At 46.4% G+C, this 121,896-nt stretch overlaps 1 protein-coding gene across 2 annotated transcripts; it reads left to right on the forward strand.

Annotated features, from left to right (window-relative positions):
- The first annotated feature begins 14,309 nt into the window (after nucleotides 1–14,309).
- On the forward strand, nucleotides 14,310–118,796 carry LOC121317964 (plexin-B2-like). Of its 2 annotated transcripts, XM_041254066.1 has the most exons (37): nucleotides 14,310–14,664; nucleotides 37,048–37,129; nucleotides 66,620–67,758; nucleotides 68,217–68,399; nucleotides 68,761–68,880; nucleotides 69,259–69,359; nucleotides 70,375–70,507; nucleotides 75,340–75,499; nucleotides 75,918–76,032; nucleotides 76,216–76,327; nucleotides 77,451–77,552; nucleotides 77,923–78,018; nucleotides 78,331–78,412; nucleotides 79,219–79,379; nucleotides 83,957–84,105; nucleotides 84,532–84,637; nucleotides 85,105–85,241; nucleotides 85,827–86,003; nucleotides 88,870–88,996; nucleotides 89,727–89,945; nucleotides 90,459–90,638; nucleotides 97,840–97,979; nucleotides 98,085–98,185; nucleotides 98,610–98,839; nucleotides 99,062–99,240; nucleotides 99,789–99,855; nucleotides 101,067–101,213; nucleotides 110,125–110,281; nucleotides 110,612–110,712; nucleotides 110,846–110,930; nucleotides 112,131–112,285; nucleotides 112,793–112,953; nucleotides 114,238–114,385; nucleotides 114,735–114,799; nucleotides 115,072–115,147; nucleotides 116,935–117,009; nucleotides 118,241–118,796. In XM_041254066.1, the coding sequence occupies exons 2-37, from the start codon at nucleotides 37,117–37,119 to the stop codon at nucleotides 118,340–118,342; spliced, it is 5,601 nt and encodes a 1,866-aa protein (XP_041110000.1). In that variant the 5' UTR covers nucleotides 14,310–14,664; nucleotides 37,048–37,116; the 3' UTR covers nucleotides 118,343–118,796. The 2 variants fall into 2 exon arrangements, with proteins under 2 accessions (XP_041110000.1, XP_041110001.1); XM_041254067.1 differs by lacking the exon at nucleotides 37,048–37,129.
- Nucleotides 118,797–121,896: the final 3,100 nt, after the last annotated feature.

Below are 121,896 nucleotides of genomic sequence, written 5' to 3' on the forward strand. Positions count from 1 at the left end.
GACTGGGTCTCGACACTGCAATCTCAGTCCATGCAGACTGGGTCTCGACACTGCAATCTCAGTCCATGCAGACTGGGTCTCGACACTGCAATCTCAGTCCATGCAGACTGGGTCTCGACACTGCAATCTCAGTCCATGCAGACTGGGTCTCGACACTGCAATCTCAGTCCATGCAGACTGGGTCTCGACACTGCAATCTCAGTCCATGCAGACTGGGTCTCGACACTGCAATCTCAGTCCATGCAGACTGGGTCTCGACACTGCAATCTCAGTCCATGCAGACTGGGTCTCGACACTGCAATCTCAGTCCATGCAGACTGGGTCTCGACACTGCAATCTCAGTCCATGCAGACTGGGTCTCGACACTGCAATCTCAGTCCATGCAGACTGGGTCTCGACACTGCAATCTCAGTCCATGCAGACTGGGTCTCGACACTGCAATCTCAGTCCATGCAGACTGGGTCTCGACACTGCAATCTCAGTCCATGCAGACTGGGTCTCGACACTGCAATCTCAGTCCATGCAGACTGGGTCTCGACACTGCAATCTCAGTCCATGCAGACTGGGTCTCGACACTGCAATCTCAGTCCATGCAGACTGGGTCTCGACACTGCAATCTCAGTCCATGCAGACTGGGTCTCGACACTGCAATCTCAGTCCATGCAGACTGGGTCTCGACACTGCAATCTCAGTCCATGCAGACTGGGTCTCGACACTGCAATCTCAGTCCATGCAGACTGGGTCTCGACACTGCAATCTCAGTCCATGCAGACTGGGTCTCGACACTGCAATCTCGGTCCATGCAGACTGGGTCTCGACACTGCAATCTCGGTCCATGCAGACTGGGTCTCGACACTGCAATCTCAGTCCATGCAGACTGGGTCTCGACACTGCAATCTCAGTCCATGCAGACTGGGTCTCGACACTGCAATCTCTGTCCATGCACTCGACACTGCAATCTCAGTCCATGCAGACTGGGTCTCGACACTGCAATCTCGGTCCATGCAGACTGGGTCTCGACACTGCAATCTCAGTCCATGCAGACTGGGTCTCGACACTGCAATCTCGGTCCATGCAGACTGGGTCTCGACACTGCAATCTCGGTCCATGCAGACTGGGTCTCGACACTGCAATCTCGGTCCATGCAGACTGGGTCTCGACACTGCAATCTCGGTCCATGCAGACTGGGTCTCGACACTGCAATGTCCATGCAGACTGGGTCTCGACACTGCAATCTCGGTCCATGCAGACTGGGTCTCGACACTGCAATCTCGGTCCATGCAGACTGGGTCTCGACACTGCAATCTCAGTCCATGCAGACTGGGTCTCGACACTGCAATCTCAGTCCATGCAGACTGGGTCTCGACACTGCAATCTCAGTCCATGCAGACTGGGTCTCGACACTGCAATCTCAGTCCATGCAGACTGGGTCTCGACACTGCAATCTCAGTCCATGCAGACTGGGTCTCGACACTGCAATCTCAGTCCATGCAGACTGGGTCTCGACACTGCAATCTCAGTCCATGCAGACTGGGTCTCGACACTGCAATCTCAGTCCATGCAGACTGGGTCTCGACACTGCAATCTCAGTCCATGCAGACTGGGTCTCGACACTGAAGTCCATGCAGACTGGGTCTGTCCATGCAGACTGGGTCTCGACACTGCAATCTCAGTCCATGCAGAATCTCGACACTGCAATCTCAGTCCATGCAGACTGGGTCTCGACACTGCAATCTCGGTCCATGCAGACTGGGTCTCGACACTGCAATCTCGGTCCATGCAGACTGGGTCTGCACTGCAATCTCGGTCCATGCAGACTGGGTCTCGACACTGCAATCTCGGTCCATGCAGACTGGGTCTCGACACTGCAATCTCGGTCCATGCAGACTGGGTCTCGACACTGCAATCTCAGTCCATGCAGACTGGGTCTCGACACTGCAACTGCAATCTCAGTCCATGCAGACTGGGTCTCGACACTGCAATCTCAGTCCATGCAGACTGGGTCTCGACACTGCATCTCGGTCCTGCAGAGTCCATTGCAGAGTCCATGCAGACTGAATCCTGACATGATACTGCTGCAGAGAATCCATTGCAGTGATTCTAGTGAATCAGACATGATCCCGACTGCTGCAGAGAATCCATTGCAGTGATATCCTGCAATGTAGTGCATGCAGAGAGAATCCATTGTATTGATTGCAGTGAATCCTGAATGATACTGCTGCAGAGAATCCATTGCAGTGATTGTAGTGAATCCTGAATGATACTGCTGCAGAGAATCCATTGCAGTGATTGTAATGAATCCTGAATGATACTGCTGCAGAGAATCCATTGCAGTGATTGTAGTGAATCCTGAATGATACTGCTGCAGAGAATCCATTGCAGTGATTGTAGTGAATCCTGAATGATACTGCTGCAGAGAATCCATTGCAGTGATTGTAGTGAATCCTGAATGATACTGCTGCAGAGAATCCATTGCAGTGATTGTAGTGATTCATACATGATACTGCTGCAGAGAATCCATTGCAGTGATTGTAGTGAATCCTGAATGATACTGCTGCAGAGAATCCATTGCAGTGATTGTAGTGAATCCTGAATGATACTGCTGCAGAGAATCCATTGCAGTGATTGTAGTGAATCCTGAATGATACTGCTGCAGAGAATCCATTGCAGTGATTGTAGTGAATCCTGAATGATACTGCTGCAGAGAATCCATTTGATTGTAGTGAATCCTGAATGATACTGCTGCAGAGAATCCATTGCAGTGATTGTAGTGAATCCTGAATGATACTGCTGCAGAGAATCCATTGCAGTGATTGTAGTGAATCCTGAATGATACTGCTGCAGAGAATCCATTGCAGTGATTGTAGTGAATCCTGAATGATACTGCTGCAGAGAATCCATTGATTGCAGTGAATCCTGAATGATACTGCTGCAGAGAATCCATTGCAGTGTAGTGATCCTGAATGATACTGCTGCAGAGAATCCATTGCAGTGATTGTAGTGAATCCTGAATGATACTGCTGCAGAGAATCCATTGCAGTGATTGTAGTGAATCCTGAATGATACTGCTGCAGAGAATCCATTGCAGTGATTGTAGTGAATCCTGAATGATACTGCTGCAGAGAATCCATTGCAGTGATTGTAGTGAATCCTGAATGATACTGCTGCAGAGAATCCATTGCAGTGATTGTAGTGAATCCTGAATGATACTGCTGCAGAGAATCCATTGCAGTGATTGTAGTGAATCCTGAATGATACTGCTGCAGAGAATCCATTGCAGTGATTGTAGTGAATCCTGAATGATACTGCTGCAGAGAATCCATTGCAGTGATTGTAGTGAATCCTGAATGATACTGCTGCAGAGAATCCATTGCAGTGATTGTAGTGAATCCTGAATGATACTGCTGCAGAGAATCCATTGCAGTGATTGTAGTGAATCCTGAATGATACTGCTGCAGAGAATCCATTGCAGTGATTGTAGTGAATCCTGAATGATACTGCTGCAGAGAATCCATTGCAGTGATTGTAGTGAATCCTGAATGATACTGCTGCAGAGAATCCATTGCAGTGATTGTAGTGAATCCTGAATGATACTGCTGCAGAGAATCCATTGCAGTGATTGTAGTGAATCCTGAATGATACTGCTGCAGAGAATCCATTGCAGTGATTGTAGTGAATCCTGAATGATACTGCTGCAGAGTGAATCCTGAATGATTGCAGTGATTGTAGTGAATCCTGAATGATACTGCTGCAGAGAATCCATTGCAGTGATTGTAGTGAATCCTGAATGATACTGCTGCAGAGAATCCATTGCAGTGATTGTAGTGAATCCTGAATGATACTGCTGCAGAGAATCCATTGCAGTGATTGCAGTGAATCCTGAATGATACTGCTGCAGAGAATCCATTGCAGTGATTGTAGTGAATGATGATACTGCTGCAGAGAATCCATTGCAGTGATTGTAGTGAATCCTGAATGATACTGCTGCAGAGAATCCATTGCAGTGATTGTAGTGAATCCTGAATGATACTGCTGCAGAGAATCCATTGCAGTGATTGCAGTGAATCCTGAATGATACTACTGCAGAGAATCCATTGCAGTGATTGTAGTGAATCCTGAATGATACTGCTGCAGAGAATCCATTGCAGTGATTGTAGTGAATCCTGAATGATACTGCTGCAGAGAATCCATTGCAGTGATTGTAGTGAATCCTGAATGATACTGCTGCAGAGAATCCATTGCAGTGATTGTAGTGAATCCTGAATGATACTGCTGCAGAGAATCCATTGCAGTGATTGTAGTGAATCCTGAATGATACTGCTGCAGAGAATCCATTGCAGTGATTGTAGTGAATCCTGAATGATACTGCTGCAGAGAATCCATTGCAGTGATTGTAGTGAATCCTGAATGATACTGCTGCAGAGAATCCATTGCAGTGATTGTAGTGAATCCTGAATGATACTGCTGCAGAGAATCCATTGCAGTGATTGTAGTGAATCCTGAATGATACTGCTGCAGAGAATCCATTGCAGTGATTGTAGTGAATCCTGAATGATACTGCTGCAGAGAATCCATTGCAGTGATTGTAGTGAATCCTGAATGATACTGCTGCAGAGAATCCATTGCAGTGATTGTAGTGAATCCTGAATGATACTGCTGCAGAGAATCCATTGCAGTGATTGTAGTGAATCCTGAATGATACTGCTGCAGAGAATCCATTGCAGTGATTGTAGTGAATCCTGAATGATACTGCTGCAGAGAATCCATTGCAGTGATTGTAGTGAATCCTGAATGATACTGCTGCAGAGAATCCATTGCAGTGATTGTAGTGAATCCTGAATGATACTGCTGCAGAGAATCCATTGCAGTGATTGTAGTGAATCCTGAATGATACTGCTGCAGAGAATCCATTGCAGTGATTGTAGTGAATCCTGAATGATACTGCTGCAGAGAATCCATTGCAGTGATTGTAGTGAATCCTGAATGATACTGCTGCAGAGAATCCATTGCAGTGATTGTAGTGAATCCTGAATGATACTGCTGCAGAGAATCCATTGCAGTGATTGTAGTGAATCCTGAATGATACTGCTGCAGAGAATCCATTGCAGTGATTGTAGTGAATCCTGAATGATACTGCTGCAGAGAATCCATTGCAGTGATTGTAGTGAATCCTGAATGATACTGCTGCAGAGAATCCATTGCAGTGATTGTAGTGAATCCTGAATGATACTGCTGCAGAGAATCCATTGCAGTGATTGTAGTGAATCCTGAATGATACTGCTGCAGAGAATCCATTGCAGTGATTGTAGTGAATCCTGAATGATACTGCTGCAGAGAATCCATTGCAGTGATTGTAGTGAATCCTGAATGATACTGCTGCAGAGAATCCATTGCAGTGATTGTAGTGAATCCTGAATGATACTGCTGCAGAGAATCCATTGCAGTGATTGTAGTGAATCCTGAATGATACTGCTGCAGAGAATCCATTGCAGTGATTGTAGTGAATCCTGAATGATACTGCTGCAGAGAATCCATTGCAGTGATTGTAGTGAATCCTGAATGATACTGCTGCAGAGAATCCATTGCAGTGATTGTAGTGAATCCTGAATGATACTGCTGCAGAGAATCCATTGCAGTGATTGTAGTGAATCCTGAATGATACTGCTGCAGAGAATCCATTGCAGTGATTGTAGTGAATCCTGAATGATACTGCTGCAGAGAATCCATTGCAGTGATTGTAGTGAATCCTGAATGATACTGCTGCAGAGAATCCATTGCAGTGATTGTAGTGAATCCTGAATGATACTGCTGCAGAGAATCCATTGCAGTGATTGTAGTGAATCCTGAATGATACTGCTGCAGAGAATCCATTGCAGTGATTGTAGTGAATCCTGAATGATACTGCTGCAGAGAATCCATTGCAGTGATTGTAGTGAATCCTGAATGATACTGCTGCAGAGAATCCATTTTTGATTGCAGTGAATCCTGAATGATACTGCTGCAGAGAATCCATTGCAGTGAATCCTGAATGATACTGCCCTGAATCCTGAATGATACTGCTGCAGAATCCCTGATTGATGAATCCTGAATGTACTGCTGTCTGACATTGCAGTGATTGTAGTGAATCCTGCATGATACTTGCAGAGAATCCATTGCAGTGAATCCTGAATGATACTGCAGAGAATCATTGCCCTGCAGCTGTTGTTTTTTGATTTCCATTTGCTAATGATTAGAGACCTCTCATTGAATAGACTGCCCTGTGCTGTGCAACGCCTGTGATCGTCTTGTCTGACAGCAGAGCAGCTTCATCCCCCCATGACATCCCCCTGCAGCTGCAATGCTGAGACCTGGAGATGCCCTGCCCATGTGCATGGAGGATCCTTCCAGAGCTTTGCAGCGTATCAAAAACAAACACTGGGGGGTGGAGTGCTGGCTGTTAAACACAAGTAAGGCAATGTGCCATCCTCATGTTAACAAGGAAGAAATACAAATGTAATTGAATTCAGCCCTTAGCTGTCCCAGTGTTTTGAAAACTCCCTTTGCTGTTCTCATTGATTAACCAGTGATGCTTGCATCAGTATTCATGCAGGGAGTCAGCCATGGCGTTTGTTACCTCGTGTTTTAGAATAAATATCTCCTGGCTCTCCTGCCTCGAAGCTTACGCTAGAGGGTTACACATCCCAACCTTCCTCGGGTTTGGAACGGATTCAGAGGCTGCACTGTGCCTTCTGCTCCCAGCACAGCTCATACTCACTTCATTAAACAGATGGCTCAGTGTGTTGTTTCCAGGGGTACAGGACAGGGTGGGGTTTGACAGTCAGTGATGGTGTCTCCAGTGAGCTGAAAGAGGCATGGCAGACAGGCTGGCACCACACAAATAGAAGACAGTATAGAGTCCAGACATGATTTGAGGGTACAAGCACAGAGAACATTTATTTATAGTAGCTTCACCTCTTACATACAGTAGATGCACAGTGCCATTCTATAACAAAGTCGGGAGCTTCTATAGTTTGTCAACGTATCCAAAACTGAGACATGCGTTTCACAAGCTTGACAGCAGCAACTGATCAAACTCCTGACTGCTACTCATAATGGAAGAGAGGACAATGAATATGACACAGTTTGATCACTAGGCACTCTCAGTAGCACCCAACTTAAACCCAGTATAGTCCTAGGTGTTTACCCCAGGGTGTATTATTCACCTCCTATTAGCAATAATAAATGCAACAATAACAATAACGTGTGCTGATCATTATACATTCAGAGGCATGGCTCACAGAAACTACATCTTTCATAAAAAAGAGCTGTAGCATCAGGAGGAACTGCTCTGCTGGCTTTCATTTCTTTCTCTTTTTTGTATTGCTTCTCTCCAGCAGATGGATATTTGAAATCACAGACTACTTGCTGAGAGCTGGAACTACAATGCAGTCTCAGTCCATGCAGAGTGAGTCCCGTGCAATGCAATCTCAGTCCATGCAGAGTGGGTCTTGATATTAAAATCTCAGTCTGTGCAGACTGGGTCTCGACTGTGTACTGCAATCTCAGTCCATGCAGACTGGGTCTCGACACTGCAATCTCAGTCCATGCAGACTGGGTCTCGACACTGCAATCTCAGTCCATGCAGACTGGGTCTCGACACTGCAATCTCAGTCCATGCAGACTGGGTCTCGACACTGCAATCTCAGTCCATGCAGACTGGGTCTCGACACTGCAATCTCAGTCCATGCAGACTGGGTCTCGACACTGCAATCTCAGTCCATGCAGACTGGGACTCGACACTGCAATCTCAGTCCATGCAGACTGGGTCTCGACACTGCAATCTCAGTCCATGCAGACTGGGTCTCGACACTGCAACTCAGTCCATGCAGACTGGGTCTCGACACTGCAATCTCAGTCCATGCAGACTGGGTCTCGACACTGCAATCTCAGTCCATGCAGACTGGGTCTCGACACTGCAATCTCAGTCCATGCAGACTGGGTCTCGACACTGCAATCTCAGTCCATGCAGACTGGGTCTCGACACTGCAATCTCAGTCCATGCAGACTGGGTCTCGACACTGCAATCTCAGTCCATGCAGACTGGGTCTCGACACTGCAATCTCAGTCCATGCAGACTGGGTCTCGACACTGCAATCTCAGTCCATGCAGACTGGGTCTCGACACTGCAATCTCAGTCCATGCAGACTGGGTCTCGACACTGCAATCTCAGTCCATGCAGACTGGGTCTCGACACTGCAATCTCAGTCCATGCAGACTGGGTCTCGACACTGCAATCTCAGTCCATGCAGACTGGGTCTCGACACTGCAATCTCAGTCCATGCAGACTGGGTCTCGACACTGCAATCTCAGTCCATGCAGACTGGGTCTCGACACTGCAATCTCAGTCCATGCAGACTGGGTCTCGACACTGCAATCTCGGTCCATGCAGACTGGGTCTCGACACTGCAATCTCGGTCCATGCAGACTGGGTCTCGACACTGCAATCTCGGTCCATGCAGACTGGGTCTCGACACTGCAATCTCGGTCCATGCAGCCTGGGTCTCGACACTGCAATCTCAGTCCATGCAGACTGGGTCCATAACCGACTGGGTTGGACGCTGGAATCTCAGTCCATGCAGACTGGGTCCCGTGCACTGCAATCTCAGTCCATGTCGACCTGGTCCCGTACCCTGCAATCTCAGTCCATGCAGACTGGGTCACTGCAATTTCAGTCCATGTCGACCTGGTCCCGTACCCTGCAATCTCAGTCCATGCAGACTGGGTCCCATGCACTGCAAGCTCAGTCCATGCAGACTGGGTCCCATGCACTGCTGGATCAATCTGCTGGAAATAAAGAAAAAGAGAAAGAAATGAAAGCCAGCGGAGCAGTTCCTCCTGATGCTACAGCTCTGTTTTATGAAAGCCGTGTTGCTTCTGAGAGCCATGCCTCCAACTGTATGATAACCAGCACACATTGCTATTGTTTGTATTGCATTTATTAAAGCTAACAGGCCAGGGGTGATTAACCCATACTGGGTTTACGGTGGTTGGTACTGAGATCACTCACTAGTGATAATGAATACAGATCTTTTCTTTATGATGCATATGTAAAATCCCCCGCCTTAGATCAAACACAATCTCTGCATTCTTTTTCAGAACCCGGGAACAAGTTCAAGGTTAGGAATTTATTGAACATTATCATGGATTTTCCTTGGGATGGCACTTTGGATTGAACTGTTCTGCGCATGCTGTATCTCTACGGTTGAGCTGTGAACGTGTGAATAAGTGATCATTCAGCGGGCTGGCGGCTGACCCAAAATGAAGCCATTGGGGCTCCTGAGTGGTGCATCCAGTAAAAGCACTCTACGTGGAGTGCAGGATGTCCCCTATAGCCTGGGGATCGCAGGTTCGAGTCCAGTCTATGTCACAGCCGACCGTGACCAGGAGTTCCTAAGGGGTAGCGTACAATTGGCCGAGCACTGCCCAGGTAGGGAGGGCTTAGGTCGGCAGGGGAATCCACAGCTCACCACGCATCAGCGCCCCCCTTTGGCTGATAGGGCGTCTGTGGTTCTGCAGTGGAGCTGCCAGGTCTGTGTTGTCCTCCAGCACTATAGGTCTGGTGGCCTTGCTGTGGATCTGCAGTGTGTAAAGTGACAGATTGGCAGGAGCACGTTTCAATCCCAGAGTCGGGGGGGGGTTGGCAGCCGTGAGCTGAGGATATATATATAATAATTGGGCACACTAAATTGGGAAGAAAACTGGAGTAAAAAAAATTGGAGACAACTAAATTTATAGAATTTTTTTTTTTAAAGAATGAAGCCCATTAAAAACTGTCTTGTGCTTGCATGCCCTCCCCCTCCCGTGAGCCTTGGGCTGGCCAGGACCACTCGTTGTATTCCAGTCAGGAATTCTGGTAGAAGGCTGAAAAGCATCATGTGTCTTGGCTTCTTGTCATTTGGATTAATCAGGTCCCGTTGTGTACAGTAGTAAAGGTCAAAGTGCTCAGATGTGTTTTGCATGTATCAATCAATACTAATATTAATACTGACACTGATACTGATACTGCACTCAGAGGGCCTGTTGATAATGCGCTCCTCTCTATCTTTCAGTGCATTTTCTGATCATTACATTGTCTTTGATTTTAATATGCCTCGCTACGCGGTCCTCGCAGCATACGTTTAGTGACAGTCCCTGTAAAAGATAACCCTACTGGGGTGTAGTGGCGTTTTCCTCATCCAGTACTATGGGAATTCCCTGGCAGATAAAAGAGCCTGCTGCAGTGGGTTTTAATGCCATTAAAAACAGATCTGTTTTATATGTGAACCTATTATTATAAGCCATTATTCTGATTGAAACGAATCCACAATTACATGGCGAGAGAGTGTGGTGTGGTGTGGTGGCCTGGTGGGTCGGTTGGCTGTTAAGAGGGGCATGGCTCTCACAAGACAATGCCCGGAGGAAGCCACTGTGGATCATGACAGGGGTAGTAGGGGTCAGTTATCTCAGTGTGACCTCAATGTGACCTCAACCCAAACCACCCAGCTGCTCATATTCATTCAAAAGTGAAAAGTGATGGATCAGGACACCTGATCACTGGATCCGTGAAAAAAAAAAACCATAAACAAAGAGTTAAAGACCAGAGACCAGCCAACCTGGTCCACCTGCCCACCAGGAGACTGTCTCTGTGGTTCTGGCCCCGGTTTGGAGTAGCAGCAGGTATTATTGCACTCCATTCCTGCCTGCTGGGCTAAGGGAGCAATCCAGGCACCGGCACTCAGAGCTCATCCATCACTGCACTGCGTGTTCAGAGTCCACAAGTTCAGCTTTCATGATAGGCTGTTCAAACAGAGCTGAGAGATAAGAGAGGCTGGAGGCTGGAAGGTTAGTTGTGGTAATATGCTGTGACTTCATGTCCGTTTGGCCTGTGAAATGGAGGAAAATGCTTGTGATGACTCAGCCGCTGTGTGCGTACCTTGGCTGGTGCTGTGTTTGGTTTTGCTGCCCTATCCCCCTCGTTTGATTCCATGCTGCCAGGAGTGTGGCAGGGACACCCCGGCAGTGCAGGATGCATCAGCTGATCATTCTTACAGGAATTCCTAGCTCTGCTCACATTGACCTGACTGACACTGCCATCCACAGTGGAGGCAGTGCCCACAGCAAGCGTCTCAAGAAAGCAGCCGCACAGGCCCAGTTTCACATGTGAAACCTGACAAACAAGAGGAGACAATTCAGCCTGTCAACTCTCGTCAAACCCTAGGATTGGTCTGTTTGCTGCTTGTTGGACTCTCCAAGGCCACAGTGTCCTTTTTTGTGCGGTGAAGACCAGAACTGAAGTGTTGTAAGTCCGGCCTCGCCAGCGCATCATACAACCTCATCACAACCTCCTTGGATTTGTACAGTGCATTTTTTATGTAAAACCAGGCATTGCATTCGCCTGTAAGAACAGGTTCCCAGAAATGCACTAACACAGTATCTAGAGAAACACGATGCATGAGCACATCGGGCAGCCTTCCCTCTGCCATTAATAAGCAGAAAATCCATCAATCCACCCATTTCCTAGCCTGCATCAACCTGCAGGCTACACATGTGGCTGGCTATTCAGGTTCCTCCTTCATTTTTACCACTATGCTAAGTTAACACCATTTGTTTTTTTTTGTCTGAAGTGAAACTCTGATGTCCACAGCTCAGGACGCTTGTTTAAGGTGTTGTGACTGATCCTGAATATTAGCTTTTTGTTGTTGTTGTTGTTAGTTTTATAATATAAGCACAGTGATTATATTTTTTGCTTTACAACAAACGCCACTGCAAGATTAGAACAGGTGTTCCTGGAACATTTGCATTTAAGTCTGGCAATGAACAGAGTCAAGCATGATTGCTAGACAGTTAAACAAGCCTCAGGCTGCCTGTCTGTAAGCGCTGAAAACAATGCAGGTTTAAAACAAATATTGAATTGCATGTTAAAACAGAAACCTGGACCGTTGAAAGCCACTGCCCTGCCATGCACATGCAGTGAAGTGAAACAGGACCCTGCTAAACTTCAATAATGGAAATGTTACTTTCACTTCACCTGGATAAAAACTGTATGCAGGGAAGGTAAAGAAGAGAACGAAAGAAGACAAATATTTACATTAGCACTGCAAGGAGTGGTTGCACATAAAATATTTACAATGAAATACAATACAGTGCATTAATAAACTTTTATTAACAGTCCTCAAACTGGACAAATCCTGCTGCATCCCCCAACCTCTAAAGCCTGAGAATCACCGGGCAGCTTGTGGAACCATGATCTGGTAATATACGAAGCAGCTTGTTTTAAAAGTTCCCACTACATCTGAACAAGCTTGATTTGAGCTACTTAGTGAAAGATGCCTGAAGACGTATAGCGAGTTGCTTGAGATATTGCCTGCATGTGGTATGATGTGGCATTGGCTTTAGATGAAGGCAGCCCTGGCATTACCACACTGGGATCGGACTCTCTGCAGGTGAACTCAAACAAGCCGACTGCCTTCCTGCCGCAGTGGCTTTCATCTGAAGCATGGGAGTCTGTCCTGCTGCTCTGCATTTCTCTGACTGCTCGAGACAGACGGGTGATTATCTGTCATGTTGCTCTTCTTTAAAGATAATAACAGACCTGCCAATTCTCCTCTATCCTGGCATGACTCTTTATCTCTGTTAAATGTTGCTCAGTGGAGATGAATAGTTCTTTAAGGTCCAATTTAGAGATCGTAACAGAGGCAGACCTACAGTACATACCACCTCTGACCGCCACTGTAAACTCTCATTTAATGCAGGTGGGATCTCCCCCAACCCAGGGGTCATAGTGTGACCCCCTTTTTAATGTTACTTAATGCAATAAAACCTGGTGGAATGATGCCTGTGAAACATCAGGTTTATAAATGTTGGGGTTGCATTATTAAGATCTGCCCCAGTTCAGATCAGGGTGTGCTGCTCTGGTCGTTGGGGTTGCATTATTAAGATCTGCCCCAGACCACGTGCTCACATTCACAGCATTATCAGCATTGCCACAGAGAGACCACGTGCTCACGTTCACAGCAGTATCAGCATTGCCACAGAGAGACCACGTGCTCACATTCACAGCGGAGCTCAGCGTTATCAGCATTGACACAGGGAGACCACGCGCTCACGTTCACAGCAGAGCTCAGCAGTATCAGCATTGCCACAGAGAGACCACGTGCTCACATTCACAGCAGAGCTCAGCGTTACCAGCATTGACACAGGGAGACCATGTGCTCACGTTCACAGTGGTATCAGCATCGCCACAGGGAGACCACAGGGGCAAAAGGCACCCCTGCAGGTCTAAAAACCAACCCACCAATGGACATCAACCCCCCCAAACGGCAGGACCAAGATGCAATATCTGGGGGTGCTCAGGAGGGTGCAGGTACAGACTCACAAAGCTGGGGGGGGGGGATCCTCAATGACACATGCCTGCCTGTATCCAGTGCCACAGCTGCTCACCTTTCATGATCACTCACAGAGAAAAGAGGAAACGAAACCAGACGTGGGAGTCCTGAAATGTTCGCTGCTCAGTGAAGGAAGTACGCTGCTTCTGGTCTCAAACGTTGCCCAATGTTTTGGGTGAGGCAGCTGGTAAAGTAACAGAAGTGAACTGGCTGAGTTCAGCAAATTGCCTCAGCCTCGCTCTCTCTTTTCTTCTGTTATTAGGCCAGAGGTGTCTATATTGATTTAATGGAACCGGCTCTATAGCCCACGACACAACATGGCAACTTTTTATTTTAACAATGTATCCAATTCTTTGTGTAATCAATAAAAAGGGGAATAGTTGCCACTCCACACATCTACACTTAAAACCCGTACAGCAGTTAACTTGTGGCGCGACTCTGTGTTCCAAAACGTCATGAAGTAATAAACACAACGTGTCCCTCTAACCAAACTGCACCCCTGACCACCACAGTACTACAAACAAGGTTTCCAAAAAAAGCAAGGTTTAAACTCGTGAGACATCTGCTCCAATCTCCCGCGGATCAAAAATCAAATTACACCGAAACCGCAACCAGAACCGCCTCACACACTATCTACACATTAACCTACTCTGCGACCTCGGGCAGAGATGAAACAGACGGCTGCAGAAGCGCTGATTTGCACTAGGAAAATAAAAGAAGGATAAATCGCTTTGTGGTGTTTGTTTTTTGTTTTCGCCGTCCTTCCCCTGCGCCCCCTGTGTAAACCGATCTCTGGTTGGAGTCAGCGTTCTTTTGTAGGAAAAGAGGGAGGAGAATACTTCCCCCCCCCCCCCCTTTTTTTTCCTTTTCTCCTTTTTCCCTTTCTCCCTCCTCCTCTCTCATTCTAGAACATTGCCTTTGCGGTTTCCTGTTGGCGGATGTGGGTGACTCTCACAGGTGTGCCCCAGAGCTCACCGATGCAGTGACACACACCTGGGCTAATCATGTGATCCCGTGCCTCGGGGTGGAGTACAGAGACAGAGAATAAGTCTTTCGCATTCTTTTTTTCTTTAAAGCATCGCCCCCAGTCGAGGTTCCTAGAGGGATGTTATGCTGAGCCGTTTCAAAGGGATTTGCTCTGTCTTTTATTTTGCTGTGCTTGGTCTGCGAAAGCGGAGCATGTAAACTTTGTTCCCGGAATAGTTTTTCAGTTGAGTTCCATCGAGGGGACCGCGGATTAGCTAACGTTTACACTTCCCAGGTAAGACTCTGTGTATTCGTGGGCTCTCCTTTCTGGTCTTTTTGTAGGTTTTCTCTTTATGTTTCTGGACGAGTTGACTGTGAAACATGACTCGGGGTCTGCAGATCGAATTGTTCGATTAGAAACCCAGATTACTCTCCACCGGGAATGGGAGTTGCTTAAAGGCGTTGCGTAAAAAGAATAAACAGGTACAAAATGGACACGCTTCTCAAAACTGTTAGTAAGAAACGACTGCTGTGGGCAGAATGTGTCACTTTTGTACACCGCTGTTCGCCTTTAAGTTTGTTGTATTAAACTATTGAGGTATGGCCGGCAAGGGTTGCGCCCCCCCCCCCCCCCCCCCACCCAAAAAAAAAAAAAAAAAAAAAAGAAAACTTTGCAAAAATGAATCTGTGCTACTCGGCTTCAGAGTTCATATTTCCAGCTATGCCGCTGTTTTAAAGAGGTTTACAAATGCAGGGTTATTGCAGAAAATCATACGAATAAAGTTCCGTCCATTTAAAAAAAATTCTATTGTGTTTCTGACCAGTTTCAAGCGCCTCAAACAAAGCAGTGTGGAATAAATGATTCGACTGGGAATGCTTGGACCTCGCAGTACCGGGCTTACTCCCTCTTCTTATGGGTTGGAGGAATTCTGCCTGACTGTTTCTCATACAGTAGAAAGTATTCCCGTGTAAGTGTGGTGCTGCCCTCAGGAAAGGGGAGCGGTACCTCCCGGCTGGAAAGGCGATGGAGAAAGTACAAGAAGAAGCGATATTAAACAGGGCGATCTGTTTGACCGGGTTCCCATTAAATGGGAAATGCATTATCTGTCGCGCGACTGTTATTAAACGCTACACTGTTCGTGGGAGGAAAGCAAACACGTGACGAGCAACTTTTAATGTGTGTGTGTTTTGTATAGAAACCACACGGTAATGATGTGACGGTGTGTAGTGCCAAGGCTGGGGGCACTTCCTATTGCTTTTCCTTGTTATGCAATGCCATTCCCTATTCCTTTAATAATGGAATTGAAGAAGTGAACATGCCCCGTGTAGTGTGGTGAAGTAAAGGCGAAGTACAATCGGACACAATTGTGGCAATTTAAATACAAGAACAATTGCTTGCTGGCTTTATTTACTTTTATTTTTTAAACACAGTAAAACACAGTACTGTATGCACTATAGAAAAGCAATCCAGCATTGCCCTCCAAGAGGAGTCAAGGTACCCCCAGGGGAGCGCAGGGACGCTGCAGGGAGAAGGGACCCCAGCCACTGAGGGGTATCTCTGCAGCCTGGATCCTCCAGTGGTCAGTCCTGCGTACGCAGGCTGTAATTGACGTCATTAGTTGCTTCATTTCCGTGTTTGTTGGCCTCCTAAATGTCTGTAATAATAATGTTTTTAACCCCCTATTATGTTCAGAATTTTGGCACATCTGTTATGTTTTGGGTCATGTTGACCCGAAGTAATTTCAAACCAATTTAAACAGCCTTAAATTGATTGTTTTTATTTGCAAAGGTTTTACTCTATGCTCTTTTAGTCCAGGAGCTGTGATAAAAACTTATTAGACTGCCAGCCTGGCAGCTCCTCAATTTGGAGTGTCTTTACCAGCGAGATGCTGTTTTCAAGTTTTCATCTGCTCTCGGGGAACTTCTACATGTTGATTTAAATAATCCTCATCATTATTTTTTGAACCCAGTCACATAAATGTTCCTCATATGCTTCTATTTTCAGATACTGAGATTCGTTTTTATTGGGGAAATGAAAATGTCATACAGTGTCATATGGGTAACTGTAATAATATTGCACAATCTTGGTTAACGCTGGCAGGCACCTCACACGGGGCGAGGCAGTCCTCACACAGGCGGAGGCACGAACTCAGGACCTCCTGCACTAAAGCACAGCGCCGATACCGCTGTTGCAAGGACCGTATATTGGGCTTATGCCCAGAGTGTGATTTACGTCACTTACCAGCCCTGCTGCTGCCTTCCCCCTTGCACGCTACACACTCCCCTGCCAGCCTCAACTCTGCCCTGGACTTGCTCACCAGGCACCAGTCCGACGAGTGCGTGCCAGGGTACCTGTGTCCACTTCCGCTTTCACCAATGTGTTTCTCGTCCTTCACTCCAGCTCTTTCTCTAAACCAGGGCAATGACTGTCTCACCGAGGATTCGCAGCACCCCGTCCCGGAGGTTGAGTTGACCGCCGATGAGACAGTCATCAACACTGTTTCAAAATGCCCCTTGTAAGAACAAGACCGGGTCTCCCCTAATAATGAATAAATCAATGCACGATAAAAAAATGAAATATGTATTTATGCAGCCAATGACATGCACACATCATGCATGCAGGCATTTCATGTCAAAGACTGTAAAACCGGTCTTTGGAAAATAAAGGATGTTGTTTAAAATTATATTGCTCTGATTTAAACTAAATATTTAACCTATGTATTTTAAACAAAAATGCATAGGTTATGCAAATTGATGTTTCGCTTTGTTACGTTTATTGTTGTTATTAATAGTAATTATTTGATGGGGGTCTTATGAAGTGATCATGTGATTGAAGGCTGTATTATGATAAGGTACGATGTGATCATGTGATTGGGGTGTTCAGATGAGTGAGGGCTGTATTATGATAAGGTATGATGTGATCATGTGATTGGGGTGTTCAGAAGAGTGAGGGCTGTGTTATGATAAGGTACGATGTGATCATGTGATTGGGGTGTTCATTTGAGAGGGCTGTGTTATGATAAGGTATGATGTGATCGTGATTGGGGTGTTCAGATGAGTGAGGGCTGTATTATGATAAGGTACGATGTGATCATGTGATTGGGGTGTTCAGATGAGTGAGGGCTGTGTTATGATAAGGTACGATGTGATCATGTGATTGGGGTGTTCATTTGAGAGGGCTGTATTATGATAAGGTACGATGTGATCATGTGATTGGGGTGTTCAGATGAGTGAGGGCTGTGTTATGATAAGGTACGATGTGATCATGTGATTGGGGTGTTCAGATGAGTGAGGGCTGTGTTATGATAAGGTACGATGTGATCATGTGATTGGGGTGTTCAGATGAGTGAGGGCTGTGTTATGATAAGGTACGATGTGATCATGTGATTGGGGTGTTCAGATGAGAGGGCTGTGTTATGATAAGGTACGATGTGATCATGTGATTGGGGTGTTCAGATGAGTGAGGGCTGTGTTATGATAAGGTACGATGTGATCATGTGATTGGGGTGTTCAGATGAGTGAGGGCTGTGTTATGATAAGGTACGATGTGATCGTGTGATTGGGGTGTTCATTTGAGAGGGCTGTATTATGATAAGGTACGATGTGATCATGTGATTGGGGTGTTCAGATGAGTGAGGGCTGTGTTATGATAAGGTACGATGTGATCATGTGATTGGGGTGTTCAGATGAGTGAGGGCTGTGTGATTACGATGTGATGTGATTGGGGTGTTATGAGAGGGCTGTATTATGATAAGGTACGATGTGATCATGTGATTGGGGTGTTCAGATGAGTGAGGGCTGTATTATGATAAGGTACGATGTGATCATGTGATTGGGGTGTTCAGATGAGTGAGGGCTGTGTTATGATAAGGTACGATGTGATCATGTGATTGGGGTGTTCAGATGAGTGAGGGCTGTGTTATGATAAGGTACGATGTGATCATGTGATTGGGGTGTTCAGATGAGTGAGGGCTGTATTATGATAAGGTACGATGTGATCATGTGATTGGGGTGTTCAGATGAGTGAGGGCTGTATTATGATAAGGTACGATGTGATATGTGATTGGGGTGTTCAGATGAGTGAGGGCTGTATTATGATAAGGTACGATGTGATCATGTGATTGGGGTGTTCAGATGAGTGAGGGCTGTGTTATGATAAGGTACGATGTGATCATGTGATTGGGGTGTTCAGATGAGTGAGGGCTGTGTTATGATAAGGTACGATGTGATCATGTGATTGGGGTGTTCAGATGAGTGAGGGCTGTGTTATGATAAGGTACGATGTGATCATGTGATTGGGGTGTTCAGATGAGTGAGGGCTGTGTTATGATAAGGTACGATGTGATCATGTGATTGGGGTGTTCAGATGAGTGAGGGCTGTGTTATGATAAGGTACGATGTGATCATGTGATTGGGGTGTTCAGATGAGTGAGGGCTGTGTTATGATAAGGTACGATGTGATCATGTGATTGGGGTGTTCAGATGAGTGAGGGCTGTGTTATGATAAGGTACGATGTGATCATGCGACTTTTTTTTTAACTTTAAGATTGGTTTGATAAATGTTTTTGATTTTAAATGAAAAAAAGACAATGTTTAGTTCAGAGATAATGATACAAAACAATAATTCCAATTTTATTATTGTTACTTGTAATAATACACCTTTGGAGAAAGTTGATACTTTTAAGTACTTAGGTATCAATATCGCTACAACTCTTAAATTTGAAAAACACATAAAAAAAAAAAAAAAGTAGTAAAACTGGGAGAAAACTCAGTGTTGTGTGGCCAGCGTCACTGCTTACATTTTCCATCAAGGGTTAAATTATCTAAGCAACTTTTGTTTCCTATGATGATGTGATTTACATGACTGCTAGTAAGGATTCTCTGAAGAAGGTTGCTGCAATGTTGAACAGGATTTGTAGATTTGTTCTTCAGAGAGCTCCTTTAGAACATCACTGTACCTTGCATTCCAGGTTAAACTTGAAGATTGATTCAGTGTTGAACAGGATTTGTAGATTTGTTCTTCAGAGAGCTCCTTTAGAACATCACTGTACCTTGCATTCCAGGTTAAACTTGAAGATTGATTCAGTGTTGAACAGGATTTGTAGATTTGTTCTTCAGAGAGCTCCTTTAGAACATCACTGTACCTTGCATTCCAGGTTAAACTTGAAGATTGATTCAGTGTTGAACAGGATTTGTAGATTTGTTCTTCAGAGAGCTCCTTTAGAACATCACTGTACCTTGCATTCCAGGTTAAACTTGAAGATTGATTCAATGTTGAACAGGATTTGTAGATTTGTTCTTCAGAGAGCTCCTTTAGAACATCACTGTACCTTGCATTCCAGGTTAAACTTGAAGATTGATTCAGTGTTGAACAGGATTTGTAGATTTGTTCTTCAGAGAGCTCCTTTAGAACATCACTGTACCTTGCATTCCAGGTTAAACTTGAAGATTGATTCAGTGTTGAACAGGATTTGTAGATTTGTTCTTCAGAGAGCTCCTTTAGAACATCACTGTACCTTGCATTCCAGGTTAAACTTGAAGATTGATTCAATGTTGAACAGGATTTGTTCTTCAGAGAGCTCCAGATTAAACTTGTTGTCACCTGATAAGAGAAGGAACTTTCACTGGAATCCGATTCTTTTGAGGGGGTGTTTAACAAACTACCTGTTTATTTGAGTAACCTGTTCAAGGAGTTTACCTGTTATTACAGCTTACAAAGTATTAGTGGAACCAAATATTTTAAAATAGCCATGGTAAAAAATTGCTATTGGAAGGAAATATTTTGCTTTTGCTGCAGTTTCAGATTGGTTTGCATTGCCATTGGGACTTGGATCATAGTCCTCCCATCGTTATTTTAAAAATGTGTTGTTCCACTATCTGAAGAAGCCTGTGTGTGTGTGTGTGTGCGTGCTGTGTACAGTTTGAAATGTTTTGTTCATTATCTGAAGAAGCCCTGTGTGTGTGTGCGTGTGTGTGTGTGTATGTGTGTGTGTGTATGCTGTGTACAGTTTGAAATGTTTTGTTTATTATCTGAAGAAGCCCTGTGTGTGTGTGTGTGTGTGTGTGTGTGTGTGCGTGCTGTGTACAGTTTGAAATGTTTTGTTTATTATCTGAAGAAGCCCTGTGTGTGTGTGTGTGTGTGTGTGTGTGTGTGTGTGTGTGTGTGTATGCTGTGTACAGTTTGAAATGTTTTGTTTATTATCTGAAGAAGCTCTGTGTGTGTGTGTGTGTGTGTGTGTGTGTGTGTGTGTGTGTGTGTGTCACACTTTGACATGTTTTGTTTATTATCTGAAGAACCTGTGTGTGTTGTGTGTGTGTGTGTTGTGTGTGTGTGTGTGTGTGTGTGTGTGTGTGTGTGTGTGTGTGTGTGTGTGTGTGTGTGTGTGTATGCTGTGTACAGTGTGTGTGTGTTTTGTGTGTATTATCTGAAGAAGCCCTGTGTGTGTGTGTGTGTGTGTGTGTGTGTGTGTGCTGTGTACAGTTTGAAATGTTTTGTTTATTATCTGAAGAAGCTCTGTGTGTGTGTGTGTGTGTGTGTGTGTGTGTGTGTGTGTGTGTGTGTGTGTGTGTGTGTATGCTGTGTACAGTTTGAAATGTTTTGTTCATTATCTGAAGAAGCCTGTGTGTGTGTGTGTGTGTGTGTGTGTGTGTGTGTGTGTGTGTGCTGTGTACAGTTTGAAATGTTTTGTTTATTATCTGAAGAAGCCCTGTGTGTGTGTGTGTGTGTGTGTGTGTGTGTGTGTGTGTATACGACACCATGTCAAACTTTACAAAACAAATAATAGACTTCTTCGAGTGTGTGTGTGTGTGTGTGTGGTGTGTGTGTGTGTGTGTGTGTGTGTGTGTGTGTGTGTGTGTGTGTGTGTGTGTAATGTGTGTACAGTTTGAAATGTTTTGTTCATTATCTGAAGAAGCCTGTGTGTGTGTGTGTGTGTGTGTGTGTATGTGTGTGTGTGTGCGTGCTGTGTACAGTTTGAAATGTTTTGTTCATTATCTGAAGAAGCCCTGTGTGTGTGTGCGTGCTGTGTAAATGTGGATTCTTGTTTTTCTGTGATTTGTAATGTGCTTTTGGACGCTGTTGTAAACAAGCTAATACTTGTAAATGAGATGCAATGAAAGTAGGACTAGGGGTCCGAGCCCTGGCCAGATTTATAATGCCATGGTAACTGCCTGCCTGGCCTGCTTGTATGGGCAAACTGCAGTGGTATTGGTGTGGGATCATCAGCATTGAGTTAAACAAAACGAAAGGGTTTCCACACCTGTTATGACACATAGAATGGCACCTGGTTAAGTACACACTGGGACTAATCAAACTCCTGCTAGAAACTGGGATGGGTGAAAAGCTGATTCCCATTCCTGGAGTGGGGTGGTATTGTAGATACACTCTCATCGGAGGAGAGATGAATGATACGTTTCTGCAGTAGTGGAATGCTAGTCCAGGAATGGGCACAGTGAAACCAGCCTGTGCTTATTGACTATGTTTATTGAGTTAGTTGTCATTATGCTGGCATGGGTACCAGTCTCAGAAACTCTAACCATAGGGAATGGCTGACAGTCTGATCTCGCTCTCCTCACGGGATTGTGCAGAACCCCACACTCAAGTACTCTAACCTGCCCCTGCACTCTATGCTGTACACCCCAAATCATGCTTCATCTGCACCCCACTACCTCTACCGCCCTGTAACACACACGCACACACACACAATGTGAACAATACCCACCATCCCAGAGGACTATCCCCATTAAATAATGTTAAACAAGAGTCCTCATCCCAGTGTATGGGATTAGGCAGAGCACTGGCTCTTCGGGTTTGTGCTGTTAACTCAAAATTAGGTTGGGTCATTAAAACCTGCCATCTGTTCCGTGAACCCTTGAGCGTGTAGCACTATTGAGTTCTGTTCTTGTTTTAAGCTGATGTATTTGGTTTCATACATCACTGGTGATCGTTCCTTGTATTGAATGAAGCTTGCTCTTTGGATATACATTCTGAGTCCTCTTAAACACCCCTTGCTGTGAAAACAGTGTCTGTTGATTAATTGGGAGCTAAGGGGTTAAAGCAGTCCTGTTTTGGAAACAGTCACGTGTGCTTTGACCAGCCTTTGACTCCTCGAGTTGCAGGAGAGTTAGTCAATGCTGAGGAATGCTGCATTGTAAGTCCTGCGCAGAGGACAGGGAACAGGGACTAGTGGAACAGGGCAGCAAGGCCTGGACTTGCACGTCCCCATGATACTCACTAAGCTGGCAGCTGTGTGGATTGGTTTTGTTTTTACTTGGTGAGAGGATGATACAGGGTAGCTCCGTGCCTCCCTGCCTGCTTCTGAGGACGTCACACTAGAGGGAGAGAGAGAGAGAGAGAGAGAGTTGGGATGATTTGCCAGGTACACGGATGGAAATAATATTCCTATTGCACAGCAGTTTCATCCATTCCAGGTTTTATTACAAGCTTGATTAGCCACAGAGTATAGGTAACAAGCTCAGTTTGTCTTATTAAACTCGTAGTAGAACCAGGAATGGATCAGACTGCTGTGCAATAGGAGTCTTAGTTTCATCCCTGAAGTTCCATTTTTAACTGTCGACACTGCAGACCTGTGTAAGATGTCACTCAAAATGACAGGCATCTAGTGCAGTCTACAGTCTGCGCGTTTCTGACTGCACTGGAGTGTCGTCTCTTCGGGTTTTGAGCAAGTCCAGTTTTTACTGTTGGCAGAGGGTGATTCAGCCGCAGGTTCAGGTGTGACTCAGCTGGTCATGTGGTCTGCGCTGGCTGAGAATGGGATTTGTGTTTTCACTGCCAGACGGCTATAAGGCAGGCTGCTGCTCAGGCTGTGTTTCGCAATGGAAATCTCTGAAGTGGGTGGTGATGACGAGTATGATGATATCTCAACAAGCCCAGTGAGTCGGTTCACAGGAATGATGATTGTACCTGTCTGTATCGTGATGACTTTGTGGGTCAGCGTCTCCCGGACCTGTCCCCTCCCTCTGTGGATGTAAAGTATCCCGTGGAACCTTCTGAAGAAGCCAGGAGGAGAGGAGGGGGGAGGGGGAGAGCTACAGCCTCCAAGGAATAAAACCATGTTTACTTTGCTGTGGGAAATGTCTCCTTGTGCTAACCTGGGAATCGAAGCAAACCGTGATACATACGGCAGCGTGAAGAGAAACACCTACTGAAGCGCAAGATCTCGCAGAACAAAGAGCCCACAGAATTCATCAAAACAAGACAGGCAGATAAAATCAAATCACTGCCTTCTCTGAGGGGTTTTAAAAAAATAAATAAATAAATAAAAAAATTAAAAAAAATTCTCCAAGCAGAAATACACTTGCAGTTTGATCCATTCCTGGTTTTATTGTGAGTTTAATTAGACACACCTGACCTTGTTACCTCTACACTGGGGTGAGTCAAACTCATTGTATAACCTGGAATGGATGCTGTGCAATAAGAGTCTTATTGCCATCCCTGATATATTAGAATGCACTGCTATTTAAACCAGTTGAATAGACTCCCTTGTCCTCAAGCCATTCTGGAAGCTGGAAGGTGGATCAGGTCCAGGGTACCCCTAAACAGCACACATAGATAGGGTGACTGACTCCCTCTCAGTCCCTGCTGGGAAGTGTCTGTCAGTGTGATTAGACTGGAGTGAGTTTAAGCAGCACATTCCTTTGCGGACTATCAGTGAGTTCCAGGAATCTCAGCAATGCCCATTAACAGAGCTGCTGTGCTCCAGCTGGGGCTGTCTGGGAGCATGGCCCTGTTCACAGCTAGGGCATCGCGGACTACAATAATGAGATATTCCTGCCTTGCAATAATGAATCTTCCTTTCCTGAAATCAAGTGATATGCCATAGCTTGTGTTGCACAACGTCTACATAGGGTCTGAAACAAACAACCCTGTTACTTTTCATTATTGGTTGCAATTGAAATAATTTGACAAACTATTCCTTTTAAGAATCACTTGCAGGTCTGAAATTGTTCTTTTAGAAGCTCATCTACACTAACCACGTCCCAGGATGTATTTTATTTAGAGAAGTTTACAGCAATAGGGAATCCGCCATCTATCCGTGATTGTCCTGAAAAAGAAGACCAGGAGTGGAAGGGCTAACTCTGGACACCCTTGAGCTAGACCAATGCTTTATTTAATGCCTCAATCAGCCCTCTCCCTGGTGAGGGCTGTGTGCAATGGCACGCCTGTACCATGACACATGTCCATGTGTACTGTACATGCTGTGGATGCAGGTCATGGGGAGTCGTACTTGTTCCTGGTCCTGATGTCCTGAATGTGAAATGCCTTGCTTCTAGACTCTTAGAAGTTTCTTAGTTGAACTCAGATTTCAACAGATAGGACTGCTTTGTATTTTTAAACTGTTTGTTAAACTTCAGATCCCTTTTCAGGAACAGAGATGTTCTTCATTTCTAACTGCCCCCCTATGATGTCCCTAACAAGTTAAATGAAATGAGATGTTCTTGTGCAGAGCCATGTCTAAGCTGGTGGCGGGACAGTGTGGAGTTTGTTCGGGATGTAGTTTTGTTGTGTGTTGTATTTGTTCATCTCTTTGTGTGTGTAAGACTTTATAGAGGAATATAAACCTAGGTTAAATCTGTGTTGAAGAGAATCTGTTTGCAATGAATAAACTATGCCAAGTCACAGAGGCAGAGGAGAGACTCCACCTGGAAGTGAATCTAGGTCAGTAACAATCTGATGGTAAATTATAAGAGAAACTCCAGTGAGACTGTGTCATAATAGGAACACAGAGATACTATGTGGGACAAGCAGCACCTTGCTTTCCATGAACACCCCTAATCCAAGTAGTGACCGGGGCCAGCCTTGCTTAGCCTCAGATCAGGGGAGAAGTAGCCCTCAGGAGGTGTGCCTGTGGGGTTATACTGGGGAGAAGCAGCCCCCCAGGAGGTGTGCCTGTGGGGTTATACTGGGGAGAAGCAGCCCTCCAGGAGGTGTGCCTGTGGGGTTATACTGGGGAGAAGCAGCCCCCCAGGAGGTGTGCCTGTGGGGTTATACTGGGGAGATGGTCACTGCAGCCATGTTCAGACAGTGCTTTGGAGCCATGCATCTCATTTGCAAGGAGATCCCAGCAGCAGGAGCAGAGAATGAGTGAAACCCATGTAGTTGTAGTGCTGTCACAGTAATTATGAATTGCAAGAGAAGGGTACCCATCATGAGTGGGAGGGGCAGCTTGTGTTCCCCAGTTCCCACACTGTACGAAGGCACGCTGTCCATTCAGTGTGGCAGATAGACCTGTCTGTCTGAATATCATTTGTGTTAAATTTATGAAGGCAGCCTTCTCAGGCTAAGTTACGAGCTTCATAGTCAAGCTGAGATTCACACCCAGATCTCCTGGCTTCTAAGCACTGGCCCACTCCACCTCAGTGCTGCTCATCAGCTGGCCCCCTCCCTCCCTCCCTCAGGGTCATGTTGTTGAGCTCAGCAGTTGTACTTTCCAGATGAAGCTGTTTGTTGGGTAGAGCTGCTTCTGGCAGCCTGGGACTTTCCTGGAGTCTTCGGTGAAAGAAAACATTACTGTAAAAACCCCTGCTGCTGTTTTTCGTTGATTAGGTCCGGAATATTTTCTTTCCAAATATTCCACTGTTGGGAAATGTGCATTCCTGGATTGTACCTAACCAGCCGTCCTGGACCCTGTAATTCACCTTGCCTCAGCCTACTTCTCTTGCAGGGCTGGGAAAAACCCCTTCAGGAACAGGCCTGCATTTTCATAAACAGCCCTTGTGGTTTGAGGTCCGCGCTCTGCTGGAATGCACTCGGCACAGTAAGAAGCTGCTGATTCCAGTGATGACATACTGGAGGAAAACAGCAGGCGGGTTAGGTATGTGTTTGCCAAGAGAGCAGATCAGCAGAGAAATGAGGTTTGCTTTCTTTGTTTGTGTCATCCATATATAGAACGTGTGGTGGTGGTTTGTAAGACTCGTATACACTTCTACTGACAAACGTTTTGAGAAATGAGGTTTGCTTTCTTTGTTTGTGTCATCCATATATAGAACGTGTGGTGGTGGTTTGTAAGACTCGTATACACTTCTACTGACAAGCGTTTTGACTACCAGCTTTTCTTGCGGTCTTCAGATGTTCCTGTGAATGAATGCATCCTCTGGTCTGGTTTCATCAATACTTTGTCAGGCTCAGCTGGGAGAGATAATTTCTGCCCTGCCCCCCAGTTTGGGAACTGGTTTAGATGAAATCTAAAACTAACTTGGTGTATGTGTTTAATGTAGTGAGTCGAAGCGTGAGTGTGTGCAAGGAAACTGAGTGCTTATCGTACTGCGAGTCTCAATGGCTTCATACTGTACTTATTATCCCTGCTAACCCAGAGCCACAGGGTGCACCGGCATGGGTAAGTACAGTATAAATACGGGGGCAGGGTTCTGAGCTTTTCAGCTTCCTCCAGACCTTATCTGCTATGTTTAGTTGAAAAGTCTGTGTTTTGATTGATTAGTTCAGTATTTTAAGCCATTTTCCTGCCATCATACCGGTGTTATTCTGGTGTGTGTTGAATGCAGCTGCAGCAGACTGAGCCAGTCTGGATTGCAGCAGCCGAGTGTGTTCAGAGCTCCTCCGCTCGCAGGAAGAGCCCTGCTCATTCTGCTGTGTGTTCAGAGCGCCTGCGCTCGCAGGAAGAGCCCTGCTCATTCTGCTGTGTGTTCAGAGCGCCTGCGCTCGCAGGAAGAGCCCTGCTCATTCTGCTGTGTGTTCATAGCTCCTCCACTCGCAGGAAGAGCCCTGCTCATTCTGCTGTGTGTTCAGAGCTCCTCCGCTCGCAGGAAGAGCCCTGCTCATTCTGCTGTGTGTTCAGAGCTCCTCCGCTCGCAGGAAGAGCCCTGCTCATTCTGCTGTGTGTTCAGAGCTCCTCCGCTCGCAGGAAGAGCCCTGCTCATTCTGCTGTGTGTTCAGAGCTCCTCCGCTCGCAGGAAGAGCCCTGCTCATTCTGCTGTGTGTTTAGAGCTCCTCCGCTCGCAGGAAGAGCCCTGCTCATTCTGCTGTGTGTTGAAGGCAATTTCAGAACAGATTGAGCCAGTCTGGACTGCAGCAGCCGAGTGTTTAAATAGAGAGATCTGTGGGTGGGGGTGTCCGACAGATTAAAATGGCCTGTTTGTCTGTGAAACCATGTTTATTTCAAGGAGTCAGGGTTAGTGTGTGTAAGATCTTTTTATAAAGAGAGTCTGAGCTGTACCCTTTTCCCCTGGAGATTATGAACCTTTTTGAAGACTAGTATTGAGAGTAAAACCATTTGAATGGTAAAAAGCTGATAAGAAACGACTCTGAACGAAATTTTCTTTAAATGTCACTGCTGTAATGATGTGATAATGGACTGAGTGGAATAAAAGTCATATCCCGTGACTCCACTTCCTGGCTGCATACTTATGATAGCAAGATGTCTTGGTTAAAAAATTTAACGTTACATTTACTCTTCATAATAGATGTGTGTTACTGAGTGGAGTTCACTGGTAGGCTTTCGCTTGGCAAAGTAAACAGCAGGCTTGTCATTGGCAAACTGGACCAAATTCAACATAGTCCTTGTGTGTTCATTCAAACCAGATTCACTGCTGTCCTTGTGCGTTCATTCAAACCAGATTCACTGCTGTCCTTGTGCGTTCATTCAAACCAGATTCACTGCTGTCCTTGTGCGTTCATTCAAACCAGATTCACTGCTGTCCTTGTGCGTTCATTCAAACCAGATTCACTGCTGTCCTTGTGCGTTCATTCAAACCAGATTCACTGCTGTCCTTGCAATCTCCAGGCTATAGGGCACATCCGTGCGGAACGCTTTTACTGGATGCGCCACTCGGGAGCACCTGAACGCAGTTTTTTAAATTTCCACTTATAGCTCAGCTGGTTTGGTATAATGGACTGTGCACAAGAGATCTGGGTTGTCAGTCTCCACTTATCGTTCGTGTCTTTCAATAGCTGAGAAACTACCTCGAGTATAACTAGGGCTCCGTGTTTCATTCCAGAAATAAAATATAAGTTTGTGAAGCACTCGGCAATGAGCTGTCATTGCATCAGCTTTACTTACACTGTGGGAGATGCAGCATGAGATAGTAGTAAGGTCCTTGATGGCTCTGACAACACTCTCCCAGTCTGCGCTTCCTGTTTTATATTGTCCTTTTAGGAAAACAGTGGGCTACCCTCCGCTGAGTGTCTGTTTCAAACCCATCTCCTCTTAGGAAAGCAGTGGGCTGGCCTTCACGGAGTGTCTGTTTCAAACCTGTCTCGATAGAGGAAAGCAGTGGGCTGGCCTTCACGGAGTGCTTGTTTCAAACCTGTCTCGATAGAGGAAAGCAGTGGGCTGGCCTTCACGGAGTGCCTCTTTCAAACCCATCTCCTCTTAGGAAAGCAGTGGGCTGGCCTCCGCTGAGTGCCTGTTTCAAACCTGTCTCGATAGAGGAAAGCAGTGGGCTGGCCTCCGCTGAGTGCCTGTTTCAAACCTGTCTCCTCTTAGGAAAGCAGTGGGCTGGCCTCCGCTGAGTGCCTGTTTCAAACCTGTCTCCTCTTAGGAAAGCAGTGGGCTGGCCTCCGCTGAGTGTCTGTTTCAAACCTATCTCGATAGAGGAAAGCAGTGGGCTGGCCTTCACGGAGTGCCTGTTTCAAACCTGTCTCGATAGAGGAAAGCAGTGGGCTGGCCTTCACGGAGTGCCTGTTTCAAACCTGTCTCGATAGAGGAAAGCAGTGGGCTGGCCTTCACGGAGTGCCTGTTTCAAACCTGTCTCCTCTTAGGAAAGCAGTGGGCTGGCCTTCACGGAGTGCCTGTTTCAAACCTGTCTCGATAGAGGAAAGCAGTGGGCTGGCCTTCACGGAGTGCCTGTTTCAAACCTGTCTCGATAGAGGAAAGCAGTGGGCTGGCCTCCTCAGAGAGTCTGTTTCAAACCCATCTGCTTGATGGAATTAGTTTTGTCCCCTGTTGGGACTGTGGAAGAATCTGAGCTGTTTATTAAGACCTGCACAATGTGTTATTGAGGGCTGAAGGAACAGTGCAAATTCGCTTAGCGAGTCTCGCAACTGGGCTAACTTAATTATGCAAATGAATGTGCTTGTCGTCCAGTCTGGAGCGGGAGTGACGCAGGAAGCCCTGTGCAGATCTCTGCTCCATTCCTCTCTGCTGCTGCTATAGAGACCTCAATCTGGCTGTCTGTTTGTCTGTTTACATACTTGCTCCTCCTTTCGGCCATGCTGTCTGCATTCTTTCAGCGCATTTCCCTGTGTATCTGTATATCTGTGGTATAAATGTAATCATCCTTGACCATCTGCTGTATTGGCATACTGTTCCCCTTGCTTTACCACAGCCCCTTGCTGGCTTGTCTTGCTGTTTTGTGTAGGTGCTATGATTTTCTTTGGAGTTATTGCAATACATTTTAAAGTAGTTCAGTGGCTAGGCTTGCCACTTGGCCCTGTTTCCCTGGCCAGTCCCGGTTCTGAGGAAGGTGTCCCGGGAACTCGATATACCTTACCCGGGATACTAAAAGATCCTGGTTTTTACTCTCTCCCCTTTTTAAATGTCATGCCTCCACATCTGTGTAAATTGGATTATTACAGCAGCACTGTGGTGCCTGTCCTGTAAGTTGAATAAATCAAGATCGTGTTACTGCAAAATAGACAATATGAATTGGTTATCAGGACTGTAACAGTAATATTAGCAATGTAACCTATTGGATCACTGTAGGATTTCTGGAGAGTTTAAACCTAACAACCTCCCTTCTGTTCAGATGTCCCGTTATTAAGTTTAATGAGTGGCAGCCCTATCTGTGGCAGAGTTACATGTACAGTATTGCTGTGGGAACTGGACTGGACCAGCATTTATTTATTGATAAACTGACTTGTTTTCAGCAAGGCTGTCCTTGAGGCAGCTGTGAAGAATGTCGCTGTTGCTTCATTACACCTGAGACCGCTGTCGGAGCAGACACAGGCTGGTGGCGATTGATATTGGATACAGCTGTACATTACAGTCCCTGTTTAAAAACTGAAACCTGATGAGTTACTGGAAGGGTGCAAGGAGGGAGATATAAAGAGACTTCAAGTTCAAAGTACAGTAGACTATGAATGGATTTATTTGCAACCAGTTCCTAATATAAAGATTATAAAGTTGTGCAGCTGCACTGAAGCCGTGGCTACTCTTGGTTGTGTTTAAATCCATGCTGGTACACAGACTGGCTGTCCTGAATTGAGCTACAGTGACCCTCGCTTGCCGTAGTCTCCATCTCTCAGCTGCACTCTCTGAGAGTCCCTGAAGTCCTGCTCTATTTTAACCCTGGATGGTGGTGGGTGTTGGTGTTTCCCTGACTTGCTGTTCACCAAATGGTTTTGTGCAGGTGGCGGCTGTTATTTGTTGTTTGTTCACAGTATCTCTCTTCCAGATGGTTCCCAGCAGTGAGCGAGCGTTCACTTCCTGACACGGCTGCTTGCTCTCGCATTGCCCGTTCCTGTGTCTCGCACGAGAATTGCAATTTCAGTGACTCTTTCAGTGCGGAGAACAAAAAAAGAAAAGAACACACGCAGGCGTGCCGGTGTTGGCTCTGTTGAGACGGTGTTGTCAGTTGTGTGTAAACCGCTTCTTAGAATGTTTAAAAGCAGCTGGGCTTGTTTTTTTTTAGAGTAGGTGTTAACTTTCTCTTAACAGGAGGTGCTGAGAGAATCGGATAACTTGGTCCATTAGTGTTATGCAAGTAAAACATGCACAGCATTGCTGTCTGTCAGCTTGAAATAAATAGTGAATGAGGGGATGAGCTTTACCGTCCAGTAAGGACACACCAGCCACTGCGCTCTTGCATGCCTTAGAACCGTGACTTCATATTCATATGAAGGGTTTTACATGTACACTGCAAACTAAATTAATCAAGTAAAGATGAATTCATGCACAATGCTCTGAGATACTGGAAACCAGTTCACTGTGGCCTGTTTGATTAATCAGAGATGAATTTAGGGTGTTTTGACGGTGGTTGTTGGATTTTTGTGTTGCCTAGAATAACATTTTGAAGAGAAACTTTTATTAAATAGATAACAAACTTAAACTAAACTATAAATAACATTTGCAGCTTCCAGCAAAGCCCTTTAAACGATTTGGGACTTCATTTTTTTTACTTTGTTACATGACATGTCTGCCTTTATTGCATATTGCCATAGAGATTCATCTGTCTGGATGGTGGGAGCAGACATACAGTACAGGCTGTGCATGCAGGCCAAACACGCACAGTACAGGCTGTGCATGCAGGCCAGACACGCACAGTACAGGCTGTGCATGCAGGCCAGACACGCACAGTACAGGCTGTGCATGCAGGCCAGACACGCACAGTACAGGCTGTGCATGCAGGCCAGACACGCACAGTACAGGCTGTGCATGCAGGCCAGACACGCACAGTACAGGCTGTGCATGCAGGCCAGACACGCACAGTACAGGCTGTGCATGCAGGCCAGACACGCACAGTACAGGCTGTGCATGCAGGCCAAACACGCACAGTACAGGCTGTGCATGCAGGCCAGACACGCACAGTACAGGCTGTGCATGCAGGCCAGACACGCACAGTACAGGCTGTGCATGCAGGCCAGACACGCACAGTACAGGCTGTGCATGCAGGCCAGACACGCACAGTACAGGCTGTGCATGCAGGCCAGACACGCACAGTACAGGCTGTGCATGCAGGAGAGCTATAAAGTCACAATGACAAATTTTACTGTGGAGACATCATTCCTTTTTTAAAATGTACTCTTCTTTTTTGTTTTTTCTCCCAATTTAGAATAGCCAATTGTTTTTAGGCTCAGCTCACCGCTGCAACCCCCACATTGACTCGGTAGGGCGAAGACTAACACACGCTGTCCTCCGAAGCGTGTGCGGTCAACCGCCCGCTTCTTTACACACTGCAGACTCACCATGCAGCCATCTCAGAGCTGCAGCGTCAGAGGACAATGCAGCTTACAGACAACACTGCAGGTGCCCGACCATACTACAGGGGTCGCTGGTGCAGTGAGCTGAGGACACCTTGGCTGACCTGAGCCTCCCCCTTTGTTCTATCAGTGTGCTTAATTATTGCATTGAGTCAATAAAACCGCTAACAAGGGCCTAACAAACTTAATCATTCAGGTGCACCTGTTGGAGCCACACTCTAGTTGCTTACCCCAGTTTTAGGACAGAGGTTTGGCGAGGGTGGTGTGTGTGCGGACCTGTACCATGAAGGAGGTAATGGAAGTGATGCTGATCTTCAGATATAAGTTGGCTTGGATAAGGGTGCATGTGGAACTCTCCACCCAACTACAGTGCTTTCTCAGTGTTGCAGTGCCACGCCCCTGTGTAAAGAAAAGCTGCCTCATGTATTCCAGGCAGAGCCACAGCAAGCCTGTGAAACGTGTCTCTCTGTTCGACTGCTCAGCTTTGTGTTTGGAGAGGCAGGGAGCATTCCCAGGTGACATGGCGCACACTCTGATAGAAGCGCAGTGCCTTGTTATTGCATCACAGGGGAATTCCAGCCCTGTCTGCTAGAAGCTTCCACAGGCTGTTACATTGCTGTGTTTCTGCTGGGTGCGGCCCGTTGTCTGCCAGCGCATGTAGAAATCCTCTGGCCATACGTACTGTATGGGTTTGGTTACTGCAGTCTCTGTATGGACTGGGCTTCAGCTTCATGGCAGAGTTCACTCGCTTTGCTGGAAGTGGAAGCCAATGGGATTCTTCTGTCTGTGTATGGGCTGCTGAAAGCCACTGTGTTAGTACATGCACAGAACCTGGTTGGGTTTTATGATGAGATTTAACCCAGGAATCCTTGTCGAAGCTGTGAGGCCCAGTAGAGGTAGGCTAAGCACAAACCGTTTTCTCATTAAATTCAATTGAAGTGCTGGGTCTCTGAGTGTGGGAGTGGAACTGTCTCTGTGTACAGGTGTTTGACATTGGAGGTAAATGTCCCATACAGTAGGGACTGTTTTACACTTGTTGCATTCACTCGCAGTACGATTGTGAGCAGGGAATAATGTTGGTGCTTCTGGCTTCCATAGTCCTGGATTGGGCTGTTCTACTCAGAGGATAGATAGGAATAATGCGTCAGGCCCTGGCTAAGTAGGCAAAGAGACAGTTCTAGTTGACAGTCTGGAAAATGCTCGAAGACCAAAGTCTGGGTATGTCTTCAGTCTTTTAGAAGCACAAAACAGGACTGGAAAATAGACTCCTCTTGCATAGCAGTTTGATCCATTCCTGGTTTCGTTATGCGTTTGTTATCTATACACTGGCTAATGTGGTTGGAATGATGGCGTCTCTGGGTTCAGCTCATTGCCCATGGTGCCATTGTGCCACGTTCCTCACGGTGCTGATGAGGTTCAGAGCGGTTCTGGAGTTCTGTGCTTTTGTAATCTCTGCCAGCGTGTTGCAGCCTGCGCTCTGGGGTTCTGTGCTGGTGTAATCTCTGCCAGCGTGTTGCAGCCTGCGCTCTGGGGTTCTGTGCTGGTGTAATCTCTGCCAGCGTGTTGCAGCCTGCGCTCTGGGGTTCTGTGCTGGTGTAATCTCTGCCAGCGTGTTGCAGCCTGCGCTCTAGGGTTCTGGACAGGCTTCGAGATTCAGTGCAGCTCAGAGTTCTGTGCTGCAGTCCTCGGAAGATTAACAGTGCACTGCAGACCCTTGATGAGGTTTGCACAGCAGGGATTAAATGCACAACAGTCTGTCTTCCTCCATTGTGGAATATAATGTGTACTGGGCCTTGCTAGCCCACATGCCTTTTTGTTCAGGATCACTTGTATCTCCTCCTCCTCCTCCTCCTCTTCCTCCTCTCACCTGGACTCAAACCCTATGTTTTGAAGCACAAATAAGAGATGATGCAGCAGCTGCATAGCCTGATACTCATTGGCAACCTGGCCCAAAAAATATTGAAGGCATGAGTGTGTAACCTGTGTAGCGCTGAAAATACTAAGGTCTTAATAGAGGACTACCTTGATGGGCCTGTTGGAGGAGAACATTGTGTTGAACTGCAGACTGCAATCCTCAACAGTTAGTTTTTTCCCCAGTCGGGTGTATTTCACAGCTAGGCGGTGTCACAGCGATCCCCAGTGAAGTGAGGGGGTTGCTGATTGCCCAGGCCTGGCTTCACTGAGGCGTTGCTGTACTGAAATCCTCTTCAGCAGAACCAGCGCCCAGCACACACAGGCCTGCTTCTCTTTCCAATCATAATGTGTGAATTGTACAATTTCCACAGTTGTCTTGGAAACGGGCCAGAATAAATGAGCTTCCAGCAATGTCTGTCTGTCTCTTTCATTTTGGTTCTGTTTTTGTTATTCAGCCCGTCGTTTCCTCTGCTCTCTGTCTCTCAGGTCAGTGCACTGTGTGAGGGGTGCAGCCCCTCGGTCCGCTCTCTAAAGCAGGGCTCGCAGTAATTAGCACCCCCCCTCGTTAAGCTGCTCCGGCTGGTATTGTCATCCTGTCACTACCAGAGTCACGAGTGGCCCGACGGGGCGTCACAAGGCTGCTTCACGCTGCAGACACTGGCACCTCTCCACTCAAGGGCTTTTTCATTTGTTTATTTCATTAAAGAGCGCTTGCCGTGGTGGAAAACTCAAACATTGTATTCAGTTGTTTAAGTAATTTTAGGATGTTTGCATCTTGCTGCTTGGAATCGTGTTGAATACAGAGTAACTCATTTGAGTGCATTATTGGATGTCCAAGTGCAGTTTGCCAAGATAACTGTAGATCCTCCTCCTGCCATCCCCCTCCCCTCCCCACCTCCTCCAAGGCTGGGAAATGAATATGTCCAAGCAACTTTCAACCTGGACAGATGTTATGACTTGATGATTTTTGCAGCTGTGTTTTTATTATTTTTTTTTGTATTGGGTGCCTCCTAATATGAGCAAAAAAACTCTGAAGCCTTTTTTAATAGAGCTTGCCTGCGTTTGGCTTCCCTTGCTCCCATTGCCAATGAGGACGCTGGTCCATTCTCACTTGGGCACCGCAGTGCAGGTACAGGCGGTGGGCACTTGTTATACAGCAGGCTCTGGACCCCTTGGTGCGCTGCATGATTGGCTCTGTGCTACGCAAGCCTTGGAAAAGTTTCCTGGTAGTTTGGCTGTAAAACGATCTCCAAGGGAAGGTGTAATGGCGGGTGGGCAAGCAGGCCAGAATGCGGTATAGAGAGTCCGGACACGGATTGTGGGTACAAGCACAGAGCACATTTATTATAGTAGACGGATGCTTAGTTCCACGGTTCCATTCTGTAACATGCATGTCATAAAAACTAGTTATTTACTGTGAACACTACATAGAATACCCCCAAAAAACTGTTCTCATTTTATTGCAGTTGATTGTTTGTTTGGTACTTTCAGTTTCCAGAATTAAAATGTATTTGTGTTCCTCGTCCTAAATATGTTTCAGTGCATAGTGTCTTTCCATTTGTAAACCTCCCTGTGTCCCCCTCTTGCTGTTTCTCTCTGTGTGAAGCTTGCAGTGCCGTGTGTTAGCGCTGGCAAAGATTGAAGAAATAAATCGAGTGACAGTGCTGTTACTGTATACTCAAGCAGGGCACTGAAAGCCAGTCTCCATCACAAAGCTTAAAAAATATAAAACACCTGCCTCGGGCTCTGTTCTCTTGGCAGCTTCCCCGTGACGGATCACAGATTTATTCTGTCTGGCTTTATCTGGAAAAACAGGGTCCACGTTTCTGCTGGGTTCCGTGTTTCTCCTTTTGCCTTTTCAAGAGCATCAGTCTCTAGACGCCCTCTTATTCATTCCACATAATTCACCCCCGAGTTGAGAAGCATAAAAAGCTATCTTATTTATCCATGTCCCAGGAGGGAAACAGCAAACGCAGATCAACAAAAAATCTTTTACATGTCAGGGAGGTGTATTTCGGGAGCCAAGCTTGCATACGGAAACAAACACAGAGACTTGTTGATTTGTGTCCTGTTTTGCAACTAAGAAATGCATTTTACAGTAAAGGGAGAACGGCATGTTGGTGACTCAATGGAGACCAGCAACACTTTCTAAACCTTAGGTATAGTGGCAATGCAAGTGACAGTGGTATAGGTAGGATGGGCATTGCCAGAGAGTGTGTTGGGGGCGGTGCTCAGAAACATTTAAAGTCAAATTATTGATGGATTGATTGATTGATTGGTTGATGTATTGATTGGTTTATTTATAAAAGGATGCGCTGGTAAAAGATCATGGAAACCGCCACCACGTTGCGAGTGGCATCGCTTGAGAAACACTCCTAGAGGCTGTTTTCAACAAATACGTATCCGTAACCCTTAGAAGGCAGCTCCAAGAAGTCATCCAGCTGTAATAGGAAGTCGGGGGCTCACTTAGACAATTCCTGAGTCTGTGAGTTTCCTTTAGCTGAGACAAACGAGCCAGAAGCAGGATCGACTGTTTCAACCCCGGCTGGAGCCGGCCAGGCTGAGTGCTGTGAAAGCTGCAGCCTGCTATTTGTTTGCAAGGATAGGAAATAGAACGAAAACTATGAATACAACTCTAGAAATTTTTGTTTGAATTGAATCTGTAAATGTGCTGTGTTGTGTTTTTAATTTCTATTACATTGTCCATGAATGCAGAGCGGCTTCCTTCTCCAAGCCTGTGATTACAGTGGAAGTGCTGACAGAGTGACTGTATGGATACAGCCGCAGGGAAGGAAAGAGGTTTCGTCTGGTTTCACCTAATCTCATGGCAGTCTCTGTTTCCGTTTTTCTTCCCTCAATAATCTGCAGTATTTTGGTGCTGCGCAGAGTGGCTGCTGCCTCCATGTTCCAGTAATCTTTTAGACTGCTGGAAGAGGAATGCCCCGGAGAGGTGAGTGATATGGAGTCGGCTCTTCAGCGCCGGGTCTTCGTTCTCAGCCTGCTGCCCTCCTCCTCCTCCCTGGGGTTTGGGGTGAGGGGGGTGGAGCTGCAGTATGAAATGTTTTGCAGTTTTCTCTGAGCAGTTGGAGGCCTGTGGATAACATGAAACAGCCTGGCCTGGAATCTGAGACTCGTTGAGTGGAAGCAGATGTTTAACCCCTGCCCGTCTCCCTCTGCATTGCTGGCCATGGGGGGGCGGCTCCTCGTTATCCGCTCCGGGTTTCAAATGCGTTACATACATGTTTCCACCAGCTTTCTTTACATTCATTGCAATGCAGAGAGAATGCAATTGATCTGCACGCTGTTGGTTTGCTTGTACAGCTGTTTTTAACGTGATGGAGGAATGAAAACGCTGTTCCTGTCTGTGGCAAAGTGGCTGGTAGGGGAACAGGTGTAGCAGTGATGCGGTGCAGGAGTGATGAGCAGACGGCAATACACAACAATGTGTAAAGCACGGGGATAACAAAAAACAGGGCACAGTCCTGAACAAAACAATGACACGGTCACCAGTCCTGGGTGAGTGCAGACGTGCAGGTACTCAGTGCGGTGGTGCTCCAGACAGTGCTTATTCCTCGCGACAGCTCCAGAGGGCTGCTTTAACTGTCTATTCGTGAGACAAAGAACAGACCATTACACTGACAGACAAAAATAACACACAACACGTATTTTGTTTTAAACTCTGAGAGCTCCTCTTTCAGTCCTTTTTCTCTCCCACCGTTTAACCAAAACGAAGGAAAAGATCAGCGTTACCCTGGCCCCTATATGTGCTTCCGCATGACATCTTGGTAAACGGTTGCAGCTGCCTTATTACTTGCAGCTGCCACTCGTTTACCTTTCAGGTCAATACGGTCTTACAGCAGAGTCTCGCTTCTTTCCAGGCTGACCCACTTCCCAGTCCCGGAAACGAACTGTCAGGCCAGCCCTTCCAGATATTTCTCCTCCCATTCTTTAGCGCCCTCACAGGTCGGGAGGGAGATTTATCACCAGAACTCATTGTGTTTCTGTCACACTGCCCCAGGGTGCTCGAGGAGTACCACTGACTCCAACAAGGTCATGGGTCATGGAAGGAACCCCCGGCATTCTCACCCCCCCCTCGGAATGGTTCAACGCTGGTGGAATGTGGGAGGGGCATCTCTAGGGAAGGGGTAGCCAGCTCTTGTCCTGGTGAGCCGCAGGGTCCTCTGGTTTTCATACCACCAATTAAGTTTTCAATTAATTGAACCAATTATTTTCTTAATTGGTCAACACTAACATATTTTCCAGGTCTTTAGCCATTGATGATTTAAATATACCCAGAAAACCAACAGGATTGTGCCTCTCCTGGACCAAGTTTTGCCATCCCTGTTGTAGAGGGACTTGCTGCAGAATGCTTAGACTCTTCATTCCCAGCTCTCCAGCGCTGTCCCCTTAATGAGCACTAAAACATAAGAGTTCCTGGACTGCTCTCCAGCACCGTTCCTATTAGTGCACAAACACACCCCGTTCTCAACACTTCAGCACCGTTCCTATTAGTGCACAAACACACCCCGTTCTCACATCTCCAGCACCGTTCCTATTAGTGCACAAACACACCCCGTTCTCACATCTCCAGCACCGTTCCTATTAGTGCACAAACACACCCCGTTCTCAACACTTCAGCACCGTTCCTATTAGTGCACAAACACACCCCGTTCTCACATCTCCAGCACCGTTCCTATTAGTGCACAAACACACCCCGTTCTCAACACTTCAGCACCGTTCCTATTAGTGCACAAACACACCCCGTTCTCACATCTCCAGCACCGTTCCTATTAGTGCACAAACACACCCCGTTCTCACATCTCCAGCACCGTTCCTATTAGTGCACAAACACACCCCGTTCTCACATCTCCAGCACCGTTCCGTGCACAAACACACCCCGTTCTCACATCTCCAGCACCGTTCCTATTAGTGCACAAACACACCCCGTTCTCACATCTCCAGCACCGTTCCTATTAGTGCACAAACACACCCCGTTCTCACATCTCCAGCACCGTTCCTATTAGTGCACAAACACACCCCGTTCTCACATCTCCAGCACCGTTCCTATTAGTGCACAAACACACCCCGTTCTCACATCTCCAGCACCGTTCCTATTAGTGCACAAACACACCCCGTTCTCACATCTCCAGCACCGTTCCTATTAGTGCACAAACACACCCCGTTCTCACATCTCCAGCACCGTTCCTATTAGTGCACAAACACACCCCGTTCTCACATCTCCAGCACCGTTCCTATTAGTGCACAAACACACCCCGTTCTCACATCTCCAGCACTGACAGAAGTGAGTTAATGAGTTCTGTAAGGAGGTATAGAAATCATCAGATGTTTCAGTAAAGCAATGAGAATCATGTTAATTAGGTTGGGAGTGGAATTGGAGTAGTGTGATCAGCCTGTCCTCTCTGGGGAGGCATCGCTAACCATTCTACTTTCTCTAATGCTGATAAGACTCTGTGCCAGCTGGCTGGCTGGCTGAGGCGTGCTGCCAAGTGATGGGCAGGTTGCTGTGGTTCTGGTAGCGCCATGCAGTTAGGACGGCTTTGTGCCTCCTCTGAGGTGGAGGTCCGTCCGGACTCCTGAGCAGGATCAAGAGCAGGGCTCATGATCGGCTCACATCCTTTCCCTCTAGAGGAAGAATTAAGTTCTGGAATATCTGTTTCACTAGGGATGTGCTCATTGCTTCAGATGACTTTAAAGGTGGTGAGCAGCTATGGAAAGTGGTTTGTGTGTGGGCCGTGGGGATGCAGAGTGTGTCTGCATGTGAAATTAGTCACAGACTGTCTGCTCAAACAGCCTCGACTTGTCTGGCATGGCATCTGCGTCGTCTTGGGTGTTTTGGGACCATCCTTCTAACAAAGGCTCCAACAGAGCATTGCAGCTTATTGGAGGTTAGTGTGGACTTGCATGGAGTTGCAAGTCAAGTTCATCCCATAGGCCTCTTCAGGACTGAGTTGTTCCAATGGGACAGGGCATGCATGGACGGCAGCTGTACCTAACCACCCTGGTAGATGCAGATCTGCCTCCATGTAATGTTTAGAAACATTGAATTGAAAAGGTCAGAAGCGTGTAAGTGGGCGGAGGCTGGGCTTGAACCAGCCCCCCTGTGCTCTGCAAGAGAGGGTCTTAATGAAGAGCCAGGCTCATCCGCATTAGTGCTTTTGGAGTTTTAACCTCGCCTCATAACAGGACAGAATCCGTAACAGCAGTGCATCTCACAACACTGCCCTGTTACACTTGTTTTTGTTTTTCGTCCATAATGCTCTCCTGAAGTCCGGTTTCATTTACACAAATCTGTGCTGTTCTATTTGCCAACTGTCCCACCTGATCGCTTGTTTATTTAAAATATGACCCCAGGATAAACTGTTTACAGACTGTTTCTATGTAAACCGGAAGGTATTTGTTGGTGTTGAAATACAGAAAGGACTCGGGTGCTGCAGCTCACTGTCCTGTACTTCCTGATCACACACACAGTGTTATTGCACTCTGCGGTTCTGTTATGGGCTGGTTTTCACTGTCCTGATCACACACACAGTGTTGCACTCTGCGGTTCTGTTGTGGGCTGGTTTTCACTGTCCTGATCACACACACAGTGTTACGGCACTCTGCGGTTCTGTTGTGGGCTGGTTTTCACTGTCCTGATCACACACACAGTGTTACTGCACTCTGCGGTTCTGTTGTGGGCTGGTTTTCACTCTTTGTCCATGACTGCCAACTAAACGCTTATCTACTTAGTTTCTCATAAGTCTAGGTGTTTTTGAAGTTCTGAAAAGTTCAAGTTGGTAGATTGTGTCAAAAACTATACGTCTGGGAACCTCTGCTGTTAAATGTTTCCTCAGTCTTTCTTCAGCAGAATAGTTACAGGGAATGCTGCATTGAAACCACAATTGAAATAAACAGCAATATGTCCAAGGGAGAAAGTTAAGACACAAGATTAAAAGCTGATCTACTCATACCGGACAAATAAACAGACGGCTGAAAAGGCAAGGAGGAATTTTATTTGCAAAAAAAAAAAAAAAAAGGCTTTTGACTTCCTCTACAATAGTGCTGACTGCAGAACAGCTGTCTGTTTTCTTGCTGTAAATATCAACTCTTATCTGCTCCGTGGTTTTGTAACACTGCAGCTGTTTTTTTCTAAAAATGTCAAGTCCTTGACGTCTCACTGACAGAAAAGTGAACTGATTGTCAGCTTCTCTCTCTCTCTCTCTCTCTCTCTGTTTTTGTCCTAAGAGCCGGTGGAGGTTCTTGTACGATTTTCATGTCATGGTAACAACCCTCACTTCTTTTTAAATACAGTAATGTATTTGTCATTTCATTTACTACGTAGTTAATGATGTAACAATTTGCTATTCCTTTCTGTTTAAACCGTCAGACCTCATGGTATGGAATCTGTTTATCCATTTGTTTTCCTATATTTGTCTGTATTGTACATTATCCAATTAAGTTTCTTCTAAACCTGCTAATTGTAGGTCCTTTGTGTTCTGTTCTGATATGAGGGAAGTGTGTTTGACACAGTTGTGTGCAGTGGGAGGGATTGATTGACGAGGGGGGGGTGCATTGTTAAAGTGAACCTGTGTGCTGCTGACAACCCCCCACCCTGATGATCAGTTGAGAGATCTGTTGTAACCTTCTTGGCTCAATGAATTCTGTAATTAACCCCCCATGAGACCAAATAAATCAGATTCCAGGATAACTCTTCTCGGTACCCAGTGCACCCTTCCCAACAGGCTGATCTGAAACCCTGTAAAGAGATACTTGGCGATCCTCTAGCTTACAAAGCTGCACTGGGATGTATCAGGACAGCTATTCTTGTGTGCTTCGTGCATTTCTGCTGTATTTCAGACCTGAAGTGACAGCCAGAGCAAACTGCAAGGTTGTCTGCTTCTTAGTATTAACTTTATCAAACCCTGGGCTGGCTGTTGCCAAAGGATATAACTGCAGCGTTTTTTCACACCCATCAGCAGTCCCTTCATAACAACAATGCCGCAAAACTGAATCTCTTTTTTTATTGCAGCACCTGTGAAAACAGACGTGTGTGCTGACTGTGCAGCTCCCTTTACAGAGAGCTGGCTGTGTGCTTCTCTCTTCCTGAGCTGCTGTCACTCTGCACCCGCTCTCATGACAGAGGCTTTGTTTTTCTTAATGTGGCTAATTAGGTACAGGGAGTGTTAGCCTAACCTCTTTAAGAATATTTCCCTGTCCCTCTACAGCTTGGGCTCTTTTCACTTTGATTTCTTTGTTCCTAATAAGTTTTCATAACTATGAAACTGCTGTGAAGGTACAATCAGTTCATGGCAGCCCCCCTCTGTCCTGTATTTTGTCAAGCTCTCGCTGTCTCTCTTCTGTCTCTCTGAGTTAGGCAGGATCGCACGGCGCATGTCCAGTAGAGTTCTTCAATGTTTTGGATTTAAACCCCTTTTAAATGAAACAGTAATGTTCTGCTTGTAGAATCAGGTTATCGGACTGAAACCCAGGGGAAGACGAGGAGCTGGGGAGGCTTGTGTTGGAGCCAGTGGTGGCTCTGTGGAGTGAGCGGTAAATCCTGTCTCTGCTTCCAGTGTTGGAGCCAGTTCTTTGTGGTTGTACATTTCAGAGTTTATTGGTTTTTATTCTGGATATAAAAAGAAACGCCGGCCAGGCTGCGGCTCCAGCAGTGAGCTTTGACTCCTTCAGCTTCTCTCTGCCTCCCAGGTTCCACGGCACACAGAGAAGCAGAAAAAACAAGCAGCGTAGACTGAAGTATTTGCCTGTCTGTAACTCCCACACGTTGTGAAAAGCGGGAGGTAAACCTTGTGCACACTGATGAAAGCCTTCGCCAGAACATTAGTCTGCTTGATTTCAGTGTCATCCATGGTGCAGATGTTAATCTTTGGTTCTTTAGTTTCTCTTGAATTGGGGGTTCCGTTCAGTGGTATTTTAAAAGCTCATCTTCCGTAAAACATTAATATAATAACTTGGCATATTTTGGTATTTATTTATTTTTTCTGCAGACTGAAGGGACTTGCATGCACTGCTGGATCTTTTATTAGTGATTCATACAGTGGCCATGTTCACATGAGTACAATATACCGCGTTTCTTTTTTTTAAATCATTGCTTTCAGGCCTCACTTTTAAAGCTTGAAGCAGCCTGCAGCCCCTGTGTGGTTTACATGGACACATCCCACAATCCCCTGCTCTCTCGGGAGGGCAGGATTCCTGAGCAAGTCTGAGCACATCTGGTTCACATTGGGAGCGGAGCTGGGCGCTGGGAGCGGCACGCCTTTCCGCTGCATACAGAGCTGCGTTCTCTCTGAGGCTCTGCGTTCTCAGCTCATCCCTCAAAAACTAGACTAAACTAACTGCAGGCAACTCTTAACAAAGCATTTTATGTTTTAACCAGCCAATCGATGCGTGATCAAAATTGTAAGATAAATGAATTGGCTGTATTTCAGCTGCATTATCCCAGTTCAAAGGATCTGAAATTAAACCAGCCAATCGATGCGTGATCAAAATTGTAAGATAAATGAATTGGCTTTCCTCTCTGAATAGCAAGTTCTCATGGAAATGCAATTCACATTAATTACAGAAGAATCACAACATGGACAGGCCTGTGTGAGGACAGCTGATCGCTTCTTGCTCTGCTGTAGTGATGGACAGGCCTGTGTGAGGACGGCTGATCGCTTCTTGCTCTGCTGTAGTGATGGACAGGCCTGTGTGAGGACGGCTGATCGCTTCTTGCTCTGCTGTAGTGATGGACAGGCCTGTGTGAGGACGGCTGATCGCTTCTTGCTCTGCTGTAGTGATGGACAGGCCTGTGTGAGGACGGCTGATCGCTTCTTGCTCTGCTGTAGTGATGGACAGGCCTGTGTGAGGACGGCTGATCGCTTCTTGCTCTGCTGTAGTGATGGACATGCCTGTGAGGACGGCTGAGCTGAGCGAATGCTGAAGAGAGTGCTGGAGGGGTTTTGTAAAGGACTCTGTAAATACAGTGGGGCAGTGGAATAACTGCACTCATCTTATTCTCTCGGAGCTGGAGGGGGGGGGGGGGGGGGGGGGGGGGGGGGTCTTGACAGCTCCCCTTCCTGTTAATCTGATCTTTTCCTGCTTTAGTCTTTTTCGCCAGTGCTTTTTCATTCCTCTGTGTTTTGATGAAAGTATTGCGTGACCTCCTTCTGAGACCCCTGTGAAATCCAGGATCATTCTGTGGAAGAATGAAATCCCCTGAGAAATGTGTTTAAAGGCTGGAAACTGACCCAAAAAAAAAAAAAAAGGCAGACGGCAGCCATACGGAGTTTTAACAAAAAAAGCCGTGAGAACCAGGTTAGAGGCAGGACAGCAATGGAGTCTGAACCCCATCCGTCTCGGGGGTGCTTAGTGCTTGAGAAAGGGTCGGCGCTGCTGGCACTGATCACTCTGTTCTTGGGGGTGATGCAGCTCTGAGAGGGAGTGAAGCAGTAGTGTAGTCGAGGGTAAGCTGAGTTTACACAATCCTCATTTGAGCAGTATGGCATTTACCCACTTATACTCTCCTGTGATAAGCAGATCCCAGCTATACCAAGGGTTAAAGCCAAGGCATGTTCCAGTTTATTATATAAAGCGATTCGGGTACATTCAACGATGGGCAGACCACCACAACTGACATGTGCGTAATCTACTAAGGGCATCTCTGCACAGCCTTAGTGTTGACCATGCTGCTGACTGACCTGGTACTCTGAAAGGGTTAGTTTTACCCAATTATTCTTTTCACCACAACACCGCTCAAGAGTCTAGAGGATGCATCTCGATTCAAAGTGAACGAGCGTGGCAACACTCTGACATTTATTAATAGTTTTTCTTTTGAAAGAAAAAGAACTGAGATGTCTGAAGGGCAGTGAGTGGTGTAGGGCTTGAACTCGGACTGGAGTAATAAATCCTGTCCGAGGAGCTGGCTCAAGCTGGATGTTCTGTGTGACTCGCGTCTCGTCACTTTTGAAGTTTCAGAACTATAAAGATAGCACGCTTTGAGTGTGAATCTCTGTGTTAAGTTTCATTGCTGGTGTGTCCAGTAAAAATGAACTGTGGCACTGTTTTAACCTCTGGCCAAATCAATAATGGTGACCACACTACTTGACTTTACAGTCGGTGCATAGCTGGATTCTATGATCCTGTCAATAAAACTCTGTTAAGAATCGTGTCCAGTAGAATTGAACCCCTTCACTGCTACATTGTTTTATCCTCTGGGCATGTCAGTGATACAGATCTCTTCATTGTTTTATCCTCTGGGCATGTCAGTGATACAGATCTCTTCATTGTTTTATCCTCTGGGCATGTCAATAATGCAGATTCCTTCATTGTTTGCATGCTGCCTCATGTTTACAAACCACTCGGTCTGATATGACGTTCCACACTGATTCAGCCAGCAGGGATGCTTTGTCTTGGTTTACAACAATTCCCGTTGCAGGCTGGCACTGGCAGTTGAGTCTCTGTCAGTGCAGGGAGGCTGGGGGGCATGGAAGCTGGTTGGTTGGGAGGCTGGGGGGCAGTCTTTAGGTGGTGTCCATTCTGATCTTGTTTTGTGTGTGGTATGCTAATGTGCTCAGCAGTTCAGAGAGAGGGATGGTCAGTTTACACTGGGGGTGGGACAAGGCTTGCATGAGAGAGGCAGAGTGTGTTCATACCAACTATAAAACACGAGAGAGAGAGAGAGAGAGAGCACTCAGTCTCACCATCCCCTCAGGGTTGCTAAGTCTACTCTACTCTCGCCTCTCCTTACTCTACTCCGCTCTCATGCCTCCTCTGCCTCTACTCTCTCCTTACCCTCTCTACGCCTCTTGGTCAGGGGAAGAGAAAGAGAGACGAGAGAGAGAGAGAGAGAGAGAGAGAGAGAGGCAGTGTGTTCATAGAAGGAGAGAGAAGAACACACGAGAGAGAGGCAGAGTGTATTCATACCAACTGTAAAACACAGTCGTTTGTCTTCATACTCTTCTCCTCTCCTAACGTCTGGGCTCTCACGGGAGAGAGTGTATTCATACCAACTATAAAACACACGAGAGAGAGAGGCAGAGTGTATTCATACCAACTATAAAAAACACGCTCTCTCCTTCTCACAAGTGTATTTTGACCAACTGTACCTACTCTCTCCGTCACACATAGGCAGTATGGTTGATATTTTGTGATGCTCTCTCTCTCCGTCTCACACAAGTATGGTTGACATTTGTGTGCTCTCTCTCCGTCTCCCATAACCAACCAACTGTAAAGAGAGAGAGAGAGAGAGAGGCAGGCAGGCAGGCAGGCAGGCAGGCAGAGTGTGTATTCATACCAACTATAAATCACACGACGAGAGAGAGAGAGAGAGAGAGAGAGGCAAACACACGAGAGAGAGGAGAGTGTATTCATACCAACTGTAAAGGGACTTTTAGAGGGAGAGAGAGAGAGAGGCAGGCAGTGTATTCATACCAACTGTAAAACACTGAGTGGAGAGAGAGAGGAGAGAGAGATCCTACCAACTATAAGAGAGAGAGGCAGAGAGCAGAGTGTGTATTCATACCAACTATAAAACACACGAGAGAGAGAGAGAGAGGCAGAGTGTGTATTCATACCAACTATAAAACACACGAGAGAGAGAGAGAGAGGCAGAGTGTGTATACAGGCCAATTATAAAACCGAGGAGAGAGAGAGAGAGAGAGAGAGAGAGGTAGAGTATCTCTCTCCGTCTCACACAGTTAAGTATGCATACGTTGATATTTAGTGTGTCTCCGCCTCTCTCTCTACACATAAGTATGGTTTGATATTTTGTGCTCCTCTCTCTCCTCGTCTCACACAATAAGTATGGTTTGATATTTTGTGTGCTCTCTCTCTCTCTCCTCACACGTCACCCAAGTATGGTTTTATTCATGTTCACTCTCTGCTAAGTCCTGAGTTGGACATTTCTCATACTCTCACATAAGTATGGTTGGACAGATTTGTGTTGTGCTCTCTCTCTCGTCTCTCCTAAGTCTCACCATAAGTATGCAAGAGGATAATAACAGAGGAGAGAGAGAGAGAGAGAGAGAGAGGCAGCAGGCAGTCTCTCGTCTCACATAATTGAGAGAGAGAGAGGCAAGTGTGATTAATTCCAACTATAAAAACACACGAGAGAGAGAGAGGCAGAGAGTGAGTCATACCAACTATAGAGAGAGAGGCAGAGAGAGAGAGAGAGAGAACTCTCTCTCTCTCCTCAAAAAGTACACATAAGTCTCACATAAGTATCTGTACAATCTGCTAAACACTCTCTCTCTCGAGAGAGTCACACATAAGTAGAGGCCATATTCTGTGTGCTCTCTACTCTCTCCCTCTACCCATACACACGATCCGAGTCTCTCTCTACCTCTCTCCTGTCTAATACTCTCACACATGTAGTGCAAGAGAGAGAGAGAGAGAGGCAGAGTGTATTAATGGTTGAGATATTCAGTGTCGCTCTCTCGCTCACTCAATAAGTATGGTGAGAGAGAGAGAGAGAGCGGAGAGGGAGAGTGTGTATTCATACCAACTATAAAACACACGAGAGAGAGAGAGAGAGGCAGAGTGTGTATTCATACCAACTATAAAACACACGAGAGAGAGAGAGAGAGAGAGAACTAGAAAAACGGAACACGAGAGAGAGAGAGAGTGAGCTCTCCTCTCACACATAGGCAGAAGTGTCTCATACATAAGTAAATGGTCCTATAAATCAGAGAGTAGAGAGAGAGAGAGAGAGAGGCAGAGTGTGTATTCATACCAGCTATAAAACACACGAGAGAGAGAGAGAGGCAGAGTGTGTATTCATACCAACTATAAAACACGAGAGAGAGAGAGAGAGAGAGAGGCAGAGTGTGTATTCATACCAACTATAAAACACACGAGAGAGAGAGAGAGAGAGAGAGGCAGAGTGTGTATTCATACCAGCTATAAAACGCACACTATTCATTCACGTGGTGAACTGCAGTGATCTTGGTTGTGCTTTTGCTCATGTATCACAATACAAACGATACACACTCTATCACGATACGATGTAGCCTGTAAAGAAAGGACCCCGATTCATTGGTGCGTCATCGAACGGTACACCCCTACTTGCCTGGTACCAGAAAGTATTTTGTGTTTAAGTTCGCCTCAGTTTCACTTTCCTTTTCAATAGAGACACGCCTATACCTTTATGGCCTCGCCTTGTGAAAACATAGCGCTGCCACCCTCCTCCAGTGAGGAGGCGCTTCTGGATATAGGACACACTAACAGGCAGCAGAAATGCAGTTCAGTCACTACACGCCCGCCCCTGTGCCTGCGAGATATAAAATATCTGTTCCTAGTGCATGTGCGTCTGGAGCCCTCTGAGTTGGTGGCATTACAAAGTGGAACATTCTCCTAATCCAGCTGCCTGAGCCAGAGGGGACAGAAGAGGATCTCTCTGAAGTGTGATGACCCATGGACACTTTTACTGTAGAGCTCTCTGGGTATGACTCTCTGTTCACTGTAGAGCTCTCTGGGTATGGCTCTGTTTACTGTAGAGCTGTCCGGTTCTGACTCTGTTTACTGTAGAGCTCTCCAGTTCTGAATCTCTGTTTACTGTAGAGCTCTCCGGTTCTGGCTCTCTGTTTACTGTAGAGCTCTCTGGGTATGGCTCTCTGTTTACTGTAGAGCTCTCCGGTTCTGGATCTCTGTTTACTGTAGAGCTCTCCAGTTCTGAATCTCTGTTTACTGTAGAGCTCTCTGGGTATGGCTCTCTGTTTACTGTAGAGCTCTCTGGTTCTGGCTCTCTACTTTAGAGCGGTCTGGTTCTGACTCTGTTTACTGTGGAGTTCTCTGGTTCTGGCTCTGTTTACTGGTAGAGCTCTCTGGTTCTGGTTGTCTGTTTCAGGAGATTAAAGCAGAATCAAACGGTGTGAGCGTGGAACAGAGAGAATTAGGAGGAGAGGAAACAGCATCTGCACGGTTTAGTTTTGTGAATCTGTTCGTATGTTTGGATAGAATTTTATTTCGGTCATCGATGTGCTTTTATATTAGAATATGATATACTTACTGCCGCCCGCCAAGCACTGCACAAGCACAGCCCCCCGCCAAGCACTGCACAGGCACAGCCCCCCGCCAAGCACTGCACAAGCACTGCCCCCCGCCAAGCACTGCACAGGCACAACCCCCCCGCCAAGCACTGCACAGGCACAACCCCCCCGCCAAGCACTGCACAGGCACAACCCCCCCGCCAAGCACTGCACAGGCACAACCCCCCCGCCAAGCACTGCACAGGCACAACCCCCCCGCCAAGCACTGCACAGGCACAACCCCCCCGCCAAGCACTGCACAGGCACAACCCCCCCGCCAAGCACTGCACAGGCACAGCCCCCCGCCAAGCACTGCACAGGCACAACCCCCCCGCCAAGCACTGCACAGGCACTGCCCCCCGCCAAGCACTGCACAGGCACTGCCCCCCGCCAAGCACTGCACAGGCACTGCCCCCCGCCAAGCACTGCACAAGCACTGCCCCCCGCCAAGCACTGCACAAGCACTGCCCCCCGCCAAGCACTGCACAGGCACAACCCCCCCGCCAAGCACTGCACAGGCACAACCCCCCCGCCAAGCACTGCACAGGCACAACCCCCCCGCCAAGCACTGCACAGGCACTGCCCCCCGCCAAGCACTGCACAAGCACTGCCCCCCCGCCAAGCACTGCACAAGCACTGCCCCCCCCGCCAAGCACTGCACAGGCACAACCCCCCCGCCAAGCACTGCACAGGCACAAGCCCCCCGCCAAGCACTGCACAGGCACTGCCCCCCGCCAAGCACTGCACAGGCACAGCCCCCCGCCAAGCACTGCACAGGCACAACCCCCCCGCCAAGCACTGCACAGGCACTGCCCCCCGCCAAGCACTGCACAGGCACTGCCCCCCGCCAAGCACTGCACAGGCACTGCCCCCCCGCCAAGCACTGCACAGGCACTGCCCCCCGCCAAGCACTGCACAGGCACTGCCCCCCGCCAAGCACTGCACAGGCACTGCCCCCCGCCAAGCACTGCACAGGCACTGCCCCCCGCCAAGCACTGCACAGGCACAACCCCCCCGCCAAGCACTGCACAGGCACAACCCCCCCGCCAAGCACTGCACAGGCACAACCCCCCCGCCAAGCACTGCACAGGCACTGCCCCCCGCCAAGCACTGCACAGGCACAACCCCCCCGCCAAGCACTGCACAGGCACTGCCCCCCGCCAAGCACTGCACAAGCACAACCCCCCCGCCAAGCACTGCACAGGCACAACCCCCCCGCCAAGCACTGCACAGGCACAACCCCCCCGCCAAGCACTGCACAGGCACAACCCCCCCGCCAAGCACTGCACAGGCACTGCCCCCCGCCAAGCACTGCACAGGCACAGCCCCCCCGCCAAGCACTGCACAGGCACTGCCCCCCGCCAAGCACTGCACAGGCACTGCCGCCAAGCACTGCACAGGCACTGCCCCCCGCCAAGCACTGCACAAGCACTGCCCCCCGCCAAGCACTGCACAGGCACTGCCCCCCGCCAAGCACTGCACAGGCACAACCCCCCCGCCAAGCACTGCACAGGCACTGCCCCCCGCCAAGCACTGCACAAGCACAACAAGCACTGCACAGGCACAACCCCCCCGCCAAGCACTGCACAGGCACAGCCCCCCGCCAAGCACTGCACAGGCACTGCCCCCCGCCAAGCACTGCACAAGCACTGCCCCCCCGCCAAGCACTGCACAAGCACTGCCCCCCGCCAAGCACTGCACAAGCACTGCCCCCCCCGCCAAGCACTGCACAGGCACTGCCCCCCGCCAAGCACTGCACAGGCACTGCCCCCCGCCAAGCACTGCACAGGCACTGCCCCCCGCCAAGCACTGCACAAGCACTGCCCCCCGCCAAGCACTGCACAAGCACTGCCCCCCGCCAAGCACTGCACAAGCACTGCCCCCCCGCCAAGCACTGTGGCACTGCCCCCCCGCCAAGCACTGCACAGGCACTGCCCCCCGCCAAGCACTGCACAGGCACAACCCCCCCGCCAAGCACTGCACAGGCACTGCCCCCCCGCCAAGCACTGCACAGGCACAACCCCCCCGCCAAGCACTGCACAAGCACTGCCCCCCCGCCAAGCACTGCACAGGCACTGCCCCCCCGCCAAGCACTGCACAGGCACTGCCCCCCGCCAAGCACTGCACAAGCACTGCCCCCCCGCCAAGCACTGCACAAGCACTGCCCCCCCGCCAAGCACTGCACTGCCCCCCCGCCAAGCACTGCACAACAGGCTCAAGCACTGCCCCCCGCCAAGCACTGCACAGGCACAACCCCCCCGCCAAGCACTGCACAGGCACAAGCCCCCCGCCAAGCACTGCACAGGCACTGCCCCCCGCCAAGCACTGCACAAGCACTGCCCCCCCGCCAAGCACTGCACAGGCACTGCCCCCCCGCCAAGCACTGCACAAGCACTGCCCCCCCCGCCAAGCACTGCACAGGCACAACCCCCCCGCCAAGCACTGCACAGGCACAACCCCCCCGCCAAGCACTGCACAGGCACTGCCCCCCGCCAAGCACTGCACATGTAGCCCCCGGCCAAGCACTGCACATGTAGCACAACCCCCCCGCCAAGCACTGCACAGGCACTGCCCCCCGCCAAGCACTGCACAAGCACTGCCCCCCCGCCAAGCACTGCACAGGCACTGCCCCCCGCCAAGCACTGCACAAGCACTGCCCCCCGCCAAGCACTGCACAAGCACTGCCCCCCGCCAAGCACTGCACAGGCACAGCCCCCCCGCCAAGCACTGCACAGGCACAACCCCCCCGCCAAGCACTGCACAGGCACAACCCCCCCGCCAAGCACTGCACAGGCACAACCCCCCCGCCAAGCACTGCACAGGCACAACCCCCCCGCCAAGCACTGCACAGGCACAACCCCCCCGCCAAGCACTGCACAGGCACAACCCCCCCGCCAAGCACTGCACAGGCACAGCCCCCCGCCAAGCACTGCACAGGCACTGCCCCCCGCCAAGCACTGCACAAGCACTGCCCCCCGCCAAGCACTGCACAGGCACAACCCCCCCGCCAAGCACTGCACAGGCACTGCCCCCCGCCAAGCACTGCACAGGCACAGCCCCCCGCCAAGCACTGCACAGGCACAACCCCCCCGCCAAGCACTGCACAGGCACTGCCCCCCGCCAAGCACTGCACAGGCACTGCCCCCCGCCAAGCACTGCACAAGCACTGCCCCCCGCCAAGCACTGCACAGGCACAACCCCCCCGCCAAGCACTGCACAGGCACTGCCCCCCGCCAAGCACTGCACAGGCACAGCCCCCCGCCAAGCACTGCACAAGCACTGCCCCCCCCGCCAAGCACTGCACAGGCACAACCCCCCCGCCAAGCACTGCACAGGCACAACCCCCCCGCCAAGCACTGCACAGGCACTGCCCCCCGCCAAGCACTGCACAGGCACAACCCCCCCGCCAAGCACTGCACAGGCACTGCCCCCCGCCAAGCACTGCACAGGCACTGCCCCCCCGCCAAGCACTGCACAGGCAGGCACAGGCACTGCCCCCCCGCCAAGCACTGCACAAGCACTGCCCCCCGCCAAGCACTGCACAGGCACTGCCCCCCGCCAAGCACTGCACAAGCACTGCCCCCCCGCCAAGCACTGCACAAGCACTGCCCCCCCGCCAAGCACTGCACAGGCACAACCCCCCCGCCAAGCACTGCACAGGCACTGCCCCCCGCCAAGCACTGCACAAGCACTGCCCCCCCGCCAAGCACTGCACAGGCACAACCCCCCCGCCAAGCACTGCACAGGCACTGCCCCCCGCCAAGCACTGCACAAGCACTGCCCCCCGCCAAGCACTGCACAAGCACTGCCCCCCCGCCAAGCACCGTTGGTAGCGTTGTTGTTGTTATTCTTCTTTTAAATGGCTTTTTTAGTTTTGGAAAATGTAATAATAGAAGTTGGCTTGCAAAATATCTGAAGCCAGCAAATGTTCAGAAAGAATTGCACTGCGACAAGCCTGAGAGGGACACTAATCCCTGCTGTTGTGAATATACCATTTCTGTGATAACGGTCCGAACCAAACCTAATCTGATCCCTGGATAATCCCTCCTCATTCCACCTGCTTATTGGAGAGTCTGAGTCCGGCCCTGATCCTGCTTACTGCCAGGGTAGCAAAGACCCTTCCCTGGGAAGGAGAGGGTTGAGATGCAGACCTGGGGAGTATGTTGCCAATGTCTGTTTTTAAAATATGTATATGTAACAAAAACTGGAATGAAAGTATAGCTCCCATTGCATTGCAGTTTGTTCCAGTTCTGGCTTTACTGTGAGCTTAAGACACACCTGATCTAGTTACCCCTACACTATGGCTAGTCAAGCTCGTCATAAGACCTGGAATGGGTGAAACTGCTATGCAATAGAGTCTTACTTCTCTTCTTAGTTAGTGCTGTAATTGGAATCCATATTGCTATCACCTTGAAGAAACACGTGTGTGTTTTTTGTTTTGGTTTCATGTTGATAAAGACCCGCTGAGGAGCCTCTCATGTCATTTGAGGGGGTGATTTTGTATTCGAAGGGTTCTGTAAACCCTGCCTGTTACATGTGTTGATGACCTGGCATGGCTGACCCATATTGAGGTCTGTGTTCCTGCTGTACAGTGACAGTACTCTTTAGAGCCATTGTGTTTGGTGCACAGCTGTATTCTATGATTCTCTCAGTTCCATTACCAGTGCAGTATGTTCACATGTATAGATGGGACACTGGCTGTGCTCCAGACAGCTTCTCTGTGTGTATGCTGACCCTGAGATGAGTAGTGAGATGTGGCATTGCTGCCCTGTTCGGAGCGTGCTGCATGTTTTAAACATGTTTCTGTATGAGATGAGTAGTGAGATGTGGCATTGCTGCCCTGTTCGGAGCGTGCTGCATGTTTTAAACATGTTTCTGTATGAGATGAGTAGTGAGATGTGGCATTGCTGCCCTGTTCGGAGCGTGCTGCATGTTTTAAACATGTTTCTGTATGAGATGAGTAGTGAGATGTGGCATTGCTGCCCTGTTTGGAGCGTGCTGCATGTTTTAAACATGTTTCTGTATGAGATGAGTAGTGAGATGTGGCATTGCTGCCCTGTTCGGAGCGTGCTGCATGTTTTAAACATGTTTCTGTATAAGATGAGTAGTGAGATGTGGCATTGCTGCCCTGTTCGGAGCGTGCTGCATGTTTTAAACATGTTTCTGTATGAGATGAGTAGTGAGATGTGGCATTGCTGCCCTGTTCGGAGCATGCTGCATGTTTTAAACATGTTTCTGTATAACATTTACAGGATCAAGTTCTTTGTGGCAGGAAAAGAAAACAACTGATAATTTACCAAACTAGTGAGCAGTAACTCAGAGGGTTAAAACAGCTTCCAATGGCTTTGCCCTAGCTTTTGTTTTCACTGTGCCTTTACATATTGCAATCCTGAAACAGTGGGGGTTTTGTTTGTTTGTTGTCTGTGTTAAGGAGCTATGAAAATGCAATATTACAGCTCAGAGTTGTGTAACAAAGTAGACAAAACCTTTGTGTTCAGAACAGATGAATTGACCAACAAAAGTTGTAGCATTGTACTTGTGTGCGGTTTTGTTTCTATTAAATGTAGCTCTTTTCACATTTTACTGTTTACCCAGTGTGTCAGTTTGGTATGTAAGATTTTCATTTTGTTTATTCTGTAAAATTATTATTCTTATTATTATTTGCATGTTCATGTTGTATTCCCTTATTCAGAATGGAATGCATGCAGTGTCATTACTTTTCATACAACAAATACAGAGAACCAAGCAATTTGCTTTTATAAAATGTAGCTCCGTGGATCAAGCTCACCACAAACATTTAGCTCAACCCAAATTCAGAAGTGACTGAGGTGACGATGGCTGTCAGCACCAGCATGTGTGACTCCTCCTCCTCCTCCAACACTGCAGACCCGTTGACAAGCCTCAGAAACAGGACTCTGTTGTAATGGAACAGGACTCTGTTGTAATGGAACAGGACTCTGTTGGAACAGGACTCTGTTGTAATGGAACAGGACTCTGTAATGGAACAGGACTCTGTTGGAACAGGACTCTGTTGGAACAGGACTCTGTTGGAACAGGACTCTGTTGGAACAGGACTCTGTTGGAACAGGACTCTGTTGGAACAGGACTCTGTTGGAACAGGACTCTGTTGGAACAGGACTCTGTTGTAATGGAACAGGACTCTGTTGGAACAGGACTCTGTTGGAACAGGACTCTGTTGTAACAGGACTCTGTTGTAACAGGACTCTGGAACAGGACTCTGTTGTAACAGGACTCTGTTGTAACAGGACTCTGTTGGAACAGGACTCTGTTGTAACAGGACTCTGTTGGAACAGGACTCTGTTGTAATGTTGAACAGGACTCTGTTGGAACAGGACTCTGTTGTAATGGAACAGGACTCTGTTGGAACAGGACTCTGTTGGAACAGGACTCTGTTGGAACAGGACTGTTGTTGGAACAGGACTCTGTTGGAACAGGACTCTGTTGTAACTCTGTTGGAACAGGACTCTGTTGGAACAGGACTCTGTTGTAATGGAACAGGACTCTGTTGGAACAGGACTCTGTTGGAACAGGACTCTGTTGTAATGTAATGGAACAGGACTCTGTTGGAACAGGACTCTGTTGGAACAGGACTCTGTTGGAACAGGACTCTGTTGTTGGAACAGGACTCTGTTGTAACAGGACTCTGTTGGAACAGGACTCTGTTGTAATGGAACAGGACTCTGTTGGAACAGGACTGTGTTGTAATGGAACAGGACTCTGTTGGAACAGGACTCTGTTGTAACTCTGTTGGAACAGGACTCTGTTGGAACAGGACTCTGTTGGAACAGGACTCTGTTGTAATGGAACAGGACTCTGTTGGAACAGGACTCTGTTGGAACAGGACTCTGTTGGAACAGGACTCTGTTGGAACAGGACTCTGTTGGAACAGGACTCTGTTGTAATGGAACAGGACTCTGTTGCTGTTGTACGGGACTCTGTTGTCCTGTGGAACGTGGCCTCTGTTGTTGTACGTGTACTCCTGTGAACTGGATGAACGAAGCGGCTCTTGTGGAACGGGCCGTATCTGTGTGTCTGCGAAACACAGGACTCTCTAAATGTCCTGTCTGTAAGGAAACAGACTCGCAATGAACATGGACCTTAGCCAACATTACGCTTGTCCTGAGCTGTGTTAACAGGAACTGGTTGAACTCTGTTGGAACGGAGTAGACTCTGTTGGAAGTGAAAACTCGGTTTCTAATGGACAGACTTGTGGAACTGGACTGACTCTGTTGTAATGGGACACCGGACTCTGTTGGAACAGGACTCTCGGTTGGAACTGGAACTTGGACTGAACAGGCACCTTGTGAACATTACTGTTGGGTCCCTGACTGCTGTTGGAACAGGACTCTGTTGTTGGAACCCAGGACTCTGTTGGAACGGACTCTGTTGTAATTGAGGACTCTGTGTAATGGAACAGGATTCCGTTGTGAATAGGACTCTGTTGTGGAACAGGACTCTGTTGGAACAGGACTGTCCCTGATGGAACAGGACTCTGTTTGGACTCAGACTCTGTTGGAACATGACCGTGTTGTTGGACAGGACTTGTCCCTGGAACACGGGACTCTGTTGTAATGGAACAGGACCTGACTCTTGTCCGCTGAACAGGACTCGTGTTGGAACAAGGACTTTGTTGTAATGGAACAGGACTCTGTTGTAATAGGACTCTGTTGTAACAGGACTCGGTTGTAATGGAACAGGACTCGGTTGTAATGGAACAGGACTCGGTTGTAATGGAACAGGACTCTGTTGGAACAGGACTCTGTTGGAACAGGACTCTGTTGTAATGGAACAGGACTCTGTTGTAATGGAACAGGACTCTGTTGGAACAGGACTCGGTTGTTGGAACAGGACTCTGTTGGAACAGGACTCTGTTAATGGAACAGGACTCTGTTGGAACAGGACTCTGTTGGAACAGGACTCTGTTGGAACAGGACTCTGTAATGGAACAGGACTCTGTTGGAACAGGACTCTGTTGTAACAGGACTCTGGAACAGGACTCTGTTGTAATGGAACAGGACTCTGTTGGAACAGGACTCTGTTGGAACAGGACTCTGTTGGAACAGGACTCTGTTGGAACAGGACTCTGTTGGAACAGGACTCTGTTGTAACAGGACTCTGTTGGAACAGGACTCTGTTGTAACAGGACTCTGTTGGAACAGGACTCTGTTGTAACAGGACTCTGTTGGAACAGGACTCTGTTGGAACAGGACTCTGTTGTTGGAACAGGACTCTGTTGGAACAGGACTCTGTTGGAACAGGACTCAGGACTTGTTGGAACAGGACTCTGTTGGAACAGGACTCTGTTGGAACAGGACTCTGTTGTAATGGAACTCTGTGGAACCGGTTGTAATGGAAGAGGACTCTGTTGGACTACCTCTGTGTGGAACAGGATTACCTTTGTAACAGGAACAAAGGACCTGTTGACTCCTGTTGTCTTGAACATGACTCTGTTGGAACAGGACTCTGTTGAACAGGACCTCGTGTTGTAACAGGGGACTTGTCCTGAGACACCTGTTGTCACAGGCCAACCTTCTGTTGACAACATTACCTTGAACAGGCCTCTGTTTGAACATGGACCCTTTTATGGAATCAGGACTCTGTTGGACTCTGTTGGAACAGGACTGTTGTTGGAACAGGACTCTGTTGTTGGAACAGGACTCTGTTGGAACAGGACTCGGTTGTTGGAACAGGACTCGGTTGTTGGAACAGGACTCTGTTGTAATGGAACAGGACTCTGTTGGAACAGGACTCTGTTGGAACAGGACTCTGTTGTAATGGAACAGGACTCTGTTGGAACAGGACTCTGTTGGAACAGGACTCTGTTGGAACAGGACTCTGTTGGAACAGGACTCTGTTGGAACAGGACTCTGTTGGAACAGGACTCTGTTGTAATGGAACAGGACTCTGTTGGAACAGGACTCTGTTGGAACAGGACTCTGTTGTAGGACTCTGGAACAGGACTGTTGTTGGAACAGGACTCTGTTGAACAGGATGGAACAGGACTCTGTTGGAACAGGACTCTGTTGGAACAGGACTCTGTTGTAATGGAACAGGACTCTGTTGGAACAGGACTCTGTTGGAACAGGACTCTGTTGGAACAGGACTCTGTTGTAATGGAACAGGACTCTGTTGTAACAGGACTCTGTTGGAACAGGACTCTGTTGTAATGGAACAGGACTCTGTTGTAACAGGACTCTGTTGGAACAGGACTCTGTTGGAACAGGACTCTGTTGGAACAGGACTCTGTTGGAACAGGACTCTGTTGGAATGGAAGGACTCTGTTGGAACAGGACTCTGTTGGAACACTCTGTTGGAACAGGACTCTGTTGGAACAGGACTCTGTTGGAACAGGACTCTGTTGGAACAGGACTCTGTTGTTGGAACAGGACTCTGTTGGAACAGGACTCTGTTGAACAGGATGGAACAGGACTCTGTTGGAACAGGACTCTGTTGGAACAGGACTCTGTTGTAATGGAACAGGACTCTGTTGGAACAGGACTGTTGTTGGAACAGGACTCTGTTGGAACAGGACTCTGTTGGAACAGGACTCTGTTGGAACAGGACTCGGTTGGAACAGGACTCTGTTGGAACAGGACTCTGTTGGAACAGGACTCTGTTGGAACAGGACTCTGTTGTAATGGAACAGGACTCTGTTGTAACAGGACTCTGTTGGAACAGGACTCTGTTGTAATGGAACAGGACTCTGTTGTGGAACAGGACTCTGTTGGAACAGGACTCTGTTGGAACAGGACTCTGTTGGAACAGGACTCTGTTGGAACAGGACTCTGTTGTAATGGAACAGGACTCTGTTGTTGTAATGGAACAGGACTCTGTTGTAATGGAACAGGACTCTGTTGTAACAGGACTCTGTTGTAATGGAACAGGACTCTGTTGGAACAGGACTCTGTTGGAACAGGACTCGGTTGTAATGGAACAGGACTCTGTTGGAACAGGACTCTGTTGGAACAGGACTCTGTTGGAACAGGACTCTGTTGGAACAGGACTCTGTTGGAACAGGACTCTGTTTGGAACAGGACAGGACTCTGTTCTGTTGGAACAGGACTCGGTTGTAACAGGACTCTGTTGGAACAGGACTCTGTTGTAATGGAACAGGACTCTGTTGGAACAGGACTCTGTTGAACAGGACTCTGTTGGAACAGGACTCTGTTGGAACAGGACTCTGTTGTAATGGAACAGGACTCTGTTGTAATGGAACAGGACTCTGTTGGAACAGGACTCTGTTGTAATGGAACAGGACTCTGTTGGAACAGGACTCTGTTGTAATGGAACAGGACTCTGTTGGAACAGGACTCTGTTGGAACAGGACTCTGTTGTAATGGAACAGGACTCGGTTGGAACAGGACTCTGTTGGAACAGGACTCTGTTGTAATGGAACAGGACTCTGTTGGAACAGGACTCTGTTGGAACAGGACTCTGTTGTAATGGAACAGGACTCTGTTGAACTGTAATGGAACAGGACTCTGTTGGAACAGGACTCTGTTGGAACAGGACTCTGTTGTAATGGAACAGGACTCTGTTGTAATGGAACAGGACTCTGTTGTAATGGAACAGGACTCTGTTGGAACAGGACTCTGTTGTGTTGGAACAGGACTCTGTTGGTTGGAACAGGACTCTGTTGGAACAGGACTCTGTTGGAACAGGACTCTGTTGGAACAGGACTCTGTTGGAACAGGACTCTGTTGGAACAGGACTCTGTTGAACAGGACTCTGTTGGAACAGGACTCTGTTGTAATGGAACAGGACTCTGTTGGAACAGGACTCTGTTGGAACAGGACTCTGTTGTAATGGAACAGGACTCTGTTGTAATGGAACAGGACTCTGTTGTAATGGAACAGGACTCTGTTGTAACAGGACTCTGTTGTAATGGAACAGGACTCTGTTGTAACAGGACTCTGTTGTACAGGATGGAACAGGACTCTGTTGGAACAGGACTCTGTTGGAACAGGACTCTGTTGGAACAGGACTCTGTTGTAACAGGACTCTGTTGGAACAGGACTGTTGTACTCTGTTGTAACAGGACTCTGTTGGAACAGGACTCGGTTGGAACAGGACTCGGTTGGAACAGGACTCTGTTGGAACAGGACTCGGTTGGAACAGGACTCTGTTGGAACAGGAACAGGACTCTGTTGTAATGGAACAGGACTCTGTTGGAACAGGACTCTGTTGGAACAGGACTCTGTTGGAACAGGACTCTGTTGGAACAGGACTCTGTTGGAACAGGACTCTGTTGTAATGGAACAGGACTCTGTTGTGGAACAGGACTCTGTTGAACAGGACTCTGTTGGAGGAGGAACAGGACTCTGTTGGAACAGGACTCTGTTGTTGGAACAGGACTCTGTTGGAACAGGACTCTGTTGGAACAGGACTCTGTTGTAATGGAACAGGACTCTGTTGGAACAGGACTCTGTTGGAACAGGACTCTGTTGGAACAGGACTCTGTTGGAACAGGACTCTGTTGGAACAGGACTCTGTTGTAATGGAACAGGACTCTGTTGGAACAGGACTCTGTTGGAACAGGACTCTGTTGTAATGGAACAGGACTCTGTTGTAACAGGACTCTGTTGTAATGGAACAGGACTCTGTTGGAACAGGACTCTGTTGGAACAGGACTCGGTTGTAATGGAACAGGACTCTGTTGTAATGGAACAGGACTCTGTTGTAATGGAACAGGACTCTGTTGTAATGGAACAGGACTCGGTTGTTGGAACAGGACTCTGTTGGAACAGGACTCTGTTGGAACAGGACTCTGTTGGAACAGGACTCTTGTAATGGAACAGGACTCTGTTGGAACAGGACTCGGTTGTAATGGAACAGGACTCTGTTGGAACAGGACTCTGTTGGAACAGGACTCGGTTGTAACAGTACAATGGCAGGATGTAATGCTGGCAGTGGGGGGCGTTGCATGTAGTAATGCAGTAAACCCTGCCGGTCCCTAAGGAACTCTATTCTGGTATACAGTAGGAATGTAAGTTTGTCTGGGCAGGGATGGTAGCTGGCTGTGCTGTTTCAGAGTTGGTACGGTTTTTCCCACACTTTATCCCAACTGTGTGCTCGACTCCAAGCATCCCTCCCACCCCTCTTCACTCTGCTGCTCTCCTAAGCCAGTCACGTCCAGTAATTCTGGGAGAAATAAAACCAGAGGGTTACAGTTGCACCAGGAATTCACCGTGAAAGTGCACATTAGTGCCGGAAACGGCTGTTTCATTCTGGTGGAGGTCTGTTTGTGTATGCAGTTCACTCAGTACAGGTTTCTGGGAACCTGGGCTGAATGTGTAAACGTCTGTGAATAGCTCAGTATAAGAAAAAGCTTTGCCTCTTTTTTTAACTGGGTAACAATCCCTTCCAATAAAGTAGAGTGAACCCCACTCCATTGTGAAGGCAGCAGGGGTATTGCACCCCCTTGCTGTACCCTGACCCAGCTACAGCAGTATTGCCTCTAATTCCAATCTGCCTCTGGTCATGTCTGTACTGTGCTCAGGAGTGTTGCCCTGTCACTACACTTTAAGCTGCACCAATCTCAACCACCAGAGGTCAGCGCATTGCATGGAATATATTGCATAGCAGCTTGATCCATTCCTGGTTATACTACGAGTTTAAGAAAACGCACCGTAGCGTGGTACCTGTACACTGTGGCTAATCAAACTCATAGCAAAATCTGGAGTGGGTAAAATTGCTATGCAACAGGAGTCTTATTTCCATCCCTGTGTGTGTGTGTGTGTGTGTGTGTGTAAATCCAGTTTGAGGACCTGTATTGCTTTGTTTGTCCTGTGCATGGCTGACTGGAAGCAGGTGAGTTGTTTTCCTGGTTCCTCTGTTCCAGAGACCCATCTCTGCACTCCTGCAGTGGCCCTCAGTTCCCCAGCTGGATGCTCACCCATACTACCATTCAGACTCTGGCAGTGTTGTTGTTGTTGTTGTTTTGAATGTAGTTCAGACTCTGGCAGTGTTGTTGGTGTTTGAATGTAGTTCAGACTCTGGCAGTGTTGTTGTTGTTTGAATGTAGTTCAGACTCTGGCAGTGTTGTTGGTGTTTGAATGTAGTTCAATCTCTGGCAGTGTTGGTGTTTTGAATGTAGTTCAGACTCTGGCAGTGTTGTTGTTGTTTGAATGTAGTTCAGACTCTGGCAGTGTTGTTGGTGTTTGAATGTAGTTCAGACTCTGGCAGTGTTGTTGATGTTTGAATGTAGTTCAGACTCTGGCAGTGTTGTTGATGTTTGAATGTAGTTCAGACTCTGGCAGTGTTGTTGGTGTTTGAATGTAGTTCAGACTCTGGTAGTGTTGTTTGTTGGTGTTGTTTGAATGTAGTTCAGACTCTGGCAGTGTTGTTGCTTGTAGAGCTGACTCAGAGTGAAGCTGCTGTTTACAGTCTGCAGTGTGATCAGCAACAGGATCCGTGACTCACTGTGTTTTGCAGGGCAGCTCTAATCGGAGACCACACTAATTTTCTCCTCCGGTTAGAATGTTGTCCAACAGAAACCATGTGAGCTGGTATTGTTCTCGACCTGAGAAGTGGTGCTGAGCAGGCAAGCCACCCAGCCGCAGAAGACTGAGGCAGCAGGGAATGCTGCTGAAATCCCAGGAATTGGAGTAGGGTACCAAGAGACTGCTATCCCAAGTACAGTATCTGTGTGTGTGGGTGTGCATACCTACAAATGTTCTATATTGAAACTGTATTACACAGAATGATAGCAATGCAACTTTTAAAACCTGAAACCTCAGCCTTTTTATTAACTGCTAATATCCCAGGAAGCATTTGATCCAGACTTGATATCTCAGTGTTTCATTTGAGATCCAGGCTTCATAGCTCGGTGTTTCATTTGAGATCCAGGCTTCATAGCTCGGTGTTTCATTTGAGATCCAGGCTTCATAGCTCGGTGTTTCATTTGAGATCCAGGCTTCATAGCTCGGTGTTTCATTTGAGATCCAGGCTTCATAGCTGAGTGTTCTGGAAACTCTTCTGGGGTGAACTTTAACCTTTGTCCACTTTCTGAAGTGACCTAATATGGCTGCCATATTGTGATCGTGTAATTTCATTAAACCCTTTTTTTTTTTTTTTATATTGTCTTAATGTTCGGGAGGTATGTTCTTATTCTCTAGGGCTGGTGTTCTTATGGGTATTGTCTGATAATAATGAAACATTTGGTGGTTAAATGTATCCGTGACCTCTGACCCAATATGACAGGTTGTCGTTACCGCCAGGAGTTCCAGTCCAGTATAAATATCCACTGTTTTTAAAGTCTGATAGGGACAGCATGTTTTTGACATGTTCTGCTTAGCTATGTTCTGTTTGAGTGTCGTAATGAGCACCGTGCAATAGCACTGACCATTCTCTCTGCCTCATACAGTATGTTGGGACTGGTGACCTGCTGTCTTCTTTGCTGGTACTGTATGTGACTGTATCACTCAGATGTAATATTGATTTGAATAACAAGTTAAAAGCTGTCTCTCTTCGTTCTCAGTTTATTCAGTAACAATAATCAGTTTCTTTTAACCTCAGGTTACTTGCTGATATTATATTATAATGATAGAAATGATTGCCTGCTAACCCTAAAACATTTCATTTAGATTCTTCTCGCTATTTATTGATCATCTTATTTATGGATTGCTTTTCCCCAAAGACTGGATATTGTACAAGTAGGTTTTATTAAGGCAATAAGCACTTCCATTATTGTATGAAATGAAATGAGAAATGCCATTATGGGTTTGATGTGCTGGAATTAGTTTGGTATTGTGCACGTGGAGATTTAAGAAATCTGAAAAGCCGAGACGAAATACTTTGCAGAGTATTCGTCAGCTTTGGGATTCAGCCAAGGAAAGTAGTTTAATTAGAATTATAATAGGAAGCTGTCCACAGCGCCACAAAAACATGCACCCTTAAAAAGATTGCATTTCAGACCACTGTTCACCCATATGGCTGAGAGCAATGCAATATGATTGCTTGGCATCTGAAGGAAATGCAGCGTGCTGATTGGTTATGATGCTGTATTGTCGTTATTCAGTTAATAGAATACCCCATCATTGTAATGTGTTAGTGTTTGGTCCAGTTATCGATGATAGAGGCTGTTAGTATTCCAGGTATCCCAGGTAGTATGACACGAAGAGAGTGTGCCGGGAGGTGGAGTCATTTCTCGCTGCTCTTGTGCTCTAGGTCTTGCATGGACCCCTGCTCTTTCTCATCTACATAAACAACCTCAATGGGAGAATCACTAATCGAGTGCGGGGCCACCAGCAGGTCAGCCCAGGAAACCCAAAGGGTTTTCTAATAAACAGTGATGTAAAATGCTGAATTTAGCGCCTCTTACTGTACAGGACGTTGTCTTGTATCGATGTCATCATGATCACAATTTTCCACACTGCCCTGTTTAGCATGTTGCAGATGCCAAAGCAGCTTTTGCAAGCAAAGCTAGAAACTTGCTGCAGTTTTGTTTGGCAACAAAAAAATAACCTCCCACAGATTCCAAGCAGCCTTCTTCACCTCTGTCATTCAATACACATAGCAGAGACAGGCTGGATGTACAGTATATCAATGCACATAGCAGAGACAGGCTGGATGTACAGTATATCAATGCACATAGCAGAGACAGGCTGGATGCACAGTATATCAATGCACATAGCAGAGACAGGCTGGATGCACAGTATATCAATGCACATAGCAGAGACAGGCTGGATGCACAGTATATCAATGCACATAGCAGAGACAGGCTGGATGCACAGTATATCAATGCACATAGCAGAGACAGGCTGGATGCACAGTATATCAATGCACATAGCAGAGACAGGCTGGATGCACAGTATATCAATGCACATAGCAGAGACAGGCTGGATGCACAGTATATCAATGCACATAGCAGAGACAGGCTGGATGCACAGTATATCAATGCACATAGCAGAGACAGGCTGGATGCACAGTATATCAATGCACATAGCAGAGACAGGCTGGATGTACAGTATATCAATGCACATAGCAGAGACAGGCTGGATGTACAATATATCAATACACATAGCAGAGACAGGCTGGATGCACAGTATATCAATGCACATAGCAGACAGGCTGGATGTACAGTATATCAATGCACATAGCAGAGACAGGCTGGATGTACAGTATATCAATGCACATAGCAGAGACAGGCTGGATGCACAGTATATCAATGCACATAGCAGAGACAGGCTGGATGTACAGTATATCAATGCACATAGCAGAGACAGGCTGGATGTACAATATATCAATACACATAGCAGAGACAGGCTGGATGTACAGTATATCAATGCACATAGCAGAGACAGGCTGGATGCACAGTATATCAATACACGTTGCAGAGACAGCCTGGATGCTATGTGTATTGATATACTGTGCATCCAGCCTGTCTCTGCTATGTGTATTGATATACTGTGCATCATGCCTGTCTCTGCTATGTGTATTGATATACTGTGCATCATGCCTGTCTGCTATGTGTATTGATATACTGTGCATCCAGCCTGTCTCTGCTATGTGTATTGATATACTGTACATCCAGCCTGTCTCTGCTATGTGCATTGAGACTATTGAATATATGTGCATCCGGCCTGAACGCGCCCTAGCCTGTCTCTGCTATGTATATTGATATACTGTGCATCCAGCCTGTCTCTGCTATGCACAGTATATCACTGCACATCCAGCAGAGACAGGCTGGATGTACAGTGATATACTGTGCATCCAGCAGAGACAGGCTGGATGCACAGTATATCACTGCACATAGCCAGACTGTCTGGATGCACAGTATATCAGTGCACATAGCAGAGACAGGCTGGATGTACAGTATATCAATACACATAGCAGACAGGCTGGATGCACAGTATATCAATACACATAGCAGAGACAGGCTGGATGCACAGTATATCAATGCACATAGCAGAGACAGGCTGGATGCACAGTATATCAATGCACATAGCAGACAGGCATGATGCACAGTATATCAATACACATAGCAGACAGGCTGGATGTACAGTATATCAATGCACATAGCAGACAGGCATGATGTGCAGTATATCAGTACACATAGCAGAGACAGGCTGCATGTACTTGCTTGATGCAGAGATCCTGTACTGTCTGTTGCGCATCCCAAGACCTCACCTCCAGTCACAGGAAATGTTGTAACTCTTTAGTGAAACATAAGCATGAATGCGTACTAATATGTACAAGTGTATTTCCGTTGTCTCGTCATAATTTTGTAGTATCATAAATGTTCTTCTTTTACTGAATATTTGGGGTTTTTGTGTTTTTTTTTTTTTTTTTTTTTTTAAAAGACATGTGCGATCTGCTCTGATTTCATGAGTTTTTGTTTGAACTAGAAATATAATTTTTCAGTGTCTTATTTTTAATCTATTTGTGTGTTTCAGAAATGGCAGCCTGGCCCCTGACTCTCTGTCTGCTGCTGTGTCTCTGTTCTGGTAGCCTGGCGTCAAAATCATACAGGCACTTCTCCAGCAACACTGAAATCAACAACGTGGTGCAGGATCCTGGGACTGGCCGGGTGTACGTGGGTGCTGTCAACACCATCTACCAGTTAGACAACTTGCTTCAAAAGCAGGACAGCAGAGAAACGGGCCCCAAAAAAGATAACCAGGCGTGTACCCCCCCCAAATTTATCGGGTGCATAACCAAGCTGACAAGCAACAGTAACAAGCTTCTGCTGGTGAATCGGGCCAACGGCACCCTGGTGGTGTGCGGGAGCCTCTTCAGAGGAATCTGCTCCTTGCTGTCCCTGGAGAATGTCTCGAAGGTGGAGTACTACAGCGACTCTAAGGGAGAGAAGACCTATGTGGTCAGCACTGAGGACAAGGTGTCTGTGGTGGGAGTGTTGACCGTTGTGCAGAGACACAACAGGAACACAAGTGTATTTCTTGTGGGGAAGGGGTACGGTGCCTTCGATACCCCCAAGCTCATCACCACGCGGCTGCTTCAGGAGTCCGAGGGGGTGGACTTATTCGAGAGCTACGACGAGTCCTCGGTGTGGCAGGCCAGCGCTTACACCAACCTGTTCCGGCACATCTTCCGATTGGCCTTCCAGCATGTAAATTTTACCTACTTCCTCTTCTCCCGCACAAACGCCAGGAACGAAATGGGGAATTACACCTTCATCTCCCGGGTGTGCCAGAAAGACACCCACTACTACTCCTACATGGAGCTCCAGCTGAACTGCAGCCAGGGCGGGGGGCAGCAGTACAGCAAGGTGCAGGCGGCGTTTGTTGCTTTCCCAGGGGAGCGCCTGGCAAGGAGTATGAGTGCGTCTGGGCGCTATGGGAGGGTGACCACCGAGGACAAGGTGCTGTTCGTGGTGTTCGGTACAGACAGTCAAACTGATCAGAGCCAAGCCTCGGCCCTCTGCATGTACTCTCTAAAGGAGATCAACGAGAGACTACGAGAAATCCAGGATGCTTGTTACACTGGGTTTGGGTACATTGGTGAGAAGCAGGCTGTCTACACACCATACTCTACTGTTTCAAATGGGATCTGGCCAAAAAACTGCGAACAGAAGGTACCGGCTTTTTAAAATATTGATCTAGCAAACCCTTTTTGTAAACTCTGAGAGATAAATTCTGTCTTTTGCTCTTTTGATGTTTTGTTATAGTTAATAAAATAAATTAAGAAATAAAAACAAAAACATTTTAGTGGACTTTTTACATTTTTTTAAAAACCTGACTTGTCTTCCAGATTTAACCCTTTCGTTACCAGCTCTTAATTTGAAACATCACTGCACTATTATCAAGGATCGTGCTTGATTTTTCTTTTTAAGATTTTTTAAAAACTAAATTTTGTTTATAACTTTACAAGGGTATGTAGTAATTTATTAATTTATAATATAATTTATAATTAAAGCCTTCATGGCTGTGGTTTTTTGATTGTATTTCTTCTGGGACATGATGGTTCTTTGTTCCCTGTTTTACTCATGTGGTGTTGTCTGTGCTAGAATAATTTTTTCTTTGCATTTATCAGACAGGAGGGGACTATCCGTGTGGAGAAGACTTTCTTCCCTCTCCCCTTGCGAGCATGCCTGATTTTGGGATTTCGGCTGAGGCAGTCATAACCTACGAGGAGCACCTGAGTGCAGTGGCTGTGGCAGTGGAGAATGAGCACACCATCGCCTTCCTGGGAACAGCCAGAGGCTGGATCTACAAGGTAGGTCCCCTCTTCTCACCTCTCTCTCCTGATCTACAAGGTAGGTGCCCTCTTCTCACCTCCCTCTGCTCTACAAGGTAGGTGCCCTCTTCTCACCTCTCTCTGATCTACAAGGTAGGTGCCCTCTTCTCTCCTCCCTCTGATCTACAAGGTAGGTGCCCTCTTCTCACCTCCCTCTGATCTACAAGGTAGGTGCCCTCTTCTCAACTCCCTCTGAGCAGGTGTCCTCCCTTCTTTTTGGTTCTTTCTTGTCTACAAGGTCCTTAGAGAGACCAGGTGGGGCAGTGGGCTGTATCGTCCTCTTCCCCTGCAGGAGGCGCCACAGAGGCAGCTTAACAGCCTATTTCTTTGCCTGTTTCAGGTGCATCTCAATGGCTCGGCTGAACAATATGAGAAGATGATGGTGGGGAACACCAGGGTGAACAAAAACCTGTTTTTTGATGTAGGTCAGGATCACATTTACGTCACGACTGAGAAGGAGGTAAGAGGCTGTGTGCTGTTCTCTGGGGTCAGTGGTTCAGATTAATACATTTTGAAGGAGGTAAGAGGCTGTGTTGTGTTTGCTGGGGTCAGTGGTTCAGAGTGATGCATTTTCGGGGGTTGGCGTGTCACGGCTGGCAGATGAGATTCATTTCTGATGCAGTTCCCGTTTGCACTTCGCTTGGTGCAGAACCTGTAGTTGTGAAATGCCTTCCCCTCAAAGCAAGCCGAGGCAATGTAAGCTTTAAGCAATGCAATGTCTGCACTGCATGCATTTTCATGTGAACCCGTTCATTCCAGAAATCACATATAAAAATGCCTACGTGACCACTATGTTCTGTCATCATCTGGTTTGACTGTGCTGTAAATTGTGGTGCAGGTAACTCGTGTCCCAGTGCAGGAGTGCCACTGGAGAAGCAGCTGCCAGACCTGTGTGGCAGCGAGAGACCCGTACTGTGGCTGGTGTGTGGCTGAGGGAAAGTAAGTACTGTACACTTCAGCCTTCTTAGTATGTCACAGAATCCCTGTCCCCTCAACCTCTGTTTGAGCAGAGTGCGTGCTCTGCAGGTCTTAACATTTCAAACCGCTCTGTTGATCGCACGATCGTTATCTCAGGACCTCGACATTTCAAACCACTCTGTTGAGATTGCACCATCGTTATCACAGGACCTCGACATTTCAAACCGCTCTGTTCAGATCGCTCGATCGTTATCTCAGGAACTCGACATTTCAAACCGCTCTGTTGAGATCGCTCGATCGTTATCAAAGAACCTCGACATTTCAAACCGCTCTGTTCAGATCGCTCGATCGTTATCTCAGGACCTCGACATTTCAAACCGCTCTGTTGAGATCGCTCGATCGTTATCAAAGAACCTCGACATTTCAAACCGCTCTGTTCAGATCGCTTGATCGTTATCTCAGGACCTTGACATTTCAAACCGCTCTGAGATCGCGCCATCGTTATCAAAGAACCTCGACATTTCAAACCGCTCTGTTGAGATCGCACGATCGTTATCAAAGAACCTCGACATTTCAAACCGCTCTGTTGAGATCGCACGATCGTTATCAAAGAACCTCGACATTTCAAACCGCTCTGTTGAGATCGCACCATCGTTATCAAAGACCCTCGACATTTCAAACCGCTCTGTTGAGATCGCACCATCGTTATCAAAGACCCTCGATATTTCAAACCGCTCTGTTGAGATCGCACCATCGTTATCAAAGAACCTCGACATTTCAAACCGCTCTGTTCAGATCGCTTGATCGTTATCTCAGGACCTCGACATTTCAAACCGCTCTGTTGAGATCGCACCATCGTTATCACAGGACCTCAACATTTCAAACCGCTCTGTTGAGATCCAGTCTGTGCAGGTCTTGCTATTTCTGTGGTGCTGCATTGCTGTTTCCGTGTCTTAACTGTGCCATTGAGAAGCATTGACACACCGCTGATGGGTAAAACACGAATGAGCTAACAGAAGCTGTCGACTCCCCCCAGGTGCACCAGGAAGTCAGCCTGCCCCAGGGCTGTGGAGGACAACCACTGGATCTGGAGCCCCGGCCAGGAGTGTGTCCACATCTCCAGCTACTCTCCAGAGAACATGAGCAGCATGCAGCCGTCACGCCCAAGGGTGCTTATTCCATTTGCAATTGTATCTGTTGTAGTCACCCATCTCTGCCACTTAGGGAATTAGTTGAAATAGTTGTTTTGAAACCAAAGAAATAGTTGTATTGTACGGTCACTAAGCACACAGGTTTATTTAATTTCAGGGGAGCAACGCCAAAACTCCACCATGCAAAAAGACAGATTTCAATCAAGTGGAGTATATAACAGTATTACATTTAAGTTTAACCAAAGCAATGGCACAGTAATTGTGTTATTACTGATGGAATAGCTGCACAGATAAGTAAAATTAAGTTAAGCAGAAACTGCAAATAAGCTATTGTTTTTTCTCCATCAATAAAAGAGTAAAATATCATGTTTGTTTATATATATACACACACACACACAGTACCAGTCAAAAGTTTGCGTACACTTGCTGGAAACCAGGTTTTTTTCATAACTCACAATGTTTTACGCCGTATACGTTTCTGTAAATACTTGAAAATAAACACGTTACAATATACAAAACCAAACACAAGGAGTATCAAAGCAATGTTCAAAAAAATTGAAAATTGTCTCTAAATCTTGGATTCCTCAAAATAGCCACCCTTTGCCTTAATAACAGCCTCACAAACACGAGGCATTCGGTTAACAAGTTTCAGCAGGAAATCACCTGACGTGTCTTCCCAGCTCTTCTGCAGCAATTCCCAGAGATGTAGGGCACCTGTGGGTAGCTTTGCTTTGACTCTTCTGTCCAGTTCGTCCCATACAAGTTCTATGGGATTGAGGTCTGGAGACTGGGCAGGCCTGGTCATTAGATTGAGTTGTCCTTCACTTTCCTTCTTCGCCAGATAGTTCTTGCACAACTTTGAGTTGTGTTTTTGGTCATTATCTTGCTGAAGAATGAAGGACTGCCCAACTAGCTGTAATCCTGATGGAATGGCATGCCTCTGAAGTATGCTGTGATAGCCATGCTGGTTGAGCTTGCCATGGACTTGGTAAAGATCACCAACTCTGTCACCAGCAAAGCAACCCCATACCATGACACTGCCTTCTCCATGCTTGACAGTGGGAACCACACATGCAGAACTCATGCGCTCACCCTCTCTGCGTCTTACAAATACTCCCAAATATTTCAAATTTTGACTCATCGGTTCATAAGACAGACTTCCACACCTCAGACGTCCAGTGTCTGTTTTTTTGGCCTAGGCAAGTCTCTTCCTCTTATTCTGCACTCTTAACAATGGTTTCTTTGCAGCAATTCTTCCAGTTAGACCAGCTTCACACAATCTCCTCTGAACAGTTGATGTTGAAACATCTGTACTTCTAGTAGCATTTAGCTGAGCTTGTATTTCAGGGGCAGTTAATCGCCGGTTTCGCAGATTTGTGACTCGAATGAACTTGTTCTCTGATTCTGAGGTCACCCTTGGCCTGCCTGACCTTGTTCGGTCCTCATGAGTGCCAGTTTCTTCAAATCGTTTGATGGTCTTGGCCACAGTAGTTACAGACACTTGCAAAGTTCTTGCGATTTGTCTTAAAGATTGACCTTCATTTCTTAAAGTAATTACAGTCTTTTTTTCTTTGCTTAACTGAGCACATTTTGCCATTTTCTGCTCCCTTACATTCAGGAATGACAAACTTGTGCCTATGCTACCTATATTTATAGTAATTGTGGACCCTCACCAGTTAACGGTAATTGGAGACAAAAGGTCAATTAGTTAACATGCTAGTTAACTCAGAGAACATCTAACAAAGACACTTTTATACTTAGGCCAGTGTTCTAACACCGTGTTATACACATTTCAGACTTTTAACTGACTTGGGCTTCAGACTGAAATCCCCTTGCTTTGGGTGACCATTTCATTGAAATTGACAAGGTTTTCATTTAAAAATTAAATTTTTGAATGCATTTCACTTATGATTATCTGCTTATATAAGTACACGTATCATATAATTAAATATTAAATGTTTATAGACAAGTTTATAAGGTTAAAAGCATAGATAATCATGAAAAACCTGGTTTTAAGCAGGTGTACTCAAACTTTTGACAGGTACTTTTATATATATTCCTTTAAAACAAAAATAAAACCCAATGCCTAAAACTAGTACTAACTAGCTCTAAACATTAGCCGACATTTCATTAAGGGAACAGTATGACAGAACCGGAAGTCACACTGGGAAGTTTCATACGCTCAGAACTATTGTATCTGACACAGACTTCCACTGAATGCTGCCGATCCCCTCCGTGGAGACAGTGTGATGCAGCACGGAACTCTGTCCCTGCAGAACTCCCTTCTGTATTACAAGTTCTCCCTTTTATAGTCTGTGCCTGATAATTAAACAAATGGAGTCCCATCCCCCAGCGGTCACTTAAGCAAAGTAGGAAGTGCTCTTCCAGTTTAAAAGCAGAGGTCCACGTCCTCATTGTGTGATAGTAAAATGCAAACAACACAAATCAATACAGCATGCATCCTGCACAGTCAGTACAGCATGCATCCTGCACAATCAATACAGCATACATCAATACAGCATGCATGCACAATCAATACAGCATACATCCAGCACAATCAGTACAGCATGCATCCAGCACAATCAGTACAGCATGCATCCTGTGCAGTCAGTACAGCATACATCCTGCACAATCAATACAGCATGCATCCTGCACAGTCAGTACAGCATGCATCCTGCACAATCAATACAGCATGCATCCTGCACAATCAGTACAGCATGCATCCTGCACAATCAGTACAGCATGCATCCTGCACAATCAGTACAGCATGCATCCTGCACAATCAGTACAGCATACATTCTGCGCAAATCAGAATACAATAATAACACAGTTACAATAATGTGAATACAAAAATACCTCAATAAAATAGTGGATAAATAGTCACACCCGTGACACAACCACTGCAGGTATGGACTCTGTCGTTCAGTGTCACTGCTGACAAACAGGGTTCAGGGGATCTGCCTGCTGTTGACTGTGGAGCCCCAGACTGGACTCTGTTGGGTGTGTCCTGAAAAATAAAAGTAGTGATGTCACCATGTAAGACACACCCACTCTTGAGTCTAGAAATCCATAAAACACTGACTTATGATTTGTTTTCTCTGTCAATTCAGTCTTTTGTATCGTACAAGAAGAATGAACACTTGTGTCGATGAGTTTACAGAACTGCTACCATCGCTGTGTCAAAGCCTCGTATCCCAGAAACCATTGCGGGGGTGACTGCAACACCCTGGAGACCTTGACATTGATCTCAGACCTAATATTGAGGTCATGTGACTCTTTAGATTTGATTTGATTACAATTGCTGTTCTGTAAAAACGAACCTTATAGTACAGACCAGTAAGCCTGACTTCTATTATATGCAAACTTATGGAAACTATAATAAGATCCAAAATGGAAAATTACCTATATGGTAACAGGGTACTGGGAGACAGTCAACATGGTTTTAGGAAAGGGAGATCGTGCCTAACTAACTTGCTTGATTTTTTTGAGGATGCAACATCGATAATGGATAATTGCAAAGCATATGACATGGTTTATTTAGATTTCCAGAAAGCTTTTGACAAAGTCCCGCACAAAAGATTAATTCTCAAACTGAACGCAGTTGGGATTCAAGGAAACACATGTACATGGATTAGGGAGTGGTTAACATGTAGAAAACAGAAAGTACTGATTAGAGGAAAAACCTCAGAATGGAGTGTGGTAACCAGCGGTGTACCACAGGGATCAGTATTAGGTCCTCTGCTATTCCTAATCTACATTAATGATTTAGATTCTGGTATAGTAAGCAAACTTGTTAAATTTGCAGACGACACAAAAGTAGGAGGAGTGGCAAACACTGTTGCAGCAGCAAAGGTCATTCAAAATGATCTAGACAAGATTCAGAACTGGGCAGACACATGGCAAATGACATTTAATAGAGAAAAGTGTAAGGTACTGCACGCAGGAAATAAAAATGTACATTATAAATATCATATGGGAGATATTGAAATTGGAGAAGGAATCTATGAAAAAGACCTAGGAGTTTTTGTTGACTCAGAAATGTCTTCATCTAGACAATGTGGGGAAGCTATAAAAAAGGCTAACAAGATGCTCGGATACATTGTGAAAAGTGTTGAATTTAAATCAAGGGAAGTAATGTTAAAACTGTACAATGCACTAGTAAGACCTCATCTTGAATATTGTGTTCAGTTCTGGTCACCTCGCTATAAAAAAGATATTGCTGCTCTAGAAAGAGTGCAAAGAAGAGCGACCAGAATTATTCCGGGCTTAAAAGGCATGTCATATGCAGACAGGCTAAAAGAATTGAATCTGTTCAGTCTTGAACAAAGAAGACTACGTGGCGACCTAATTCAAGCATTCAAAATTCTAAAAGGTATTGACAGTGTCGACCCAAGGGACTTTTTCAGCCTGAAAAAAGAAACAAGGACCAGGGGTCACAAATGGAGTTTAGAAAAAGGGGCATTCAGAACAGAAAATAGGAGACACTTTTTTACACAGAGAATTGTGAGGGTCTGGAATCAACTCCCCAGTAATGTTGTTGAAGCTGACACCCTGGGATCCTTCAAGAAGCTGCTTGATGAGATTTTGGGATCAATAAGCTACTAACAACCAAACGAGCAAGATGGGCCGAATGGCCTCCTCTCGTTTGTAAACTTTCTTATGTTCTTATATTTTCTCCATTTTGTTGCATGCTTTGAGACGACTCAAACTGATATGCAATTTTGCTTACATTCAGCTCTTCTCTTGAATTTACAGCCATGGTGGGGGTGGCGGAAGATCTCTATTTGAATGAGCTTTGATATGAGCTATTGCTTTTTTCATTTTTGAGATGGCCATTTTTTCATTTCCAGGTCAGTATGACTTTGGTGCCTTTCCCGGACATTACAGAGAGCGATCAGCTGGAGTGTGATTTCGGAGGCTCTAAGAGTCAGGCTGTGATTGAACTGGGCAAGTCTATAACCTGCTCTCCTCCAGAGATCATCAATATCCCCCAAACACCTGAATCACAAGGTGAGCCTGCTAACCATGCTCGCTGCTCTGCAGTGCTCGCTGCTCTTCGTGGATCCTTAAACCCAACGTTACGTGCTTAACAGCAGAATTCAGTTTTACATCCTGCAGATCAAAAAATGATTGGACACCTTTTAAATTTCAGTTTAGATGAATCAGTATTGTTTCATGGTTGCCTATTCTCATCCCTGACCAATGGTAAAGTGAGACTTCTTTAAGGAAAGAGAACTCCTGGACTATATCTATGTTAGTGAGGAGCCTGATTGTTGATGGTATGTGTTTGTTTTTGTAATGAACCTCAGGAAGTCAGTTACACAAACAGGAGCTGGCTGTAGGACCCGTGGGTTACATGTTTAATTGTGGGATTGCAGAAGAACGCAAGCAGTTGTTAAACGTGTGCTGAATGGCATTTGTGTGTCAGATTTCGTTGCAGTGAGGGTAAAGTTGACCTTTAAGGATTCCCGCGTGGAGCTGGCTGTCGGACAGTACCACTTCTACAACTGCAGTGCGGCCGCAAAGATGCTCACCAACAAGCCGTGAGTACTGTGTCTGTCTCGTGGCTCGGGCTGTGTCTGTCTCGTGGCTCGGGCTGTGTCTGTCTCGTGGCTCGGGCTGTGTCTGTCTCGTGGCTCGGGCTGTGTGTGTCTTGGGGTTCACGGGCATGTCTTCTGTGTTAGCACTGTGGCAGCGTGCTGATCCTGTGTGTTTTTCAATGCTAGGTGCGCCTCGTGTGTGACCAGCAAGTGGCGCTGTCAGTGGAACATCAAGGCTCACCAGTGCAGCGACAATGACGCATCGACTTGGGACGTGTACGTCATAAAGCACGCACAGGTAAGGGTCAAAGGGCGTGTGTGGAGTTTGTGGTCTAACTTGTCCTTCTGGCAAGGTGTTGACAAGGTGTGGATTTTTTTTAGTTCACACTGGTCACTATCTCCCCTTCGGTCACTGTGTGCACATTTGGACCATGTTAAGTGTCCTATCCATGTGTCTATTTGTTCTATTTTAAGTTGTGGCAGCAGAGCAGCTTCTCGAACTCCATGGAGTTCACACAAATTGTTTTCAAATTTCTGAAAATAAAATTACAAACGGGAACATTTCCCTTGCAAGTTGGGCCTGTGTTGGAAAGCGCGAGGCAGGGTTGAGTGATGTACCTGCATCTGTATCGCGGACAGAAACAGACTCCCTCTCTGAACGGTCGTCTTTAAACAGACCCCCTCTCTGAACGGTCGTCTTTAAACAGACCCCCTCTCTGAACGGTCGTCTTTAAACAGACCCCCTCTCTGAACGGTCGTCTTTAAACAGACCCCCTCTCTGAACGGTCGTCTTTAAACAGACCCCCTCTCTGAACGGTCGTCTTTAAACAGACCCCCTCTCTGTACGGTCGTCTTTAAACAGACCCCCTCTCTGAACGGTCGTTGTTTGGCAGCTTGGGTTGCAGGTAAATCCTGATCGAACTCTGGTTATTTCTTGCTGTCAAAAAACTTTAGATTTGTTTTAAATGGGGCATCGAGAGCAGCTGTATTGATCTTCTGCTTTAGCTTTTTTAAAATATATCAATACCAGATGGAGCTCCTTTTTTCCCACATGCCATATGTCATGCAAACTCTGGCAAAGTTGAAAATTGGTGAAAGGCAAAAAACAATGTGGCACATATTCTTCTTGTCTATTAATTATGTGATTTCTGGCAGACTCGGATATGCTTTCCTGTCATTCTATCACACATCCCAGCAATGTTCCTTCAAATACTCACAGATTTGTCCTACTTTTGTAAATCTCGCTCCCACACATGCATGCATTCAAGCACATCCACACACACACACACACACACACACACACACACACACACGCACACACACACGAAAACTGTGTTTTCTTTACTGAGTTTGCATGCCGAGAATATCAGTTGTTTATTATAATGCAGTGTTTGTTGTTTTATTGTTTTCGAATTGTTTAGCCAATGAGCTGTCCGCGGTTTGAAAGCCCCTCCGAGCCTCTGATCTCGGTGGGTTTAAGGACCAGCATTACCTTCACTGGGAGGAATCTGGATTTCTATAAGGCAAGTGGGACAGGAATTCTAACTTAATTCTTTGACTTGTGTGTACGCTGTATCGTAGCCTCCACCGAGAGGCACACAACAGTCCTTAATTAACAGGTGCACCAAACAGTGACCCTGCACTGCCAGGGATAGAAATCAGACCGTCAGCCTCGTAAAATAAATACACACCTTGCGACAAACTGGACAGCTTGAACCGTTATATAGTGTAATGTGCTGGTAATATCTTTCCTGAAATACTGTGTACTGTAAAAGAGTTAAGGGATGCACAATGCTTATGACATGTTCCCAAAGTAATATGAACTAATATGCCACACGCTGAGCGACTCGCACACACCGGCACTAAAACTAGCTCCTGCTCCCGCTCCCGCAGGGCAGAACGTTCAAGATGGGCACTGAACTGATGGGCTCTACGGAGGTGGAGGTTGTATTAAAAGAGGATCAAACCTACTCGTTTGAGGGTTATGAGGTGAGTGATGCAGCTTTTCCCAATGTGTCTGCACCCTGCAGCGAGTCCTGTGAAATGTTCTAACAGCTCAGTGTTGTAAATCTAAAACGCACCTTTTTAAGAGAGAGATTTGGGTGGTGGTTTTAGAGCTGTAACCCCTCTTTTTCTTGTGATCTGTGATTAAATTAGACGATGCTCTGGCGCCCCCTTGTGGGTAGTGTTGCAGTAATTAGATGTTTGATATTCAGAGACGCGTTGTGCAAGGTAATCACAATCTGTGTGTGCAGGGAGCAGAGTCAGAGTAGCCCTCTCTCTTTGTGTCCCTTTGCACAGTTCTCCTACGATAAAGGGCAGACGAGGGATCTCCTCTTCTATGTGAAAGAAGACAATAAGAAGATCGACAGCAATCTGACTGGTGAGCATCATTTTCTTTTTTTATTGCTCAGTGTGTAGTTTCTCCAAAAGTTACCATTGAAGACTGATCTCATTGTAAAACAAGTACACAATTTAAAGGTGCAATAACACAGGCCCTGTGCAGTGAATTGCCAGGTTTGAAGTTGGATTTGAACCCTTTCAGCTGGAGTTGTAATCGCAGTGTCTGCAACACCTCTATATAACAATTTACCAGACCAGTTTAATTTGTACAGCATCCTTCATGTACAAGCATCCCAGTGCTTTACACACATACACAGCAAGCCGAAAGAGCACAAACTGCTCCTAGTGAAAGGCAAATCAGAGAGAGGTGTTTAGATTTCAAAACACTGACAGAGTTAGCATTCAGGATAACATTTGGAAGAGAGCTCGAACAGAGGGTTTTTAATAGTTCTTGGAGTTCCTGAGAGGCCATCATCTACTAATCTCAATGCACCAGCCAGTTTGTAGGCAATAAGCAACTCCTGTAAACAGGCAGGGGCAGAACCATGAATAGCCTTGCAAGTGAGGAGCAGCGTTTTAAATTCCAGTCCTGTGCACACGTACAATTCTGAGAGCACACCGAGTAAACGCTCTGTGTTAATGACAGATGTGTGTGTGGGTCCCCAGTGGCAGTGCAGGCTGGGTGTTGATGGAACGCACCCTGCGGTTACAAACACCATCGCTGTACAGTGGTTAAGGTGCTGGCTTGGGGACCAGCAAACTGCAAGCCACCAGCTTTCCTGGAGTATCTGAAAGGCGCTTTGTGAAGCACGTCAACTTCCATCTCTTTCTTCCCCTCTTCTCCAGTCACTTTGTATAACTGTTCGTTCGGACGAGAGGACTGCAGCCTGTGTAAAGCCGCGGATCCGAAGTATAGCTGTGTCTGGTGCAGTCACCCCAAGTCCTGCCTCTACAGCACAACCTGTCCAAAGGAGGAGGCTCTGTGTCCAACACCAAAGATCCTGGATGTGAGTTCAGCCAGAAACACCACTCCTTTAAAGGACTGCTGCACCACAGATACCACCCTGCTGCCCCCCTGCTTTCACACGGATACCACCCTGCTGCCCCCCTGCTTTCACACGGATACCACCCTGCTGCCCCCCTGCTTTCACACTGATACCACCCTGCTGCCCCCCTGCTTTCACCCTGATACCACCCTGCTGCCCCCCTGCTTTCACCCTGATACCACCCTGCTGCCCCCCTGCTTTCACCCTGATACCACCCTGCTGCCCCCCTGCTTTCACACTGATACCACCCTGCTGCCCCCCTGCTTTCACACTGATACCACCCTGCTGCCCCCCTGCTTTCACACTGATACCACCCTGCTGCCCCCCTGCTTTCACACTGATACCACCCTGCTGGGTAACAGAACGCAGCAATTGAAACGTGTATTCTGTGTCATTGACCATTTCCTTCAAAACCATTATCAAAATACAGTATCAGTTCACAAACAGATCTCCCTCAGACACTTTGCTAAGGCTGCAGGCACCATCGCTTGATTTAGAAGAAGCATGTTTGCAGTTGAAAAATGTGTTAACCAGTGTATAACCGAATTCTGATAATTGCGGTTTAGAACAAAAGGAACAGTATTGATACCGTAATGTATCTAAACCGCGGTAAACTGAAAAACCAGTATACCCACCCATCCCTAACTGATACCACCCTACCTTGCCACAACCACCCTGGGGTAGGGATCCACCCTGCTTGACTTTGTTGGTTGCTGATACGCCGCCACCCTGATACCACCCTGATACCACCCTGCTGCCACACCGATACCACCCTGATACCGCCCTGCTGCCACACCGATACCACCCTGATACCGCCCTGCTGCCACACCGATACCACCCTGATACCGCCCTTGCTGCCACACCGATACCACCCTGATACCTACCACCCTGATACCGCCCTGCTGCCACACCGATACCACCCTGATACCGCCCTGCTGCCACCCTGATACCACACTGATACCACCCTGATACCGCACCTGCTGCCACCCTGATACCACCCTGATACCGCCCTGCTGCCACCCTGATACCACCCTGATACCGCCCTGCTGCCACACCTGATACCACCCTGATACCGCCCTGCTGCCACACCGATACCACCCTGATACCACCCTGCTGCCACACCGATACCACCCTGATACCGCCCTGCTGCCACACCGATACCACCCTGATACCACCCTGCTGCCACACCGATACCACCCTGATACCGCCCTGCTGCCACACCGATACCACCCTGATACCGCCCTGCTGCCACACCACCCTGATACCGCCCTGCTGCCACACAGATACCACACTGATACCGCCCTGCTGCCACACAGATACCACCCTGATACCGCCCTGCTGCCACACAGATACCACCCTGATACCGCCCTGCTGCCACACAGATACCACCCTGATACCACCCTGCTGCCACACCGATACCACCCTGATACCACCCTGCTGCCACCCTGATACCACCCTGATACCACCCTGCTGCCACCCTGATACCACCCTGATACCGCCCTGCTGCCACCCTGATACCACCCTGATACCGCCCTGCTGCCACCCTGATACCACCCTGATACCGCCCTGCTGCCACACCCTGATACCACCCTGATACCGCCCTGCTGCCACACCGATACCACCCTGATACCGCCCTGCTGCCACACCGATACCACCCTGATACCGCCCTGCTGCCACACCGATACCACCCTGATACCGCCCTTCTGCCACACCGATACCACCACCCTGCTGCCACACTGATACCACCCTGATACCACCCTGCTGCCACCCTGATACCACCCTGCTGCCACACCGATACCACCCTGATACCACCCTGTGCCACGACGGTGTACACGGATACTATGGTGGCTCTATGGGGCGGGGACACGGGTGTGGCTATGGTACTATGGTGGGAAGACGGGTGACTGTGGTGACTAACACGGGGACGACCCACTATGGTGGGACTATGGTGGGAGACGACGGTGGAACTCTATGGTGGATACCACCCTGTAAGCGATGGTGGGACACAAATGGCCCTTGGGACCGATACGGACGACCCTGAATACCTACTATGGGCCTGACTATGGCGGCGGACGACGGTGTGGCTAATCTGGACTAATGGGGAACACCGGTGGTACTATGGTGCTTCTATGCTCCGGGACCCCTGGTGGGACTATGGTGGGACGAGATGTGTGACTATGGGCGGGCCGACACCAAACGGTGTGGCCCGATGGTGGATACAACCGTGGGACGACCGTGCTATGTGGACTGCCACGACCGCCACCCTGATGCCACCACCCTGATACCACCCACCACCCTGCTGCCACCGATGCCAGATACCACCCTGCTGCCACCCTGATACCACCCTGATACCACCCTGCTGCCACCCTGATACCACCCTGATACCGCCCTGCTGCCACCCTGATACCACCCTGATACCGCCCTGCTGCCACACTGATACCACCCTGATACCGCCCTGCTGCCACACAGATACCACACTGATACCGCCCTGCTGCCACACAGATACCACCCTGATACCGCCCTGCTGCCACACAGATACCACCCTGATACCGCCCTGCTGCCACACTGATACCACCCTGATACCGCCCTGCTGCCACACAGATACCACCCTGATACCGCCCTGCTGCCACACCGATACCACCCTGATACCGCCCTGCTGCCACCCTGATACCACCCTGATACCGCCCTGCTGCCACACAGATACCACCCTGATACCGCCCTGCTGCCACACAGATACCACCCTGATACCACCCTGCTGCCACACTGATACCACCCTGATACCACCCTGCTGCCACACAGATACCACCCTGATACCACCCTGCTGCCACCCTGATACCACCCTGATACCACCCTGATACCACCCTGCTGCCACACAGATACCACCCTGATACCACCCTGCTGCCACACTGATACCACCCTGATACCGCCCTGCTGCCACACTGATACCACCCTGATACCGCCCTGCTGCCACACCGATACCACCCTGATACCGCCCTGCTGCCACACAGATACCACCCTGATACCGCCCTGCTGCCACACAGATACCACACTGATACCGCCCTGCTGCCACACAGATACCACCCTGATACCGCCCTGCTGCCACACCGATACCACCCTGATACCGCCCTGCTGCCACACAGATACCACCCTGATACCGCCCTGCTGCCACCCTGATACCACCCTGATACCGCCCTGCTGCCACACTGATACCACCCTGATACCGCCCTGCTGCCACACCGATACCACCCTGATACCGCCCTACTGCCGATACCACCCTGATACCACCCTGCTGCCACCCTGATACCACCCTGATACCGCCCTGCTGCCACACCGATACCACCCTGATACCGCCCTGCTGCCACACAGATACCACCCTGATACCGCCCTGCTGCCACCCTGATACCGCCCTGATACCACCCTGCTGCCACCCTGATACCACCCTGCTGCCACACAGATACCACCCTGATACCACCCTGATACCGCCCTGCTGCCACACCGATACCACCCTGATACCGCCCTGCTGCCACACAGATACCACCCTGATACCGCCCTGCTGCCACACAGATACCACCCTGATACCGCCCTGCTGCCACACAGATACCACCCTGATACCGCCCTGCTGCCACACAGATACCACCCTGATACCGCCCTGCTGCCACATAGATACCACCCTGATACCGCCCTGCTGCCACACAGATACCACCCTGATACCGCCCTGCTGCCACCCTGATACCACCCTGATACCGCCCTGCTGCCACACCGATACCACCCTGATACCGCCCTGCTGCCACACCGATACCACCCTGATACCGCCCTGCTGCCACACCGATACCACCCTGATACCGCCCTGCTGCCACACCGATACCGATACCACCCTGATACCGCCCTGCTGCCACACAGATACCACCCTGATACCGCCCTGCTGCCACACCGATACCACCCTGATACCGCCCTGCTGCCACACCGATACCACCCTGATACCACCCTGTGATGCTCTTCCATTGGCTACGCAGCTCTAGAATATGTGCAATTCCAGTAAACCTGTATTTGTATTTTAAAATGCGATACCTGGCACTGCATTCAGTTAGAGGGTTCTCTGTTTCCATGCCATATTACTTTCATTTCCAGGCTCATTTCACCTCGGCAGTGTAAAGTTGCGTGCTTACTATAACATGTGTTTCTGTCAAAACTGCACATTTGAGCCCTCCTGTATGGAACACATGTAAGATGTATTGTGATTGCTGCAGTCATTTTAAAACAGGCAAGGGTAGAATAGGCAAGTGGGTTCATCTAGAACTACTGAAACAAAAAACACAACAACATTGGGAAAATGACGTCGTTGTTTTTATCCTCGACACAAGGATTGATTTGAAAATGATGTCATTGTTTTTATCTGACAGTAAGATTGATTTGAAAATGCAGCTTCTGTTTTTATGGGAAGTAAGAAGGTGTTTGTTTCATGGGGGTGTAGTTGAGCTTGTTAAGGATTCCTGGGATTGTGCAGAGCAGTGAGGGCTACGTTGTCCCCTCTGTTTCAGATTGTGCCCCGTAACGGTCCACTGGAGGGAGGCATCTCTCTGACCATCAAAGGGTCCAACATGGGAATCAAGAAGGAGGACATATTGAAAATCACTGTGGCGGACGTCTCCTGCCAACACGAGGAAGACAGATACTCTGTGTCCACGAGGTACAAGACATCAGGTCCTATCAATGTGCAGGATATGCTGGGCAGCAGTGTGCTGGGCATGCTGGGTATCAGTGTGCTGGGCATGCTGGGTATCAGTGTGCAGAGCATCAGTGGGCATCGGCATGCTGGGTATCAGTGTGCTGGGCATGCTGGGTATCAGTGTGCAGAGCATGCTGGGCATCGGTGTGCTGGGTATCAGTGTGCAGGGCATGCTGGGTATCAGTGTGCAGGGCATCAGTGTGCTGGGCATGCTGGGTATCAGTGTGCAGAGCATGCTGGGTATCAGTGTGCAGGGCATCAGTGTGCAGGGCATGCTGGGTATCGGTGTGCTGGGTATCAGTGTGCAGAGCGTGCTGGATTGATGTGTTTGTGATTTTTAATAGATGAGGATTTGCTTCACAATGGGATGCTGTTTCTCATTTTCAGTGTTGTCTGTGAACTCAAGGCAGTCACCAATATGAAACAAGGGAGTGTGATGGTGGTGATGGCGAATGGATTTAAGGGGGTCTCTGATGTGGAGTTTGCTTACAGGGTAAGGAGGAGAGGCTCCCTCTCTGTTTGTTTTATTTGTTTTACCAAGTGTGAGGATAACTTTTTTTGTAGTCACTAAAACATGTTTGAAGATTCTATTGGCCGTGATTGTAACAGAATTAGGGTTACTTCTTTCAGGGATGAAAATAAGAATCCCATTGCATAGCAGCGTGATCCATTTCGGGTTTTACTATGAGTTTAATAAGACACACCTGAGCTTGTTCTCTACAGACTGGGGTGAATCAAGCACATACAGTATTACAACCTGGAGTAGGTGAAACTGCTATGCAATAGGAATCTTGTTTCCATCCTTACCTTCACTCATGCACCTTCAGTTCTGTTCCTGCTGTTAAAGCCACCAGTTGTGTAAATGCCTCAGGTGTTTGAATCATTCCCAGCCCTCCTGTGTGCACCTGGTGTCGGGTGCAGTTGTGTTCATGCCTCGGATGTTGTGTTGTGATTTATCAGGAGCCTGAACCCCAGAGCGTGACTCCGAAGAAGGGGCCACGAGCCGGCGGGACCAGCATCACAATCACAGGGTTCGATTTGAACATCGCAACCAGAGAGGACCTGCGCATTCAGATAGCAGGAGCTGAATGCACTGTGTAAGCAAAGCGCCGCAGCGAATTGAATGACAATACAATACAATAATATCAATACAAATGTGTTTGTATCTAGCGCCCTCCCTTCACACCATGGCATCCCAGAGCACGGTACAAAGTTAAAAACAAAACAAGAGACCAGTTATGTAAAAGCACACATTCTCTCTGTTAGGACATAAAAGAATCCAGTATTTCAACCTGCATGTTGTCAACCGGAATAGAGTTCCACAAGCGAGGAGCTCAGCAGCAGAAAGCATCGGCTCCAGCTGATTTTAGTTTTGCTTTTTCTGATCTCAAGGAACTATTAGGAATGTACAGTTAGTAGTTCTTGGAGCTGGGATGACCCTAAACCACAACAGCAGCTTTAAAATGAATTGGGTGAGTTGCAATGTAAGGACCCAAGCACTGGAGTAATGAATATGTTGAGAAGTGTGTTAGGACCAGCGGTGTGTAGAAAGCAAGTGCTGAGAGCTGCTTTCAAAAACCTGGCAAAATGGAAAAGATAAATAAATAAGGAACATGTCATTTGAAGCTCTTTGTGGATATTTTAAATATCATTTGACTCTCTCGTATTTATTTTTTTGACAGGTTGAAGTTTGACAGTGAAATTGTGTGCAGGACAGGAAAACTCCCTCCTAGTTCAGCGATTGGGCTCCATGATGTGGTGATGAAGTATGGAAAGCGCACGACGAAGTATGTGTCTGGATTTGAGTTCTGTGAAGACCCCACAGTCATTAACCATTCCCCTGATGCCAGCTTTATGAGGTATGGTTTACCAGCTCTCCTGTGCATGATTAAACACTTTGAGAGGCTGGCTTCATACTTGTGCACAGCTGTTGTTTACTATAAAAAGATCACTTTGACCTCCTTTGTTACGTTACCCACGGTGATCACACACTCGTTCACATTTGTTTTACTTCACGTTTAAAACGATTTGATTTGATTTCACCTGTTCGTTTTTATTCACAGAAACACACATTTCCAGCTTTAAATGCAATGTAACCTTTCTTTGTTTTTGTTTGTTTGCTCTGAAAAAGTCCAAAACAGTACCTACACAGTCGACTCTCTTCTGGTAGCATTTTCAGGTTAAATGGAGCTCAACCTTTATTTGAAAAACTGTTTCCCAAGATGTCATTTTTATTTATTCCTCATGCAAGGATGGCAGTCAGACTCCTATTGCATAGCAGTTTCCACACATTCCAGGTTTTACTACCAGCTTGATTAGCCAGTGTGTATAGAGAACAAGTTCAGGTGTGTCTTATTGAGTGTTCACAGGTTGAACAAACTTCCAATGATCAACAGGCAACCTGCCTATAGCAAATCCAGGACTGGATCAAACTGCTATTTCATGGCATTCTTCTATCCATCCCTGTCATGGTAAAATCCTAGTTGGTACCCTTTGAAAAGTGCACAACTAGACAGAAAGCAATCCGCAGTGTTTTGCTGTCCTGTTTCAGTGGGGGAGACTCCTCTCTGTGACAGGGGCTGGATCCGCAGTGTAACTCTGTTTTGCTGTCCTGTTTCAGTGGGGGGGACTCCTCTCTGTGACAGGGACGGGATCCGCAGTGTAACTCTGTTTTGCTGTCCTGTTTCAGTGGGGGGAGACTCCTCTCTGTGACAGGGACGGGATCCGCAGTGTAACTCTGTTTTGCTGTCCTGTTTCAGTGGGGGGGAGACTCCTCTCTGTGACAGGGGCTGGATTCGCAGTGTAACTCTGTTTTGCTGTCCTGTTTCAGTGGGGGGAGACTCATCTCTGTGACAGGGACGGGATTCGCAGTGTAACTCTGTTTTGATGTCCTGTTTCAGTGGGGGGGAGACTCCTCTCTGTGACGGGGACGGGATTCGCAGTGTAACTCTGTTTTGATGTCCTGTTTCAGTGGGGGGGAGACTCCTCTCTGTGACAGGGGCTGGATTCGCAGTGTAACTCTGTTTTGCTGTCCTGTTTCAGTGGGGGAGACTCCTCTCTGTGACGGGGGCGGGATCCGCAGTGTAACTCTGTTTTGCTGTCCTGTTTCAGTGGGGGGGAGACTCCTCTCTGTGACAGGGACGGGATTCGCAGTGTAACTCTGTTTTGATGTCCTGTTTCAGTGGGGGGGAGACTCCTCTCTGTGACAGGGGCTGGATCCGCAGTGTAACTCTGTTTTGCTGTCCTGTTTCAGTGGGGGAGACTCCTCTCTGTGACAGGGGCTGGATCCACAGTGTAACTCTGTTTTGCTGTCCTGTTTCAGTGGGGGGGAGACTCCTCTCTGTGACGGGGACGGGATTCGCAGTGTAACTCTGTTTTGCTGTCCTGTTTCAGTGGGGGAGACTCCTCTCTGTGACGGGGACGGGATTCGCAGTGTAACTCTGTTTTGCTGTCCTGTTTCAGTGGGGGGGAGACTCCTCTCTGTGACAGGGACGGGATCCGCAGTGTAACTCTGTTTTGCTGTCCTGTTTCAGTGGGGGGAGACTCCTCTCTGTGACAGGGACGGGATTCGCAGTGTAACTCTGTTTTGATGTCCTGTTTCAGTGGGGGGGAGACTCCTCTCTGTGACAGGGACTGGATTCGCAGTGTAACTCTGTTTTGATGTCCTGTTTCAGTGGGGGGAGACTCATCTCCGTGACAGGGACGGGATTCGCAGTGTAACTCTGTTTTGATGTCCTGTTTCAGTGGGGGGAGACTCATCTCTGTGACAGGGACGGGATTCGCAGTGTAACTCTGTTTTGATGTCCTGTTTCAGTGGGGGAGACTCCTCTCTGTGACAGGGGCTGGATTCGCAGTGTAACTCTGTTTTGCTGTCCTGTTTCAGTGGGGGGAGACTCCTCTCTGTGACAGGGACGGGATTCGCAGTGTAACTCTGTTTTGCTGTCCTGTTTCAGTGGGGGGGAGACTCCTCTCTGTGACGGGGACGGGATTCGCAGTGTAACTCTGTTTTGATGTCCTGTTTCAGTGGGGGGAGACTCATCTCTGTGACAGGGACGGGATTCGCAGTGTAACTCTGTTTTGCTGTCCTGTTTCAGTGGGGGGGAGACTCCTCTCTGTGACAGGGACTGGATTCGCAGTGTAACTCTGTTTTGCTGTCCTGTTTCAGTGGGGGGAGACTCCTCTCTGTGACAGGGACTGGATTCGCAGTGTAACTCTGTTTTGATGTCCTGTTTCAGTGGGGGGAGACTCCTCTCTGTGACAGGAACTGGATCCGCAGTGTAACTCTGTTTTGCTGTCCTGTTTCAGTGGGGGGGACTCCTCTCTGTGACAGGGACGGGATCCGCAGTGTAACTCTGTTTTGCTGTCCTGTTTCAGTGGGGGGAGACTCCTCTCTGTGACAGGGACGGGATCCGCAGTGTAACTCTGTTTTGCTGTCCTGTTTCAGTGGGGGGGAGACTCCTCTCTGTGACGGGGACGGGATTCGCAGTGTAACTCTGTTTTGATGTCCTGTTTCAGTGGGGGGAGACTCATCTCCGTGACAGGAACTGGATCCGCAGTGTAACTCTGTTTTGATGTCCTGTTTCAGTGGGGGGAGACTCATCTCCGTGACAGGAACTGGATTCGCAGTGTAACTCTGTTTTGATGTCCTGTTTCAGTGGGGGGAGACTCATCTCCGTGACAGGGACGGGATCCGCAGTGTAACTCTGTTTTGATGTCCTGTTTCAGTGGGGGGAGACTCATCTCTGTGACAGGAACTGGATTCGCAGTGATACAGAAAGCCTCCATAAGAGTTGTTGTCACACCTGAACCTTCAGTCAGTAACACCGACACGGCTCCAGCACGCAAAGAGATGGTAGGGGACTTTCTTCTCTTGCTTGCTGTTTCCTCCTGCACTGTCCTGTAACCCCTGTCTGGAGAGCTGAAGCAGGCTCACTCTCTCTTTCTTCTCTTGCTTGCTGTTTCCTCCTGCACTGTCCTGTAACCCCTGTCTGGAGAGCTGAAGCAGGCTCACTCTCTCTTTCTTCTCTTGCTTGCTGTTTCCTCCTGCACTGTCCTGTAACCCCTGTCTGGAGAGCTGAAGCAGGCTCACTCTCTCTTTCTTCTCTTGCTTGCTGTTCCCTCCTGCACTGTCCTGTAACCCTGTCTGGAGAGCTGAAGCAGGCTCACTCTCTCTTTCTTCTCTTGCTTGCTGTTTCCTCCTGCACTGTCCTGTAACCCTGTCTGGAGAGCTGAAGCAGGCTCACTCTCTCTTTCTTCTCTTGCTTGCTGTTCCCTCCTGCACTGTCCTGTAACCCCTGTCTGGAGAGCTGAAGCAGGCTCACTCTCTCTTTCTTCTCTTGCTTGCTGTTCCCTCCTGCACTGTCCTGTAACCCTGTCTGGAGAGCTGAAGCAGGCTCACTCTCTCTTTCTTCTCTTGCTTGCTGTTCCCTCCTGCACTGTCCTGTAACCCTGTCTGGAGAGCTGAAGCAGGCTCACTCTCTCTTTCTTCTCTTTCTTGCTGTTCTCTCCTGCACTGTCCTGTAACCCTGTCTGGAGAGCTGAAGCAGGCTCACTCTCTTTCTATTCTGTGTTTGTGTTCACAGATGGAGGTGATGGCAGAGATAAAGAATGAGACGGCACTTCAGTTCCTCTCCCCAGTGATCCCAGAGATGTTTCATAACCACTCCTTCCACTCCTTCAGCATTGTGATTGTCCTGGACAACGTGGAGAAGACCCTGCAGACCTTCAAGTACTACCCAGACCCCACCTTCAACAAGAACGAGAACGGCATCATCCCCTTTGAAACACTCCTAACCGTCAAGGTGAATGCAGACACATTCCTCTCTGTCACTGGTTATCATCCCCTTTGAAACACTCCTAACCATCAAGGTGAATGCGACACATTCCTCTCTGTCACTGGCTATCATCCCCTTTGAAACACTCATAAACGTCAAGGTGAATGCAGACATATTCCTCTCTGTCACTGGCTATCCTCTGGGGGGCCACAGGCTAAATATAATGTAAATGAGACTCCCATTGCACAGTAGTTTGATCAAGTCCTGGTTTCACTAGTTTTAATAAGACACACCTGAGATTGTTACCTATGCAGTGTGGCTAATCAAAAAAATACTGAAATGGATGAAACCGATATGCAACAGGTGTCGTATTTCCACCTTGATATGGCCACCAGGCACAGAATAACACATTCACTGAAGGAATCCTCTTTGTAGCTTACAGTATAAACTCATACTGACAGAAACGCTCAGTGAAGACATGCGGTCAGTTTGTGTCTTGGTAACTCTCTTTTAGAAACCCTGCTGTGTGTGTCTCCTCAGGGCGAACACTTCACTGATGCAATGACTATGCAGGAGGCACAGGCCTACGTTGGAGACGGAGAGTGCACTATCGAAATATTCAGAGACAACTTGCTACTCTGTAAACCACCTGCAACTAAACCCCAAGTCCTCTCCAAGAGATTCAAGAGGGAAGCTGACGCCAGCATGCCTGAGTTCTTGGTAAGATGGGTGTGACTAGAAGACTTATTTATGTAGCTTGGCCTTTGCAACTGCCTAGGCCTGTATCTCTGTTTTATCAGTGTGGTTTTGTACTCTATGGGTATCTGTTTTATCAGTGTGGTTTTGTACTCTAGTGGGTATCTCTGTTGTATCATTGTGGTTTTGTACTCTATGGGTATCTCTATTATATCAGTGTGGTTTTGTACTCTATGGGTATCTCTGTTGTATCAGTGTGGTTTTGTACTCTAGTGGGTGTCTCTGTTGTATCAGTGTGGTTTTGTACTCTATGGGTATCTCTATTATATCAGTGTGGTTTTGTACTCTAGTGGGTATCTCTGTTGTATCAGTGTGGTTTTGTACTCTATGGGTATCTCTATTATATCAGTGTGGTTTTGTACTCTATGGGTATCTCTATTATATCAGTTTGGTTTTGTACTCTAGTGGGTATCTCTGTTTTATCAGTGTGGTTTTGTACTCTAGTGGGTGTCTCTGTTGTATCAGTGTGGTTTTGTACTCTATGGGTATCTCTATTATATCAGTGTGGTTTTGTACTCTAGTGGGTATCTCTGTTTTATCAGTGTGGTTTTGTACTCTAGTGGGTATCTCTGTTGTATCAGTGTGGTTTTGTACTCTATGGGTATCTCTATTATATCAGTGTGGTTTTGTACTCTATGGGTATCTCTGTTATATCAGTGTGGTTTTGTACTCTATGGGTATCTCTATTATATCAGTGTGGTTTTGTACTCTATGGGTATCTCTGTTGTATCAGTGTGGTTTTGTACTCTATGGGTATCTCTATTATATCAGTGTGGTTTTGTACTCTAGTGGGTATCTCTGTTTTATCAGTGTGGTTTTGTACTCTAGTGGGTATCTCTGTTTTATCAGTGTGGTTTTGTACTCTAGTGGGTATCTCTGTTTTATCAGTGTGGTTTTGTACTCTAGTGGGTATCTCTGTTTTATCAGTGTGGTTTTGTACTCTAGTGGGTATCTCTATTATATCAGTGTGGTTTTGTACTCTATGGGTATCTCTATTATATCAGTGTGGTTTTGTACTCTATGGGTATCTCTATTATATCAGTGTGGTTTTGTACTCTATGGGTATCTCTATTATATCAGTGTGGTTTTGTACTCTATGGGTATCTCTGTTGTATCAGTGTGGTTTTGTACTCTATGGGTATCTCTATTATATCAGTGTGGTTTTGTACTCTAGTGGGTATCTCTGTTGTATCAGTGTGGTTTTGTACTCTAGTGGGTATCTCTATTATATCAGTGTGGTTTTGTACTCTATGGGTATCTCTATTATATCAGTGTGGTTTTGTACTCTATGGGTATCTCTGTTGTATCAGTGTGGTTTTGTACTCTATGGGTATCTCTATTATATCAGTGTGGTTTTGTACTCTATGGGTATCTCTATTATATCAGTGTGGTTTTGTACTCTAGTGGGTATCTCTGTTTTATCAGTGTGGTTTTGTACTCTAGTGGGTATCTCTGTTTTATCAGTGTGGTTTTGTACTCTATGGGTATCTCTATTATATCAGTGTGGTTTTGTACTCTATGGGTATCTCTATTATATCAGTGTGGTTTTGTACTCTAGTGGGTATCTCTGTTGTATCAGTGTGGTTTTGTACTCTATGGGTATCTCTATTATATCAGTGTGGTTTTGTACTCTAGTGGGTATCTCTGTTTTATCAGTGTGGTTTTGTACTCTATGGGTATCTCTATTATATCAGTTTGGTTTTGTACTCTAGTGGGTATCTCTATTATATCAGTGTGGTTTTGTACTCTAGTGGGTATCTCTGTTTTATCAGTGTGGTTTTGTACTCTAGTGGGTATCTCTGTTGTATCAGTGTGGTTTTGTTCTTGGGTATCTCTATTATATCAGTGTGGTTTTGTATCTCTGTTTTATCAGTGTGGTTTTGTACTCTAGTGGGTATCTCTGTTTTATCAGTGTGGTTTTGTACTCTATGGGTATCTCTATTATATCAGTGTGGTTTTGTACTCTATGGGTATCTCTGTTGTATCAGTGTGGTTTTGTACTCTATGGGTATCTCTGTTTTATCAGTGTGGTTTTGTACTCTAGTGGGTATCTCTGTTGTATCAGTGTGGTTTTGTACTCTAGTGGGTATCTCTATTATATCAGTGTGGTTTTGTACTCTAGTGGGTATCTCTGTTTTATCAGTGTGGTTTTGTACTCTAGTGGGTATCTCTGTTGTATCAGTGTGGTTTTGTACTCTATGGGTATCTCTATTATATCAGTGTGGTTTTGTACTCTATGGGTATCTCTATTATATCAGTGTGGTTTTGTACTCTAGTGGGTATCTCTGTTGTATCAGTGTGGTTTTGTACTCTAGTGGGTATCTCTGTTGTATCAGTGTGGTTTTGTACTCTATGGGTATCTCTATTATATCAGTGTGGTTTTGTACTCTATGGGTATCTCTGTTGTATCAGTGTGGTTTTGTACTCTATGGGTATCTCTATTATATCAGTGTGGTTTTGTACTCTATGGGTATCTCTATTATATCAGTGTGGTTTTGTACTCTATGGGTATCTCTATTATATCAGTGTGGTTTTGTACTCTATGGGTATCTCTGTTGTATCAGTGTGGTTTTGTACTCTATGGGTATCTCTATTATATCAGTGTGGTTTTGTACTCTAGTGGGTATCTCTGTTTTATCAGTGTGGTTTTGTACTCTAGTGGGTATCTCTGTTTTATCAGTGTGGTTTTGTACTCTATGGGTATCTCTATTATATCAGTGTGGTTTTGTACTCTAGTGGGTATCTCTGTTTTATCAGTGTGGTTTTGTACTCTAGTGGGTATCTCTGTTGTATCAGTGTGGTTTTGTACTCTAGTGGGTATCTCTGTTTTATCAGTGTGGTTTTGTACTCTAGTGGGTATCTCTGTTTTATCAGTGTGGTTTTGTACTCTAGTGGGTATCTCTGTTGTATCAGTGTGGTTTTGTACTCTATGGGTATCTCTATTATATCAGTTTGGTTTTGTACTCTATGGGTATCTCTGTTATATCAGTGTGGTTTTGTACTCTATGGGTATCTCTATTATATCAGTTTGGTTTTGTACTCTATGGGTATCTCTATTATATCAGTTTGGTTTTGTACTCTATGGGTATCTCTATTATATCAGTTTGGTTTTGTACTCTATGGGTATCTCTATTATATCAGTGTGGTTTTGTACTCTAGTGGGTATCTCTATTATATCAGTGTGGTTTTGTACTCTAGTGGGTATCTCTATTATATCAGTGTGGTTTTGTACTCTATGGGTATCTCTATTATATCAGTGTGGTTTTGTACTCTATGGGTATCTCTGTTGTATCAGTGTGGTTTTGTACTCTAGTGGGTATCTCTATTATATCAGTGTGGTTTTGTACTCTATGGGTATCTCTGTTGTATCAGTGTGGTTTTGTACTCTATGGGTATCTCTATTATATCAGTGTGGTTTTGTACTCTATGGGTATCTCTATTATATCAGTGTGGTTTTGTACTCTATGGGTATCTCTATTATATCAGTGTGGTTTTGTACTCTATGGGTATCTCTATTATATCAGTGTGGTTTTGTACTCTATGGGTATCTCTATTATATCAGTTTGGTTTTGTACTCTATGGGTATCTCTATTATATCAGTGTGGTTTTGTACTCTATGGGTATCTCTATTATATCAGTTTGGTTTTGTACTCTATGGGTATCTCTATTATATCAGTTTGGTTTTGTACTCTATGGGTATCTCTATTATATCAGTTTGGTTTTGTACTCTATGGGTATCTCTATTATATCAGTTTGGTTTTGTACTCTATGGGTATCTCTATTATATCAGTGTGGTTTTGTACTCTATGGGTATCTCTGTTGTATCAGTGTGGTTTTGTACTCTAGTGGGTATCTCTGTTTTATCAGTGTGGTTTTGTATTCTGGTGGGTATCTCTATTATATCAGTGTGGTTTTGTACTCTATGGGTATCTCTATTATATCAGTGTGGTTTTGTACTCTATGGGTATCTGTTTTATCAGTGTGGTTTTGTATTCTGGTGGGTATCTCTTTTATCAGTGTGGTTTTGTATTCTGGTGGGTATCTCTGTTGTATCAGTGTGGTTTTGTACTCTATGGGTATCTCTATTATATCAGTGTGGTTTTGTACTCTATGGGTATCTCTATTATATCAGTGTGGTTTTGTATTCTGGTGGGTATCTCTGTTGTATCAGTGTGGTTTTGTACTCTGGTGGGTATCTCTGTTATATCAGTGTGGTTTTGTACTCTATGGGTATCTCTGTTTTATCAGTGTGGTTTTGTATTCTGGTGGGTATCTCTGTTGTATCAGTGTGGTTTTGTACTCTATGGGTATCTCTGTTGTATCAGTGTGGTTTTGTACTCTATGGGTATCTCTGTTGTATCAGTGTGGTTTTGTACTCTAGTGGGTATCTCTGTTGTATCAGTGTGGTTTTGTACTCTATGGGTATCTCTGTATTATATCAGTGTGGTTTTGTACTCTAGTGGGTATCTCTGTTGTATCAGTGTGGTTTTGTTCTTGGGTATCTCTATTATATCAGTGTGGTTTTGTGGGTATCTCTGTTATATCAGTGTGGTTTTGTACTCTATGGGTATCTCTGTTGTATCAGTGTGGTTTTGTACTCTATGGGTATCTCTGTTATATCAGTGTGGTTTTGTACTCTATGGGTATCTCTATTATATCAGTGTGGTTTTGTACTCTATGGGTATCTCTGTTGTATCAGTGTGGTTTTGTACTCTATGGGTATCTCTGTTGTATCAGTGTGGTTTTGTACTCTATGGGTATCTCTATTATATCAGTGTGGTTTTGTACTCTATGGGTATCTCTGTTGTATCAGTGTGGTTTTGTACTCTATGGGTATCTCTATTATATCAGTTTGGTTTTGTACTCTATGGGTATCTCTATTATATCAGTTTGGTTTTGTACTCTATGGGTATCTCTATTATATCAGTTTGGTTTTGTACTCTATGGGTATCTCTATTATATCAGTGTGGTTTTGTACTCTATGGGTATCTCTATTATATCAGTGTGGTTTTGTACTCTAGTGGGTATCTCTGTTGTATCAGTGTGGTTTTGTACTCTATGGGTATCTCTGTTGTATCAGTGTGGTTTTGTACTCTAGTGGGTATCTCTGTTTTATCAGTGTGGTTTTGTACTCTATGGGTATCTCTGTTGTATCAGTGTGGTTTTGTACTCTATGGGTATCTCTGTTTTATCAGTGTGGTTTTGTACTCTAGTGGGTATCTCTATTATATCAGTGTGGTTTTGTACTCTATGGGTATCTCTATTATATCAGTGTGGTTTTGTACTCTATGGGTATCTCTGTTGTATCAGTGTGGTTTTGTACTCTATGGGTATCTCTATTATATCAGTGTGGTTTTGTACTCTATGGGTATCTCTGTTATATCAGTGTGGTTTTGTACTCTATGGGTATCTCTATTGTATCAGTGTGGTTTTGTACTCTATGGGTATCTCTATTATATCAGTGTGGTTTTGTACTCTATGGGTATCTCTATTATATCAGTGTGGTTTTGTACTCTATGGGTATCTCTATTATATCAGTGTGGTTTTGTACTCTATGGGTATCTCTGTTTTATCAGTGTGGTTTTGTACTCTAGTGGGTATCTCTGTTGTATCAGTGTGGTTTTGTACTCTAGTGGGTATCTCTGTTGTATCAGTGTGGTTTTGTACTCTATGGGTATCTCTATTATATCAGTGTGGTTTTGTACTCTATGGGTATCTCTATTATATCAGTGTGGTTTTGTACTCTATGGGTATCTCTGTTGTATCAGTGTGGTTTTGTACTCTATGGGTATCTCTGTTTTATCAGTGTGGTTTTGTACTCTAGTGGGTATCTCTATTTTATCAGTGTGGTTTTGTACTCTAGTGGGTATCTCTGTTGTATCAGTGTGGTTTTGTACTCTATGGGTATCTCTATTTTATCAGTGTGGTTTTGTACTCTATGGGTATCTCTATTATATCAGTGTGGTTTTGTACTCTATGGGTATCTCTATTATATCAGTTTGGTTTTGTACTCTATGGGTATCTCTATTATATCAGTGTGGTTTTGTACTCTATGGGTATCTCTGTTTTATCAGTGTGGTTTTGTACTCTAGTGGGTATCTCTATTATATCAGTGTGGTTTTGTACTCTAGTGGGTATCTCTGTTTTATCAGTGTGGTTTTGTACTCTGGTGGGTATCTCTGTTGTATCAGTGTGGTTTTGTACTCTAGTGGGTATCTCTATTATATCAGTGTGGTTTTGTACTCTATGGGTATCTCTATTATATCAGTTTGGTTTTGTACTCTATGGGTATCTCTATTATATCAGTGTGGTTTTGTACTCTATGGGTATCTCTGTTATATCAGTGTGGTTTTGTACTCTATGGGTATCTCTGTTGTATCAGTGTGGTTTTGTACTCTATGGGTATCTCTATTATATCAGTGTGGTTTTGTACTCTATGGGTATCTCTATTATATCAGTTTGGTTTTGTACTCTATGGGTATCTCTATTATATCAGTGTGGTTTTGTACTCTATGGGTATCTCTGTTGTATCAGTGTGGTTTTGTACTCTATGGGTATCTCTATTATATCAGTGTGGTTTTGTACTCTATGGGTATCTCTGTTGTATCAGTGTGGTTTTGTACTCTATGGGTATCTCTATTATATCAGTGTGGTTTTGTACTCTATGGGTATCTCTATTATATCAGTGTGGTTTTGTACTCTATGGGTATCTCTGTTGTATCAGTGTGGTTTTGTACTCTATGGGTATCTCTGTTTTATCAGTGTGGTTTTGTACTCTAGTGGGTATCTCTGTTTTATCAGTGTGGTTTTGTACTCTAGTGGGTATCTCTGTTGTATCAGTGTGGTTTTGTACTCTATGGGTATCTCTGTTATATCAGTGTGGTTTTGTACTCTAGTGGGTATCTCTATTATATCAGTGTGGTTTTGTACTCTATGGGTATCTCTGTTGTATCAGTGTGGTTTTGTACTCTAGTGGGTATCTCTGTTGTATCAGTGTGGTTTTGTACTCTAGTGGGTATCTCTGTTGTATCAGTGTGGTTTTGTACTCTAGTGGGTATCTCTGTTGTATCAGTGTGGTTTTGTACTCTATGGGTATCTCTGTTGTATCAGTGTGGTTTTGTACTCTATGGGTATCATTCTGAAATCTTCTCTGTGTTGTGTTCAGGTAAAGTTTGGTGGAGGAAGGTGGGTGCTGGGCAAGGTGAATTACGACTCCTCTACGAACATGCTGCCCCTGCACATCATCTTGCCTGTGGTGCTAATCCCCATGGTGGCTATCATCGGCATCTCTGTGTACTGCTACAGGTAACCTGCAGCTCTGCCCCTCCTCTTCAGGTGCATTAGCGCTCACACCAACACGCTCACTGCCCGGACACCTGGCTGATCCCTGGGAATCTCTCTTTGTTTCAGGCGGCAGAGCCAGCAGGCAGAGCGGGACTATGAGAAGGTGAGGCATCAGCTGGAGAACCTGGAGGAGAGCGTGAGGGACCGCTGCAAGAAAGAGTTCACAGGTGAGCCCTGGAGTGGCTGGGAGCATGGATGAAGGACCATGGGGAGGAGGAGGGTGCAGGAGCAGGGGGACTCAATCTTCTGATCATAGACCCCCACAAGCACACATTTTGGACCACTTTGCCAAAGGTAACATCAGTTCTAACCAGGAGCTGTAAAAACAGCTGAAAGGTTTGTAAAAATCCTAAAGCTAGTTCTCCTTGGTCGGTGTACAGTTAATACAAAGTGTGGCTGCTGAGGGTACTGAATAATACTGAGCCACTGTGGCCGGCTTTCCCAAGCAAAGAGTCATCACACAAGCACAGAATGTGTGCATCGAGTAGGACTTTGCTGCTTTAGAGGAATTGCAACTTCTGTTAAAAATGTTTTTGCCAGTTGAAGCCGGCTTGTGTCTAATCCTCACCCCCCCCCCTCCCTCCCTCTCAGACTTGATGATTGAAATGGAGGACCACACCAGTGATCTGAATGAGGTGGGGATTCCCTTCCTGGACTATAAGACCTACACAGACCGGGTCTTCTTCCTGCCCTCCAAGGATGGGATGAACGACGTGATGATCACGGGGAAGCTGGACATCCCCGCGGGCCGCGAGCAGACCATGACCCTGGCGCTCAATCAGTTCTCCAACCTGCTCAACAGCAAGCCCTTCCTCATCAATGTGCGTTTGAGGCACTGGCCACACTCTTAATGATGAAAACACAGAAACCTGCTCTCTTGCAGACCTCTCTGACTAGTTTGCAATCCAAAACCAATAAAAGAGGGGTTTTAGAAAAGTCTGATTTTTTTTTTTTTTTTTAATGCTTGTTACAGGATTTGTAAATATTAATCAGCACATTGTTATGGGTATGAATATGATTTCTTGATCCCCTCTTGTTTACAGTTCATTCGCACGCTGGAGAGTCAGCGTGATTTCAACGCCCGTGCCAAAGTCTACTTTGCTTCCCTGCTCACTGTCGCCCTCCATGGCAAGCTGGAGTATTACACTGACATCATGAACACCTTGCTGCTGCAGCTCATGGATCAGTACGTGGCCAAGAACCCCAAGCTGATGCTGCGTCGGTGAGTGGAGTACATGGGCCAGCTTCTGCAGGGCAAAGTAGCAGGGCTTTAGGGTTATCAGCAGGGCTGGAGGCAACTCCTGTTCTTCAATTACAATTCCTTCTAAAATCAACTCTTAATTCCAATTCCTATTCCATTTTAATCAATCCCCACACATCATATGATTAAAATTACAATGAGCAGTATTCTCTTAATGAGCTTCTCACAGTGGCAACAAATTACTTCAATTGTAGTCACTGTTAGTCAATTAAACTGGCTTCAAATGAAAGCAGTTGAACAATCACAACAATTATATTTCTCGAATGTCAGTTATAATTCTTGCAATGTTACAAAATAATGTTTCTAGTTTTGAGTGCAGCTGGGTTTACAATGATGATGATAATGTTTCTGGTTTTGAGGGCAGTTGAGTTTACGATGAAAGTTTGAGGAATGGTTTGCTTTTGTGCCTTTTTTTTCACGCTGTCTGTTTGGGCATCTATTCTCTATTGAAGTGTGTGAATGCAGCACATTCCAGGATGTCTTACATTCTAACTTGGTTTTGTTTTCAGGTCTGAGACAGTGGTGGAGAGAATGCTTTGCAACTGGATGTCCATCTGCCTGTACCAGTTCCTAAAGGTATCTCCATCACCCGAGAGGTTCATACATAAGACTCCTATAGGCTTTACAACGAGCTTGATTAGCCCCAGTGTATAGGTAACAAGCTCAGGTGTGTCTTATTAAACTCAAAGGAAAACCAGGCATGGATCAAACTGCTATACAGCTATAACTCTTACTTCCATCCAAGCAGAAATCTAGAATCTAAATTCTGTCTCGGGTTTATTGTAAAGTGAATGTTAATGCTGAGGTACAGACATGACTAACATGCAGGACACATTATATTTTACAAATGTATAATGTAAGCTGTATATCTGTACAGTAGCTGGAATAGGAAAAGGAGGTGTCATGCCTCCAGTTTTTGCTCCAGCCACTGGACCACACCTGTAACTGATGGGACAGATTTAATGGGTATTGGAGGTGTCAGGAGTGTGGGTGGAGAGGCAGTGCCAGTGTAGGAAGGGAAGGGGGTGTTCAGTCTGGGGGGTGAGGCGCTAGGCTGTCAGGAGTGTGGGTGGAGAGGCAGTGCCAGTGTAGGAAGGGAAGGGGGTGCTGTTCAGTGTGGGGGGAGAGGCAGTGTCAGGAGTGTAGGAAGGGAAGGGGGTGCTGTTCAGTCTGGGGGGTGAGGTGCTAGGCTGTCCGGAGTGTGGGTGGAGAGGCAGTGCCAGTGTAAGAAGGGAAGGGGGTGCTGTTCAGTGTGGGTGGAGAGGCAGTGCCAGTGTAGGAAGGGAAGGGGGTGCTGTTCAGTCTGGGGGTGAGGCGCTAGGCTGTCAGGAGTGTGGGTGGAGAGGCAGTGCCAGTGTAGGAAGGGAAGGGGGTCTGTTCAGTCTGGGGGGTGAGGCGCTAGGCTGTCAGGAGTGTGGGTGGAGAGGCAGTGCCAGTGTAGGAAGGGAAGGGGGTGCTGTTCAGTGTGGGTGGAGAGGCAGTGCCAGTGTAGGAAGGGAAGGGGGTGCTGTTCAGTCTGGGGGGTGAGGTGCTAGGCTGTCCGGAGTGTGGGTGGAGAGGCAGTGCCAGTGTAGGAAGGGAAGGGGGTGCTGTTCAGTCTGGGGCTGAGGCGCTAGGCTGTCAGGAGTGTGGGTGGAGAGGCAGTGCCAGTGTAGGAAGGGAAGGGGGTCTGTTCAGTCTGGGGGGCGAGGCAGCTGTGGTGGTGTTTTAAGGTAAGGAACTCGAGTCACACAGAGCAGTGTTTTGGCGAGTGCTTCCTCACCGCTGTGGTGTTGTTTTGGCTGCAGGACTCTGCTGGGGAGCCGCTCTACAAGCTGTTCAAGGCCATCAAGCACCAGGTGGAGAAGGGGCCGGTGGACAGCGTGCTGAAGAAGGCCAAGTACACTCTGAATGACACCGGACTGCTGGGGGACGATGTGGAGTATTGCACACTGGTGAGTCTGTCTGCCTGTCTGTCTGTTGGTCTGTCTGTGCCTCTGCACAGCAGTCCTCCCATGCAGAGCAGTTTTACCCATTCCAGGTTTTACTAATTTTCCTAATCATTAACACATTCAGTAATTGCCAAGTTGTTGTTTGTTATTATTATTATAATCAGTAGTTGCCGTTTACAGAACTCAATCAGTGGTTCTCAAACTCTTTTGTTCGTGGACCACTTGATTTTGCTTTATCTGGGCGGACCACACAATAAACAGCACAGCTTACTGAAAAATAAACACATAAATCACTGTGGTATTAAGAATAACTGTAGACACCTTTCATTGTTTTATGCAAGCGAATTGTTTTATTTTGAAATGGATAATTACAGCAGAAATTGGTTTATGTGAATGAATAATCTGTGAAGTTACATCCATGAGGTACCACCACAGTTGCAGCTACGAATCTTAATCGAATCTATAATCTTTATTTTATAAAACAGAATATTTGGGTGCTGCACGCCGATTGGCTGTTCTATAGTACAATGCACAGCAGAACTTATTTTTGCAAAAGCACAGTTCAATTAATAAATGATCAATGCACAACATATTAAGCTTGCAATAAATGTACACATTCATTGTTGTGAGAGGTCTTTGAAAGTTTAAAAAAATCAGTGACATTCCTTTTGTCACATTTGCTCTTTTCTGAGGCATGAGTGTAGACAAGTGGCTAGAATTACAAGAAGCAAAACCACTGCTGAAAAAAAAAGCAAGAGACAACAACTAAATGAAATCGAGCAAAAGAAATGCTTGGGCGTGTGTTGTTTTTATTGATTTGATGAAACATCGACTTAAAAACAGTTCTCTTGAAAATGTAACCGGTGTGTTATGATAAGTTTGTGATTCATTGTGTAATTCGGCTGGTCAGCAGTAATCAATTGTGTTACGTTAGCCTCCTTGCTGGTCTCAACCACTCCATCAAAAGTGCTGACATAACCCTCAATAGCAGCCTAATGATGATCAAGCATTTAAAATGCCAGCAATGTATTTCTGTACTGGCTTCTCCAGGTCAGTGGTAGAAATGCGTGGACAGTGAACTTTGTCTTTGCCTCCTTTTCTGTGTCTTGCCACTCAACAAAAAACAGCAAGAAACATTTTTTTCTTTTTTTTTTTTTTTTTATTGTATCTGTTTTATAAGTGGGATGACACACTCCAGGGCTTGTGCGTTGTGTTTCATTAACATATGCCTTCTCTTCATGTCTCCAGCTGGACTGCAGCCGTGTGTTTCAACACCTGTCCTGTTGTTATCCCTTCCTTTTACAAGCTGCTGTGTCTCATGCACGTGAGCGCAGTACACGAAAACTCCCTCATAAAGAATACATCTAGACACTCCAAGACTATATGACAGAGTTTAGACCTTTTTTAACTTGGAGAAGGTCTCAAATTTTGGGTTTGCAATGGGATCTATAAAGTATGCTGCCGCTTCCTTTCTGTAATTATGAGACCTTTTCAAAGACCACCTGAAGGTAGTCCATGGAGTGTGAGAACCACTGCTATAGATTACATCACAACTCCTGGAGTTAACAGTCTTATTAATGTACAGGCAGCTCTAAGATTATCAGGGTTTTGTGCAGCTGTAAGATTATCAGGGTTTTGTGCAGCTGTAAGATTATCAGGGTTATTATGTGCAGCTGTAAGATTATCAGGGTTTTGTGCAGCTGTAAGATTATCAGGGTTTTATGTGCAGCTGTAAGATTATCAGGGTTTTGTACAGCTGTAAGATTATCAGGGTTTTGTGCAGCTGTAAGATTATCAGGGTTATTATGTGCAGCTGTAAGATTATCAGGGTTTTGTGCAGCTGTAAGATTATCAGGGTTTTGTGCAGCTGTAAGATTATCAGGGTTATTATGTACAGCTGTAAGATTATCAGGGTTTTGTGCAGCTGTAAGATTATCAGGGTTTTGTGCAGCTGTAAGATTATCAGGGTTTTTGTACAGCTGTAAGATTATCAGGGTTTTGTGCAGCTGTAAGATTATCAGGGTTTTTGTGCAGCTGTAAGATTATCAGGGTTATTATGTACAGCTGTAAGATTATCAGGGTTTTTGTGCAGCTGTAAGATTATCAGGGTTTATGTGCAGCTGTAAGATTATCAGGGTTATTATGTGCAGCTGTAAGATTATCAGGGTTATTATGTACAGCTGTAAGATTATCAGGGTTTTGTGCAGCTGTAAGATTATCAGGGTTATTATGTACAGCTGTAAGATTATCAGGGTTTTGTGCAGCTGTAAGATTATCAGGGTTATGTGCAGCTGTAAGATTATCAGGGTTTTGTGCAGCTGTAAGATTATCAGGGTTTTGTGCAGCTGTAAGATTATCAGGGTTATTATGTACAGCTGTAAGATTATCAGGGTTATTATGTACAGCTGTAAGATTATCAGGGTTTTATGTGCAGCTGTAAGATTATCAGGGTTATTATGTACAGCTGTAAGATTATCAGGGTTTTGTGCAGCTGTAAGATTATCAGGGTTTTTGTGCAGCTGTAAGATTATCAGGGTTTTGTGCAGCTGTAAGATTATCAGGGTTATGTACAGCTGTAAGATTATCAGGGTTTTGTGCAGCTGTAAGATTATCAGGGTTATTATGTGCAGCTGTAAGATTATCAGGGTTATTATGTGCAGCTGTAAGATTATCAGGGTTTTGTACAGCTGTAAGATTATCAGGGTTATTATGTACAGCTGTAAGATTATCAGGGTTATTATGTACAGCTGTAAGATTATCAGGGTTATTATGTGCAGCTGTAAGATTATCAGGGTTTTGTACAGCTGTAAGATTATCAGGGTTTTATGTGCAGCTGTAAGATTATCAGGGTTTATGTACAGCTGTAAGATTATCAGGGTTTTGTGCAGCTGTAAGATTATCAGGGTTATTATGTGCAGCTGTAAGATTATCAGGGTTATTATGTGCAGCTGTAAGATTATCAGGGTTATTATGTGCAGCTGTAAGATTATCAGGGTTTTGTGCAGCTGTAAGATTATCAGGGTTTTGTGCAGCTGTAAGATTATCAGGGTTTTGTGCAGCTGTAAGATTATCAGGGTTTTGTGCAGCTGTAAGATTATCAGGGTTATTATGTGCAGCTGTAAGATTATCAGGGTTATTATGTACAGCTGTAAGATTATCAAGGTTTTGTACAGCTGTAAGATTATCAGGGTTATTTGTACAGCTGTAAGATTATCAGGGTTTATGTACAGCTGTAAGATTATCAGGGTTATTATGTACAGCTGTAAGATTATCAGGGTTATTATGTGCAGCTGTAAGATTATCAGGGTTTTATGTACAGCTGTAAGATTATCAGGGTTTTGTACAGCTGTAAGATTATCAGGGTTTTGTGCAGCTGTAAGATTATCAGGGTTTTGTGCAGCTGTAAGATTATCAGGGTTTTGTACAGCTGTAAGATTATCAGGGTTTTGTGCAGCTGTGATTATCAGGGTTTTGTGCAGCTGTAAGATTATCAGGGTTATTATGTGCAGCTGTAAGATTATCAGGGTTTTGTGCAGCTGTAAGATTATCAGGGTTTTATGTGCAGCTGTAAGATTATCAGGGTTTTGTGCAGCTGTAAGATTATCAGGGTTTTGTACAGCTGTAAGATTATCAGGGTTTTGTACAGCTGTAAGATTATCAGGGTTTTGTACAGCTGTAAGATTATCAGGGTTTTGTGCAGCTGTAAGATTATCAGGGTTTTGTGCAGCTGTAAGATTATCAGGGTTTTGTGCAGCTGTAAGATTATCAGGGTTTTGTGCAGCTGTAAGATTATCAGGGTTATTATGTACAGCTGTAAGATTATCAGGGTTATTTGTGCAGCTGTAAGATTATCAGGGTTATTATGTGCAGCTGTAAGATTATCAGGGTTATTATGTGCAGCTGTAAGATTATCAGGGTTTTGTGCAGCTGTAAGATTATCAGGGTTATTATGTGCAGCTGTAAGATTATCAGGGTTTTGTGCAGCTGTAAGATTATCAGGGTTTTGTGCAGCTGTAAGATTATCAGGGTTTTTGTGCAGCTGTAAGATTATCAGGGTTTTGTGCAGCTGTAAGATTATCAGGGTTTTGTGCAGCTGTAAGATTATCAGGGTTTTTGTGCAGCTGTAAGATTATCAGGGTTTTTGTGCAGCTGTAAGATTATCAGGGTTTTGTGCAGCTGTAAGATTATCAGGGTTTTGTGCAGCTGTAAGATTATCAGGGTTTTGTGCAGCTGTAAGATTATCAGGGTTTTATGTGCAGCTGTAAGATTATCAGGGTTATTATGGCAGCTGTAAGATTATCAGGGTTTTTGTACAGCTGTAAGATTATCAGGGTTATTATGTACAGCTGTAAGATTATCAGGGTTTTGTGCAGCTGTAAGATTATCAGGGTTATTATGTACAGCTGTAAGATTATCAGGGTTATTGTGCAGCTGTAAGATTATCAGGGTTTTATGTGCAGCTGTAAGATTATCAGGGTTATTATGTACAGCTGTAAGATTATCAGGGTTATTATGTACAGCTGTAAGATTATCAAGGTTTTGTACAGCTGTAAGATTATCAGGGTTTTGTACAGCTGTAAGATTATCAGGGTTTTGTACAGCTGTAAGATTATCAGGGTTATTATGTACAGCTGTAAGATTATCAGGGTTATTATGTGCAGCTGTAAGATTATCAGGGTTATTATGTGCAGCTGTAAGATTATCAGGGTTTTGTGCAGCTGTAAGATTATCAGGGTTATTATGTGCAGCTGTAAGATTATCAGGGTTTTTTGTGCAGCTGTAAGATTATCAGGGTTTTATGTGCAGCTGTAAGATTATCAGGGTTTTGTACAGCTGTAAGATTATCAGGGTTTTGTGCAGCTGTAAGATTATCAGGGTTATTATGTGCAGCTGTAAGATTATCAGGGTTTTGTGCAGCTGTAAGATTATCAGGGTTTTGTGCAGCTGTAAGATTATCAGGGTTTTGTGCAGCTGTAAGATTATCAGGGTTATTATGTGCAGCTGTAAGATTATCAGGGTTATTATGTGCAGCTGTAAGATTATCAGGGTTTTATGTGCAGCTGTAAGATTATCAGGGTTTATGTGCAGCTGTAAGATTATCAGGGTTTTGTGCAGCTGTAAGATTATCAGGGTTATTATGTGCAGCTGTAAGATTATCAGGGTTTTGTGCAGCTGTAAGATTATCAGGGTTATTATGTGCAGCTGTAAGATTATCAGGGTTATTTGTGCAGCTGTAAGATTATCAGGGTTTTGTGCAGCTGTAAGATTATCAGGGTTTTGTGCAGCTGTAAGATTATCAGGGTTTTGTGCAGCTGTAAGATTATCAGGGTTTTGTGCAGCTGTAAGATTATCAGGGTTTTTGTGCAGCTGTAAGATTATCAGGGTTTTATGTGCAGCTGTAAGATTATCAGGGTTATTATGTACAGCTGTAAGATTATCAGGGTTTTGTGCAGCTGTAAGATTATCAGGGTTATTATGTGCAGCTGTAAGATTATCAGGGTTTTGTGCAGCTGTAAGATTATCAGGGTTTTTGTACAGCTGTAAGATTATCAGGGTTTTGTACAGCTGTAAGATTATCAGGGTTTTGTACAGCTGTAAGATTATCAGGGTTTTGTGCAGCTGTAAGATTATCAGGGTTATTATGTGCAGCTGTAAGATTATCAGGGTTTTGTGCAGCTGTAAGATTATCAGGGTTTTGTGCAGCTGTAAGATTATCAGGGTTTTGTGCAGCTGTAAGATTATCAGGGTTTTTGTGCAGCTGTAAGATTATCAGGGTTTTGTGCAGCTGTAAGATTATCAGGGTTTTGTGCAGCTGTAAGATTATCAGGGTTTTGTGCAGCTGTAAGATTATCAGGGTTTTGTGCAGCTGTAAGATTATCAGGGTTATTATGTGCAGCTGTAAGATTATCAGGGTTATTATGTGCAGCTGTAAGATTATCAGGGTTTTGTGCAGCTGTAAGATTATCAGGGTTTTGTGCAGCTGTAAGATTATCAGGGTTTATGTGCAGCTGTAAGATTATCAGGGTTATTATGTACAGCTGTAAGATTATCAGGGTGTGCAGCTGTAAGATTATCAGGGTTTTGTGCAGCTGTAAGATTATCAGGGTTATTATGTACAGCTGTAAGATTATCAGGGTTTTGTGCAGCTGTAAGATTATCAGGGTTTTGTGCAGCTGTAAGATTATCAGGGTTATTATGTGCAGCTGTAAGATTATCAGGGTTTTGTGCAGCTGTAAGATTATCAGGGTTATTATGTGCAGCTGTAAGATTATCAGGGTTTTGTGCAGCTGTAAGATTATCAGGGTTTTGTACAGCTGTAAGATTATCAGGGTTTTGTGCAGCTGTAAGATTATCAGGGTTTATGTGCAGCTGTAAGATTATCAGGGTTTTATGTACAGCTGTAAGATTATCAGGGTTTTTGTACAGCTGTAAGATTATCAGGGTTTTATGTGCAGCTGTAAGATTATCAGGGTTTTGTGCAGCTGTAAGATTATCAGGGTTTTGTGCAGCTGTAAGATTATCAGGGTTTTGTACAGCTGTAAGATTATCAGGGTTATTATGTACAGCTGTAAGATTATCAGGGTTTTGTGCAGCTGTAAGATTATCAGGGTTATTATGTACAGCTGTAAGATTATCAGGGTTTTGTGCAGCTGTAAGATTATCAGGGTTTTGTGCAGCTGTAAGATTATCAGGGTTTTGTACAGCTGTAAGATTATCAGGGTTTTGTGCAGCTGTAAGATTATCAGGGTTTTGTGCAGCTGTAAGATTATCAGGGTTTTTGTGCAGCTGTAAGATTATCAGGGTTTTGTGCAGCTGTAAGATTATCAGGGTTATTATGTACAGCTGTAAGATTATCAGGGTTTTGTGCAGCTGTAAGATTATCAGGGTTATTATGTGCAGCTGTAAGATTATCAGGGTTTTGTGCAGCTGTAAGATTATCAGGGTTTTGTGCAGCTGTAAGATTATCAGGGTTTTGTGCAGCTGTAAGATTATCAGGGTTTTGTGCAGCTGTAAGATTATCAGGGTTTTGTGCAGCTGTAAGATTATCAGGGTTTTGTGCAGCTGTAAGATTATCAGGGTTTTGTACAGCTGTAAGATTATCAGGGTTTTGTGCAGCTGTAAGATTATCAGGGTTATTATGTACAGCTGTAAGATTATCAGGGTTTTGTGCAGCTGTAAGATTATCAGGGTTATTATGTACAGCTGTAAGATTATCAGGGTTATTATGTGCAGCTGTAAGATTATCAGGGTTATTATGTGCAGCTGTAAGATTATCAGGGTTATTATGTACAGCTGTAAGATTATCAGGGTTATTATGTACAGCTGTAAGATTATCAGGGTTATTATGTACAGCTGTAAGATTATCAGGGTTTTGTGCAGCTGTAAGATTATCAGGGTTTTGTGCAGCTGTAAGATTATCAGGGTTTTGTGCAGCTGTAAGATTATCAGGGTTTTGTGCAGCTGTAAGATTATCAGGGTTATTATGTGCAGCTGTAAGATTATCAGGGTTATTATGTGCAGCTGTAAGATTATCAGGGTTTTTTGCAGCTGTAAGATTATCAGGGTTTATGTGCAGCTGTAAGATTATCAGGGTTATTATGTGCAGCTGTAAGATTATCAGGGTTTTGTGCAGCTGTAAGATTATCAGGGTTATTATGTGCAGCTGTAAGATTATCAGGGTTTTGTGCAGCTGTAAGATTATCAGGGTTTTGTGCAGCTGTAAGATTATCAGGGTTTTGTGCAGCTGTAAGATTATCAGGGTTTTGTGCAGCTGTAAGATTATCAGGGTTACTATGTGCAGCTGTAAGATTATCAGGTTTGGCATAACTGACTTCACCACAGCACACAAACTGGTGGTTTAATGAAAATGACGAGCAGATTTCAAAATTTTACTGATGAAAACAGAGACGTGTTTGTTGAAAATCAGGAAAATGCTGCCACAAGAAAAAAAGACACTGAGTAATATAAATTTACTAAAACTGTTAGCAAAAGTGTAACTGGCGGAAAATGTACAAAGCAGGGAAATGAATCAAATACCAGAACTCAAAGAGCATTACACTGTACTGGGAAGCAAAGACTGGTATTGAACACCATACAAATATGAAAATTCAATTTAATACGGTAAAATAGACTTGACAAAAACAGCAGAAAGCATTACAGAAACAAGGGCAGGGAAAGGGTCGTGTGCGCTGCTCTTTCAAGCTGTTGGAAACAGCTACAATCAATTATAACAAATAAAGTATGGCAGTGTGTGCAATAACAACGCTGCAATTGTATCTCAGGCTTCTGGTGCCATAGATCCTCCACCTTCGCCTCGTCCTTTATCTTCCCACCAGAGGTTCTTCCTGAGGAGAAGGGTTTATTTTTTGAAATGCCTGTTTTGTCACGTGTAACATAAAAAAAAGTTTGTTAAACGACATGCTTAGAGGACGAGTAATGATTAATTGCGATTGAGAGTAAAATGATTTGAACTGGAACCAGTGTAACAGATTAGTGAGCTTGTTTGTGTGGTCTGTAACTGTGCTGCTGTGTCTGACTCCAGACCCTGCTCTGTGCTGTGATCCTGAGTGTGGTCTGTAACTGTGCTGCTCTGTCTGATTCCAGACCCTGCTCTGTGCTGTGATCCTGAGTGTGGTCTGTAACTGTGCTGCTCTGTCTGATTCCAGACCCTGCTCTGTGCTGTGATCCTGAGTGTGGTCTGTAACTGTGCTGCTCTGTCTGACTCCAGACCCTGCTCTGTGCTGTGATCCTGAGTGTGGTCTGTAACTGTGCTGCTCTGTCTGATTCCAGACCCTGCTCTGTGCTGTGATCCTGAGTGTGGTCTGTAACTGTGCTGCTCTGTCTGACTCCAGACCCTGCTTTGTGCTGTGATCCTGAGTGTGGTCTGTAACTGTGCTTCTCTGTCTGACTCCAGACCCTGCAGGTGCTGGTGCATGGTGAGGGCCCTGACGTGTGTGCTGTCAAGGTTCTGAACTGCGACACAATCTCCCAAGTGAAGGAGAAGATCATCGACCAGGTCTATAGGAACATGCCTTACTCACAGAGGCCTAAAGTCGACAGAGTTGTTTTGGGTGAGTTACAGTGACTAACACCGAACTAAGAATGTCAGCTGTGTCCAAACAAAGGGACCTTTATGTAAATGTTCAGCCTTTTAAAAGTGCAAATCAAATTATTTTCTGTCCTTTTACAATAAAATCCAAACCCACATGCCTGGTTTCACAGACCTCGATTAGCACTTCCTGATGTTACCTTTGATTCAGAGTGTTCAAGACTAGTGCTGAATCAGGGTCTGTGGAACCAGAGATTTGTTTGGATTTTATGTTTGAAGGATGAGTTTTGTAAAACCTGAGACAGATGTAAGAGGCTCCAACTTCCTCACTGTCTAAACTTCCTCTCCACAGAGTGGCGCCCTGGCTCCACGGGGCAGATCCTGTCTGACTTAGACCTGACATCACAGAAGGAGGGCCGGTGGAAGCGCATTAACACCCTCGCACACTATAACGTGAGTCTGACATTATAAACACCCTCGCACCCTGACACTGTCTGCAGTCTGGATTGATGGAGTGTGTGTTCACTGTCTCTACTCTGGGGGTGGACTCTGTGTTCACTGCTGTGTGCGTGTGTCTCTCTTGCAGGTCCGAGATAACGCCACCCTGGTGCTGTCAAAGGTTCTGCACACTCAGCAGCCAGACGAGCTGCACCAAGACAGCCAGGAGGAGCGTGAGTACCTGCAGGGGAGGGAGGGGAGGAGCGTGAGTACCTGCAGGGGAGGGAGGGGAGGAGCGTGAGTACCTGCAGGGGAGGGAGGGGAGGAGCGTGAGTACCTGCAGGGGAGGGAGGGGAGGAGCGCGAGTACCTGCAGGGGAGGGAGGGGAGGAGCGCGAGTACCTGCAGGGGAGGGAGGGGAGGAGCGCGAGTACCTGCAGGGGAGGGAGGGGAGGAGCGCGAGTACCTGCAGGGGAGGGAGGGGAGGAGCGCGAGTACCTGCAGGGGAGGGAGGGGGAGGAGCGCGAGTACCTGCAGGGGAGGGAGGGGAGGAGCGCGCCTGCACTGGAGGGAGGGGGAGGAGCGCGAGTACCATGCAGGTGGGTGAGGGGAGGAGCGCGAGTACCCAGGGGAGGCGGTGGGAGGACGCGCGAGTACCTCCGCCTGAGGGAGGGGAGGAGCGTGAGTACCTGCAGGGGAGGGTAGGGGAGGAGCGCGATGGACCTGCATGGGAGGAGGGGAGACGCGTGACGTCCCCTCAAGGGAGGGAGTGGTAGAGCGTGATGGACGTGAGTACCTGGAGCGCAGTACTGCAGGGAGGGGGAGGAGCGTGAGTACCTGCAGGGGTGGGAGGGGAGGAGCGTGAGTACCTGCAGGGGAGGGAGGGGGAGGAGCGTGAGTACCTGCAAAAGGGGAGGTGAGGGGGAGGAGCGTGAGTACCTGCAGGGAGGGATGGGAGGAGCGTGAGTACCTCAGGGGGAGGACTGCCTGCTGAGGGGAGGGAGGGGGAGGAGTCTGCTGTGGGGGAGAGAGGGGTTTAACGTGCACATCCACCAAAGAGGGAATTTCACATGTGTATATAACCTGAAAAGCTTGATCACATTTTGAAGGGTCCTCTGGCTGTGTATTAGTGACACCCTGCAACCTGCACCCAGAGGTCCACGGTTCAGGTTAACATGCTATCTCTTAAAGTTCCAGCTAGATTAGGCTCTGTTAAAACCAACAAAAAAAAAACACACAATGATGAAACAATTATAAAAATGTAGTTATTAAAAAATAAAAAATTATATACATACATACACACAAAACCTACTTTGCCGGTTCTGATGTTAGTATGCTTTGTGATAAACAAAGCGAATCGGGTGAATTCAATTTGAAGATGGTCGTTGCTATGCTGCAAGTCCAATGTGTTGTTGTGTTTTTACTGACCTGCAGGAAACGCTCTGCTGGAGGATGACAACAAGGTGTGGCACCTGGTGCGCTCGGCTGAGGACGTGGACGAGAGCAAATCCAAGAGGGGGAGTATGAAGGACAAGGGCAGTGCCAAAGCCATCACCGAAATCTACCTGACCAGGCTGCTCTCCGTCAAGGTACGCAACAGCGCAGTGCAGCACTCACAGCTTACTAGAATATCGATCGTCAGGTCATTGCACTTGTACTTAGTCAATTGAACTAACAAGGAATTATCAGACAAAACAATTCAAGACTATACATGATACAGATAATCCATCATTACACCCCTCCTTCTGCCTGCCTGTCAAGGTATAGCTTCCCTCTTCCTGGCAGGCTGTGTCAGGGTACAGCCTCCCTCTCCCTGGCGGGCTGTGTCAGGGTACAGCCTCCCTCTCCCTGGCGGGCTGTGTCAGGGTACAGCTTCCCTCTTCCTGGCGGGCTGTGTCAGGGTACAGCCTCCCTCTCCCTGGCGGGCTGTGTCAGGGTACAGCCTCCCTCTCCCTGGCGGGCTGTGTCAGGGTACAGCCTCCCTCTCCCTGGCGGGCTGTGTCAGGGTACAGCCTCCCTCTCCCTGGCGGGCTGTGTCAGTGGGCTGTGTCTGATTGCACTGACACCCCTCTTGTCTCCTCTCTCCCTCTCCGCAGGGAACGCTCCAGCAGTTTGTGGATGACTTCTTCCGCAGTGTACTGTGCTCAGGCACAGTCGTGCCTCCTGCTGTGAAATACTTCTTCGACTTCCTGGACGAGCAGGCGGCGAAACACGACAATGTGGACGAGGAGACCGTCCACATCTGGAAAACAAACAGGTAGGGCAGGAAGCAGGGGTGGAGCAGAGCCGGGCGCCGCTCCAGTGTCACAGGGGATTAGTAAACCTCTTCTGCACTGCGCATGCAAGATATTCTGAATTCGAAATTCAACGAAGCTTACAGGTCAGGCACACTATTAGACTTATTTTTCAGAAACAAAAAAAAAGATAGTGTTTTTGTGTAAAATGTGACATTTGTCATCCCATCTTGCTAGGCAAGCAAGTTATTTCATAGTTAATATCCAGCACTTTCCAACTCAACTATACCAATCCTGCCAGGGAAGATCAGTTAGTAATGGAGGGTTTTTTTTTTTTGTTTTTTTTTAATAAAATAGATGATAAACAGAGCTGTAGAGCTGGAACTCCATTCCAGTGCTATGAGATGATAAACAGTGCTGTAGAGCTGGAACTCCATTCCAGTGCTATGAGATGATAAACAGGGCTGTAGAGCTGGAACTCCATTCCAGTGCTATGAGATGATAAACAGGGCTGTAGAGCTGGAACTCCATTCCAGTGCTATGACTTGATAAACAGGGCTGTAGAGCTGGAACTCCATTCCAGTGCTATGAGTTGATAAACAGGGCTGTAGAGCTGGAACTTTGTTCCAGTGCTATGAGATGATAAACAGTGCTGTAGAGCTGGAACTCCATTCCAGTGCTATGAGTTGATAAACAGGGCTGTAGAGCTGGAACTTTGTTCCAGTGCTATGAGATGATAAACAGGGCTGTAGAGCTGGAACTCCATTCCAGTGCTATGAGTTGATAAACAGGGCTGTAGAGCTGGAACTTTGTTCCAGTGCTATGAGATGATAAACAGGGCTGTAGAGCTGGAACTCTGTTCCGATTCTGTTTTCTATAAGCAGCAGGAGTCGAGCCAGAACTTGCATTACGACCTCCATCTCCAGCACAGCTCTGTGATTCAGTCAGTAGTCCTCTTGATGTAATGAAAAGAGCATTACAAACTACTTCTTTAAGAAGATGACAGTAACAGTGCATCGACTACAACTGTAAACACAATCACAGACAAAGCTCTCCTGTGTGGACTCTTCTCAGCTGTGTCAAAACTTGGCTCATACATCATCGCTCTGCCACTGAAGCACAGTAAACATGTTAATGTGGATAGGTGTTTGTTACTTTTTACTGTAATTCAAATTATAATTTTAACTGTAATTAAACAAAATCGCATTGGAATTCCAGCAAACAAAGTGCCTGTAATAGTAATCGTAGCTGTACTTGTCTATACTTGTGTCTCTGTTCCTCTCTCACTGTGTGTCCCGTGCTCTCAGCTTGCCGCTGCGTTTCTGGGTGAATATCCTGAAGAACCCTCACTTCATCTTCGACGTGCACGTTCATGAGGTGGTGGACGCCTCGCTGTCCGTCATCGCGCAGACCTTCATGGACGCCTGCACCAAGAGCGAGCACAAGCTGAGCAGGGTGAGTGCGAAGTCAGACGGGCTCACAGCCATGCTGCTGGAGGAGACGTCCTCTCGGTGTGTGTGTGTGTCTATTCCATAACTACTGGAAGGCAGTGTGAGTGAAATCACACCTGGTCCAGCCACAGTCTAAGTTCAAGAATTCTGTTTTTAACTGCATTGTTTATTGTGTTCAAGAGGAGCAGAGTTTTGTATTCAGGAAGATGAGCTCCTTCAGTGCTTCTCTGTACTTCTTGCTTTGATTTAACTATCTAGTCCCCCCCCCACTGTGCAGCTGTTTATTCGTTCTGATCTCCATTCGATTCCATTCTCAGTTGTTTACACACAGTTCTTCAATTTCGTTTTCTCAGGATTCACCAAGTAACAAGTTGCTCTATGCAAAGGAGATCTCCACGTACAAGAAAATGGTGGATGAGTAAGTGTCACCCTTTTTGTTCTGTTGAACACCACACAGTAATAGTCTGTTCTGTAGCAGACACCATGCCTTTGCACCTGCTCCCACACTGGAAGCTGTTAATACATGCATTTGTGTCATGACCAGTTGATAGCAATATTAAACCAGTCACGCAAACTGATATAAGAAACTTATTGTGAAATGCTGTGCAGGGAGACGGGGTGTGGCTTGGGACCTTGGCTCCAGCACTGCTGGTTCAACCTATTACTCACCATCTCTCTCTCTCTCTCCAGCTACTATAAAGGAATCCGCCAGATGGTGCAAGTAAGCGACCAGGACATGAACACGCATTTAGCCGAGGTTTCCAGGGTAAGTCCTGCCTGCCTTCTTTCAAAGCTGTTTAAATATCTTCAGCGTGTGTGTAATATATATGATTGCATGTGACAGGACAGCTTGTGATGACGTCCCCAGACCAGGAAGCTGACTGAAGCGCACACACGTACACACACACACACACGTACACGTACATGTATAGTATGACATCACTCCTCAGCTTGGCTGTGGCTTTGAGGCATATATATAACACTTGTTCAACCCCAGGGGCAGCACTGCATTTTCCACTCAAGATATGTGTACTCTCAATATTATAAATATTTAATAGACCAAAACATCTGTATGGACAACAGTATTTAATGCAATAATTTGAGAGTGTGGAGTGTGCCTGTCCGGACTAGCAGTGAAGAGCTGGAGCACCATGATCCTGACTCCTGCCTGTCTCTCCTCTGTCTTCGTGATCCTGACTCCTGCCTCTCCCGTGTCTTCGTGATCCTGACTCCTGCCTCTCCCGTGTCTTCGTGATCCTGACTCCTGCCTCTCCCGTGTCTTCGTGATCCTGACTCCTGCCTGTCTCTCCTCTATCTTCGTGATCCTGACTCCTGCCTCTCCCGTGTCTTCGTGATCCTGACTCCTGCCTCTCCCGTGTCTTCGTGATCTTGACTCCTGCCTCTCCCGTGTCTTCGTGATCCTGACTCCTGCCTCTCCCGTGTCTTCGTGATCCTGACTCCTGCCTCTCCCGTGTCTTCGTGATCCTGACTCCTGCCTCTCCCGTGTCTTCGTGATCCTGACTCCTGCCTCTCCCGTGTCTTCGTGATCCTGACTCCTGCCTCTCCCGTGTCTTCGTGATCCTGACTCCTGCCTCTCCCGTGTCTTCGTGATCCTGACTCCTGCCTCTCCCGTGTCTTCGTGATCCTGACTCCTGCCTCTCCCGTGTCTTCGTGATCCTGACTCCTGCCTCTCCCGTGTCTTCGTGATCCTGACTCCTGCCTCTCCCGTGTCTTCGTGATCCTGACTCCTGCCTCTCCCGTGTCTTCGTGATCCTGACTCCTGCCTCTCCCGTGTCTTCGTGATCCTGACTCCTGCCTCTCCCGTGTCTTCGTGATCCTGACTCCTGCCTCTCCCGTGTCTTCGTGATCCTGACTCCTGCCTCTCCCGTGTCTTCGTGATCCTGACTCCTGCCTCTCCCTGCCTCTCCCTGTGTCTGTCTGCGTGATCCTGACTCCTGCCTCTCCCGTGTCTTCGTGATTCTGACTCCTGCCTCTCCCGTGTCTTCATGATCCTGACTCCTGCCTCTCCCTTGTCTTCGTGATCCTGACTCCTGCCTCTCCCGTGTCTTCGTGATCCTGACTCCTGCCTCTCCCGTGTCTTCGTGATCCTGACTCCTGCCTCTCCCGTGTCTTCGTGATCCTGACTCCTGCCTCTCCCTTGTCTTCGTGATCCTGACTCCTGCCTCTCCCGTGTCTTCGTGATCCTGACTCCTGCCTCTCCCGTGTCTTCGTGATCCTGACTCCTGCCTCTCCCGTGTCTTCGTGATCCTGACTCCTGCCTCTCCCGTGTCTTCGTGATCCTGACTCCTTCCTCTCCCGTGTCTTTGTGATCCTGACTCCTGCCTCTCCTCTGTCTTCATGATCCTGCCTCCTGCCTCTCCTGTGTCTTCATGATCCTGACTCCTCTCTCTCCTCTGTCTTTGTGATCCTGACTCCTGCCTCTCCCGTGTCTTCATGATCTTGACTCCTGCCTCTCCTCTGTCTTTGTGATCCTGACTCCAGCCTCTCCTCTGTCTTCGTGATTCTGACTCCTGCCTCTCCTGTGTCTTGCAGGCTCACACGGACCAGCTCAACACACAGGTAGCTCTGCATCAGCTCTACCGGTATGCCAGCAAGTACTATGATGAGGTAGGTGGTTCTGGGGGCTGCACTGGCTGCCTGCTAAACTGCTGCAGTTGGACTGGTTTTGAGATTTCATAGGGTTAGGGTTCCAGGGGAACCCTCTGTCTCTCCTCAATGTGTCTGCCTACCCCTCTGGAACCCTCTGTCTCTCCTCAATGTGTCTGCCTACCCCTCTGGAACCCTCTGTCTCTCCTCAATGTGTCTGCCTAACCCTCTGGAACCCTCTGTCTCTCCTCAATGTGTCTGCCTAACCCTCTGGAACCCTCTGTCTCTCCTCAATGTGTCTGCCTACCCCTCTGGAACCCTCTGTCTCTCCTCAATGTGTCTGCCTACCCCTCTGGAACCCTCTGTCTCTCCTCAATGTGTCTGCCTACCCCTCTGGAACCCTCTGTCTCTCCTCAATGTGTCTGCCTACCCCTCTGGAACCCTCTGTCTCTCCTCAGTGATGATTGATAAGGAGCTCTATCTCTGGAGCTGGTTACAAACCCCTCTGTCTCTCCTCAGTGATGATTGATAAGGAGCTCTATCTCTGGAGCTGGTTACAAACCCCTCTGTCTCTCCTCAGTGATGATTGATAAGGAGCTCTATCTCTGGAGCTGGTTACAAACCCCTCTGTCTCTCCTCAGTGATGATTGATAAGGAGCTCTATCTCTGGAGCTGGTTACAAACCCCTCTGTCTCTCCTCAGTGATGATTGATAAGGAGCTCTATCTCTGGAGCTGGTTACAAACCCCTCTGTCTCTCCTCAGTGATGATTGATAAGGAGCTCTATCTCTGGAGCTGGTTACAAACCCCTCTGTCTCTCCTCAGTGATGATTGATAAGGAGCTCTATCTCTGGAGCTGGTTACAAACCCCTCTGTCTCTCCTCAGTGATGATTGATAAGGAGCTCTATCTCTGGAGCTGGTTACAAACCCCTCTGTCTCTCCTCAATGATGATTGATAAGGAGCTCTATCTCTGGAGCTGGTTACAAACCCCTCTGTCTCTCCTCAGTGATGATTGATAAGGAGCTCTATCTCTGGAGCTGGTTACAAACCCCTCTGTCTCTCCTCAGTGATGATTGATAAGGAGCTCTATCTCTGGAGCTGGTTACAAACCCCTCTGTCTCTCCTCAGTGATGATTGATAAGGAGCTCTATCTCTGGAGCTGGTTACAAACCCCTCTGTCTCTCCTCAGTGATGATTGATAAGGGGCTCTTTCTCTGGAGCTGGTTACAAACCCCTCTGTCTCTCCTGCAGATCATCAATTCCTTGGAGGAGGACCCAGCGACTCAGAACAAGCAGCTCACCGTGAGGCTCCAGCAGATAGCGGCTGCTTTGGACAAAGTGACGGACCTCTAACCTCTCCTGGGGGGGGGGGGGGGGGGGGGTTGTTTAACTGTGTCCAGACATTAATCAGGGTTTATTTTAACACAAACCAAACTCTCTGGATTTAGGAAAACTGGCCCTGTGGATGGAGGTGAAAGGCTGTCGTTTTTAAACAGTCCAGCTGGTTGCTTTCCCCATTGCTTTGCGGATCCTTGCACTGTCTGCTATGTCTCGGCTGGCTTTGCAATGAACAGAATCGTACGCTGATTGCTGTTTAATAACCTGGAGGACTTTGGCTGCCTGATACAAATAAGAATAATAAGCGTGTGTCTAAATTGTTTTTAAAAAAGAGACCTGATTATACAGTATGTTATGGTAAAAAAAAAAAAAAAAAAAAAAAAAAACCAGCAACACAGTCTGGGCTCTGCAAAGTCTAACTGTTTTTTGTTATGAGTTTGATGTTAAAAGACTGAACTTTTACAAACAATTAGCATCTGGACTGAAGTTGATTTGGGCTGTTTGTTGGTTTATTCTAAACGCAGAGCAGCCCCTATGCTGGACGGAGAGACCCACACAAGGCTTGTTTATTATAAACACAGAGCTGTCCTGTGCTGGACGGAGAGACCCACACAAGGCTTGTTTATTATAAACACAGAGCTGTCCTGTGCTGGACGGAGAGACCCACACAAGGCTTGTTTATTATAAACACAGAGCTGTCCTGTGCTGGACGGAGAGACCCACACAAGGCTTGTTTATTATAAACACAGAGCTGTCCTGTGCTGGATGGAGAGACCCACACAAGGCTTGTTTATTATAAACACAGAGCTGTCCTGTGCTGGACGGAGAGACCCACACAAGGCTTGTTTATTATAAACACAGAGCTGTCCTGTGCTGGACGGAGAGACCCACACAAGGCTTGTTTATTATAAACACAGAGCTGTCCTGTGCTGGATGGAGAGACCCACACAAGGCTTGTTTATTATAAACACAGAGCTGTCCTGTGCTGGACGGAGAGACCCACACAAGGCTTGTTTATTATAAACACAGAGCTGTCCTGTGCTGGATGGAGAGACCCACACAAGGCTTGTTTCCTCCATCTTGATACTGCTTTTCTTATGTACAGAAAGTTTCATGAAATAAGCCCTGCATTAATTGTGAGTCAGATACTCTTTTAATCAGTTGTTGAATTTCTTCCTGTGTAGAAAAAAAAAATAGTATTATATATTTTTATCATGCGTTTTGCAGAAATGGCCAGTTTTTAATTTTTTTTTTTTATCAAGTCTGTGTCCCACGCAACATAGCACTGACTTCCCAGGATGTGAAAGTGTCATCTTCAGAGCGGTGGAGTCAGACTCCCAGCGAACCACTCCGGACCGCTGAGGCTCTTTAAATTATTTTAAAAATGTGCAGAAAGAATAGACACACGCCAGGTCACATCAGAACATAAGCGAAGATGCTGTTAAGTGAAATGGAATATGTTCTTCCAATGAAATTGATGAATCTGTTGTGTACCAGTTTAGTTTTATTCTGTTTAAAATGTCAGTGTGTGTTTGTCAGGGGTGTGGAGGCCAAGTTTGTACAATTATCACCAATTTGAGGAGGGGGAGGGGGGGGGGGGGGTAAATTGGTCTACTGTTACATTTTCTTGAGCCATAACCCCATTTTTAAAGAAGATGAAGCACATTCATTCAGCTGCAAGAAAATAATGCCTCTGAATGCAGTCTGGGTGCACTTGCACTGCCACACTGCAAAACTAACAGACTTCGGATTTGGGGCCATGCAAGATTTCTTCTTATAAATGTTAAAATTTACTTTTATTATAAAAAAATGTTAGCAGTGCACTGGTCTTGTTTTCCCAAAAGAGCCAGCTTCCCAGCGTTCGGGTGTGTTTAGCATGCCTTTGTCAAGGGAAAGGGTGAAAACATGGCGGAGGATGGTTAACTACACTCGCTCACCACTTTCTCCATCTGTTCGTGTTTGAGTGTTTGAGTTGCCTCTCCTCTGGTGCAGTGCTGCAGGGTGGACAACAGCATGGCTTGATTTCTTACAAGCATTGATCAGTTTGAATTGAAAAGAAATGAAATGTAATCAAGTTGCTTTTATTAGAATATTTTATTACTGCAATGACACTGAACGCTTCAGCTGTGTTCCAATAGGTATGTGCTGTGTTAGTATTGGATAGAGAAAGCGAAGTGCTAATGTATACTAGACTAAGGTCATGAAACTTTTCTATCAAATTCAAGGAATAAGCATCTGCTCATTGAAAATATTAACCACTTCCTGTAACGGTACAGAATCTGTATATATGTTTTTTAATAAGAAGTCTGTATGTCACTCAGTTCTTCTTTGTGCTTTCGGTACTGGAGTTTGAATGTAATTCAGTTTAAGAACGCTAGTCTGATCTGCTCAACCAGTGTTACTTCTGCATTGCTCTTGTGTTTAATGTGCTTTTCCCTGGTGACACCTCTGGAAATAGAGAGGAAACACAAAGCGTGTCTGAAATACATGAAGATCTCACCAGACCTTCTCTACATGCCCCTCTCATACTTCCAACTGTAGCCCTAGAAGTTATTCTTAAAAAACAACACAAACTTATTGCAAAAAAGGGGGGGAAGTATTTATTGTTGGAATGAAAATATGCATTTTATTTAGTTTTTTTGTGAATGGGCTGGAAGCCTTTCTGAACTGTCTCAGAGGAAGGGGAATCCTCCTACGATTCCTGTGCAATGGTAGATCTGTCTGTCTGTCTGTCTGTCTGTCTCTCTGGACATGCTTCTGGCTGCACTGTAAGTGTGCCCTCCCGGAGTGTGTGCCATTCCCAGGGCAGAGGGTTAGGAATGGGTACCAGACGGCAGCAGGTATTGCACTGTTGTCTTTGAATTGGAGCTTTTTTCTGTTTGACACTAATGAGCTCTGGGGGTACAGACCACCAGGCACACACATATATTAATGAGGAGAGTGACTCTGTGATTGCTTTGAGTGACCAGGGCACCGGCATTTCAATGAAGAGACTCATTTACACCTGTTGGACAAAGTGTGTGTGTGTTGTGTTGGTTGTGTCTCTTGGGACACCTCGAAACTGAATGTATTCAGCTGCATGTGTCTCTCTGTGTGTGTGTTTATGTTGGGGGACAACCTCCCTCCCCCCCCCCCCTAAAATCCCCTGGGTAGGGGGCGTGGGGGCGATCCACAGTGGCTTGGCTTTAATCTGGATGGTAGACTGCGGACCTGGGGTCAGTTCACACAGTGCGGACCTGGGGTCAGTTCACACAGTGCAGACCTGGGGTCAGTTCACATCACAATGACAGCAGCATTGTTGCTGAAATTCCAAGTTCAATTCCAATTCCAGTTCCAATGCTGTTTTGTTCAATTCCAATTCCAGTTCCAATGCTGTTTTGTTCAATTCCAATTCCAGTTCCAATGCTGTTTTGTTCAATTCCAATTCCAATAATGCTGCAGTAATTACAATTATAATTACAATTACACTGAAAAGTAACAAACAGCTCCACACATTAACATGTTACTTGATGTACTCTAAATAAGCAGCACTAATCACAGGTACAAATACACACACTTACTGTATAAAA

This window comes from Polyodon spathula, chromosome 7 (genome assembly GCF_017654505.1).
Source record: "Polyodon spathula isolate WHYD16114869_AA chromosome 7, ASM1765450v1, whole genome shotgun sequence".
Lineage (NCBI taxonomy): Eukaryota > Metazoa > Chordata > Actinopteri > Acipenseriformes > Polyodontidae > Polyodon > Polyodon spathula.

Excerpts from the sequence above, each read along its gene's own strand:
- LOC121317964 (XM_041254066.1), top strand. Across the intron at positions 112,954-114,237 it reads CACATCTGGAAAACAAACAG|CTTGCCGCTGCGTTTCTGGG; the intron begins GTAGGGCAGGAA and ends CCGTGCTCTCAG. Across the intron at positions 114,386-114,734 it reads GCGAGCACAAGCTGAGCAGG|GATTCACCAAGTAACAAGTT; the intron begins GTGAGTGCGAAG and ends TCGTTTTCTCAG.